The 144179-nt window shown below is 37.6% G+C and overlaps 2 long non-coding RNA genes across 4 annotated transcripts; both read right to left on the reverse strand.

Annotated features, from left to right (window-relative positions):
* Window positions 1-54398: 54398 nt before the first annotated feature.
* Window positions 54399-56432, reverse strand: LOC139192161 (uncharacterized). The gene is made up of 5 exons (XR_011576081.1): window positions 56263-56432; window positions 56020-56179; window positions 55846-55914; window positions 55428-55496; window positions 54399-54546 (listed from the first exon to the last, which is right to left on the reverse strand). It is a non-coding gene; the product is annotated as an uncharacterized lncRNA (long non-coding RNA).
* Window positions 56433-60797: 4365 nt separating this feature from the next.
* LOC139192162 (uncharacterized) lies at window positions 60798-111981 on the reverse strand. Of its 3 annotated transcripts, XR_011576083.1 has the most exons (6): window positions 111764-111981; window positions 111521-111680; window positions 111347-111415; window positions 110590-110648; window positions 104269-104327; window positions 103074-103326 (listed from the first exon to the last, which is right to left on the reverse strand). It is a non-coding gene; the product is annotated as an uncharacterized lncRNA (long non-coding RNA). The 3 variants fall into 3 exon arrangements; XR_011576084.1 differs by lacking the exons at window positions 103074-103326; window positions 104269-104327; window positions 110590-110648; window positions 111347-111415 and adding exons at window positions 60798-60945; window positions 61827-61895; window positions 62245-62313 and having other exon boundaries at window positions 111764-111979; XR_011576082.1 differs by lacking the exons at window positions 103074-103326; window positions 104269-104327 and adding an exon at window positions 109429-109647 and having other exon boundaries at window positions 111764-111979.
* Window positions 111982-144179: the final 32198 nt, after the last annotated feature.

The following is a 144179-nucleotide window of genomic DNA, read 5'->3' on the forward strand; positions in this document are numbered from 1 at the left end:
GAAAACTGACTCAAAACGTAAAAACAAAGTTTAAAGCACTAAACTAGACTCAAAGAATGCAGAACTAAACTCTAAAACACTAAAACAAGCCAAAAGACTCAAAACAGCCCAGAAACACTCAAAACTGCCTTAAAAACACAATCTGGGCAGTTTTGAACACAAACACAAATTTGGACGAAAATAGGTTATAACTTGACTCAAGACACTTAAAAACACAAACGAAATTGATTTCTAACTAATCTAACACTTCAAAATAAATGGGGATTTAGTTTTGACGAAAATTGAAAACAAAAACAAAACTTTGTAAATTGAACAGATTCAAAAACGAATTTGATAAAAGTGAATGGATGGAAAGCTAGCTAAGGGGTTCTTCTCCACACATATCACACTTGCATATCAAACGATTTCCAATTGCATTTCAATAGATTATGAATTCCCAACGCCCCAGATTAACCGTGAATTGCACTAATTAACCCTCAGATTTTCCTAAAGTTATCGAATTGGATGAATTGCATACGACAACCCAAAGCATTCCTCACAAGTTCTCTGCATGAATTGCATAACAAAGATACAAGCAAAGATCATTAAGTTCTGTGAAAATCATAAGTATTGGCGAGGCACTTGTTACTATGAATTGCATGAAACTTATGCCAAGAATTTACTTAACACGATTGTGATCAACAACCTTTACTACTTTTGAATATAAGTTCGTAACGATTAGGTGAAATTCCCTTATATCCTAGCATCAAACTTATGCATGAAAATTTAGCGTGCACTCTCAACCAACACACACAAATCAGTTTTAATTCATATAGATAAGTAAATTGAATTCACAACTTATGAAACGCAATTAGAAGTAATCAAATCATATAGCAAGCATAAACATGGTTTCGAATCCCCCCCTAGCAAAGGGGGGGTTTAGTTCCTCATACGCACAAAGCAAAGATAAATAAGTCTAAACATTGAAATCCAAAGAAAGAGAACACCTACACACTCCAACTTGGGCAGCAAGTGCATCCACGATTCCTCATTCCTCTTTGCTGCGGCACAGAGGTTTTGGATAGGTTTTAGGTTATTAAATGGTGTAGAGTGGATGAGGGAGAGTGTGGTAGTGGTTAGGGTTGATGGTTGGTGCGGCAAGGGATGATTTTTGGCTGGAATTAGAGAGAATGGTGCTGGAAGGCTGCGGCAAAGAGTGGGTGTATGTTTCTGGCGTGAATGATGTATATGGGAGGTGGTAATTCAGCCAAGGGGTGATTGAGAGTATATATAGGCACTTAAAACCCTAGGGTAATCAGATATGGACTTGGATAACCCAAATTCACAAGGAAAAAGGCTTAGAAATCAGAATTAAAAGGGGAAAAGGTCCAATAGTTGCGGCAGCAAAGGGAAATAATGGATAAGGCTTCTAGAAAGCCTTGCAAGGCAAGGAAAATAGATCTCCTTGCTAAAATTGGTGCGGCACTCCTCTAGGATAAGGCTAAGGTGTCCTAAAGTGTTTAGGACTCCTCTTTGTAGTTGAAACCTTTGCCCATTAGGAATAGGGAAACTTGTCTTGATCAATCCTTCTTCTTTTTGGATTCCTTCTCCTTCTTTGACTTGGAATACTTCTTTGTTGCTGAAACTCAAGGCCAATTAGGTTTAACTTTCCTACTTCAAGTAGGAAACCTTGTTTGAGTAGGAATCTTCATTCTCCTAGGAATCCATCTTCAACTAGGAATCCTTCGTCGATTAGGAATCCTTCTTCATGTAAGCACTTTCCTACTTCAACTAGGAAACCTTGTTCAAGTAGGAATCATCATCTTCAAGTCTTCAAATTCGTCCAAACCTTTGGCTCCAAATATGTGACATTCATTCCAAGCTCCATTTTGCTCCAAAACGCTCCAAAATGCATCTTTGTATATGCTTTGCCCTTAAAACCTGAAAACACATAAAACTAGTTTAAAAGACTAGTTTAACTAAGAAAACACCATGGAAATGCGTAAGAACTAGCTAACTAAGGCGCATAAATATGTTCCTATCAAATTCCCTCACACTTAGCTTTTGCTAGTCCTCGAGCAAAACAAAGAAACAAAAGAAAAACAAAACCTAACCCTTCCAACGTTTGCCTCAGGGATTTCCAATACACATGACTTATTAAAAATCATCATTCCCTCAGATTTTAGTCATCTTCACACTTAAGCACATACTTAATCATAGTCACCACATACTAGTTCACATTTAACCAATTAAAACGATGTTTTGAATGTAGTGACATGCATTAGAGAATTTGCTCAATTCCTTACAAGATATGCACTCAATTTTCACTCAGATTTTCTAACTACACACCCTATACTAGTTATATGTGAGAAGATTGATGTAGACATAAAAACGAATGCTCACATATATATATAACAAAGAAAGCATTTTCTGGAGTTAATAAGCATTTAGATATGATCTCATGAATGGAATGCTACTACTTAGATGCGAGAGCCAGTTACACCATATGCTCATACCAATTTTAAACTCCACAAATTGAAACACACAACACTCAAGATTGAAGTCAAGGGTTGTAACGGGGCTTGGGGTATTGGCTAACAAAGAAAGATAAGGATAAAAAATGGTCTTAAAGCAACAGCAAGCAAAGTAATGCAATGGAGACTTAGAGTTCACTTTATGATGCAGAAATCAACTTCTAAATATAAAGGGAAGATTCATGCACACTTAGGGTCAAATTCAAGCTTTTTGGACCCTTTCTTCAATACTCAACACTTAAGAGCTCTTCTTCACATAGTTTTCAACTCTTTTTCAAACTTTTCACAACTTTTTTTTTCTTTCTATTTTTCCACGAATTTTTTCTTTCTTCTCTTTTCTCTTTTCTACCCGTGCCACATTAAAGACTTTGGCACTCACAAACATCCCTTCCCCCATGCTTGTTTTCTGCAATACATTGATCAAAAGGAATTCATCTTGAGTCATGCTTTACTATGCTTTAAGAACAAGGGTATGGATGGTCTCCTAATCTAGGCTCGGTGAGGATAATGTGGGTTAACAAACAATATAGGCTACACAAGGCTCAATGGGGTTAAAACCTACAAAACAAATGAACATGGGGGACACGGCAAATTGGCTTAAATGGTGGTCACTACACAACTTCATCTTGAATATGTGTTATGCAAATCAATAGCATGCTTTGAATGAAATGGGCATGAGTTCTAGTGTTTGGAACTAAATGATGAAACGCCTTCTAAATAGTAACCAAGCAAAGAATAATGAGATCATGCAACGACTTTAGAAAACAACAATGCACAGATTATTAACTCTCCAAATAAACGTTTAGGCTCAAGTCTTACTAGGTTGTAGTGTTAGTTTGAGTTCCTTCCTTCAAGCATGTAACAAAAACTAATTTTTTTGCTGTGTGATTACATGTGAATTCATAAGTTATAACCACAACCAAGCATAAACCAAAGAGTAAATCAAACTTCCATCCATGTTTATAACTCTCTTTAACAGTCATGCAATTAAAAAAAGAATCCTCATCATTGTGTTGGAAGGTACCCTAAGACACAAACAAACACACAAAACAACTTTAAAACGACTCTTTTTGGTTTTTTCAAAACATTTTATCAAATTTTTTCAGGGATTTTCGGATTTTTATGTAAAACACACTAAAATGCATCAAAACAGCCTAAAAACACCTAGAAACAGCAAGGAACAACATTGGAAATTATGGGTGATACAACCCTACGAATTTGCATCAAACATTTTCCTCAATGTTTCAAGCATAAACTAACACAAATAACAAGTAAACAAACAAACAGCAACTAACATAATAAACATGGCAGAAACGAAATAAACATGGCAGCAACTATATTTTCAATTACATCAATAGCACAACAAGAACGAACATCATTAGTCTTCTCAACAGATTCAGAAATCTTAAAGTTAATCATATCACCACCAAATGCCATGGTTACTGCTCCTTTGGCCACGTCAATCTTGGTTTGAGCCGTTTTCATGAAAGGTCGTCCAAGTAAGAAAGGTGATGGTGAAGAGTGGCCTGAATCCTCCATATCGAGCACATAGAAATCTGCAGGAAAAATCAAGTGGTCTACCTGCACCAAAACATCTTCCAACACTCCTTTTGGATATGCATTAGAGCGATCGGCTAATTGAATAATCACACCATCATTTTTAAGTTCTCCTAGATTCATAGATGCATAAACAGAATATGGCATGACATTAATTGATGCACCTAAATCTAGCATAGCATGCTCAAATCTTGTATTACCAATTACACAAGGAATTGTGAAACTACCCGGATCTTTGCATTTAGGTGGCAGCTTCCTTTGCAACATTGCAGAGACATTCTCGCTCACATGTACCACTTTGATAGGAGCATATTTATGTGACTTAGTTAGCTTGTTTCTTGGCATTTATGTTGTTTTCCTTAGTTATTTTAGTGTTTAAAGTCATTTTCGTGCAATTTCAGGTTCTAAGGACAAAGTATGCAAAATGATGCATTTTGGAGCCTTTTGGAGCAGTTTTGGGCATGAATTGAATATCTTATGCTTGGAGTAATATTGATTGACGAAATTGAAGGCCTAAAGGATGTTAGAAGTCAGTTTGGAAGCTTAGAAGACACAATTTCAGCACCTCTTACAAAGGTGGCGCCTTGTCCCCTTTGTGCTTCATCCTTGTCTCCTTTTGTGCAACAATTTCCCTTGCCATGTTTCCCTAATTTCTGAACCAAAAACACCTTTCCCTTTCTCCCTTGTCCCTTGCCGCACCATACATCCTCTTTCCCTTTTAATTTCTGACCTTAAGTACCTTTCCTATATTATGCCACATCTTTGTTACCTATTTCTGACCCAAAATTACATTCCCTTTTGTTTCAATTCTTGCTGCACAAGGCGAGAGGATTCTTACCTATTTTGTGCCTCAAAACACATTCCTAAATATGTCCTACAATTTCTGCCGAATTTCCCTTTCCTTTTCTCTTTAATTCCTGCACCTTTCTTGCCTATTTTCTGACCCAAAATCACATTCCTTTTCCTACATAAATCCTTCCCTAAAACCACTTCAAATTCGTAGCCCTTTCTTCCCCTATAAATAAAGGCCCTTGCTGACCATTCTAAGCATTCCATCCTTCACCATAACCTACCTACATCCATCCACCACCACAATTCACCACAAATCATCACTAAACACCCTTGTGTCGCAGCAAAGAAGAAAGAAGGAGACCCTTGGACGTGCTTGCCATTCAAGACGTTGGATTGTTGGAGCCTTTCTAGGTGTAATCTTTCTTTTGTTTTCAATGTTTCAATTCAATAATCTTTGTTTTGTGAGTATGAGGAACTAAACCCCTCTTAGTTAGGGGATGATTCGAAACCATGTTCATGCTTGCAATATGATTTGATTACATCTAGTTGTGTTTTATAAGTTGTGAATTCAATTTACTTATCCGTTCGTATAAAAACTGATTTGCGTATGTAGGTTACTCGCACACTTAATTTTCATGCATGAATTTGACGCTAGAATATAAGGGAGTTTCACCTAATCGTTATGAACTTATATTCACAAGTAGTAAAGGTTGTAGTCACAATTGCTTTAAGTAAATTCTTGGCATAAGTTTCATGCAATTCATAGTAACGAGTGCCTCGTCAATGCTTATGATTTTCATAGAACTTAATGATTCTTACTTGTATCTCTATTATGCAATTCATGTAGGGAACTTGTGGGGAATGCTTTGGGTTGTCGTATGGAATCATCCAATTCAATAACTTTTGGAAAATCTAAGGGTTAATTAGTGCAATTCACGGTTAATCTAGGGCGTTGAGAATTCATAGCTTATTGAAAAGCAACTGGAAATCATTTTGTATGCAAGTGTGTCATGTGTGGAGAAGAACCTCCTAGCTATCCTTTTATCCATAGTTTTATTCAAATTCGTTCAAACTTTGCTTAGTTTAAAATCTTTTTTGTTTTGTTTTCAAATTCGTTAAAACCTAATCCCCCATTATTTTAAAGTGTTAGACTCCTTAGAAATCAATTTAGTTTGTGTTTTTAAGTGTTTTGATTCAAGTTATAACCCAAATTCGTCCAAGTTTGAGTTAGAGTTCAAAACTGCCCAGAAAGTGTTTTTAAGGCAGTTTTGAGTGTTTTTGTGCTGTTTTGAGTCTTTTGGTTTGTTTTAGTGTTTTAGAGTTTAGTTTTGCATTCTTTGAGTCTAGTTTAGTGTTTTAAACTTTGTTTTACGTATTTGAGTCAGTTTAGAGTGTTTAGCAATCCCTCCTAATCCCCGGTTTAAGAACGATCTCTACTTATCCATACTACAATTGTCAACAAGAGGGTTAATTTGTGTGTTGAGTTAATTTTCGCATCACACTTGTTTCTCTCGAATACGTTTCCTTGTTGTACAAAGCTTCTTCAAAAACTTGGCATACTTCGGAATTTGCTTAATAGCATCAAGGAGTGGGATATTGACATGCACCTTTCTAAACGTCTCCAGAACATCTTTTTCCTCCTCTTCGTTCTTGGCTTGCAAAAATCTGCTAGGGAAGGGTACATTTGGAGGAATAACGTTAGAATTAATTGGAATTGAAACTTTCTTACCTGATTTGGACGGATTGGATTGATTATGGGATGTAGGAGGCTGCGGTAAGGGTGCTTCCTTCCTTGCCATGGCCTTGGCTTAGTTCTCCTCTTCGAATGTCAACTTCTCGTCCTCTTTTTGGGCTGATTTAGATGGTTGTGGATCAGTTTCAACTTCTTTTCCAGTCCTTAGCATGATTGCCTTGGCAGATTCAAAGCCTCCTTTTGGATTTACAACGGTTGAACTAGGAAGTTTTCCTTGTTCTCGGAATTAGCCCACAAATTCCGCAATCTGCCCTACTTGCTTCTCCAACGCCATAGAAGTTAGTATTTGAAAAATCTGATCATTATCAATAGAAGAACCTGATTCGTTTTGGGTAGGTTGTGCTTGGGGTTGAGTTGGTGCAAACGACCTTTGATAGAAACCCGGGGGTTGTTGCCTAAATGTACTTTTTGGGGTTCTCGCCATTTGAAATTTGGATGATCCCTCCATCCCGGATTGTATATATTAGAAAAGGCATCATTTATGGGTTGATTTTGATCTTGAAAACCAATGGCGTTTGCACTTTCCCAACCTCCATTATCAATTAGTTGAGGGCATTGCTCCGAGGGGTGTCCTTGCATAGAGCACACGCCACAAACCATTGGTCCTTGCATCTTGTTTCCTTCAACAACCTGTGACACAAGAAGAGTAAGATTAGCCAATTGAGATTGTATTTCGGAAATTGCACTTACCTCATGCACTTGTTGTTATCGTGGGGAGCTTCTTTGTCCAACACCTTCGTATTGTTGACCATTCAACGCTCGATTAGCAATCAAAGTCTTTGCAGCCATGGGGGTCTTGTCCACCAAAGCTCCTCCCGTGAGGCATCTAGCATTTGACGTTCAATTGGTAGAAGCACCTCGTAAAAGTATTGTAGAAGAAGCTCCTCCTTCATTTGATGTTGTGGACAAGAAGCAACAAGAGATTTAAAACGTTCATAATAAGTAGGAAAAGATTCACCTTCATCTTGTTGAATTCCACTTATCCTTTTTCGTAGAAGAATGACTCGAGAAGTTGGGAAAAACTTCTCCAAGATGGCCCGTTTCATGCTCTCCCAAGATGTGACAGTTCCGGGAGCTAATTCATACAACAAATCTTTCGCCTTTTCCAAGAGAGAAAAAGGAAAGGCCTTCATCTTCAATATGCTCCCATCGACGTTGATTGGAGTCATGCTTGAACACACCACCTCGAACTCTTTCAAGTGCTTGTTGGGATCCTCCATGGACAATCCATGGTACTTTGGAATATGGTGCAACAAGCTTGATTTTAACTCGAACTCCTCGGTCTTCCCTTGGGCAGCCGCGGGATATTGAATACATAGGGGTGCGGCATTGTCCAATCCTGAGGCCGAAAGCTCCTTGATTGTACGATTGTCTTGTGCCATGACTTCCTCTACTTCACCCACTCTTGTCATGGGTTCCTCTTCCTCAAACTCAACTTCGGCTTCTGAATTTGAACTTGATTCACTAGGTTCTGGATTCTTCCTTTTTCGTCTCAATTCACGCTTGAAATCGTCGTCAAAGTCCAAGATGTGTGCACGAATCGGATGAGAACTCTGAGTCATAAACTAGTACCTAAAACAAGAAACAAAAACAAAGTCAGAATCGGGAATGATTTAAACAAACTGAAATAAACAATCCAAGGGATTAGCAATGTTTCCCCGGCAACGGCGCCAAAAATTTTATGCGAAATATATACGCACACAAATTAAACCCTCTTTTTATCAATTGTAGCAAAGTATGTAAGTAGGGATCGTTCTAGGCCGAGGATTAGGAGGGATTGCTAAATCACTTGAAAACTGACTCAAAACGTAAAAACAAAGTTTAAAACACCAAACAAGACTCAAAGAATGCAAAACTAAACTCTAAAACACTAAAACAAATCAAAAGACTCAAAACAGCCCAGAAACACTCAAAACTGCCTTAAAAACACAATCTGGGCAGTTTTGAACACAAACACAAATTTGGACGAAAATAGGTTATAACTTGACTCAAGACATTTAAAAACACAAACTAAATTGATTTCTAACTAATCTAACACTTCAATATAAATGGGGATTTAGTTTTGACGAAAATTGAAAACAAAAACAAAACTTTGTAAATTGAACAGATTCTAAAACGAATTTGATAAAAGTGAATAGATGGAAAGCTAGCTAAGGGGTTCTTCTCCACACATGTCACACTTGCATACGAAATGATTTCCAATTGCTTTTCAATAGATTATGAATTCCCAACGCCCTAGGTTAACCGTGAATTGCACTAATTAACCCTCAGATTTTCCTAAAGTTATCGAATTGGATGAATTGCATACGACAACCCAAAGCATTCCTCACAAGTTCCCTGCATGAATTGCATAACAAAGATACAAGCAAAGATCATTAAGTTCTATGAAAATCATAAGCATTGGCGAGGCACTTGTTACTATGAATTGCATGAAACTTATGCCAATAATTTACTTCACACGATTGTGATCAACAACCTTTACTACTTTTGAATATAAGTTCGTAACGATTAGGTGAAATTCCCTTATATCCTAGCATCAAACTTATGCATGAACATTAAGCGTGCACTCTCAACCAACACACACAAATCAGTTTTAATTCATATAGATAAGTAAATTGAATTCACAACTTATGAAACGCAATTAGAAGTAATCAAATCATATAGCAAGCATAAACATGGTTTCGAATCCCCCCCTAGCAAAGGGGGTGTTTAGTTCCTCATACGCACAAAGCAAAGATAAATAAGTCTAAACATTGAAATCCAAAGAAAGAGAACACCTACACACTCCAACTTGGGCAGCAAGTGCATCCACGATTCCTCCTTCCTCCTTGCTGCGGCACAGAGGTTTTGGATAGGTTTTAGGTTATTAAATGGTGTAGAATGGATTGGGGAGAGTGAGGTAGTGGTTAGGGTTGATGGTTGGTGCGGCAAGGGATGATTTTTGGCTGGAATTAGAGAGAATGGTGCTAGAAGGCTGCGGCAAAGAGTGGGTGTATGTTTCTGGCGTGAATGATGTATATGGGAGGTGGTAATTCAGCCAAGAGGTGACTGAGAGTATATATAGGCACTTAAAACCCTAGGGTAATCAGATATGGACTTGGATAACCCAAATTCACAAGGAAAAAGGCTTAGAAATAAGAATTAAAAGGGGAAAAGGTCCAATAGTTGCGGCAGCAAAGGGAAATAATGGATAAGGCTTCTAGAAAGCCTTGCAATGCAAGGAAAATAGATCTCCTTGCTGAAATTGGTGCGGCACTCCTCTAGGATAAGGCTAAGGTGTCCTAAAGTGTTTAGGACTCCTCTTTGTAGTTGAAACCTTTGCCCATTAGGAATAGGGAAACTTTTCATGATCAATCCTTCTTCTTTTTGGATTCCTTCTCCTTCTTTGACTTGGAATACTTCTTTGTTGCTGAAACTCAAGGCCAATTAGGTTTAACTTTCCTACTTCAAGTAGGAAACCTTGTTTGAGTAGGAATCTTCATTCTCCTAGGAATCCATTTTCAACTAGGAATCCTTCGTCGATTAAGAATCCTTCTTCATGTAAGCACTTTCCTACTTCAACTAGGAAACCTTGTTCAAGTAGGAATCATCATCTTCAAGTCTTCAAATTCGTCCAAACCTTTGGCTCCAAATATGTGACATTCATTCCAAGCTCCATTTTGCTCCAAAAGGCTCCAAAATGCATCTTTTTATATGCTTTGCCTTTAAAACCTGAAAACACATAAAACTAGCTTAAAAGACTACTTTAACTAAGAAAACACCATGGAAATGCATAAGAACTAGCTAACTAGGGCGCATAAATATGTGACAGGAGCATATTTATGCGCCTTAGTTAGCTAGTTCTTATGCATCTTTGTTATGTTTTCTTCGTTAAAGTAGTCTTTTAAGCTACTTTCATGTGTTTTCAGGTTTAAAGGACATATTACATGAAATGATGCAATTTGGAGCTTTTGGAGCAAAATGTGAGCTTGGATCGAAAAGGACATGCTTGGAACACAAGGTTGGGATGAAATTGAAGAGTTGAAGATTTGAGGTTTCCTACTCGAAGTAGGAAAGTTAAGCCTAAAAGTTTCCATTTTGGGTTGATCTTTCCTAAATCGGAATTGGCAACCAAAGTTTCTAAAGTTGGAAGTTTCTATTCTTGGAGGTTTCCATTTTTGTGAGTTTCTATTCTTGGCTTTGGGCTTTTAGATGACTTAAACCCTAATTCCTTGTGGACCCTAAGCCTATGCCGCACCCTAGGCCCCTTTCATTTAATTTCTGCCATGTTAAAGCCTAATCCATCTCCCCTAGGGTTTGGGCCGCACTTCTCCCATTCTAGAACACCAAATTCCTTGCCTTGCAAGGCTTTCTAGAAGCCCTAACCCTAGCCCACTCCTTGCCGCACCCTAGGCCCTTTTTCTCACCAAATTTCTGATTGTTTAACTTATTTTTCTGGTGGATTTGGGTTTCTAAAAACCCTAATCTGATTTGTAGGGTTTTTAAGTGCATATATATTTATTTTTCTACACCTAGCCGCATCAATCACCCTTTCCACAAATCAGAAAATCGTCCAACCCTTTCTCCCCCCTTTGCCGCAGCCATCATCCATTCCAGCCACCATCCATACCCCTTGCCGCAACCTTCCTTTACTCCAGCCACCATTATACACATCCATACACCATCCATACCCCTTGCCGCACCACCATATCATCCTAACTCCATTCCTAAACCAAAACCACATCCAAAAATCCCTTTAACCATCTCTGCCGCAGCAAGGAGAAGAAGAAGAGGAGCTTGACGTGCAGAAATTCAAAGTGGAATTCTTGAGTGTTTTAGGTGTAATCCTTCTTATGTCTTCGATGTTTCAATTCAATAAAGTTAAGACATAAGAAAGATTACACCTAAAACGCTCAAGAATTCCACTTTGAATTTCTGCACGTCAAGCTCCTCTTCTTCTTCTCCTTGCTGCGGCAGAGATGGTTAAAGGGATTTTTGGATGTGGTTTTGGTTTAGGAATGGAGTTAGGATGATATGGTGGTGCGGCAAGGGGTATGGATGGTGTATGGATGTGTATAATGGTGGCTGGAGTAAAGGAAGGTTGCGGCAAGGGGGGATTAGGGTGATGGTGGCTGCGGCAAAATGGGGAAAAAGGGTTGGATGATTTTCTGATTTGTGGAGAGGGAGAATGGTGCGGCTAGGTGTAGAAACTAAATATATATGCACTTAAAAACCCTAACAAATCAGATTAAAACAATGGGCTAGGGTTAAGGTTTGTAAAATAGGGCTTCTAGGATGGAAAGGTGCGGCATTGGGCTTAGGGTAACTAATCAGATTTTTGCATGTGAACAAGGCCTAAGTGCGGCTGATTAAGTGGACTAAGGTTAGGGTTTAGGTGCGGCATAGGTCCAAGAAGTAAGGGTGGGTCATCCAAAAGCCCAAAGCCGAGAATAGAAACTCACAAAAATGGAAACCTCCAAGAATAGAAACTTCCAACTTTAGAAACTTTGGTTGCCAATTCCGATTTAGGAAAGATCAACCCAAAATGGAAACTTTTAGGCTTAACTTTCCTACTTCGAGTAGGAAACCTCAAATCTTCAACTCTTCAATTTCATCCCAACCTTGTGTTCCAAGCATGTCCTTTTCGATCCAAGCTCACATTTTGCTCCAAAAGCTCCAAATTGCATCATTTCATGTAATATGTCCTTTAAACCTGAAAACACATGAAAGTAGCTTAAAAGACTACTTTAACGAAGAAAACATAACAAAGATGCATAAGAACTAGCTAACTAAGGCGCATAAATATGCTCCTGTCAAATTCCCCCACACTTAGCTTTTGCTAGTCCTCGAGCAAAACAAACAAAAGAAAGAAAACAAAACGAAACAAACTAACCAAAACAAAACCTAAACCTTCCAACGTTTGCCTCAGAGATTTCCAATGCACATGACATGTTAAAGATTGTTATCCCCACAGATTTGAGTCATCTTTACACAAGCACATACTTAATTAAAGCCACCCCTTACTAATTCACAAGTAATCAATCAAAACAATGCTTTGAATGTAGTAACATGCCTTAGAGAATTCCCTCAATTCCTTACAAGATATACACTCTATTTTCACTCAGATTTTCTAACTCCACACCCTACACTAGTCATATGTGAGAAGATTGATGTAGATATGAAAACGAATGCTCACATATATGTATCACAAAGAACGCAATTTCTAGAGTTAAGAAGCATGTTTAGATATGATCTCATGAATGGAATGCTACTACTTAGATGCAAGAACCAGTGACACCATATGCTCATACCAAATTCAAACTCCACAAATTGAAACACATAACACTCAAGATAGAAGTTAAGGGTTGTAACGGGGCTTGGTGTGTTGGTCAACAAGGAAAGGATAGGGAAAACAAACGTTCTTCAAGCGATAGTAAGCAAAGCAATGAAATTGAGACTTAGAATTCACTTATATTGCAGAAATTAACTTTAAAACACAAGGGGAAGACTTAAACAACTCCTTAGGGCCGAATTCATTGTTTTGGACCCTTACTTCAACAAACAATACTTTGGAACTCTTTTTTCAAACTTTTCATTCTTTTTTTTTTTCTTCATATATTTTTTTTTCTTTTCTTTGCCGTGCCTTTGGCACACAATTCCTCATGAAAAATACTTCCCCCACACTTGTTTTCTGCTAACTAAGATCAAAAGGAATTCAATTTGAATCATGCTTTACTATGCTTTCAGAATCAAGGGTTTGGATGGTCCTAAACTAGGCTAGGTGAGGAAAGCATGGGTTAACAAATAACGAAGGCTAACAAGGCTCAATGGGGTTAAAACCTACAAATCACAATGACATAGGGCACACGGCTTTTTGGCTAAGGTGGTGGTCACTACACAACTTCATCTTGAATATGTGTTATGCAAATCAATAACATGCTTTGAATGAAATGGGCATGAGTTCTAGCATTTGGAACTAAATGATGAAACGCCTTCTAAGTAGCAACCAAGCAAAGAATAATGAGATCATGCAACGACTTTAGAAAACAAGGAATGCACAGATTTTAACTCTCCAAATAAACGTTTAGGCTCAAGTCTCACAAGGTTGTAGCGTTAGTTTGAGTTCCTTCCTTCAAGCATGTTACAAAAACTGATTTTTTCTTTTATGATATCATGTGAATTCATAAGTTATAACCACAACTAAGCATAAACAAAGAGTAAATCAAACTTTCATCCATGTTAATCACTCTCTTTAACAGCCATGTAATTACAAACCGAATCCTCATCATTGTGTTGGAAGGTACCCTAAGACACAAACAAACACACAAAAACAACTCTTTTTGGGTTTTTAAACAAATTTTTCAAATTTTTATGTGATTTTCGGATTTTTACTTCAAAACATACTAAAACACACCAAAACTGCTCAAAATTACTTAAAAACAGCAACGAACAAGTCTCCAAGTTAAGGGTGATAAAATCCGACGAATTTGCATCTAAAATACTTAGTTAATATGCTCCTATCAAGGTACCTTAAGACACAAATAAACATACAAAAAACAACTCTTTTTGGGTTTTTCAAAACAATTTTTCAAATTTTTATGAGATTTTCGGATTTTTATGTCAAAACACACTGAAACCATCCAAAACAGCTTAAAAACACTTAAAACAGCAAGGAACAACACTAGAAGTAATGGGTGATAAACTCCTACGAATTTCATGCAAAACAATAGTTACCCCCCCACACTTAAATCAAACATTGTCCTCAATGTATCAAGCATAAACTCACACAAAAACCAAGCAAACAAACAAATAACGAATAAACATGACAAGTATGGCAAAGTAAAAACCAGACAGAGTAGAGTTTAAGAACGCAAATCGGGTTTTGGAGATAGATGATCTTGTTGTTTTTCCACAGCTTTGATCTCGAACTGGTTTGGAATTCTGAGCGAGGAATATGAGAGTTCCTTGGTTTCAAATCAGACTCCTTCTACCCAAAATCATCCCTAGCCGTACCCCCACCAACCCTAAACCTTTCCATACCATTCCCCATCCATTCTACACCACAAATAACCCCAAAAACCTGTTCTAAAGTTCTCTGCCGCAGCAAGGAGGAAGGAGAATTCGTTGATGAGCTTGCTGCCAAGTTGGAGCGTTCTAGGTGTTTTCTTTCTTTGGATTTTAATTTCTAAATTTATGTATCTTTGCTTTGCGAGTATGAGGAACTAAACCCCCCCTTGGCTAGGGGGGGATTCGAAATACATGTTTATGCTTGCGATATGATTTGATTACTTCTAATTGCGTTTCATAAGTTGTGAATTCAATTTACTTATCTATGTGAATTACATTGATTTGTGTGTGTTGGTTGAGAGTGCACGCTTAATTATCATGCATAAATTGAATGCTAGGATATAAGGAAATTTCACCTAATCGTTATGGACTTATATTCACAAGTAGTAAAGGTTGATGATCTCAATCGCGTTAAGTAAATTCTTGGCATAAGTTTCATGCAATCATAGTAACAAGTGCTTCGTCAATGCTTATGGTTTTCATAGAACTTAATGATTCTTGCTTGTATCTCTATTATGCAATCATGTAGGGGACTTGTGGGGAATGCTTTGGGTTGTCGTATGCAATCATCCAATTCAATAACGTTAGGAAAATCTGAAGGTTAATTTAAGCGAACCTAATTAACTTGGGGCGTTGAGAATTCATGGTTTATTGAAAAGCAATTGGTAAACGTTTTATATGATTTGATTTCTTCCAATTATGATTTCAGAAATTGTGAATGTGATTTACTTATCTATTTGATTGATAACTTGTTTATGTATGTGGGTTGAGGGTCGACACTTAATTTGCATGCCTAAACTTGATGCTAGGATATAAGGGAATTTCACCTAATCGTTATTAACTTATATTCATAAGTAGTGAAAGTCGCTAGTCACGATTGCGTTAAGTAAATCCTAGGCAAGAATAACATGCGTATCCCATAGTTATGAATGCCTCGTCAATGCTTATGATGTCCATTGAACTTAATGATCTTTGATATGTGTCTCTATCATGCGTATTCCATAGTTAGGGTCCTTGATAAGAATAATTTGGTTGTAATGCGTATTCCATTCAATTCAATGAATCTAGGGAAATCTGAGAATTAATTGGTGCAATCTAGTTAATTTGGGGTATTGTCATTCATGGTTTGTTGAAAGAGTAATTGGAGATCGAGTTGTATGCATATGTTCATGTGTGGATAAGGAACCCTCTAACTAGCTTCTCACCATTCTATTTAATCACAATCTGTGCTGCTTTACATTTGTTTTTAAAGTCTGAGTTTTAAAGTTTTAATTTCGTCAAAATCATTCCCCCATTTATTTTAAAGTGTTAGATTAGTTAGAAATCCATTTAGTTGTGTTTTTAAGTGTTTTGAGTCAAGTTATAGTCCAAATTCGTCCAAACTAGTCTTAGGTACTCAAAACTGCCCAGAAAGTGGTTCTAAGGCAGTTTTGAGCATTTTAGTTGCTGTTTTGAGTTTTTAGTTTGTTTAAGCTCACATTTTGCTCCAAAAGCTCCAAATTGCATCATTTCATGTAATATGTCCTTTAAACCTGAAAACACATGAAAGTAGCTTAAAAAACTACTTTAACGAAGAAAACATAACAAAGATGCATAAGAACTAGCTAACTAAGGCGCATAAATATGCTCCTATTAGCAAGGAAGGTTGCCTAACTCAACGGTGGTCAATCCGAAAGGTGGATTCGAATCTGTAAAGGCTATCACGCTAAGAAGTGGGAAAGAAGTAGGAACCGAGCCAAAACCATCCAAATCTGGCCCCAAGGAGGACGAGAAGTTGAAAATTGAAGAGGAGGACCAAGCAAAGGCCACGGCAAGGATTGAGCAATCCTTGCCGCAACCACCCAAGCATTCCAATTCGGCCAACACAGGTAAGAAAGGTCCAATTCCAGTTAATTCTAATGTTATTCCTCCGAATGTACCATTTCCTAGCAGATTTTTGCAATCCAAGAACGAAGAGGAGGCGAAAGATGTTCTAGAGACATTTAGGAAAGTTTAAGTCAACATACCCCTTTTGGATGCAATCAAGCAAATCCCGAAGTATGCCAAGTTCTTAAAGAAGCTTTGTACAACAAGGAAACGTTTTCGGGAGAAAGAAGTGGTACATGTAAGTGGGAATGTCTCCGCCATGTTGCAACGCAAACTACCCCCCAAATGCAAAGATCCGGGTAGTTTTACAATTCCTTGTGTCATTGGTAACACTCGCTTTGATTCCGCCATGTTAGATTTAGGTGCATCTATAAATGTCATGCCATATTCAGTTTATGCATCTATGAATTTAGGCGAGTTGAAAAATGATGGTGTGATTATTCAATTGGCCGATCGATCTAATGCCTATCCAAAGGGAGTTTTGGAAGATGTTTTGGTGCAGGTAGTGATGTGAAAATTAACTTGACACACAAATTAAACCCTATGGATGACAATTGTAGTATATGAGCAAATAGGGATCGTTCTAAACCGGGGATTAACTAGGGATGCTAATCAATGTGAAACTGACTCAAGAACATAAAAACATAATGTAGAACACTAAACTAGACTCAATTAATGCAAAACTAGAGTTTAAAACACTTAAATCAACCAAAAACTCAAAACAGCAACTAAAAGACTCAAAACTGCCTTAAACCCACTTTCTGGGCAGTTTTTAGTACCTAACACTAATTTGGACGAAATTGGACTAAAACTTGACCCAAGACACTTAGAAACACAAACTAAATTGATTTCTAACTAATCTAACACTTTAAAATAAATGGGGGATTGATTTTGACGAAATTGAAACTTTAGAACTTAAACTTTGAAAACAAACTTTAAAGCAAAACAGATTGTGATGAAATAGAATGATGAAAAACTAGTTAGAGGGTTCCTTATCCACACATGAACATATGCATACGATTCAATTTCCAATTACTCTTTCAACAAACCATGAATGACAATGCCCCAAATTAACTAGATTGCACCAATTAATTCTCAGATTTCCCTAGATTCATTGAATTGAATGGAATACGCATTACAACCAAATTATTCTTATCAAGGACCCTAACTATGGAATACGCATGATAGAGACACATATCAAAGATCATTAAGTTCAATGGAAATCATAAGCATTGACGAGGCATTCATAACTATGGGATACGCATGTTACTCTTGCCTAGGATTTACTTAACGCAATCGTGACTAGCGACTTTCACTACTTATGAATATAAGTTAATAACGATTAGGTGAAATTCCCTTATATCCTAGCATCAAGTTTAGGCATGCAAATTAAGTGTCGACCCTCAACCCACATACATAAACAAGTTATCAATCACATAGATAAGTAAATCACATTCACAATTTCTGAAATCATAATTGGAAGAAATCAAATCATATAAAACATATGTCCATGGCTTCAAATTCACCTCTAACTAAAAAGAAATTAGTTCCACATGTTTAACATAATTGAAAAGCAAGTTAAATTAAACATAAAAACAGAAACAAAGAAAGAAAGAACTCCAAACACTCCACTAATGGCAGATTGCATGTGCAAGGCTTCTCCCTCCTTTGGACTGCACGGCACTACTTCTTCCTCCTCCAATGGTGGCTGCACAAGGTGGTGATGGTGGTGGGAAGGCAAGGCAAGGGTGGATTGTGGCAGAAATATGGGAGTTTGGGGGTGGAAGGTTGCGGCAGGGAGAGAACTAGGGTTTTTGGAGTGAATGAATGATATGGGGGGTGATAGTTCGGCCAAAAGGTTTAACAAGTATATATAGGCACCCAAAAACCCTAGTAAATCAGGTTAGGGTTTTTAGAAGCCCAAATCCATCATAAATTAGGTTAAACTGGTGTGAAAATTATGTTGACACTCAAATTAACCCTCTTTTTATCAATTGTAGTAAGTATGTAAGTAGGGATCGTTCTAGGCCGGGGATTAGGAGGGATTGCAAAATCACTTGAAAACTGACTCAAATACGTAAAAACAAGTTTAAAACACTAAACTAGACTCAAAGAACGCAAAACTAAACTTTAAAACACCAACACAAACCAAAAGACTCAAACCAGCCCAGAAACACTCAAAACTGCCTTAAAACCACAATCTGGGCAGTTTCTGACACTAAGGTAGAATTTGGACGAAAATTGATTATAACTTGACTCAAGACACTTAAAAACACAAACTAAATTGATTTCTAACTAATATGACTCAACAAAGAAAAGGGGGATTGATTTTGGACGAATTTAACTTTTAAAACAAGAACTTTGAAAACAAACTTGACAAAAACGTTTTTAGGTAAATTAAGATGGTGAAAGGCTAGTTAGAAGGTTCCTTCTCCACACATGAAACATATGCATACGACTCAATTTCCAATTACTCTTTCAATAAACCATGAATGACAATGCCCCAAATTAACTAGATTGACCAATTAATTCTCAGATTTCCCTAGATTCATTGAATTGAATGGGATACGCATTACAACCAAATTATTCTTATCAAGGACCCTAACTATGGAATACGCATGATAGAGACATATATCAAAGATCATTAAGTTCAATGGAAATCATAAGCATTGACGAGGCATTCATAACTATGGGATACGCATGTTACTCTTGCCTAGGATTTACTTAACACAATCGTGACTAGCGACTTTTACTACTTATGAATATAAGTTAATAAACGATTAGGTGAAATTGCCTTATACTCTAGCATCAAGTTCATGCATGCAAACTAAGTGTCGACCCTCAATCAACATACATAAACATGTTATCAATCAAATAGATAAGTAAACCACATTCACGATTTATGAAATCATAATTGGAAGAAATCAAGTCATATAAAACATATGATCATGGCTTTGAATTCCCCTCTAACTATAAAGAAATTAGTTCCTCATGTTCGCAAATAAACAAAGATAAATAGATTTAAACATTAAAACAAAGATAGAAAACACCTAGAAACGCTCCAACAATCCAAGCTCCTTGAATGGCATGCATGGCTCCAGATTTCTTCCGTCCTTTCCTTGCAAAACTCACGGCACAAGAGGGGTTTTTAGGTGAATGGTGTAGTGAAAATATGGTAGAGGATGGTGATTAAATGGTGCAGCAAAGGGTGGTATTTATAGGCTGAAATTCGCAGCCCCTATGTAGCAAAGGAAAAGGATTTAAAAGCCTAATTTGTATAGGATAATAACACACAATCCTTGAAGGAAAAGGCTAAGGCTTTTAGAAACCAAGGGGGAAAGGAATAATCAGGTTTCTAGGAGTCCTAGAAAGGTTTGGGGCGTCACTTTTGTAGGAGAAGGGATAAGGCCTTCTAGAAAGGTTATTTTGTGGCTGATTTCTAGAAAAACAAGGGATAAGGTGTGGCACCTTTGTAGGAAAGGATTAGGTCTTCTAGAAATCCCATTTTAAGCATCCTAATCTAGTTAGAAACCCTCCTAAGTGGCTGGAATGTGGATAATTTAGGATTAGGATAAGATAAGATAGGATAAGGTTTGTTTGGATAAGATAAGCTAAGATAAGGTTATGGATGAGGTTTTGGATCTTCTCTTGAGTTGATTCTTTGGCTTTAATTCTTCTTCTTCATGTAGGAATACTTGCTTGAGTAGGAAACTTCATTTGTCTAGGAATCCATCTTCAATTAGGACTCCTACATTGATTAGGAATCCTTCTTCATTTAGGAATCCTTCGTTTAAGCCCTTTCCTACTTCAACTAGGAAACTTTGTATCTTCAATTCTTCAACTTTGAAACACCTTCCTAGCTTCATCAATTCCTCAAATTCGTCCATCCCTTGTGCTTCATGTGCATGAACTCCATTCTAGCCCAATTTTGCTCCAAAATGCTCCAAATTGCATCCTTTTGCTCACTTTGTCTCTAAAACCTGAAAACACATGAAAATAGCTTAAAAGACTAATTTAACCAAGAAAACACAACATAAATGCATAAGAACTAACTAACTAAGGCGCATAAATATGCTCCTATCATAAACAATCAGATTTTTAATGGGAATGAGGCCTAGGGTGCGGCTAAGGCTTAGAAGTCAGAAATATGCAATGGGCTAGGGTTTAGGTGCGGCATTAAGTGAGGATCCAAGATGAATTGGGCTAGGAAGGTGCGGCCTTGTCCAAGAGGTAAGGATGGGTCATCTAGAAGCCCAAAGCCAAGAATAGAAACTCTCACAAATGGAAACCTCCGAGAATAGAAACTTTGGTTTCTAATTCTGAATTCTTTGTTCTTCACTTTCATTTCTTCATTTCTTAAGCTCCCTTGACCTTCAAACTCGTCCATTCCTTGTGCTCCAAGCATGTACTTTTCAATCCAAGCTCACTTTTGCTCTAACATGCTCCATTTTGCCATCTTTTATGTATTATGCCCCTTTGAACCTGAAAACACATGAAAGTAGCTCAAAAGACTACTTTAACGCAGAAAACATAACGAAAATGCATAAGAACTAGCTAACTAAGGCGCATAAGTATGCTCCTATCAGGTAGACCACTTGATTTTCCCGGCAGATTTCTACGTGCTCGATATGGAGGATACAGGCCACTCTCCACCTCCACCACTCTTACTTGGCCGACCTTTCATGAAAACGGCTCAAACCAAGATTGACGTGGCCAAAGGAGAAGTCACTATGGCATTTGGTGGTGACAAGATTTGTTTTAAAGTTTCTGAATTTATTGAGACTCCTAATGTTGTTCGTTCTTGTTGTGCCATTAATGTAATTGCAAATATAGGGCAGGAATGTTCAACACTCATCAAGACGAAAGTACCTCGAACTACCATCGAGGAAGGAATTGGAGTGAACAAGGGGAGCACGGCCCCACCCTTGAAATCACCAAATCTAGCCGAGTGCACTCCTTGTGCATCTGTCCATAGTGCTACCATTTCTTTGCCGTACAAAGGTAAGCCACCTATTCCAAATTCGATTCCCATTTCAACTAATAGGTTGTTACCTTGTATGATGCAGGTACCTAATCGAAGTCAACGTGGTGGAAGAGTTCGTGTTGATTCGGAGAACCAAAACACGACAATAAGAAAGGATCATTATCCCATCCCATTCAAGGACCCAAAGAATAAAGTATTTCGTAGGACTGGTTGTGGAAAAACCCCTCCATGCCGTGGGGTTCCATAAACATTCAATGGAGCATCGTCCGGCTGCAAGACGTTAAAGAAAGCGCTTCGTGGGAGGCAACCCATGCATTCGACAAAGGAAGACCTAGAGAGCACTCCAATTCCAGATTTGCGTTCCTAAACCCTTCTCTTTGTTGCTTATTTCGTTTCTACCATGTTTATTATCTTAGTTGTTTATTTGTTTGTTTATGTGTTTTTGTGTGAGTTTATGCTTGAAACATTGAGGACAATGTTTGATTTAAGTGTGGGGGGGTAACCAAAGTGTTTTGATGCAAATTCGTAGGGTTTTCTCACTCATAACTTCCAATGTTGTTTCTTGCTGTTTTTAAGTGTTTTTAAGCTGTTTTAGTGTGTTTTGATTCAAAAATCCGAAAATCCCATAAAAATTTGAAAAAATTGTTTTAAAAACCCAAAAAGAGTTATTTTTGTGTGTTTGTTTGTGTCTTAGGGTACCTTCGAACACAATGATGAGGATTCGGTTTGTAATTGCATGATTGTTAAGGCGAGTTATAAGCATGGATAAAAGTTTGATTTACTCTTTGGTTTATGCTTGGTTGTGGTTATAACTTATGAATTCACATGTAATCATAAAGAAAAAAAAAATTAGTTTTTGTAACATGCTTGAAGGAAGGAACTCAAACAAACGCTACAACCTTGTGAGACTTGAGCCTAAACGTTTATTTGGAGAGTTAAAATCTGTGCATTGTTGTTTTCTAAAGTCGTTGCATGATCTCATTATTCTTTTCTTGGTTATTACTTAGAAGGCGTTTCATCATTTAGTTCCAAATGCTAGAACTCATGCCAATTTCATTCAAAACATGTTATTGAATTACATAACACATATTCAAGATGAAGTTAGTAGTTACCACCATAGCCAAAAAAGTCTTCATTCCATGCAGTCGTTTTTGTAGGTTTTAACCCCGTTGAGCCTTGTTTAGCCTATGTTTTCTTCGTTAACCCACATTATCCTCACCTAGCCTAGATTAGGACCATCCATACCTTCGTTCTTGAAGCATTGATGTGAAAATTATGTTGACACACAAATTAACCCTCTTTTTATCAATTGTAGCAAAGTATGTAAGTAGGGATCGTTCTAAACCGGGGATTAGGAGGGATTGCAAAATCACTTTGAAAACTGACTCAAATACGTAAAAACAAGTTTAAAACACTAAACTAGACTCAAAGAATGCAAAACTAAACTTTAAAACACCAAAACAAACCAAAAGACTCAAAACAGCCCAAAAACACTCAAAACTGCCTTAAAACCACAACTGGGCAGTTTTGAACACTATACACAAACTTGGACGAAAATTGGTTTTAACTTGACCTAAGACACTTAAAAACACAAACTAAAGTGATTTCTAACTACTATGACTCAACTAAGTAAAGGGGGATTGATTTTGGACGAATTTAACTTTGAAAACAGAAACTTTGACAAAAACGTTTTGATGAAACCTAAGATGGTGAAAGGCTAGTTAGAAGGTTCCTTCTCCACACATGAAACATATGCATACGACTCAATTTCCAATTACTCTTTCAATAAACCATGAATGACAATGCCCCAAATTAACTAGATTGACCAATTAATTCTCAGATTTCCCTAGATTCATTGAATTGAATGGGATACGCATTACAACCAAATTATTCTTATCAAGGACCCTAACTATGGAATACGCATGATAGAGACACATATCAAAGATCATTAAGTTCAATGGAAATCATAAGCATTGACGAGGCATTCATAACTATGGGATACGCATGTTACTCTTGCCTAGGATTTACTCAACACAATCGTGACTAGCGGCTTTTACTACTTATGAATATAAGTTAATAACGATTAGGTGAAATTCCCTTATACTCTAGCATCAAATTCATGCATGCAAACTAAGTGTCGACCTTCAACCAACATACATAAACATGTTATCAATCAAATAGATAAGTAAACCACATTCACGATTCATGAAATCATAATTGGAAGAAATCAAGTCATATAAAACATATGATCATGGCTTTGAATTCCCCTCTAACTATAAAGAAATTAGTTCCTCATGTTCGCAAACAAACAAAGATAAATAAATTTAAACATTGAAACAACGATAGAAAACACCTAGAAACGCTCCGACAATCCAACGTCTTGAATGGCATGCACGACTCCAAGTTGTCTTCCTTCTTCTCCTTGCAAACTCACGGCACAATGAGGGATGATTGGTGAATGGTGTAGTGAAAATCTGGTAGAGGGTGGTGAGTGAAAGGGTGCGGCAATGGGTTGTATATATAGGCTGAAAATCCCATCTCCTAGGTAGCAAAGGACAAGGTTTTAAAAGCCTAAATTGCATAGGATAATAACATCCAATCCTATAAGGAAAACAAGTCAAAAACCCAAAGGGATTGGGAGATAATGTGCAGCACAAAGAGTGTGAAAAGATAAGGCTTCTAGAAACCAAAAATCCCAAGGAAAATAGGTATTAGGTTCGGCAAGGATCTAGGGTTCTAGAAGATAATGCAAGGCAGATTTTTAGGCTTCTAGAAAGGTTCCTAGGTGTCATCTTTGTAGGATAAGATAAGGCCTTCTAGAAATCCCATTTTAAGCATCCTAGCCGTACCCCCACCAACCCTAAACCTTTCCATACCATTCCCCATCCATTCTACACCACAAATAACCCCAAAAACCTGTTCTAAAGTTCTCTGCCGCAGCAAGGAGGAAGGAGAATTCGTTGATGAGCTTGCTGCCAAGTTGGAGCGTTCTAGGTGTTTTCTTTCTTTGGATTTTAATTTCTAAATTTATGTATCTTTGCTTTGCGAGTATGAGGAACTAAATCCCCCCTTGGCTAGGGGGGATTCGAAATACATGTTTATGCTTGCGATATGATTTGATTACTTCTAATTGAGTTTCATAAGTTGTGAATTCAATTTACTTATCTATGTGAATTACATTGATTTGTGTGTGTTGGTTGAGAGTGCACGCTTAATTATCATGCATAAATTGAATGCTAGGATATAAGGAAATTTCACCTAATCGTTATGGACTTATATTCACAAGTAGTAAAGGTTGATGATCTCAATCGCGTTAAGTAAATTCTTGGCATAAGTTTCATGCAATCATAGTAACAAGTGCTTCGTCAATGCTTATGGTTTTCATAGAACTTAATGATTCTTGCTTGTATCTCTATTATGCAATCATGTAGGGGACTTGTGGGGAATGCTTTGGGTTGTCGTATGCAATCATCCAATTCAATAACGTTAGGAAAATCTGAAGGTTAATTTAAGCGGACCTAATTAACTTGGGGCGTTGAGAATTCATGGTTTATTGAAAAGCAATTGGAAATCGTTTTATATGCAAGTGTAACATGTGTGGAGATGAACCCCTTAGCTAGCCTTCCATTCACCCATTTAAATCAAATTCGTTTTTACAATCTGTTCGTTTTACAAAGTTTTGTTTTGTTTTCAATTTCGTCCAAAATCAATCCCCCTTTTCTTTGTTGAGTCATATTAGTTAGAAGTCAAGTTAGTTTGTGTTTTTAAGTGTTTTGAGTCAAGTTAAAACCTAATTTCGTCCAAGTTTGTGTCTAGTGTTCAAAACTGCCCAGATTGTGTTTTTAAGGCAGTTTTGAGTGTTTTGGTGCTGTTTTGAGTGTTTTGGTTTGTTTTGGTATTTTAAAGTTTAGTTTTGCATTCTTTGAGTCTAGTTTAGTGTTTTAAACTTGTTTTTACGTATTTGAGTCAGTTTTCAAGTGATTTTGCAATCCCTCCTAATCCCCGGCCTAGAACGATCCCTACTTACATACTTACTACAATTGATAAAAAGAGGGTTAATTTGAGTGCTAGTTATTATCATATCAACAATCCAACGTCTTGAATGGCAAGCACGTCCAAGGGTCTCCTTCCTTCTTCTTTGTTGCGGCACAAGGGATGGGTGAAGGTTTTTGTGGTGATTTGTGGTGGTGGATGGATATAGGTTGGTTATGGTGAAGGGTGGAATCCCTAGAATGGTCAGATAAGGGTTTTATTTATAGGGGAAAGAAGGGCTACGAATTTATTAGATTTTGAATCAGAAATCAATGGAAAATAGGCAAGTAAGTGATGTGAAAATTATGTTGACACACAAATTAAACCCTATGGATGACAATTGTAGTATATGAGCAAATAGGGATCGTTCTAACCGGGGATTAACTAGGGATGCTAATCAATGTAAAACTGACTCAAGAACATAAAAATATAATGTAGAACACTAAACTAGACTCAATTAATGCAAAACTAGGGTTTAAAATACCTAAACAAACTAAAAACTCAAAACAGCAACTAAAAGGCTCAAAACTGCCTTTAAACCACTTTCTGGGCAGTTTTGAGTACCTAACACTAGTTTGGACGAATTTGGACTATGACTTGACTCAAAACACTTAAAAACGCAACTAAATGGATTTCTAACTAATCTAACACTTTAAAATAAATGGGGGAATGATTTTGACGAAATTAAAACTTTAAAACTCAGACTTTAAAAACAAATGTAAAGCAGCACAGATTGTGATTAAATAGAATGGTGAGAAGCTAGTTAGAGGGTTCCTTATCCACACATGAACATATGCATACAACTCGATCTCCAATTACTCTTTCAACAAACCATGAATGACAATGCCCCAAATTAACTAGATTGCACCAATTAATTCTCAGATTTCCCTAGATTCATTGAATTGAATGGAATACGCATTACAACCAAATTATTCTTATCAAGGACCCTAACTATGGAATACGCATGATAGAGACACATATCAAAGATCATTAAGTTCAATGGACATCATAAGCATTGACGAGGCATTCATAACTATGGGATACGCATGTTATTCTTGCCTAGGATTTACTTAACGCAATCGTGACTAGCGACTTTCACTACTTATGAATATAAGTTAATAACGATTAGGTGAAATTCCCTTATATCCTAGCATCAAGTTTAGGCATGCAAATTAAGTGTCGACCCTCAACCCACATACATAAACAAGTTATCAATCAAATAGATAAGTAAATCACATTCACAATTTCTGAAATCATAATTGGAAGAAATCAAATCATATAAAACATATGTCCATGGCTTCAAATTCACCTCTAACTAAAAAGAAATTAGTTCCACATGTCTAACATAATTGAGCAACAATTTAAATTAAACATGAAAACAGAAACAAAGGAAGAAAGAACTCCAAACACTCCACTAATGGCAGATTGCATGTGCAAGGTGTCTTCCTCCTTTGGAATGCACGGCACTACTTCTTCCTCCTCCAATGGTGGCTGCACAAGGTGGTGATGGTGGTGGGAAGGCACGGCAAGGCTTGGGGATGGTGTATGGGTGTTGTGTGGAAGGTGTGGAGATGAAGAATGGTGGGAGAAATCGGCTGGAATGAAGGAAAGGTGCGGCAAGATGGGAAATAGGGTTTTGGACGAATTTCTGAATATGGAGAGGGTGGTGTTCGGCCAAGGGAGGTAAAACACATATATATAGGCAGCCAAACCCTAAAGAAATCAGGTTAGACAAATGGGCTAGGGTTTAGGTGCGGCTAGGGTTAGGAAATCCACCAAAAACTAGGGTTTCTAGAACATTAAGTGCGGCATGGGCTTAGGGTAAGTAATCAGATTTTTTTTTATGTGAACAAGGCCTAGGTGCGGCTGATTAAGTGGGCTAGGGTTAGGGTTAGGTGCGGCATAGGTCCAAGAGGCAAAGATGGGTCATCCAAAAGCCCAAAGTCGAGAATAGAAACTCTCGAAATTGGAAACCTCCAAGAATAGAAACTTCCAACTTTAGAAACTTTGGTTTCCAATTCCGAATTCTTAGTTCATCACTTTCATTTCTTCATTCTTAAGCTTCTTTGACCTTCAAACTCGTCCATTCCTCGTGCTCCATTTGCATACACCATATGTCCTTTAACTCTGAAAACACATGAAAGTAGCTTAAAAGACTACTTTGACGAAGAAAACATAACAAAAATGCATAAGAACTAGCTAACTAAGGCGCATAAATATGCTCCTATCAGTAAGGTGTATGAATTAAAGAGAATAGGAAAGAGAATTTCGGCAGAAATTGTAGGACAAATTTAGGAATGTGTTTTGAGGCACAAAATAGGTAAGAATCCTCTCCCCTTGTGCAGCAAGAATTGAAACAAAAGGGAATGTAATTTTGGGTCAGAAATAGGTAAAAAAGAATCAGAAATTAAAGAGAAATAGGTAACAAAGATGTGGCACAATATAGGAAAGGTACTTAAGGTCAGAAATTAAAAGGGAAAGAGGATGTATGGTGCGGCAAGGGACAAGGGAGAAAGGGAAAGGTGTTTTTGGTTCAGAAATTAGGGAAACATGGCAAGGGAAATTGTTGCACAAGAGGAGACAAGGAGGAAACACAAAGGGGACAAGGCGCCACCTTCGTAGGAGGTGCTAAAATTGTGTCTTCTAAGCCTCCAAACTGACTTCTAACATCCTTTAGGCCTTCAATTTCGTCAATCAATATTACTCCAAGCATAAGATGAATATTCATGCCCAAAACTGCTCCAAAAGGCTCCAAAATGCATCTTTTTGCATACTTTGTCCTTAGAACCTGAAAACACACAAAAATGGCTTAAAAGACTAAAATAACTATGAAATAACAATGTAAATGCACAAGAACAAGCCAACTAAGTCGCATAAATATGCTCCTATCACTTATTAACAATTGTAGTAAAGATGTAAGTAGGGATCGTTCGAGGCCAGGGATTAGGAGGGATTGCTAATCTACTTAAAACTAACTTAAAAACACAAAACTAGGCTTGAAAACACTTAACTAGACTCAAAGAACTCAAAACAAACTAAAAAGACTCAAAACAGCACAAAATAATCAAATAGACTCAAACTAGACACTAAAGGGTGATTTGGACGAAAATTGATTTTAACTTGACTCAAAACACTTAAAAACACAAGTTTTGACAGATTCTAACTAATTTGATACAACAAAGTAAAAAGGATTGGGTTTTTGACGAATTTAGAGTAAAGACAAGTAGATTAAAGACTTAAACAAGTTTAGCATGAAATTGGGGGAAAGTATGGGTGATTGGCTAGCTAGAGGGTCTTTTTCCACACATGATACACTTGCATACAAAACGATTTCCAGTTGCTTTTCCAATAAACCGTGAACCTGATGCGAAATATATAAGCACACAAATTAAACCCTCTTTTTATCAATTGTAGCAAAATACGTAAGTAGGGATCGTTCTAGGCCGGGGATTAGGAGGGATTGCAAAATCACTTGGAATTGACTCAAAAACGTAAAAACAAGTTTAAAACACTAACTAGACTCAAAGAATGTAAAACTATAACTTAAAACACCAAAACAAACCAAAAGACTCAAAACAACACAAAAACACTCAAAACTGCCTTAAAACCACTTTCTGGGCAGTTTTGAACTCTAAACAAGATTTTGACGAAAATAGGTTTTAACTTGACTCAAAACACTTAAAAACACAAACTAACACACTTTCTAACTAATTTGACACTTGAAAACAAAGGGGGATTTGGTTTTTACAAAATTGAAAACAAAATATAAACTTGTAAATCAAAACAGATTTTAAAACGAATTTCGTTTAAATGAATGGATGGAAAGCTAGCTAAGGGGTTCATCTCCACACATGTTATACTTGCATTCAAAACGATTTCCAATTGCTTTTCAATAACCCACGAATTCTCAACGCCCCAAGTTAATTAGGCCCGCTTAAATTAACCTTCAGATTTTCCTAACGTTATTGAATTGGATGATTGCATACGACAACCCAAAGCATTCCCCACAAGTCCCCTACATGATTGCATAATAGAGATACAAGCAAGAATCATTAAGTTCTATGAAAACCATAAGCATTGACGAAGCACTTGTTACTATGATTGCATGAAACTTATGCCATGAATTTACTTAACGCGATTGAGATCATCAACCTTTACTACTTGTGAATATAAGTCCATAACAATTAGGTGAAATTTCCTTATATCCTAGCATTCAATTTATGCATGATAATTAAGCGTGCACTCTCAACCAGCACACACAAATCAATGTAATTCACATAGATAAGTAAATTGAATTCACAACTTATGAAACGCAATTAGAAGTAATCAAATCATATCGCAAGCATAAACATGTATTTCGAATCCCCCCCTAGCCAAGGGGGGGGTTTAGTTCCTCATACACACAAAACAAAGAGAATTGAATTTAAACATTGAAATCAAAGGAAAAGAAACACCTAGAAATTCCAGCGACGCGAACTTGAATTGCATGTACTTCCAAGCTTCCTTCTCCTCCTCCTTGGTGCGGCAAAGGGTCTAGGGACAGGTTTAGGGCCTTAGGTGTATGGATGAATGGTTATGGAAGGATGTAGTAGTGTTTAGGGGAAGGGGATAGTGCGGCAAGAACTTAAAAACTAGGGAGAAGGGTGTTTGGTGGCTGCAGCAAAGGTGTGGAGAGGTTTGGGCGAATTTCTGATTTTGTGGAGTGAATTATGAATGTGAGAGGTGGTGAATTCGGCCAAGGGGGTTTATGAGTATTTATAGGCACTTAAAAACCCTAGGGGAATCAGATATGGACTTGAATAACCCAAATCCACAAGGAATTAGGCTTAGGAATCAGAATCCACAAGGGAAAAGGTCCACCAAGGTGCGGCTGAATAGGGAGAGGAAGGATAAGGCTTCTAGAATGCCTTGCAAGGCAAGGAACTAGGGCATCTAGAAGCTAGGGTGCGGCACCAATGTAGGGATTAGGGATAGGGCTTCTAGAAAGCCCCAAAACTGATAGGAAATGTAGGAAACTCACGGCAAGGAGGGGAACACTCTAGAAACTTCTCATTTGTGTCCTACAACAATTAGGAGTCCTTCTAGCATTAGGAAAACATGTCTCAATCCTCCCTTGACTTGGAATTCTTCTCCCTCTTCATCTTGGAAACCTTTCCTTCTTGGACTTGGAAAACTTCTTTGTTGCTGAAACTTGATGCCATTTGGATTTAACTTTCCTACTTTGAGTAGGAAACCTTGTTTGAGTAGGAATCTTCATCTTTTAGGAATCCCAATTCCAATAGGAAACCTATTTCAACTAGGAATCCTAATTCAACTAGGATTCCATCTTCACTTAGGGACTTTCCTACTTCGACTAGGAAACCGTGTTCAAGTAGGAAACATCATCTTCAAATCTTCAATTTCGTCCATCCTCTTAGCTCCAAGCATATGATGTCCATTCCAAGCTCTAATTTGCTCCAAAAGGCTCCAAAATGCTTCCCTTTGCATACTTTGCCCTTAAAACCTGAAAACGCATAAAACTAGCTTAAAAGACTACTTTACTAAGGAAAAACACTATAAATGCACAAGAACAAGCTAAACTAAGGCGCATAAATATGCTCCTATCAGAACCTCAATGCCCCAGATTAACCGTGAACATCACTAATTAACCCTCAGATTTTCCTTAAGTCATTGAATTGGATGGATAACGCATCAGCAACCAAATTATTCTTTAATAGTTCCCTACATGAACATCATAATAGAGATACAATCAAAGATCATTAAGCTTTGTGAAAATCATAAGCATTGACAAGGCATTCGTAACTATGAACAACATGATACTCCTGCCATGAATTTACTTAACACGATTGTGACTAGCAACCTCCACTACTTATGAATATAAGATCATAACGATTAGGTGAAACTCCCTTATATTCTAGCATCAAATTCATGCATGGAAACTAAGTATGCATCCTTAATCGACAAACAAGAATAAGTTCTGAATCAAAGAGTTAAGTAAATTGCATTCACAATTTATGAAATCACAACTGGAAGTAATCAATTTATATTGCAAATATGTTCATGGCTTTGAATTTTCCTTTAGCTAAAACGAGTTTAGCTCCTCATGTTCGCAAAACAAAGATAATTAAACTTAAATATTGGAAACAAAAGATAGATTACACCTAAAAACGTTCCAGCAATCCAAACTTGAATGGCAAGCACGTCCAAGGGTCCTCCTTCTTCTTCTTTGCTGCGGCACAAGGTATGGGTGAAGGTTTGAGTGATGAATTGTATGAAAGAATGGCTGAAAGTATGAATGGTAGTGAATAGGTGGTTCAAAAGCTACGACAAGGTTCTTTTTTTATAAAAGAAAGAAGGGGCACGGCTAGGAATTAAATTGGGAAGAGTTTAAGACTCCAAATCCTCCAAGAAAAGGGTAATAAATCAGAATCCCAAGAGGAAAAGGGTAGGTGAGGTGCATTGGGATCCTAGAGGGAAAGGGGAATGCCTTGCATGGCAAGGGAAAGGGTTTTCTAGAAGAAATAGGTGCGGCAAGGGGAAGGAAAGGGGAAATAGGCAAGGACAATGCGGCAAGGGGTTTTAGGAATGTAATTAGGTCTGAATTTAAGTCTCCTAATTTAATTAAAGATCCTCCTTGTAGCTGGAAATTAAGTGGTGAAGGATTAGGAAAGTTTAGGACAAAATAAGGTAACTTTGGCTAACATTCCATCTTTCTTGTTTGCATCCTTTACTTCCTTTTCTTGAATTAATTTCTTCACATTTTCAGCATAATCCTAGCCTCTTTTAGTCTTCAAATTCGTCCATCCACCTTGTTCCAAGTATGTGCTATCCATTCCAAGCCCAAAACTGCTTCAAAACTGCTCCAAATTGCACTTTCTTGCTACTTTAGCCCTTTGGACCTACAAACACACGAAAATAGCTTAAAATACTAAAATAACTAGGAACTAATAACATAAATGCAAGAAAACAAGCTCACTAAGTCGCATAAATATGCTCCTATCAATCCTGAGGACGGGCGCAATCAAGCAAGGCTCGGGGGTTACAACCCTTCTACATAAAGTGAGTGGGCTTTTGGTTTGCAGTATATGTATATGTATATGTATATGTGTATATATATATATATATACACTTGCTATTTTTTCCAGAAAACTTAATTAAATGGTTTCATATTTTGGAATGCCTTGTCAAATGCTCTCTATGTCTAATTGTACATTAGTATGGTTATATATATATTGTTGCTCGATGCTGCGGACACTCAGGTAAGCTTCAGGTGAGTATATTGATGGTAGTGATGATAGTTTCGAGCTTATTATCCTGCATCTCGGTGTTAGTGCTCCGCCCGAGGATAAGGCCTAGCCTTCACGTGAGAGTTCACCTCCCACACCACACGCTCACCTTGGATCCAAGGTAGGTGCCAGCTTGTCGTACAGACCACTTTAGGTGGTTCTGACTCGTAGGTAACTTGCGATACTTCACACAGCCTTCATATGACCGTAGCACTTAAGCGTACTTATTTACACCCAGCCTGTCGTGCAAACCAATTTAGGTGGTTCCGACTTGTATGCAGAAAACTAGTTAATGAGTTATAGATCCAGCCGTACAAATCACTTTAAGTGACTCTAGCTTGCATACTATTTTATATTGATTTATTTCACCTAACTTACTTATTTCTTTATGAGATTTGACATGGTATATTCGGTGGTTTTGCTATTTTGAATATGATTTTGGGATATAATCGTATATGCTATTTTCTGGGAATTATACAGGTTTTACAGCGAGGGGTTACTACTTTTGTTAGTGAAATGATTTTGAAAAGCTTTGTTTTTTCCCACTCACATTTTATGTTTTGCGCCCCTCTAGGTTTTAGGTAGGAGTGCTTGTTGGTGCTCACAAGGAATTCACGGCAGCTCTGATAGATTATCGCTAATGTATGACCATATTTGGTATTGTATAATTAGTATTTGTCCTGTTGGACTGCATCTAGGATACCTACGCTCTGGTTATGTTTAGTCACACTTAATTTTGTCCAGCACTTATTCTTATTTAGTGTTTTAGCCAGTTTGGTTTTTATTTATTCGCCTTTCTTTATATTGTTATTCTTCCGCATTCCACACATGGCTACGTCACCCTAATGTCGCCAGCATGCCTCGATCTAGGTCGAGGTCTGTCAGTTTGGTATCAGAGCCAGGTTTGACAATCCTTCATATCTTGTGAATATTCTAATGATCTTGGTATCTTTTGTCAGAACTATGACGCCTCTTAGAGAGCCACGTCCTTCAGCTGAGCCTAGTTTCCCTGATATTGCTGAGTTAGGGGAAGCTATAGCTAATGCTATTCAGTCTTCGCTTCGTCATCCCCAAAGGACACCTCTAGAGACTGTGTATAATCTGAAATTGAATCATTTCATGGGTAATAAAGGACATGAAGGAGCAGAGCGGTGGCTCAACCATATTGAGAAGACTTTTTGTGTGATGCAGAGTCAGAGGAGTCTTCCTCATGATAGGTGGGTGAAGATGACTACCTGGGTTTTAGGTCTATGATGCGAAATAAACTAACACACAAATTAAACCCTCTTGTTGACAATTGTAGTATGGATAAGTAGGGATCGTTCTGGACCGGGGATTATGAGGGATTGCTAATCTACTCTAAACTGACTCAAAAACACAAAAATAAACTTAAAAACACTTAACTAGACACAAAGAACTCAAAACAAACTTAAAAGACTCAAAACTAACTAGAATGACTCAAAACAGCTTAAAACAACTAGATAGACTCAAACTAGACACTGTGAAGTGATTTAGATGAAAATTGAATTAAACTTGACTCAAAACACTTAAAAACACAAACTAAGACAGATTCTAACTAATTAGACACTCTAAAGTAAAGGGGGATTTGGTTTTGGACGAAAATAAAGTAAAACAAAGCAAGAAACTAGAACTAGACAGATTTGCACGAAATTGGTTGAATTAGATGGATGACCGGCTAGCTAGAAGGTCTTTCTCCATACATGACACACTTGCATATAAAACGATTTCCAGTTGCTTTTTTAATGAACCATGAACCTCTGATAGGAGCATATTTATGCGCCTTAGTTAGCTAGTTCTTATGCACTTTTATGGTGTTTTCTTAGTTAAAGTAGTCTTTTAAGCTAATTTTATGTGTTTTCAGGTTTTAAGGGCAAATTATGCATTTTGGAGCCTTTTGGAGCCTTTTGGAGCCTTTTGGAGCAAAATGGAGCTTGGAATGATTATCACAATGTTTGGAGCAAAAGGAATGGATGAATTGAAGACTTGAAGAAATTAGGATTCCTAATCAACCAAGGATTCCTAATCGACCAAGGATTCCTAATCGACGAAGGATTCCTAATTGAAGATGGATTCCTAATCACATGAGGATTCCTAGAAGAACAAGGATTCATACTCCAAGAAGGATTCCTACTTGAAATAGGAAAGTTATGCCAAGGTTTCCTACTTTGGTTTGACCTTTCCTAAATGTTCCTAAGTTTTATCAACTTTGAAGGTCTCCTAAGCATTCTAGAGCATCAAATACACATTCCTTGCACAAAAACATACCTTGCCGCACCCCCTTAACCTTTCCTCTTCCTTGCCGTGCAAGGGAGAGGGTTCTTTCCTGATTTTAAGCATTAAAACACATTCCTAATGTGTTTTAGACCCTTGCCGCATATCCCCTTGCCTTTCCTTTAATTTTCTGATTTGATTTCCTATTTCTAGAAGCTTTTGACTTAATTTCTGATTACCTAAATAGCCTGGGGTTTTTAATTTCCTAATCCCTTTAAATATACATCCTTGTGCAGCCACAAAGATCCCCATTCACTCCCATTCACGCCAGAAACATCATCCCACTCTTTGCCGCACCTATCCTTCACCATTCACCATATTTTCTGACCCAAAACCACCCTAGCCATCCCATACACCTATCCCAGCCATAAACCCATCGTTCTACACCATCCATAACCCCCAAAACTCACCCATTCGTGTGCCGTAGCAAGGAGAAAGAAGGAAGGACTCTTGGATGCTCAAGCTTCATCGTTGGTGCATTCTAGGTGTAATTCGTTTTATGATTTCAATGTTTAATTTCTTTTCCTTTCATTTTGCTATGAACATGAGTGGCTAAACCCCTATTGGTTAGGGGTAATTTCGAAGCCATGACTATGTGTGCAAGTTGATTTGATAAATTCCAGTTATGAGTTCTTGAATCGTGAATGCAATTGGCTTAACTGTGCGAGTAATAACTTATTTGTGTTTGTTAATTAGGGGTCGACACTTAATTGGCTTGCATGAATATGATGCTAGAATATAAGGTTGTTTCACATAATCGTCACACACTTATATTCATATGTAGTGAAGGTCGCTAGTCACGATCGCGTTAAGTCCAATTCCTAGCATGAGTGACATGATGTCATAGTTGCAAGTGCTTTGTCAATGCTTATAGTTTTCATTGAACGTAATGATCTTTGATTGTATCTTTATTATGATGTCATGTAGGGAACTTTTGAGGAATGCTTTGGGTTGTTGATGCGAAATAGATAAGCACACAAATTAAACCCTCTTTTTGTCAAATTGTAGTAAAGATGTAAGTAGGGATCGTTCTAGACCGGGGATTAGGAGGGATTTCTAAACACTTGGAAACTGACTTAAAAACTCAAAAACAAAGTTTAAAACACTAAACTAGACTCAAAGAATGCAAAACTAAAGGTTAAAACACTTAAACAACCCTAAAACTCAAAACAGCAACTAGAAGACTCAAAACTGCCTAAAAACCACTTTCTGGGCAGTTTTGAGCACCTACACTAATTTGGACGAAATTGGATGAAAACTTGAATCAAAACACTTAGAAACACAAATCAAAACACTTTCTAACTAATCTAAGACTCTAAAATAAGGGGGGTTTGTTTTGGACGAAAATTTAACACAAAAACAGAAACTTTAACTAAAACAGATTGCAAAAACGATTTTGGTGAAATAGATGGTTAAAAGGCTAGTTAGGAGGTTCTTCTCCACACATGTCACACTTGCAAACAAAACGATTTTCAGTTGTTCTTCCAATGAATTATGAATACTCAACGCCCCAAATTAACCGTGAATTGCACTAATTAACCCTCAGTTTTTCCACAAGTTATTAAGTTGGATGATTGCATTCGACAACCCAAAACATTCCCTACAAGTTCCCTACATGAATTGCATAATAGAGAAACAAGCAAGAATCATTACGTTCTATGAAAAACATAAGCATTGACGAAGCATTCGTTACTATGAATTGCATGAAACTTATGCTAAGAATTCATTCAACGCGATCGTTTTCAAGCGACCTTCACTACTTGTGATTATAAGATTGTAACTATTAGGTGAAACTCCCTCATAATCTAGCATCATATTCATGCATGAAAACTAAGCGTGCACTCTCAATCAACATACACAAATAAGTTATCAATCAAATAGATGAACGAATTGAATCCACAACTTATGAAATAACAACTGAATGAAATCGAATCAAATTGCAAGCAAGTACATGGTTTCGAATTACCCCCCAACTAAGGGGGTTTAGTTCCTCATACTCACAACACAAAGTTTATTAAATTGAAACATCGAAGACATAAGAAAGATTACACCTAAAACGCCCAAGAATTCCACTTTGAATTTCTGCACGTCAAGCTCCTCTTCTTCTTCTCCTTGCTGCGGCAGAGATGGTTAAAGGGATTTTTGGATGTGGTTTTGGTTTAGGAATGGAGTTAGGATGATATGGTGGTGCGGCAAGGGGTATGGATGGTGTATGGATGTGTATAATGGTGGCTGGAGTAAAGGAAGGTTGCGGCAAGGGGGGATTAGGGTGATGGTGGCTGCGGCAAAGTGGGGAGAAATAAGGATGGGTCATCCAAAAGCCCAAAGCCGAGAATAGAAACTCACAAAAATGGAAACCTCCAAGAATAGAAACTTCCAACTTTAGAAACTTTGGTTGCCAATTCCGATTTAGGAAAGATCAACCCAAAATGGAAACTTTTAGGCTTAGCTTTCCTACTTCAAGTAGGAAACCTCAATTCTTCAACTCTTTAATTCCATCCCAACCTTGTGTTCCAAGCATGTCCTTTAAACCTGAAACCACATGAAAGTAGCTTAAAAGACTACTTTAACGAAGAAAACATAACGAAAATGCATAAGAACTAGCTAACTAAGGCGCATAAATATGCTCCTATCAGTTGTCGAATGATGTCATCCAATCCAATAACACAAGGAAAACTTGAGAATTAACTAGTGATGTCATGGTTAATTTGGGGCATTGTCATTCATAATTCAATGAAGGAATAACTGGAAATCGAGTTGTTTGCATACTTGTCATGTGTGGAGAAAGAGCCTCTAACTAATCCATCATCCATTTAAAACCCCAAAATCGTTTTCAATTCTGTTTTTACTTTGCAATCTGTTTTGTCAGTTTATTTTCGTCCAAATCAAACCCCCATTTATTTTGAAGTCCTAGATTAGTTAGAAAGTGTTTTGGTTTATGCTTTTAAGTGTTTTAGAACAAGTTAAAACCCAAATTCGTCCAATTTGGTGCTTTGTGTTCAAAACTGCCCAAAAAGTGTTTTTAAGGCAGTTTTGAGTCTTTTGGTTGCTGTTTTTGGTTTGTTTTAGTGTTTTAAACTTTAGTTTTGCATTCTTTGAGTCTAATCTAGTGTTTTAAACTTTGTTTTTACGTTTCTAAGTCAGTTTTCAAGTGTTTAGCAATCCCTCCTAATCCCCGGTCCAGAACGATCCCTACTTACATACTTTACTACAATTGACAAAAAGAGGGTTTAATTTGTGTGCTTATATATTTACACATCAACCTCAACACCCCAGATTAATTAGGTACGCTTAAATGAACCCTCAGATTTTCCTTATGTCATTTGAATTAGACAGATTTAGCGCATCGCAATCAAATTATTCTTCAAAAGTTCCCTACATGAAAGCGCATAATAGAGATACAATCAAAGATCATTAAGTTCTATGAAAATCATAAGTATTGACAAGGCATTCGTAACTATGAAAGCGCATGATACTTTTGCAAGGAATTTAGTTAACACGATTGTAACTAGCAACCTCCACTACTTATGAATATAAGTTCGTAACGATTAGGTGAAACTCCCTTATATCCTAGCATTAGATTTATGCATACAAATTAAGTGTGCACTCTTAACACGCTTACACAAACAAGTTTTAATTCAAACAAATAAGTAAATTGAATTCACAATTTATGAAGTTACAACTGGATGTAATCAATCATATTGTAAGTATAGTCATGGTTTCGAAATTCCCTCTAGCTAAGTGATAGGAGCATATTTATGCGCCTTAGTTAGGTAGTTCTTATGCATTTCCATGGTGTTTTCTTAGTTAAAGTAGTCTTTTAAGCTAGTTTTATGTGTTTTCAGGTTTTAAGGCCAAAGGATGCAAGAAGATGCATTTTGGAGCTTTTTGGAGCAAAATTGGGCTTGGAATGATTATCACGGAGCCAAGGTTTGGACGAATTTGAAGACTTGAAGATGATGATTCCTACTTGAACAAGGTTTCCTAGTTGAAGTAGGAAAGTGCTTACATGAAGGAGGATTCCTAATCAACGAAGGATTCCTAATTGAAGATGGATTCCTAATCACATGAGGATTCCTAGAAGAACAAGGATTCCTACTCCAACAAGGATTCCTACTTGAAGTAGGAAAGTTAAGCCAAGGTTTCCTACTTTGGTTTGATTTTTCCTAATTGTCCCTAAAAGTTCCAGCAATTATGAAGACTTTCTAAGCATTTTAGGACACAAAACAAAAGCCTAGAACCCTTTTGAACCCTTGCCGCACCCCCCTTTGCATTTCCTCTTCCTTATTTCCTGTTTTTATGCTTTAAAACACCTTCCTTTTGTGTTTTAAACCCTAGCCGAATTTCCCTTGCCCTTTCCTTTAATTTTCTGATTTATTTCCTAATTCTAGAATCCTTAGACTTAATTTCTGATTTCCTAATCAACCTAGGGTTTTAATTTCTGTTTTCCTTTAAATAAACCTCCTTGTTACAGCAACAACACATACCCACTCATCCAGAAAATAATTCTTCACGCCAGAAACCATTGTCCATCCTCAACAGCCCTATTCCTTCACCATTCACCAAAATTTCTGCCAAAAAACCACCCTAGCCGCACCACCCATCAACCCTAAACACTTCCATACATCCTCCATCCATTCTACATCATTCAAATACCCAAGAATCTGCCCATTCAGTCCCATTCACGCCAGAAACATCACCACTACCTTTGCCGTGCCCAACCTTCACCCAAATCCATATCTTCTGACCCCAAACCTTCCTAGCCGTGCCATACACCCATCCTAGACACTTTTCCACCATTCTACCTCATCCAAAACCATCCCAAACCATCTCCATACCTGGTGCCGCAGCAAGAAGGAAGAAGGAGTGCTCTTGAATGTGCTTGCCAGTCTATTGCAGATTGCTGGAACTTTTAGCTGTAATCTTTCTTATGTTTTCAATGTTTCAATTCAATAAACTTTGTGTTGTGAGTATGAGGAACGAAACCCCCTTAGTTGGGGGGTGATTCGAAACCATGTACATGCTTGCAATATGATTTGATTACATTCAGTTGTTATTTCATAAGTTGTGGATTCAATTCGTTCATCTACTTGATTGATAACTTATTTGTGTATGTTGATTGAGAGTGCACGCTTGGTTTTCATGCATGAATATGACGCTAGATTATAAGGGAGTTTCACCTAATAGTTACAATCTTATAATCACAAGTAGTGAAGGTCGCTTGAAAACGATCGCGTTGAATGAATTCTTGGCACTAGTTTCATGCTCATCATAGTAACGAATGCCTCGTCAACACTTATAGTTCTCATTGTGCTCCATGATTCTTGATTGTATCTTTATTGTGCTCATCACGTAAGGAACCTTTGAGGAATGCTTTGAATTGTTGTATGCGCTTTCCCATCCGATTCATTAACTTAAGGAGAACTTGAAGGTTAATTTAAGCGTATCTAATTAACTTGGGGTGTTGAGTTTCATAATTTATTGGAAGAACAACTGAAAATCGTTTTGTTTGCAAGTGTGTCATGTGTGGAGAAGAACCTCCTAACTAGCCTTCTACCCATCTATTTCACCAAAATCGTTTTTACAATCTGCCCTATTTCCAATCTGTTTTCTTTATTTTAATTTTCGTCAAAACAAAATCCCCCTTTATTTTAGAGTCCTAGATTAGTTAGAAAGTGTGTTAGTTTATGTTTTCTAGTGTTTTGAGTCAAGTTATAACATAAATTCGTCCAAATTTGTGTTAGTACTCAAAACTGCCCAGATTGTGCTTCTAAGGCAGTTTTGAGTGTTTATTTGCTGTTTTGGTTCCTTTGCTTTGTTTTGGTGTTTTAACTTTTAATTTTACATTCTTTGAGTCTAGTTTAGTGTTTTAAACTTTGTTTTTACATTATTGAGTCAGTTTTCAAGAGATTAGCAATCCCTCCTAATCCCCGGTTTAGAACGATCCCTACTTACATATTTACTACAATTTGACAAAAGAGGGTTTAATTTGTGTGCTTAATATATTTCGCATCACTAAGAGGGGTTTAGTTCCTCGTACTCACAAAACAAAGATTATTGAATGGCAAGCACATCCAAGGGCTCTCCTTCTTCTTCTTTGTTGTGGCACAAGGTGTGGGATGATGGATGAGTGATAAATTATGGTGGTGGATGGATATAGGTGAGTTATGGTAAAGGGTGGATGGGTGGATGATGGAATGTGTTGATGGATTGAATGGTAGATATAGGGCCAAGAACAGGGCAAAGGTCTTAGGGAAAGTGAATGAGACTTAGCTATTTTGTCCCCAGAGAATTAAAAGTCAAAAATCCACCAAAATAAGTAAGAAAGGTACAAAATTTAAAGAGAATAGGAAAGGATATGCGGCAGAAATTTATGTAGGAAAAGGAATGTGATTTTAGGTCAGAAAATAGGTAAGAAAGGAGAGAAAGTTGCGGTTGGTTGCTTGAAGAAAAGGGAATGTGGTTTTAAGATCAGAAATCAAGGAAAAAACAACCTCCTTGTGCGGCAAGAAAGGAAGATCCTCTAAGATGGTGCGGCATGGACTTTAGGAAAGGTTTAGGGCTTCCAGAATATGTAATTAAATGTCCTAACATATTTTGGAATCCTTTTGTGGCTGGAACATAGGTGAGGAAGGATTAGGAAACTTCTAAGCCAAGAATAGAAATTTCCAACTTTAGAAACTTTGGCTTCCAATTCTGAACTCTTGGTTCTTCATTTTCATTTCTTTATTTCATTATTCATTCCTAACCTCCTTTGATCTTCAATTTCATCCATCTCCCTTGCTCCATTCATAAGCTATCCATTCCATGCTCAAAACTGGTCAAAAAAGCTCCAAAATGCACTTCTTTGCCTTTTTAACCCTTTGTACCTACAAACACATGAAAATGGCTTGAAATACTAATTTAACTAAGAAATAACAACATAAATGCACAAGAAAAAGCTACATAAGTCACATAAATATGCTCCTATCAGTCCAGAACCTGCATCTTGGTAGAGACATGAGTCTTATCAGTTATCACCAGTGAAAACTGCTGATTGGGAAATTTTTAAGTAGTTATTTCAGAAGAGATTCATTCCTCCAGAGTATATAGATCGCAAGAAGTAAGAATTCACGCACCTAAAATAGGGAAAGATGACAGCTAATGAGTACTATAGGAGGTTTACTGATTTGTCTCACTATGATCCGGAGGTTGCTGCTAATCCGGTTGAGATGCTTCGTCGTTTCAGGTTAGGTACTATGGCGTTCTATGGCGACCACAACTCCTTGTGATACTTACCAGGAGTTTTATGAGATTTTGCTGCGGATTGAAGATTAAGAAAATATACCTAGTGAGAGCGAGGAGGAAGCAGGTAACCAGAAAAGGAAATATGATAATGATAAGGGTCAATCATTTAAGGGACCTCGTAAGACTCAAAGTTTTAAGAGAAGTGGTTCTGGTTCTAGTTCTTCTAGCGGAGGTATGAGTTCCACTGGGCAAATGAGAGGTGGTAGATTTTCTGAAAGTCATCGTTTTAAGAGGCAGGGAGATTTTGGTGGTTCTAGTGGTTATGTTAGTCCGTTTTGTCATAGATGTAATAGTCCACATTTTAGGGAGTGCAGGCAGGGTAGTAGAGGATGTTTTATCTGTGGTCAATTGGGGCATTGTTGTGAAAATTAACTTGACACACAAATTAAACCCTCTTTTTGTCAAATTGTAGCAAAGATGTAAGTAGGGATCGTTCTAGACCGGGGATTAGGAGGGATTGCTAAACGCTTGGAAACTGACTTAAAATTGCAAGCATGTACATGGTTTCGAATCACCCCCCAACTAAGGGGGTTTAGTTCCTCATACTCACAACACAAAGTTTATTGAATTGAAACATCAAAGACATAAGAAAGATTACACCTAAAATGCCAAAGAAGTCCACTTTGAAATCTGCACAGAAAGCTCCTCTTTCTTCTTCTCCTTGCTGCGGCAGTGAGGGTTTAGGGGCTGTTTGGATGTGATTTCGGTTTAGGGATGGATTTGGGATGATATGGTGGTGCGGCAAAGTGGGGTAGGTTGCTGGAATGGATGAGTGGCGGCTGGAATGGATGGATTTTGGGTGATGGTGGCTGCGGCAAAAGGTGGGGAAAAGGAGAGATGGTTTTCTGATTTTTTGGAGAGGGGAAGATATCTGCGGCTAGGGTGTAAGGGTGGTATATATAGGCACTTAGAAACCCTAATGAAATCAGATTTTTAACAATGGGCTAGGGTTAGGTGCGGCACTTAAGTGGACTAGGGTTTAGGGTTTGTAAAATAGGGCTTCTAGGTGGAAAGGTGCGGCTTGGGTTTAGGAGAAATGGACTAGGGTTTAACATGGCAGATTTTAGATGATTAGGCCCTAGGGTTCGGCATGGGTTGAAGGTCCACAAGGAAATTTGGGTTTAGGTCATCTAAAAGCCCAACGCCAAGAATAGAAACTCTCGAAAATGGAAACCTCCAAGAATAGAAACTTCCAACTTTTAGAAACTTTGGTTGCCAATTCCGATTTAGGAAAGATCAACCCAAAATGGAAACTTTTAGGCTTAGCTTTCCTACTTCAAGTAGGAAACCTCAAATCTTCAACTCTTCAATTCCATCCCAACCTTGCGTTCCAAGCATGTCCTTTTCAATTCAAGCTCACTTTTTGCTCCAAAAGCTCCAAATTGTATCATTTCATGTAATACGTCCGCTAAACCTGAAAACACAAGAAAGTAGCTTAAAAGACTACTTTAACAAAGAAAACATAACAAAAATGCATAAGAACTAGCTAACTAAGGCGCATAAATATGCTCCTATCAATGGCTTCCCATAGATGAGCCGAAAAGGTGACATCCCAATGGGGGTTTTGTAGGCAGTGCGATATGCCCACAATGCATCGTTTAAGCGCAAACTCCAATCCTTCCTCGTAGGCCCCACAGTCTTCTCAAGAATTTGCTTTATTTCCCTATTCGAAACCTCGGCTTGCCCGCTCGTTTGAGGATGATAAGGTGTGGCCACCTTATGCGTGACATTGTATTTCTTGAGCAACGCCTCGATGGTTCAATTACAAAAATGGGAACCTCCATCACTGATGAGCACTCGTGGCATTCCGAACCTTGCAAAAATGTTAGTTTTCACAAAATCTGCAACCACTCGAGAATCATTAGTTCGGGTGGCTTTTGCTTCCACCCACTTCGACACATAATCCATAGCAAGTAATATATAAAGAAATCCATGTGACGAAGGAAAGGGACCCATAAAATCAATACCCCAAACATCAAATATTTCAACACTAAAAATGGGGGTTTGCGGCATTTGTTGTTTAGGACCTATATTGCCCGTTCTTTGGCATCTATCACAAGACATGCAAAATGTTCTAGCATCCCTAAAGATGGTAGGCCAATAGAAACCACATTCTAATACCTTTAGTGTTGTTCTATTAGTGCCAAAGTGTCCCCCACAAGCATAAATGTGACAAAATGTTAGAATAGCATTAAACTCAGAATCATGCACACACCTACGTATAACTTGGTCAGGGCAATATTTCCATAAATACGGGTCATCCCACACATAAAACCGTGCCTCTTTCTTCAATTTATCACCTTGGTGTTTAAGTAATTCACTAGGAACATGTTTAGACACCAAATAATTCACCAAATCAGCATACCATGGTTCACTTACCTTGATGGACATCAGTTGCTCATCTGGTGAAGAAAGAAGAGAGTCGGACTGATTAAGATTTTGGAAGTTTACAAGAGGGAGTGTTTACAAGAGGGAGCTCAAGTGTGTTGTGGAACAAAATTAGCGCCTCTATAAAAAGAAGAAATCGGAGAGGCGCTCTTCAGAGAAGCGTCCTCTCGCAAATCGAAGAGTCGGGGCTCATTTCTCAAACGCCTGATTCTTTTCTCAAAAGCCGGATTCTTTTCTCAAAAGAGGCGTTTCATTTCTCAAAAAAATGGGCTTGCTCAGAAACCACGAGCCGAACCCCGGATTTCAAAAGATCAATTTGTCCAGACGTGTCGTCACTCGTCACATGCAACTGGCAGCTTTGCGGAAATTACGGGCAGCTTTGTCAGAAAGCGCGTAATTTGTACTATTCATCCATCCACCGGCTGCCGACAATGAGTGAGAGAATAGTTCCGGTTGTGAAGAAAAGTCCTATAAGTATTTACCTTCGCCTTCCACAGCAAAGGCACACCCTCTCAGCACTTTTTCATCTCCGAGAATGCATTCCCAAAGAACCCTCTCGAGTCACACTGTATTCCTCATTCCCTGGGATACCCCTGCAAACAGCCCATCCAGAGCAAAAGTATTTCATATCATAAAGGTTGAAAGCAAGAGTATCTCATATCATGCATTCTCCATGTCCTTTTCCTTGTCTTTGTTCTAACCTGCAGGACATGGAGAAATTGCTCTCGAGTACTCGTCTTCCACTGCTGATGTACTTCCAAAGAAGCTGCCACATCTACCTGAAGAACAGATAAGGCAAGCGAAAATGATACCAACAGCATGTGGAGACAACGTACAGAAGAAACAAGCAGAGAAGAATGCAGCTTGCACAATCATCCCAGCGGAAGGAGTCCGAGCTGAAGAACTAGAGAAGCTGCCACATCTGCTTGGAGAACAAATAAGGAACTGCAACATCACCAAAGAGCAAAGCTTCGCCGTACAATATCATCAAATTATCACTTGCAAGTAAAAAGCTAAGTGTCACCCCGTTCAAGAGGAAAGCTGTGGAAAGTCAACAAGCATGACCAATGATCACTTATTAGTTCTATTCATTGTCTTTTATCGTGATTTTCAATTTTTTGTTTGCAATTTTTTTTTTTTTACATTTTCTTGCGTTACTTAACTGAATTATTTCTTTTCTTTGCAGGAATTTTTGGTTATTTCCACCCTTGAAGTTGATTGCAGAATTTTAGCTTGGGGGGTCATCGCTTGGTTTTACTGCAAACTAGGGAAGTTTTCAGTCCAATTGCTTTATTTTGTTTCTTATTATTTATTTATTTTATTTTTATTTGCATTATAGTGTTTTCTGACATTGGAGTATAGATTTCATGGGTCCTTTCCCTCCATCTTTTGGTTTCACTTATATCTTGCTAGCTGTTGATTATGTTTCCAAATGGGTGGAAGCCAAAGCCACTCGGACTAACGATTCAAAGGTTGTTGCAGATTTTGTGAAAACTAATATCTTTGCTAGGTTTGGCATGCCTAGAGTTCTCATTAGTGATGGAGGCAACCCATGGAAATAAAGAAGACCTAGGAATTTCCGACTCCAAAACCAGGTGTTTGCGTTCTTTAACCCTCCTCTCTGTTGCTTTTACTTGGCCATGTTTATCATGTTTCCTCGTTGTTTGTTTGTTTGCTTTTGTGTGAGTTTATGTTTGAAACATTAAGGACAATGTTAGATATAAGTGTGGGGGGGTAAACAAGTTGCTGTTGCATGATTTTCGTGGGATTTTATTCACCTATCACTTACAATGTTGTTTCTTGCTGTTTTAAGTGTTTTTAGTGTGTTTTTAAGCATGTTAGTATGTTTTGACATAAAAATCCGAAAATTTGACAAAAATTTGAAAAAAATTGTTTTGAAAAAGCCAAAAAGAGTTGTTTTTGTGTGTTTGTTTGTGTCTTAGGGTACCTTCCAACACAAATAATGAGGATTTGGTTTTTAATTGCATGACTGTTAAAGAAAGTTATAAACATGGATGGAAGTTTGATATACTCTTGATTTATGCTTGGTTATAGTTATAGTTTACGAATTCACATGTAATCACAAAGAAAAAAAAAATCAGTTTTTGTAACATCCTTGAAGGAAGGAACTCAAACTAACACTACAACCTTGAGAGACTTGAGCCTAATACGTTCTTTGGAGAGTTATTAATCTGTGCATTTTTGTTTTCTAAAGTCGTTGCATGATCTCATCATTCTTTGCTTGGTTGCTACTTAGAAGGTGTTTCATCATTTAGTTCCAAATACTAGAACTTATGCCCGTTCCATTCAAAGCATGACATTGATTTGCATAACACATATTCAAGATGAAGTTGTGTAGTGAACTAGAGCCAAAAAGCTTATCCCGTGCATATTTGTTTAAGTTTAATCCCGTTGAGCCTTGTTTAGCCTGTTTTCTTTGTTAAACCACATTTCCCTTACCTAGCCTAGATTAGGACTATCCATACCCTTGTTTTTAAAGCATAATGAAGCATGACTTAAAATGAATTCCTTTTGATTGTCCTTATGCAGAAAAAAAGTGTGGGGGAATGAGATTTTTGTGTTTTGTGTGCCAAAAAGTAATAAGGCACGGGTTAGAAAAGAAAAAGAAAAAAAAAAAAAAAAAAAAAAGAAAAAGAGTTTGAAATAAGTGAGGAAAGGCTCACAAGTGTTGTTTATAGTTGAAATCGGCCCTAAAAAGTTGAATGAATAACCCATTGTGTTTAAAGTTAGTTGCTGCATTCAAAGGGAATTCTAAGCATCAATTTCATTACTTTGCTTATTATGCTTTAAAAACGTTTGTTTCCTTACCTTTCATTGTTAGCCAATCACCCCTAACCCCGTTACAACCCTTAACTTCAATCTTGAGTGTTATGTGTTTCAATATGTGGAGTTTGGGATTGGTACGAGCATATGGTGTCCCTGGTTCTCGCATCTAAGTAGTAGCATTCCAGTCATGAGATCATATCTATACATGCTTAATAACTCCAGAAATTGCTTTCTTTGCTTTAAACATATGTGAGTGTTCGTTTTCATGTTTACATCAATCTTCTCACATACACCTAGTGTAGGGTGTGTAGTCAGAAATTCAGAGTGAAAATAAGAGTGTATCTTGTAAGGAATTGAGCAAATTCTCTAAGGCATGTTACTACATTCAAAACATCGTTTTAATTGGTTATATGTGAACTAGTATGTGGTGACTATGATTAAGTATGTGCTCAAGGGTAGGGAAGGCCAAAATATGTGGTTATGATGATCTTTTGCATGTCATGTTGCATTGAAAATCCCTAAGGTAAATGTTGGAAGGTTTAGGTTTTGTTTTGTTCTTATGTTTTGTTTCTTTGTTTTGCTCGAGGACTAGCAAAAGCTAAGTGTGGGGGAATTTGATAGGAGCATATTTATGAGACTTAGTATGTTTGTTTTCGTGCATTTATGTTCTTAGTTCTTAGTTATGTTAGTAGTTTAAGCCATTTTTGTGTGTTTGTAGGTTCTATGGGCCAAGGATGCAAGAAGATGCATTTTGGAGCACTTTGGAGCATTTTTGGGCCAAGTTTGGATGGTGCAAACATGGAGACATGAGGATAGACGAATTTGATGATTCAATGGGCTAGAAATCTACATGTGTGTGTGCAAAGTGTTGGCCTACAACTTCAAACATCATAGCTGCCATGTGATGGCAGAAAATGTGTTTATTGCTAGCTAAATGGATGAAGAACATGCATGTGCAAGTATAAACACCACATGGGCAACAAGAAGGAAAGAAAACAGCAACACAAACACCACATGGGCAGCAAGGAATCAGAAATTAAAGCATGGAAGAGTGGGAAGTGATGATGACAACACAAACACACACACACAGCAATGGAATGGAGTTGGCAGATTTCTACTACTTTGGTAGTGAATGGACAGCAAGGAATGGCAGAAATTGGACCACTATGAGGTGGATTTCTGGTTGGTCTTCCACTTATAACTTTGGGTGGCTTTGGAATGATTGTTTCTAGGTGGAAAGAGCACAAAAACAGCACACACACATGCAAAAACAAAGCTGGCAGCATCCTTTCTTCTTTGCCGTGAGTTGTCATGTACATTGCCTTACAATTCTTTTCATTTCCAACCTCTATATAAGCACCATTCAGCCTTCAAGGAAGACACACAGAAATTCATACACATTTCCATTAGTTCCAAGGCTTGCAAAGAAGGAGGAGTGCTTGGGGTTGTGCTAGCCATTCCATTGGAGTTGTTGGAGCATTCTAGGTGTTTTCTACTTTGTTTCTCTATGTTTAATATCAATTGTTTTTGTTTAATTGCAAGTATGAGGAACTAAACCCTTTAGCTAGGGGGTGATTCGAAACTATGTTTATGCTTGCAATATGAATTGATTACCTTTGGTTGGAATTTCATAAGTTGTGGATTCAATTTGTTTAACCATTTGATTGATAACTTATTTATGTATGTTTATTGAGAGTGCACGCTTAATTTTCATGCATAAATATGACGCTAGAATATAAGTGAGTTTCATCTAATCGTTATGAACTTATATTCACAAGTAGTGGAGGTTGCTTATAAACAATCGCGTTAAATGAATTCTTGGCACTAGTTTCATGCTTTTCATAGTAATGAATGCCTCGTCAACACTTATAGTTTTCATGATGCTTAATGATCTTTGATTGTATCTTTATTGTGCTTTTCACGTAAAGGACTTTTGGAGAATGTTGTGAATTGCGTTGCGCAAACCCATCCAATTCATTAACTTAAGGAGAACTTGACGGTTAATTTAAGCGGACCTAATTAACCTAGGGTGTTGAGTTTCATAATTTATCGAAAGACTAACTGAGAATCGATCTTGTATTGCAAGTGTGACAGAAGTGGAGAAGAACCCCTTAAGCTATTCCATCATCCATATTTTTCATCGCATTCATATTTACATTTTGCCCTTAATTATAATCTGTCCATTTAATTTAATCTCGTCAAAAACAACTCAATTCCCCCTCCCCATATTTTGTTAAAGTCTTAGTCGTTCAAATCTATCTTATTTTATGCTTTTAAGTATTTGGAGTCTTTTGAACTTGTTTTGAGTCTTTTGGTTTGTCTTAGTGTTTTAAAAGTTAGTTTTATTTATTTGAGTCAAGTGTTTAGCACCCCTAGTTAATCCCCGGTTAGAACGATCCCTACTTACATCATTACTACAATTTTCACAAATAGGGTTTAATTTGTGTGTCAAGTAATTCTCACATCACTGCTGCAAGCAGAAGAGGAGGAGGACTACCTGGGCAGTTTAGAAGAATTCTTGCTGCAAGCTCCTCAAATCCATATGTCATCCAACTTAGGTGAGGAAGTTCTAAATTCACTTCATTCTAACATTATTCCACCAAATGTCCTTTGTCCTTGCAGGTTTTTGATTCCAAATATCAAAGAGAGTGAAAAAGACATTGTGGAAGCTCTTCCAAAGGTGCAAAGTGATATCCCAATTCTTGGTGCACCAAAACAAGTTCCCGATGGTATTGAAACGTTCAAAGAACCTTGCACACCAAGAAAAGGGATTCAAGAAAATGAAGTGGTTGAAGCATATCAAGAATTCATCCAAGGGGCTGTGCATGAGACAATCAAGCCCAAAGCAGTTGAGTTTGATGACCCGGGACAAGCCACAACCATCATAGTAAACCTGGCCAAGTTCAAAATCCCAGAAATGTTCAAAGATGTGATGTTTGTCATTGAGTTTGTGTCGGAAAAAGAAAGTAAGCCATCTTCTCCAATTTTAATTTTTATTTATACTAACATTTTTCTGATTTTGATGATTCAGGCACCCACTCTTGAATTTAAACCATTGCCGAATCATTTCAAGTATCACTTCCCATTAAAAGATAAATTCCATGCTTTGGAGCCGATGGGAGTTTAAAGGAAAGATTCGTCCTGCTAAAGACGTTAAATCAAGCGCTTCTTGGGAGGCAACCCAAGCATTCAACGAAGGGAGACTTTGGAATCGCTAACCAAATCAGATTTGAATTCTTACACCCTTATCTTTACTGCTTTCATTTTGTTTTGTTTAGTTAGTTGTGTTATTTGGTTAATTTCTGTAAGTTTGTGTTATTTAGTTTAAGTGTGGGGGAAGGTTAACCAAAGTCTTTCTACATTAATTTACATAAAAAAAAAATAAAAAAAAAATAAAAGAAAAAATAAAAACATTAACTTAAAAATATTTTACAATGATGTGTGAACTAATAGCATTCATTGGTCAGGTGATGCTTCAGTAGTCGGCGGAGCTTCAGCAGTCAGCGGGGCCACGAAAGGAGGAGGTATCGGAGGTTGATCAGTTGGAGCTTCACTACGCGGTGCCGCCCCAGAAGACGAAGGCAGATTGATGCGTAAATATATAAGCACACAAATTAAACCCTCTTTTTGTCAATTGTAGTAAAGTATGTAAGTAGGGATCGTTCTGGACCGGGGATTAGGAGGGATTGCTAAACACTTGAAAACTGACTTAGAAACGTAAAAACAAAGTTTAAAACACTAGATTAGACTCAAAGAACGCAAAACTAAAGTTTAAAACACTAAAACAAACCAAAAACTCAAAACAGCAACCAAAAGACTCAAAACTGCCTTAAAAACACTTTCTGGGCAGTTTTGAACACAAAGCACCAAATTGGACGAATTTGGGTTTTAACTTGTACCAAAACACTTAAAAACATAAACCAAAACACTCTCTAACTAATCTAGGACTCCAAAATAAATGGGGGTTTGATTTGGACGAAAATAACTAACAAAACAGATTGCAAAGTAAAAACAGAATTGAAAACGATTTTGGGATTTTAAATGGATGATGGATTAGTTAGAGGCTCTTTCTCCACACATGACAAGTATGCAAACGACTCGATTTCCAGTTATTCCTTCGTTGAATTATGAATGACAATGCCCCAAATTAACCGTGACATCACTAGTTAATTCTCAAGTTTTCCTTGTGTTATTGGATTGGATGACATCATTCGACAACCCAAAGCATTCCTCAAAAGTTCCCTACATGACATCATAATAAAGATACAATCAAAGATCATTACGTTCAATGAAAACTATAAGCATTGACAAAACACTTGCAACTATGACATCATGTCACTCATGCTAGGAATTGGACTTAACGCGATCGTGACTAGCAACCTTCACTACACATGAATATAAGTGTGTGACGATTATGTGAAACAACCTTATATTCTAGCAACATATTCATGCAAGCCAATTAAGTGTCGACCCCTAATTAACAAACACAAATAAGTTATTACTCGCACAGTTAAACCAATTGCATTCACGATTCAAGAACTCATAACTGGAATTTATCAACTCAAATTGCACACATAGTCATGGCTTCGAAATCACCCCTAACCAATAGGGGTTTAGCCACTCATGTTCGTAGCAAAACAAAAGGAAAAGAAATTAAACATTGAAATCATAAAACGAATTACACCTAGAATGCACCAACGATGAAGCTTGAGCATCCAAGAGTCCTTCCTTCTTTCTCCTTGCTGCTGCACACGAATGGGTGAGTTTTGGGGGTTATGAATGGTGTAGAACGATGGGTTTATGGCTGGGATAGGTGTATGGGACGGCTAGGGTGGTTTTTGGTCAGAAAATATGGTGAATGGTGAAGGATAGGTGCGGCAGAGAGAGTGGTGATGTTTCTGGCGTGAATGGCACTGAATGGGCAGATTCTTGGGTATTTGAATGATGTAGAATGGATGGAGGATGTATGGAAGTGTTTAGGGTTGATGGGTGGTGCGGCTAGGGTGGTTTTGTGGCAGAAATTTGGGTGAATGGTGAAGGAATGGGGCTGTTGAAGATGGAGAATGGTTTCTGGCGTGAAGGATTATTTTCTGGATGAATGGCTATGTTTGTGGCTGCACAAACATGTTTATTTAAAGGGATTAGGAAATTAAAAACCCTAGGCTAATTAGGTAATCAGAAATTAAGTCTAAGGATTCTAGAATTAGGAAATAAATCAGAAAATTAAAGGAAAGGGCAAGGGAAATTCGGCTAGGGTTTAAAACACAAAAGGAAGGTGTTTTAAAGCATAAAAACAGGAAATAAGGAAGAGGAAATGCAAAGGGGGGTGCGGCAAGGGTTCAAAAGGGTTCTAGGCTTTTGTTTTGTGTCCTAGAATGCTTAGAAAGTCTTCATAATTGCTGGAACTTTTAGGGACAATTAGGAAAAATCAAACCAAAGTAGGAAACCTTGGCTTAACTTTCCTACTTCAAGTAGGAATCCTTGTTGGAGGAGGAATCCTTGTTCTTCTAGGAATCCTCATGTGATTAGGAATCCATCTTCAATTAGGAATCCTCATGTGATTAGGAATCCATCTTCAATTAGGAATCCTTCGTTGATTAGGAATCCTTCGTCGATTAGGAATCTCCCTCATGTAAGCACTTTCCTACTTCAACTAGGAAACCTTGTTCAAGTAGGAATCATCATCTTCAAGTCTTCAAATTCGTCCAAACCTTGGCTCCAATTATGTGATAATCATTCCAAGCCCAATTTTGCTCCAAAAAGCTCCAAAATGCATCTTCTTGCATCCTTTGGCCTTAAAACCTGAAAACACATAAAACTAGCTTAAAAGACTACTTTAACTAAGAAAACACCATGGAAATGCATAAGAACTAGCTAATTAAGGCGCATAAATATGCTCCTATCAAATTCCCCCACACTTAGCTTTTGCTAGTCCTCGAGCAAAACAAACAAAAGAAAGGAAACAAAACGAAACAAACTAACCAAAACAAAACCTAAACCTTCCAACGTTTGCCTCAGGGATTTCCAATGCACATGACATGTTAAAGATTGTTATCCCCACAGATTTGAGTCATCTTTACACAACCACATACTTAATTAAAGCCACCACTTACTAGTTCACAAGTAATCAATTAAAACAATGCTTTGAATGTAGTAACATGCCTTAGAGAATTCCCTCAATTCCTTACAAGATATACACTCTATTTTCACTCAGATTTTCTAACTCCACACCCTACACTAGTCATATGTGAGAAGATTGATGTAGATATGAAAACGAATGCTCACATATATGTATCACAAAGAACGCAATTTCTAGAGTTAAGAAGCATGTTTAGATATGATCTCATGAATGGAATGCTACTACTTAGATGCGAGAACCAGTGACACCATATGCTCATACCAAATTCAAACTCCACAAATTGAAACACCTAACACTCAAGATAGAAGTTAAGGGTTGTAATGGGGCTTGGGGTGTTGGTTAACAAGGAAAGGATAGGGAAAACAAACGTTCTTCAAACAATAGTAAGCAAAGCAATGAAATTGAGACTTAGAATTCACTTAGATTGCAGAAATTAACTTTAAAACACAAGGGGAAGACTTAAACAACTCTTTAGGGCCGAATTCATTGTTTTGGACCCTTACTTCAACAAACAATACTTTGGAACTCTTTTTCTCAACTTTTCAACTCTTTTTTTCAAACTTTTCATATATTTTTTTTCTTCAATTTTTCTTTTTCCACGAAATTTTTTTTTCTTTTCTTTTCTTTGCCGTGCCTGACACACCCCGTCCCGAAGGAGGGCTTGCTGGCCGTCACGTGAGAGTGACGTAACCATTTGCACAGTACGGAAGCTTTAATTATACAATTTATAAGTTGATACACCCGAAGGTGAGTCCTAATTTTGTCCAATCTGTCAGAACACCGTCGAATTCCTCGTAGTCACCACACCTTTGTGATTCTTGAACCTGGAGGGGCGCAAAACCAAAATTGAGTGGGTCAGTAAAACAATTCTTTTCCAAATCCAAACATTTCTCAAAACGTTGTAACCCCTCTCCGTAAAACCTGTATACTTTCCCAGAAATATAAAATATAAATATACATATATATATTCTCAATACTTCAATTCATTAACTCAACATTTTCATCATAATTATGCCATGCCACATCATCTCAACATTTCTCATATTAATTATGCCATGCCACATCATCTCAACAGTAATAAGGTATGAATGCATCAACATAAATCATATCAGGTGCAATAAAGTAATCAACCGGAGGCCCTCTATTAGCCCGGTTGAACCTAGAGCTCAAAATCTATCACTCTCACACTCAGCCGGAGTCACTCCGCGTGACCTGTACGGCCTTCTGCACATAAGTTACGCTCTAGTGCTTCTCATAAATCATCTGTGCACATAATCTAAGGTCACCCACCAGTCGGAATCTCACTAACACTCTCGCGACTGGCCTGTCGTACCCACTCCGCGTGGACTGTACGACTAGCATCTACTTGGATCCAAGACGAGCGTGCGATGCGGTGAATACTATAAGCACTAAACTATGGTGCAGGATTTGAGCTCAATATACATCAACATCATCATAACAGAAATAAATACTCACATGTGCGTCCACCGCACCATTTCATACATATGCATCATAAATCAATTCATGCATGGCATTTCAACTCACATTTCTATATACTTTTCATATCAATTCTATGCATGGTATTTCACTTCCCGTTTTTCCACATAACTCATATGCATTTCATTTTAAACATATTTTCATTTCAATTCAATTTCTGGGAAACGTCAAGTATATATATATACGGAAAACAAAACTGCCCACTCACAGAATACATCGACGTGTCGAAGGTCCCTGAGCCTCCCTTAGCCATGCCCAACGTCCGTATAATCCTCGCCTATACGAGAAGTAACCAAATTAACATTATTTAACGCATAATCCCACTCTTAGCTAATAACTCCTCATATATTGCTCAAATTGGGTATATGAATATACCACGGTGATCTACTCGACGTCACGGATGTCGACATATTTTTAGATTAATTTTTTACTGTAGCACGCGCCCCCACGCGCCAAGGAAGGCACGGGTCCACGCGCCCCCACGCGCACCTTCTTCTTCCTTGGGTCGCCGGACTGGTTTTTCCGGCGGCCGTTTTTCAAATTGCCATAACTTTGTCATTTCTCAACGCAATCAAGTGATTCAAAAACGAAGGTTGTAGCCCTTGAAGAGACAAAGAGAATGATACCTTGCACAACACCTAGTTCGCCGTGGTTTGGCCGGAAACTGCCTCGAAAGCCTCGGAGGTCGCCGGAAACTGGGTATTTTTCAAATGAGTATAACTTCTTCAATACTCAACGAAATTGAGTGAAACAAAAAGGAAAGTTGTAGTACTTGACGAGACGAAGAGATTGATACCTACCTCAACTCCTAACTCGCCGGGGATTCGCCGGAAAATGCCTCGAAAGTTCCGGCCAAACTTTGAACTTGTCGATCTCCGTGTTCTTACGTCCAAAAACTTCCAACGAAGCACTCCGAGCTTCCTTGGGACCTCACTAAGCTCGCTGTGATCTTGTTTTAGCCTAAAACGTAATCATTTAGAAGATCATGAACAGTACCATTTCACGGGAACTTTGAAACTAGGGTTTTCCGAAGCAAAACTTACCTGAAATGGATACCATCGTGATCGTGGAGGTTCCAGGAGTTTGATGGTGGTCTTAACTCTGTCGTTGGTGGAAGTTTAGGGTGGTTTTGTGGTGGTCCGTATGAGTTTGAAGGAGAGGAAGAGAGACAGAGAATGAGAGATTGTGAGGGAGGAGAGAGAGAGACAGGGTACGGGAAATATGGAGGGATTTGAGGTGTGTGGTCCTACCTAACCCCAAATCACAAAATTCCATCTCCAAATAACTTAGGAACATATATTTCACCAATATATAATTCACATATCTTAATCACGTTTAAGGGCAATTCCGTCAATTTACAATCACGAGTGTAAAACTTTGGGACGGGCTGTGACAATCTACCCACCTTATAAAATTTCGTCCCCGAAATTTCATACAATCATAATCCACCAATACTCATAAAATGTCCTCGGGTAAATCTCTCTCATCTGATTCTCTTTCTCCAACATAATTTTCTACTGAATGATTTCCTTCACAAAGCTTTTACCACTTAATCTGTCTTAATTCTCAGGACCTTCTTTTTCCAATCCAAATTATACTTTTCTATGGTGAACACTTCGAAAATATAAAACCATTTACCTTATATACTCGATTAGTGGCATATCCATCTGTTGATCTCTTTTGTCATTCCTGGTTACTTCAGGTTAACGTAATCACCTGAATACTTTGAGGAGACTCATCCATAGTCTCAGGGCCTACTAAAACTCTTTCGTGATCGAATCTTTCTCTACCCAGAAACATTCCATTCACAAGTCAACAAAAACCGACTCACATGACACATTTCATGGACTTTATGGCGTTATTTCGGAAATTGTGCACCCAACATACTTAAGAACTCAGCAGTTCTGTAATCCAATTCTCTTTTCCATAAAACAAATAAGTATTGTTGCTCAACACTGGAGTAAATGTACTAACTTGGTACATTGACCAATCAACACCTCAAATTCGATCATAACCATCCTATGTACAAGGAAACTTGTACACATAGTCCAAAGTAATATCTTTCCATTTCCGTTTCGAAACAGAAAATAGCTGTCTCAATCCAAAGGTTTATTTCTTTCTGCCTCAATCTGCTGACCAATAAAAATGTCGAATGGTATGATAAATCTTATTACTTTCGGAATATTGCAGAAACTGAACAGTATACTTCGTCCAAAATTTGCTTGCTTCAAATCCTCAGCATTAGGCACATACTTTTTGTTTTCTTGTATCCACATACCATTTGATTCACGAATCATGTACTCATTCTTTTTCCCTTCTTTCTCTGCCTTGGTTAATTCTTAAATTTCTTCGTCAAGCATTTGAGTCTCGAGTACGACCTTACCAAAAATGCCTAACTTGAAAATTAGCAAGTAGAGCTTCTTCTCAATCTCCAATTCTCAACTTTACTTCAGTTGATTTCCAATCCACAAGAAGATAATCTTGGCAAGCGTACCAAGCATTAATTCTTACTGGAGTCTTCTCATCAAGTGCTTCAGCTACAACAATTCACGATCACCCTGATCGTACAATCATAATCACTAAGTAATTCAATCCACCTTTGTTGCCTCATATCAAAATCCTTCCGAGTAAACAAATATTGGAGACTCTTTTGATTTGTAAAATCTTGCATTCTTATCAACATATAATGTCTCCATAACTTCACAGCAAGGATGATAATCGTGACTTCCAAATCACCAGTAGGGTAATTCATCTCATGAGGTTCCATTTGTCGTGAAACATATACAATCACCCTAACATTTGCATCAACATGCCTCCAATACCATTCAAGAAACATCACTAAAAATTTATGATTACCACTATCTTCTAGGATTACTAAAATACGTGTATGAGTGAGGAAATACTTTAGTTGTTGAATCCCTTACTCACAATTTCCTTCCCACTCATGCATAACTCTTTTTCTCAACAGTCTCGTCAATGACAAAGCAATGACTGAAAAATCTTTCACAACCATCCAAGATAGCCTGGTAAGTTAAGAAATTCCAAATCTCAATTACGACTCGTGGTTGTTCCAAATTCTCAATTTCTGCTATCTTTTAAGGATTCACTTGAATACCTTAAGAATATATAACAATTCTCAGAATGCCACTTGATTCATTTAACTTTAGCCTTTGCTAAACTTAGCATACAACCAACGTTCTCTCAATCTTTGCTTCACCGACTTAATACGTTTACATGCTCTGCTCTGGCTCAGAATATGCCAGAATATCTTCAATGAAAATGATATCAATTATGAAGGCATTATTGGAATACTTCATCCATCAACTCATAAAACAGCATGAGTATCCATATAGCATCACCAAACTTTATAAAGACTATAACGAGTCCAGAAAAACAATCTTAGGAACAACGTTACTCATAATCTTCAATTGATAATAAACAGACCTCAAGTCAATCTTTGAAAATATACAAGCACCTTTGAACTGATCAAATGAGCGTCAATACACCACAATGGATAACGGTTCTCATTCGTTACCCGATTCCATTATCTATAATCAATGAACAATCTCTAAGTCCATTTCCTTTCTCACCAACAAACTGGTGCTCCTCAACAGTGTTGTACTAGGTTGAATAAAACTTTTAGCAACCAATTCTCTCAACTGAATTTCCAATTCCCTTAACTCATCATGAACCAATCTTTAACATAAATTTATACCTGGCAACAAATCAATAGTGAACCTCATATCTCTGCCTAAAGACAATCCAGGTATACTTTCAGGGAAGACATCAAGAAAAGTCTAACCCTTTCGACATTATTCACACTACTCCAAACAACATCATTTAGCACCACATGAGCTAAGTATTTTTAACAGCCTTTCGAAAACAATCTCTTTGCTCTCACAGCATAAATAATGGCTGAACTCATTTCACTTTGTATGCCCACCAAAGTAACCTCTAATTAATCAACTCGATGGAAAGTAACTGGTTTCCCGTAACATTCCATCTAGTCACAACTATAAACAATCAATCTAATGGAATAAAATTAACTGACCCAATACATACTCTATTACTAAACATTCTAAATAAGTACAACACTAACATAAAACAACCTACCGGTTTGCTTGCTTAACGAATCCACGAATGAGTTATTAATATTACGGTCTGCAGCCCGCAATACTGATAAATCATCGTTGTCTCGATAAGTAGGCAACCACTCTCAAAGATATAACATACATAATAAGAAATATATCAGCCGAAGTCAACTAGAATGATCAATACGGCTGATTCAACTCTTATCTCAATAATACGTCGGCCGGATCCACTCCGCGTGGTCGGTACGGCCGAACCTATAACTCACCAATTTCTCATGTGTCAGTCGAATCCATTTCTCATGGTCTGTACGGCTGAACATATAACTCATCAAATCTCTCTGTACTCACGGTCAATCCGACCAACTACTAAGTCCATAACTCTGCTGAATCGACACTATGATATCATGGAAAATTGTTGAGTACAACTGATTCTAGGGACGATTCACAATTCTGTGTCCCCTCTGTTCACATAAACACATTCATTAATTTCACATTTCTCAAAGTGTTAATTTTGTACCTGCTGCACAAGATACAATTCCTTTACTCGAGACACCTTGTCTCAAATATCTGGGATTACCAGTATATCCATCACTTTTACTCTGACCAGCGACATTAAAACCTCAGCTGGGAGACATAGCTCTAGCTTCACTTCTTTTGAAGCTCTGAATCCTTTAATATTCTTGATATAACGAATCATTAACTTCATCGTCTTATTTTGATTCCCATTCATCTCTTATTCTTCTTTATTCTCGTTGCTCATGTTCTCAGAGTCCTCAAGACTCAACAACATCTCGTATATTCCTGGTAAGAAGTACAATGGATAGTGGTCACCCAAAATACCACTTCCCTTTTTCCACCCAGCTTAAAACAACATAACACCTCCACCAAATTAACAACAATATCTGGATGGAACGAGGCAAGTCTGAAAACTTTCTATAATATCCCTCGATCATCACCTTCCTTCTCTCGTATTTGTAAACTCTTGTTTACTACCATCGATAAATGTCGGAGGGATAAACTTTTCCTTAAACAAGTCCTTAAACAATTTTAAATCGGCTGATTCCTCTGGTAACAAAAATTAACAATCCTGTTTCCACCAGGATACAAATTCATACCCAAAACCAGGTAGTCGTCTCGACCCCCTGTCAGATGGAAGATTCCTCTGACTTGCATAATCCGAAACTTCTTTTCCAAACGGTTAAACCGTTACTTCGCTCCATTAGGTTCATCATTTCATAAGGTGATTCAATTCGACTCATAATCCGTCTTAAAATGTCCCTTTTTATAATAGACTGAATCACCATAATAATAGTTTTCCCTAAACCGCTATATTAGGGAGACTAAATTCCTCTAACTAAGTGGCTTGCTACGAGGCGGTGTAGTTCTGACAGAATTCAATAGAACTTCTCTAGATGTCCAAGATTGCAACCATGCTCTGATACCAACTGACACACCCCGTCCCGAAGGAGGGCATGTTGGCCGTCACGTGAGAGTGACGTAACCATTTGCACAGTACGGAAGCTTTAATTATACAATTTATAAGTTGATACACCCGAAGGTGAGTCCTAATTTTGTCCAATCTGTCAGAACACCGTCGAATTCCTCGTAGTCACCACACCTTTGTGATTCTTGAACCTGGAGGGGCGCAAAACCAAAATTGAGTGGGTCAGTAAAACAATTCTTTTCCAAATCCAAACATTTCTCAAAACGTTGTAACCCCTCTCCGTAAAACCTGTATACTTTCCCAGAAATATAAAATATAAATATACATATATATATTCTCAATACTTCAATTCATTAACTCAACATTTTCATCATAATTATGCCATGCCACATCATCTCAACATTTCTCATATTAATTATGCCATGCCACATCATCTCAACAGTAATAAGGTATGAATGCATCAACATAAATCATATCAGGTGCAATAAAGTAATCAACCGGAGGCCCTCTATTAGCCCGGTTGAACCTAGAGCTCAAAATCTATCACTCTCACACTCAGCCGGAGTCACTCCGCGTGACCTGTACGGCCTTCTGCACATAAGTTACGCTCTAGTGCTTCTCATAAATCATCTGTGCACATAATCTAAGGTCACCCACCAGTCGGAATCTCACTAACACTCTCGCGACTGGCCTGTCGTACCCACTCCGCGTGGACTGTACGACTAGCATCTACTTGGATCCAAGACGAGCGTGCGATGCGGTGAATACTATAAGCACTAAACTATGGTGCAGGATTTGAGCTCAATATACATCAACATCATCATAACAGAAATAAATACTCACATGTGCGTCCACCGCACCATTTCATACATATGCATCATAAATCAATTCATGCATGGCATTTCAACTCACATTTCTATATACTTTTCATATCAATTCTATGCATGGTATTTCACTTCCCGTTTTTCCACATAACTCATATGCATTTCATTTTAAACATATTTTCATTTCAATTCAATTTCTGGGAAACGTCAAGTATATATATATACGGAAAACAAAACTGCCCACTCACAGAATACATCGACGTGTCGAAGGTCCCTGAGCCTCCCTTAGCCATGCCCAACGTCCGTATAATCCTCGCCTATACGAGAAGTAACCAAATTAACATTATTTAACGCATAATCCCACTCTTAGCTAATAACTCCTCATATATTGCTCAAATTGGGTATATGAATATACCACGGTGATCTACTCGACGTCACGGATGTCGACATATTTTTAGATTAATTTTTTACTGTAGCACGCGCCCCCACGCGCCAAGGAAGGCACGGGTCCACGCGCCCCCACGCGCACCTTCTTCTTCCTTGGGTCGCCGGACTGGTTTTTCCGGCGGCCGTTTTTCAAATTGCCATAACTTTGTCATTTCGCAACGAAATCAAGTGATTCAAAAACGAAGGTTGTAGCCCTTGAAGAGACAAAGAGAATGATACCTTGCACAACACCTAGTTCGCCGTGGTTTGGCCGGAAACTGCCTCGAAAGCCTCGGAGGTCGCCGGAAACTGGGTATTTTTCAAATGAGTATAACTTCTTCAATACTCAACGAAATTGAGTGAAACAAAAAGGAAAGTTGTAGTACTTGACGAGAAGAAGAGATTGATACCTACCTCGACTCCTAACTCGCTGGGGATTCGCCGGAAAATGCCTCGAAAGTTCCGGCCAAACTTTGAACTTGTCGATCTCCGTGTTCTTACGTCCAAAAACTTCCAACGAAGCACTCCGAGCTTCCTTGGGACCTCACTAAGCTCGCTGTGATCTTGTTTTAGCCTAAAACGTAATCATTTAGAAGATCATGAACAGTACCATTTCACGGGAACTTTGAAACTAGGGTTTTCCGAAGCAAAACTTACCTGAAATGGATACCATCGTGATCGTGGAGGTTCCAGGAGTTTGATGGTGGTCTTAACTCTGTCGTTGGTGGAAGTTTAGGGTGGTTTTGTGGTGGTCCGTATGAGTTCGAAGGAGAGGAAGAGAGACAGAGAATGAGAGATTGTGAGGGAGGAGAGAGAGAGACAGGGTACGGGAAATATGGAGGGATTTGAGGTGTGTGGTCCTACCTAACCCCAAATCACAAAATTCCATCTCCAAATAACTTTGGAACATATATTTCACCAATATATAATTCACATATCTTAATCACGTTTAAGGGCAATTCCGTCAATTTACAATCACGAGTGTAAAACTTTGGGACGGGCTGTGACAGTGCCTATGGCACACAATTCCTCATGAAAAACACTTCCCCCACACTTATTTTCTACCAACGTAAATCAAAAGGAATTCAATTTGAATCATGCTTTACTATGCTTCAAGAACAAGGGTATGGATAGTCCTAATCTAGGCTAGGTGAGGGTAATGTGGGTTAACAAAGAAAAGGCTAAACAAGGCTCAACGGGGTTAAACTTAAACATATAATGGAGTAGGGCACACGGCTTTTTGGCTAAGGTGGTGGTCACTACACAACTTCATCTTGAATATGTGTTATGCAATTCAATGACATGCTTTGAATGAAATGGGCATGAGTTCTAGCATTTGGAACTAAATGATGAAACGCCTTCTAAGTAGCAACCAAGCAAGGAATAATGAGATCATGCAACGACTTAGAAAACAAAGAATGCACAGATTTTAACTCTCCAAATAAACGTTTAGGCTCAAGTCTAACAAGGTTGTAGCGTTAGTTTGAGTTCCTTCCTTCAAGCATGTTACAAAAACTGATTTTTCCTTTATGATTGCATGTGAATTCATAAGTTATAACCACAACTAAGCATAAACAAAGAGTAAATCAAACTTTCATCCATGTTAATCACTCTCTTTAACAGCCATGTAATTACAAACCGAATCCTCAGCATTGTGTTGGAAGGTACCCTAAGACACAAACAAACACACAAAAACAACTCTTTTTGGGTTTTTAAAACAAATTTTTCAAATTTTTATGTAATTTTCGGATTTTTACTTCAAAACACATTAAAACACATCAAAACTGCTCAAAAACACTTAAAAACAGCAAGGAACAAGTCTTCAAGTTTAGGGTGATAAAATCCCACGAATTTGCATCTAAAACACTTAGTTACCCCCCCACACTTAAATCAAACATTGTCCTCAATGTTTCAAGCATAAAATCACACTAAACAAAAAGAAACACACAAACAGCAACTAAAACAACTAAATAGGCAGATTCGAAATAAATAACAAAGGGAAGAGTTTAGGAACGCAAATCTGGAATTGGAGTGATTCCTTGGTCTTCCTTTGTTGAATTGCATGGGTTGCCTCCCAAGTAGCGCTTTCTTTTACGTCTTGCAGCCGGACGAAAAACACAATCATGCCCCATTGGAGCCCACGGCACTCTCATACATTGCATCTTTGAACGGTAATGGATAGTGATGTTCGTTGATGGGTGCGTTGTGTTGCCTAAGGTTCACGTACATGCGCCCACCATCGGGGATTTGCTTGGGTACCTGCACCATAGAAGGGAACCACCTCTTAATTTTAATGGGAATTGGATTTGGACTAGGTGCCTTACCTTGGTGTTGTGATGAAGTGGCAGCAACATGAACTGTTTTCCTCATGGTATTCTCGGCCACATGGGGTATCTTAAGGGCAGTGGCCGTGGGGTCCTCATGCTCCACTCCAATTCCCTCATCTTGCATGGTTCTTGAAGCAACCTTTGTGTTAGGGGCTGAATGATCCGTCCCTATCTTTTCTATCGTATCAATAACACAACAAGAACGAACAACGTTAGGAGTCTCAATGGATTCAGGAATTTTAAAACAAATCATATCACCACCAAATGCCATAGTTACTTCTCCTTTGGCTACATCAATCTTGGTTTGAGCCGTTTTCATGAAAGGCCGTCCAAGGAGAATGGGCAATGAAGGAGCATGGTCCGATTCATCCATTTCGAGGACATAGAAATCCGCCGGGAAGACTAAATGATTAACCTGCACAAGAACATCTTCCAAAACTCCCTTTGGATAGGCGTTAGATCTATCAGCCAATTGTATTATTACACCATCCTGTTTAAGTGCTCCTAGATTCATAGATGCATAAACAGAATATGGCATAACATTAATAGATGCTCCTAAATCTAGCATGGCAGATTTGAAACGGGTATTACCAATGACACATGGAATTGTAAAGCTCCCCGGATCTTTGCATTTGGGGGGTAGTTTACGTTGCAAGATGGCGGAGACATTCTTGCTTACATGTACCACTTCTTTCTCCCGGGCACGTTTCTTTGTCGTACAAAGCTTCTTTAAACACTTGGCATACTTCGGGATTTGCTTTATGGCATCAAGGAGGGGAATGTTGACATGCACCTTTCTAAACGTCTCTAGAACATCTTTTTCCTCCTCTTCGTTCTTGGATTGCAAAAATCTACTAGGAAAGGGGACATTCAAAGGAAAAACATTAGTAGGACTTGAATTTAACACATTCTTAACCTTATTGGACAAATTTGCAGGTTTAGGGGCATTGGAGGCTTGCGGCAAAGGTGGAACCACCCTTGCCGTGGGTTGCTTTGATTCCTCCTCTTCCATTTGCAAAATTTCATCCTCGTTATGACCTGTTTTTGATGAAGAACCTGCCCCAACTTCTTTTCCACTCCTTAGCATGATTGCATTTGCGGTTTCAAAGCCTCCTTTTGGATTCGCAATGGTTGAACTAGGAAGCTTTCCTTGTTCTCTAAACTGCCCAACAAACTCGGCAATCTGCCCAATTTGTTTCTCAAGTTGATCCACCCTTTTGTCTTGGATTTGCATAGCCTTAGCTTGATCTTCCTGTCCATTAGACAACTTAGTTAGTATCTTAAGAAGTGCATCATTGTCAAGAGACGTACCTGAGGCACTTGGGCCGGATTGGGCTTGATTTTGGGGTGGGCCGTAGGTTTTGGGAAAGAACCCCGGGGGTTGTTGCCTAAAGCCTCCTTGGTTCTGAGGTTGATGGGGCTCCCTCCATTTGAAGTTTGGATGGTCCCGCCACCCCGGATTATACGTGTTGGAGTATGGATCATGCCTTGACTGATTTTGGCTTTGAAACCCAATGGCATTCGCACTCTCCCATCCGCCATTCTCGATGAGTTGAGGACACTTTTCGGAGACATGTCCTTGGATAGAACATACGCCACATATCACAGGTCCTTGCATCTTCATTCCCTCGGCCATCTGCGAAACAATAGAAGTAAGATTAGCCAATTGTGAATGAAGATCGGAAGTTGCACTTACCTCATGTACTTGGTGCCGTGGGGGTCCTCTTTGGCCTACACCCTCGTACTGTTGAGCGTTCAACGCTCTATTAGCAATCAAGACCTTGGCAGCCATGGGTGTTTTGTCCACCAATGCTCCCCCTGCCGAAGCATCAAGCATTTGACGTTCTAGAGGTAGGAGACCCTCGTAGAAGTATTGCAAAAGCAACTCCTCCTTCATCTGATGCTGTGGACAAGAAGTAACAAGTGATTTAAATCGTTCATAATATGTAGGGAAGGACTCACCTTCTTCTTGCTGAATTCCGCTTATCTTTTTGCGTAGGAGGATGATGCGAGAAGTTGGAAAGAACTTCTCCAAGAACGCTCTCTTCATACTCTCCCAAGAAGTGACAGTGCCGGGAGCTAACTCATATAACCAATCCTTGGCTTTATCCATCAAAGAGAATGGAAAAGCCTTCATCTTCAAAATATTTCCGTCAACATTGACGGGAGTCATACTAGAGCAAACTACTTCAAATTCTTTCAAATGTTTGTTAGGATCTTCCATGGACAAGCCATGGTATTTAGGAATATGATGAAGCAAACTTGATGATGTGAAAATTAACTTGACACACAAATTAAACCCTATGGATGACAATTGTAGTATATGAGCAAATAGGGATCGTTCTAACCGGGGATTAACTAGGGATGCTAATCAATGTAAAACTGACTCAAGAACATAAAAATATAATGTAGAACACTAAACTAGACTCAATTAATGCAAAACTAGGGTTTAAAACACCTAAACAAACTAAAAACTCAAAACAGCAACTAAAAGGTTCAAAACTGCCTTTAAACCACTTTCTGGGCAGTTTTGAGTACCTAACACTAGTTTGGACGAATTTGGACTATGACTTGACTCAAAACACTTAAAAACACAACTAAATGGATTTCTAACTAATCTAACACTTTAAAATAAATGGGGGAATGATTTTGACGAAATTAAAACTTTAAAACTCAGACTTTAAAAACAAATGTAAAGCAGCACAGATTGTGATTAAATAGAATGGTGAGAAGCTAGTTAGAGGGTTCCTTATCCACACATGAACATATGCATACAACTCGATCTCCAATTACTCTTTCAACAAACCATGAATGACAATGCCCCAAATTAACTAGATTGCACCAATTAATTCTCAGATTTCCCTAGATTCATTGAATTGAATGGAATACGCATTACAACCAAATTATTCTTATCAAGGACCCTAACTATGGAATACGCATTGACGAGGCATTCATAACTATGGGATACGCATGTTATTCTTGCCTAGGATTTACTTAACGCAATCGTGACTAGCGACTTTCACTACTTATGAATATAAGTTAATAACGATTAGGTGAAATTCCCTTATATCCTAGCATCAAGTTTAGGCATGCAAATTAAGTGTCGACCCTCAACCCACATACATAAACAAGTTATCAATCAAATAGATAAGTAAATCACATTCACAATTTCTGAAATCATAATTGGAAGAAATCAAATCATATAAAACATATGTCCATGGCTTCAAATTCACCTCTAACTAAAAAGAAATTAGTTCCACATGTCTAACATAATTGAGCAACAATTTAAATTAAACATGAAAACAGAAACAAAGGAAGAAAGAACTCCAAACACTCCACTAATGGCAGATTGCATGTGCAAGGTGTCGTCCTCCTTTGGAATGCACGGCACTACTTCTTCCTCCTCCAATGGTGGCTGCACAAGGTGGTGATGGTGGTGGGAGGGCTTGGGGATGGTGTATGGGTGTTGTGTGGAAGGTGTGGAGATGAAGAATGGTGGTAGAAATCGGCTGGAATGAAGGAAAGGTGCGGCAAGATGGGAAATAGGGTTTTGGACGAATTTCTGAATATGGAGAGGGTGGTGTGCGGCCAAGGGAGGTAAAACACATATATATAGGCAGCCAAACCCTAAAGAAATCAGGTTAGACAAATGGGCTAGGGTTTAGGTGCGGCTAGGGTTAGGAAATCCACCAAAAACTAGGGTTTCTAGAACATTAGGTGCGGCATGGGCTTAGGGTAAGTAATCATATTTTTTTCATGTGAACAAGGCCTAGGTGCGGCTGATTAAGTGGGCTAGGGTTAGGGTTAGGTGCGGCATAGGTCCAAGAGGCAAAGATGGGTCATCCAAAAGCCCAAAGCCGAGAATAGAAACTCTCGAAATTGGAAACCTCCAAGAATAGAAACTTCCAACTTTAGAAACTTTGGTTTCCAATTCCGAATTCTTAGTTCATCACTTTCATTTCTTCATTCTTAAGCTCCTTTGACCTTCAAACTCGTCCATTCCTTGTGCTATATTTGCATACACCACATTCCAGCTCACTTTTTGCTCCAAAAGCTCCAAATTGCATCATTTCGTGTAAGATGTCCTTTAACCCTGAAAACACATGAAAGTAGCTTAAAAGACTACTTTGACGAAGAAAACATAACAACAATGCATAAGAACTAGCTAACTAAGGCGCATAAATATGCTCCTATCACTTGACTTTAATTCAAACTCATCCGTCTTACCTTGGGCAGCCGCGGGGTATTGGATGCACAAGGGTGTGGCATTATCCAAACCCGAGGCGGAAAGCTCCTTGAGTGTACGATTGTCCATGGCCATGCCTTGGACTTCTTCAAATATCCCTGCCGTGGCTTCCTCCTCCTCTTCTTGTACGTTTTCTTCAAGGTCAGATTCGGAACTGGGTGGATGATGTTCTTGCTGGTTTCTAGCTCTTCTCAACTTCCTCTCAAAATCGTCGTCAAAATCCAAGATGTTTGCACGAATCGGTTGAGAGCTTCTAGTCATACATTAGTACCTAAGAAACAAGAAACAAAATTAGGTCAGAAACTTAAGCAAGGTCAGAAACTTAAACAAGGTCAGAAACAAAGTGAAATAAAAGAAACAAAAACAATCCAAGGGATTAGCAATTTTGCTAATCCCCGGCAACGGCGCCAAAATTTGATGCGTAAATATATAAGCACACAAATTAAACCCTCTTTTTGTCAATTGTAGTAAAGTATGTAAGTAGGGATCGTTCTGGACCGGGGATTAGGAGGGATTGCTAAACACTTGAAAACTGACTTAGAAACGTAAAAACAAAGTTTAAAACACTAGATTAGACTCAAAGAATGCAAAACTAAAGTTTAAAACACTAAAACAAACCAAAAACTCAAAACAGCAACCAAAAGACTCAAAACTGCCTTAAAAACACTTTCTGGGCAGTTTTGAACACAAAGCACCAAATTGGACGAATTTGGGTTTTAACTTGTACCAAAACACTTAAAAACATAAACCAAAACACTCTCTAACTAATCTAGGACTCCAAAATAAATGGGGGTTTGATTTGGACGAAAATAACTAACAAAACAGATTGCAAAGTAAAAACAGAATTGAAAACGATTTTGGGATTTTAAATGGATGATGGATTAGTTAGAGGCTCTTTCTCCACACATGACAAGTATGCAAACGACTCGATTTCCAGTTATTCCTTCGTTGAATTATGAATGACAATGCCCCAAATTAACCGTGACATCACTAGTTAATTCTCAAGTTTTCCTTGTGTTATTGGATTGGATGACATCATTCGACAACCCAAAGCATTCCTCAAAAGTTCCCTACATGACATCATAATAAAGATACAATCAAAGATCATTATGTTCAATGAAAACTATAAGCATTGACAAAACACTTGCAACTATGACATCATGTCACTCATGCTAGGAATTGGACTTAACGCGATCGTGACTAGCGACCTTCACTACACATGAATATAAGTGTGTGACGATTATGTGAAACAACCTTATATTCTAGCAACATATTCATGCAAGCCAATTAAGTGTCGACCCCTAATTAACAAACAAAAATAAGTTATTACTCGCACAGTTAAACCAATTGCATTCACGATTCAAGAACTCATAACTGGAATTTATCAACTCAAATTGCACACATGGTCATGGCTTCGAAATCACCCCTAACCAATAGGGGTTTAGCCACTCATGTTCGTAGCAAAACAAAAGGAAAAGAAATTAAACATTGAAATCATAAAACGAATTACACCTAGAATGCACCAACGATGAAGCTTGAGCATCCAAGAGTCCTTCCTTCTTTCTCCTTGCTGCTGCACACGAATGGGTGAGTTTTGGGGGTTATGAATGGTGTAGAACGATGGGTTTATGGCTGGGATAGGTGTATGGGACGGCTAGGGTGGTTTTTGGTCAGAAAATATGGTGAATGGTGAAGGATAGGTGCGGCAGAGAGAGTGGTGATGTTTCTGGCGTGAATGGCACTGAATGGGCAGATTCTTGGGTATTTGAATGATGTAGAATGGATGGAGGATGTATGGAAGTGTTTAGGGTTGATGGGTGGTGCGGCTAGGGTGGTTTTGTGGCAGAAATTTGGGTGAATGGTGAAGGAATGGGGCTGTTGAAGATGGAGAATGGTTTCTGGCGTGAAGGATTATTTTCTGGATGAATGGCTATGTTTGTGGCTGCACAAACATGTTTATTTAAAGGGATTAGGAAATTAAAAACCCTAGGCTAATTAGGTAATCAGAAATTAAGTCTAAGGATTCTAGAATTAGGAAATAAATCAGAAAATTAAAGGAAAGGGCAAGGGAAATTCGGCTAGGGTTTAAAACACAAAAGGAAGGTGTTTTAAAGCATAAAAACAGGAAATAAGGAAGAGGAAATGCAAAGGGGGGTGCGGCAAGGGTTCAAAAGGGTTCTAGGCTTTTGTTTTGTGTCCTAGATGTTGGAAATGTGCCCTAAAGCCAATCATGTGATGATACTTTACGGACATTTCACATGTTAAACTAATCTAGTTTTACATATAAAGGGCAAAGATTATTGTTTGAGCCGTCTCATATAAATGTTATATGCTTAAACGATAAAGTCCAAGGAATATGTGGTTGGGAGAATGTAATCTAATGAAGTTAGATTCATGAGACCATTCTTTCGTAGACAGTCCGTTAAGATCGGTACATACTATGTCTTCTCTCAGGGAGAGTGATTAGTCTCGAGTCATTGGTGTGTGTGACATCAAGACAAGTACGTAAGTGCTCAATAGAGAATGAGTACACTGAACGTGATCAACGAAGAGTTCTCATATTCCATGTCACATAAGAACTCATGGTTGGGATAATGCAAAGTAGTCCTTTGACCTGAGGCATCACAGTTGTCTTGTGGTTAAGTCCTTGATCTTTGATTATGTCAAAGTCACCCCCTCGGGGCGTCCACGGCATCGTTGGGGTCAAGTGAATGCGCAACAAGGGATCTCTAACCTTCAAACAGTTGAGGGAGAATACTCTATGATATGATTTAGAATCTCTGGCCAGAGTATGAATGAGATTAGGGAATGTGTTCCAAATCACATTCAAGTAAATCATATAAGCACAAGATTCACATTGGATAGTAGACATGAACAAATAAACTATCAAACCAAACAATGTGGTCAAGAGTATTAGATTAGAGAAAGACCGTATTGCATTTGTAATCCCGAACTGAATAGGTTCTCTAACCTTTTCTGATTAGCTTGGGTAACCATGACATGCTGCTAGGCGTCAACCATGGTTTGTGGAAGCCCTAAACGTGTGTAATCACTAAAGGGAGAATTGAAAATAGTTTCAATTCACAATCGATGTAAAATGGTTTTAATCGCCCACTACCTCGCTAAAAGGAACCTAATGGATCGCACACCATAAAAGGTAGAGATTGGAGATTAAACGGAAATGAGTAAGAATGATTAAATGGTTTAATCATTTATTTATGGCAAAGATTAATTAATATGTTAATTAATCAAACGAATAAGTTCGTTAAAGACCTCGGGGATAGTTTTGGACCTTAAGGCCCAATGGGCTTCGAACGTCAAGCCCATTAACTTAAGTTGTATGACAATTTAATGAATAAAGATTCATTAAAGCCCAAAAGCCCAAAATTCCTTAGGTGGCCGGCCATATGGTGATGAATTAGGGTTTTGGTTATTTAGGTCACTTAAAGAAGTGACTATATAAATGACTTTATAGCCAAATATTCATTAAGGATTAAAAGGGTTTATTTTTGGGGAAAATTGGTGAGAATTGTCTCTCCATTTTCTCTCTAAAGAGGCCAACACCTTGGAGGGTACATCTAGCAATCCTACTACTCCAAGGTCACTCATTTCTTCTACAATCTAACCTTGGTGAAGAGACTTAGAGGTTCTCAATTTTGGGAACTTGGAGAACCTATTCTTCCATCCAAATCCATGGATCTAAGAAGCAAGGAATGAAGGCCCTATCTCTTTGGGTGATTAGCCTTTGATTATGCAAAGAGGAATCTACAAAGGTATTAATTTCAACTCACTTTGTTTTGAGTTGATTAATTGGTTCACCAATCTACTAGGCTTTGAATTTCATGGTAATGTTTTGTTTTTGGGTGCATACAAGCATGATTCCGCCTTTAATTGTTAATTGCATGCTATATGATGTTGCTCAAATGAACATGTTTTTCAAAATAATTCCTTCAAGTGGTATCAAGAGCCTAGGTCTAGTAGTTGGTGAATCCTTTTGGGTTTTGTAGTTCATAAGTTTATGATTTAAAAGTTGTAATTGTTACAAGCTTTATTCTTGCTTCTTTGAATGTAAATTTTGTTTGAAAATTTGCCATCTCAAATGTTGTAGATGTAGTTCATATGAGGATGAATATTGGAGCTAAAATTTGGTGCCATGATTTTGGGGATTTTCGGCCAAATCCAAAGGGTGATTTTTTAGGTACATGTTTGTCTTGTTAAAAGTGTTTTAAGGTGACTTTTGTAACCCCTAAGTACCCTAGGATGTTAACATCATTTTGAATGGTGAAAATTTGAGTTTTATGGCTTGAAAACATTCATGGAGCTCTTATGGGTTTTCATGGATGTTCTTCATTGTTCTTGATGTTCTTGCCAAGAACTAAAAGGTTTTGTGTTTTGATTCAAAGTTTTGATTATTTCATAAAGTTTATGTTATATGTTTTTCAAATGATTTATCATATATTTAAAATATTAGATATTTGATTAAATAGCAAAAGAAATATATATCATCATTATGAAAGGTAAAAGAAAAGGTGATAAGAATTTCTTTTCTTATGCACCACTTGAATGTTTTTGACAAAACTAATAAATCAAAACACACACCACACCTTTTATCCCTAAATGGCCGGCCACCCTATTAAAATAGGGTATTTTTGGGGCTTTTATGTAATTACATAAAGTTTTGATACTTTTGTGTATTTGTACTTTGACCCGAAAGTTTACGTTTTGACGTTAAGGCCTAAAAACGCTAAAGGACAAATTGTTTTGCTCCTTTAATGAAGTTTTTGAGTTTATTTAAATTTTGGGTTCTAGTTGTATTTACATGAAGTAGTGACTTTTGTGTTTTTACAAAGTGACCCCAAAAGTTTATGTTTTCGCAATATGGCCCAAAAAGTTGTGGTTATTGCATGATGGCCCAAATAGGATGAGAACAAAATTGTTTTGTCTCTTTAAATGAGAATTGGATTTTCATTTTGTTTAGCTCCACTTAAATCAATTTTATGGATACAAAATCCAAATGAAAATGTTGCATTCAATTTAATTAGTTAAAATGTTAATTAATTAAAGGATGATTATGAACCTAAGCCTATAATAATTGAGCTATGTGAAAGGCCGTTTCAAATTTGTTTGAACCATGGGAATGTGTAGATAAGATTTTGGTTGTAATTTGAATTGTTCAAATGTAGTAATGAGCATAAGCTCACTTTTACTTTAAAGTATTTCTTTCTTGCTTTATATGATATGCATGAAAATGAAGTAATTGGGTCCAACGCCCCTATGACAACACGCCTTAATGTGATTAAACGCGTAATTAAAATCAATCTCCATTCGTAGACCGAGATTCAACACAAGGCTCGTGTTGAATCTAAACAAAGGTTCATAGTCATCCTAAGGCCCTAAGGCAACTATATAGTCCATCAAATGAATGCAAACCTTATGTTAGTAGTAACATATACTCTTGCTTTAAAAACCGTTTTAAAAGCATAGTGGGAGTATTATGTACAACTAAAACAATCAAATGGACCAATAGTTTGATGTGAAAATTATATTGACACACAAATTAAACCCTATTGATGACAATTGTAGTAATGATGCAAGTAGGGATCGTTCTAAACCGGGGATTAACTAGGGATGCTAATCAACACAAATAAGACTTAAAAACACTAAACTAGACTCTATAGACTCAAAACTAACTTTAAAACACTAAAAACAGCAAGAAACAATAAAAAGACTCAATTCTAGACCTAACAAGTGATTTGGACGAAAATAGAACTTCAAAGACTCAAAAGATTTAAAGGAAACAAGTTTTGACTCTAAAAACAAGATTTAAAAGCAAGGGGTTTGGTTTTGACGAATTTAACTTTTAAAACAGAAACTTTGAAAACAAACTTGACAAAAATGATTTCAATGTAAATTAAGATGGTGAAAGTCTAGTTAGAAGGTTCCTTCTCCACACATGAAACATATGCATACGACTCGATTTCCAGTTATTCTTTCGACAAACCATGAATGACAATGCCCCAAATTAACTAGATTGCACCAATTAATTCTCAGATTTCCCTAGATTCATTGAATTGAATGGAATACGCATTACAACCAAATTATTCTTATCAAGGACCCTAACTATGGAATACGCATGATAGAGACACATATCAAAGATCATTAAGTTCAATGGAAATCATAAGCATTGACGAGGCATTCATAACTATGGAATACGCATGTTACTCTTGCCAAGGATTTACTTAACACAATCGTGACTAGCGACTTTTACTACTTATGAATATAAGTTAATAACGATTAGGTGAAATTCCCTTATACTCTAGCATCAAATTCATGCATGCAAACTAAGTGTCGACCCTCAATCAACATACATAAACATGTTATCAATCAAATAGATAAGTAAACCACATTCACGATTTATGAAATCATAACTGGACGAAATCAAGTCATATAAAACATATGATCATGGCTTTGAATTCCCCTCTAACTATAAAGAAATTAGTTCCTCATGTTCGCAAATAAACAAAGATAAATAAATTTAAACATTAAAACAAAGATAGAAAACACCTAGAAATGCTCCAACAATCCAAGCTTCTTGAATGGCAAGCACGGCTCCAGATTTCTTCCTTCTTCTCCTTGCAAAACTCACGGCACAAGAGGGGTGAATGGTGTAGTAAATTATGGTAGAGGATGGTTACTAAATGGTGCAGCAAAGGGTGGTATTTATAGGCTGAAATTCGCAGCCCCTATGTAGCAAAGGAAAAGGATTTAAAAGCCTAATTTGTATAGGATAATAACACACAATCCTTGAAGGAAAAGGCTAAGGCTTTTAGAAACCAAGGGGGAAAGGAATAATCAGGTTTCTAGGAGTCCTAGAAAGGTTTGGGGCGTCACTTTTGTAGGAGAAGGGATAAGGCCTTCTAGAAAGGTTATTTTGTGGCTGATTTCTAGAAAAACAAGGGATAAGGTGTGGCACCTTTGTAGGAAAGGATTAGGTCTTCTAGAAATCCCATTTTAAGCATCCTAATCTAGTTAGAAACCCTCCTAAGTGGCTGGAATGTGGATAATTTAGGATTAGGATAAGATAAGATAGGATAAGGTTTGTTTGGATAAGATAAGCTAAGATAAGGTTATGGATGAGGTTTTGGATAAGATCCTTCTCTTGAGTTGATTCTTTGGCTTTAATTCTTCTTCTTCATGTAGGAATACTTGCTTGAGTAGGAAACTTCATTCGTCTAGGAATCCATCTTCAATTAGGACTCCTACATTGATTAGGAATCCTTCTTCATTTAGGAATCCTTCGTTTAAGCCCTTTCCTACTTCAACTAGGAAACTTTGTATCTTCAATTCTTCAACTTTGAAACACCTTCCTAGCTTCATCAATTCCTCAAATTCGTCCATCCCTTGTGCTTCATGTGCATGAACTCCATTCTAGCCCAATTTTGCTCCAAAATGCTCCAAATTGCATCCTTTTGCTCACTTTGTCTCTAAAACCTGAAAACACATGAAAATAGCTTAAAAGACTAATTTAACCAAGAAAACACAACATAAATGCATAAGAACTAACTAACTAAGGCGCATAAATATGCTCCTATCATAGTTGTAAGAGGACCAAAATTGTTTTAATAGAGATTAAAATGAATGTTTATATGTGATGAGACCTAAAACCCTCAACCAAACCAATATTAAGTTGATAAGCGGAGAGTGCTTAGAACACTCTTTCGTGGCCTTCCACCGTGGTAGGCTTCAATCGTGTGTGACTCATACACCGTATTCGTCCAATTCTGGGGTTGCAAAGTATGTGCTTACATTCAGGAGAAGCCTATACACATATGATGAAGTGAAAGGTAGGCAACGAGTGTGGCCAATATGGAGTTCTTCTGAGGCCATTCTTGAACCCCTACTTGAACTAGCATGGTGGGAATGACTTAACTAAGTGCAATGGTGCCAATATGGAGTTCTTCTGAGGCATCATTCTCTAGAGGCCAAACGAGATGGGTACTTGCATTAGTTGCAAATGAGTAAGCGTACTCTCTCATTATTATTGTTGCTAGCCAATATGGAGTTCTTCTGAGGTGGGCTTGGTAATAGTGAGTCTCCCATAACCTACTAAGAGTTTCATCCAAAACTCTCGAATTCCGATGAGGGATATGGAATTTGCCAAAAATAGTGGGTGGTGCTATTTTTGATTTAAAGACCCGAATCAAATGGCTTAAAATCAATCAATTTATATTCGTTATGTATTTGTTTACCAATATATTTGCAAACGCTATCCAACACTTGACAAATAAAAACCGAATGTTTTAGTTTCCGTACTTAGGTAACACAATCCCAAAGAATGTCTTAAAAGGATTGCATATGTATCTAAGTAGTCTCATCCTCACAATCTTACTATTGATAATGTATCATTAGAAGAATATGTTAGAAAAGGTCTATCATAAAGAGGACAACACTTTTAATGTCATAATTCTTCAATTACAAATTGTTGTATGAAGAAATAGGAGTTGCTTTGAACAACCCTTAGTCAATGCAAACACTTAGTGCTTGTTTCTTTGTTACATGAACAAGGAACTTGAGAAGAAAGCACAAAGGCATGGACACTTTATGTGCCATGATTCTTCACTTACAATTTGTTGTGTGAAGAAATAAGAGTTGCCTTGTACAACTCTTTAAAGTTTGTAATTATGTTTAGAACATAATGGTTGGTTGACAAAAATAGTCCATTAACATGGATTTATAATGATTTTGAATCATTAAGTGTTGAAGTGATAAAACCACTTAATGAGACGGAAACTAGGCAAGGACTTCACCTTTGTTTCCCTATCCTAATCGTTCACTAAGTTTATTGTAAACTATGTAGTGAAAAATAACCACATGCTGTCCAAAATGTTTGATGTGTATAACACAATTGAAAAAGGTTTCAAGAGAGATAGTGGGAGTTTAGGGACCATGACTATTGTAGTCAAAAGGAGAAGTCAGATAAAGAAGATAAATAACTCCAAGGGAACAAACTTTCTTTATGAAAGGATGGATATTGGAAGGGGTATTTGCAAGAAATGTCTTGCAAGTGTCAAGAACACACCTTTCGAAGGTGTTGTAAATTGTTCTTGAATAGTTCCAAACAGTTGGTTCTTCTACTTGAATGCTTGATTCCGTATTAGTAACTATGTTTTACAAATCGTTGTAAAAGTGTGACTAATAAGAAGTAGAAGATATATGAGTGAAGAAAAGGTGCTTCACATTCGGAAACGTGAATCAAATATAGATCTCTGCGAAAGCAGATGGTACTTACTTCCTCATATGAACTACCAAAGAAATTGGAAAAACATAGATTGTCTTTATATTCCAATTTTAAGGAACTAAATTCCGTCACTATGTGAAATGGATAAATGTTTTGTTTGACAAAACAATGTTCTTTATTAATCAATGATTGGATTATGGTAATCTAATTAATTGTCTCTATAGTAGAGATAATATGGTAGTGTTAACTGTTTAGAAAATAATGATGCTTAAAACCCAAAAGGTTGCAAGGTAGTGACTAATCCCAACTAAAGTTGTGATACCTCTAAAACATAAATTACGAGTTGGTCATAAATGGACGCTTTGGATCGTTAGATCCGGATCCAATACCTTCTTGTTAAAATTGTATGGAGGCGAAATGTTCGAATCTTTATTCTTTTGAAAAGAAGAAAGAATCACAAAGTTGTTGAGGCCAATTCACTTAGATGTTAGTGGCACTTTTCCACAAACATAAATACTACTCATGTTGATAACATTCACCGAAGATCTCTCTCGGTTGGACTATAGTTTATTTTGAATAAACACAAGTCCGAATACTTTGCAAAATGTTTCAAAGAATTCAAGAAATGTAAGTTGATGAGTAAGACATCTAAACTATTTACCTCCTTAGATTTGATCCAAGGAAAGGTAACACTTTAGATGAGTTTCCTTGAAAGATATCAAGGAAAATAGCATCATAAGATAATGTATTTCTCCATTAGGAGAAGAACGAACTCGAATAAGTTTTAGTTCGTTAGATGTTATCTATTACCCATATATAGGATATATACTTCTAAAAAGAATATGATTGTCAATGAGAAGATCTTCCAATATTTTCATGACTCCATAAGATGTAGTTGGAAAGAAAGACAAATCTTAAGCATGTTAAAGATTTGGGGTTGTGTGCTAATAAGCAATATTTGTTAGATAACAATCTTGTAGGATATCCTTAAAATAACTTTTGGATATCGCTTCTATAAACCAACTAACAAATGTTGTTTTGTTGGGTAGTTCATTGTAATTCTACGATGTGATTTGCCTAAAAGCAAATGAACGAGAGATAGAACTCGAAGAATGGGTTCTTTGAGAGACAAGATAGTAATCAACAAATATAACAACCTAGTTCCTATACCACAAGCTCGAAGGTAGTCGATAAGGATTTATAAACCGTCTCAGTTGAATGGTTTTGAACTTTATGACTACATTGAGTGCATATACGATATATACTCAAGAAAATGGTAAAGTACCATTTGACTCGAAATAATGAAACCTTCATAGCTAATTAGTAGCTTAAGGTGACTACAATCAAATAGAATGGTTGACTTTAAAGGAACCATTTTTGACGTAGTCTTAGTTTCAATTAATTCGAAGATTGCTAGCTACAACTAAATGGTGATTCAATGTTTTGACATAATATGGGTTTCCGAAACCATTATTAAGATAGTCTTGATAATATATGTATAAAACTATAAATCACAAGACATGTAAGTTGTAGAGATCCATCCATCATGGATCTTAGCAAGTTAGTGGGAGCTATTTGCATTTTATGGGAAAAAGGATCAAATCGTTTGATTTCTCATAAAGATGTAAATGAATCTTTTGTTTACTAGTTTTACAAAAGATTAGTGGGAGTTAATCATGTTCCTAAAATTTAAATATATATGATATATTAATTTTGGAAATGAAAAGAATACTTCTTCGTTAAAGTTATGACTTTAATACATTATATGAAGATAGAATGTATATGGGTGATATAGTCTATATACATGGGATGGAAATCTATAATGATATATTTCATGATATAATTGGATTATATCAATCCCTAATAATAGACAATGGATGCTAGGAAGTTTCTCATATGATGATAAACTTCAATAAGAAGGACGGTTCTAGTGAGACTAGCAAGTTGCTCTTCTCAAAGGGAATGTACCCTTTGACTCCCAAAGAAATAATGCGTAAATAGAATCCTTTATGCATACGCAGAAAGGTGATTTATGTATTTCATATTGTATGAAAAACATTGATATGAGTTGTACCTAGAATGGTACAAGACGATATCAATGCAAGCCCAGGATCATAACCATAGCAACTGTCAAGTGAGTCCTTAAGTATGTGAGAAATACTAAAGGATAGATTCCTCAAAGAATGAGGAAGAATTAGAGTAACGTAATGGAAGCGTAAATGTATTAGATTATGAATCTAATCCATCATTGGATGTTTCTTCATTATGAATGAAGAGATAAACGAATATCTCTTTATTATGACTAAAGAGATATTTGGATGGAAACATTAAAGTAATGACTTTAGTGTGTTCCATTATGAATGCAAGATATATTGCCATATAGAAGTTTACAACAATGTTGTTTGGATGGGAAAGTTCATTTATGAACTCTCTATTCGGTTCCAACCAGAAAGTGTATGACACTAATGGGGCGATAGCTCAAGCCTGGGAATCAAGGTCTCATCAAGATCCGAACTCAAATGAGAGACTGAACCACATGATTGAGAATCATGTATAATGGTGACGTCGTTATTCTCAAGGTTGCTTCTATGGATAACACATATAGATATCCACTGTCTAGGCCTACTATTCAGTCATTTATGAAATGACTACAGAAGAGGAATCATCAAGATGACTAAGCTGATTGGCTCTAGTGCAAGTGGGAGATTGTTGGAAATGTGCCCTAAAGCCAATCATGTGATGATACTTTACGGACATTTCACATGTTAAACTAATCTAGTTTTACATATAAAGGGCAAAGATTATTGTTTGAGCCGTCTCATATAAATGTTATATGCTTAAACGATAAAGTCCAAGGAATATGTGATTGAGAGAATGTAATCTAATGAAGTTAGATTCATGAGACCATTCTTTCGTAGACACATCCTAAATGTTCCTGATCATAGGATTGTCAATTGGGCATTAACAGTCCGTTAAGATCGGTACGTACTATGTCTTCTCTCAGGGAGAGTGATTAGTCTCGAGTCATTGGTGTGTGTGACATCAAGACAAGTACGTAGGTGCTCAATAGAGAATGAGTACACTGAACGTGATCAACGAAGAGTTCTCATATTCCATGTCACATAAGAACTCATGGTTGGGATGATGCAAAGTAGTCCTTTGACCTGAGGCATCACAGTTGTCTTGTGGTTAAGTCCTTGATCTTTGATTATGTCAAAGTCACCCCCTCGGGGCGTCCACGGCATCGTTGGGGTCAAGTGAATGCGCAACAAGGGATCTCTAACCTTCAAACAGTTGAGGGAGAATACTCTATGATATGATTTAGAATCTCTGGCCAGAGTATGAATGAGATTAGGGAATGCGTTCCAAATCACATTCAAGTAAATCATATAAGCACAAGATTCACATTGGATAGTAGACATGAACAAATAAACTATCAAACCAAACAATGTGGTCAAGAGTATTAGATTAGAGAAAGACCGTATTGCATTTGTAATCCTGAACTGAATAGGTTCTCTAACCTTTTCTGATTAGCTTGGGTAACCATGACATGCTGCTAGGCGTCAACCATGGTTTGTGGAAGCCCTAAACGTGTGTAATCACTAAAGGGAGAATTGAAAATAGTTTCAATTCACAATCGATGTAAAATGGTTTTAATCGCCCACTACCTCGCTAAAAGGAACCTAATGGATCGCACACCATAAAAGGTAGAGATTGGAGATTAAACGGAAATGAGTAAGAATGATTAAATGGTTTAATCATTTATTTATGGCAAAGATTAATTAATATGTTAATTAATCAAACGAATAAGTTCGTTAAAGACCTCGGGGATAGTTTTGGACCTTAAGGCCCAATGGGCTTCGAAAGTCAAGCCCATTAACTTAAGTTGTATGACAATTTAATGAATAAAGATTCATTAAAGCCCAAAAGCCCAAAATTCCTTAGGTGGCCGGCCATATGGTGATGAATTAGGGTTTTGGTTATTTAGGTCACTTAAAGAAGTGACTATATAAATGACTTTATAGCCAAATATTCATTAAGGATTAAAAGGGTTTATTTTTGGGGAAAATTGGTGAGAATTGTCTCTCCATTTTCTCTCTAAAGAGGCCAACACCTTGGAGGGTACATCTAGCAATCCTACTACTCCAAGGTCACTCATTTCTTCTACAATCTAACCTTGGTGAAGAGACTTAGAGGTTCTCAATTTTGGGAACTTGGAGAACCTATTCTTCCATCCAAATCCATGGATCTAAGAAGCAAGGAATGAAGACCCTATCTCTTTGGGTGATTAGCCTTTGATTATGCAAAGAGGAATCTACAAAGGTATTAATTTCAACTCACTTTGTTTTGAGTTGATTAATTGGTTCACCAATCTACTAGGCTTTGAATTTCATGGTAATGTTTTGTTTTTGGGTGCATACAAGCATGATTCCGCCTTTAATTGTTAATTGCATGCTATATGATGTTGCTCAAATGAACATGTTTTTCAAAATAATTCCTTCACTAGAATGCTTAGAAAGTCTTCATAATTGCTGGAACTTTTAGGGACAATTAGGAAAAATCAAACCAAAGTAGGAAACCTTGGCTTAACTTTCCTACTTCAAGTAGGAATCCTTGTTGGAGGAGGAATCCTTATTCTTCTAGGAATCCTCATGTGATTAGGAATCCATCTTCAATTAGGAATCCTCATGTGATTAGGAATCCATCTTCAATTAGGAATCCTTCGTTGATTAGGAATCCTTCGTCGATTAGGAATCTCCCTCATGTAAGCACTTTCCTACTTCAACTAGGAAACCTTGTTCAAGTAGGAATCATCATCTTCAAGTCTTCAAATTCGTCCAAACCTTGGCTCCAATTATGTGATAATCATTCCAAGCCCAATTTTGCTCCAAAAAGCTCCAAAATGCATCTTCTTGCATCCTTTGGCCTTAAAACCTGAAAACACATAAAACTAGCTTAAAAGACTACTTTAACTAAGAAAACACCATGGAAATGCATAAGAACTAGCTAATTACGGCGCATAAATATGCTCCTATCACAGATGTTGTTGGATCAAACCCACAAACCTCCGATGATCAAGTAAAATTTGACCATCAGTGTCCTGCATCTGGTCAATTTTCCTCTTCATGTCGGTGGCATAACTGTGTTTTTAAGTGTTTTGAGTCAAGTCATAGTCCAAATTCGTCCAAACTAGTGTTAGGTACTCAAAACTGCCCAGAAAGTGGTTTTAAGGCAGTTTTGAGCCTTTTAGTTGCTGTTTTGAGTTTTTAGTTTGTTTAGGTGTTTTAAACCCTAGTTTTGCATTAATTGAGTCTAGTTTAGTGTTCTACATTATATTTTTATGTTCTTGAGTCAGTTTTACATTGATTAGCATCCCTAGTTAATCCCCGGTTAGAACGATCCCTATTTGCTCATATACTACAATTGTCATCCATAGGGTTTAATTTGTGTGTCAAGTTAATTCTCACATCAAATTTTGGCGCCGTTGCCGGGGATTAGCAAAATTGCTAATCCCTTGTGTTATTGCCATGTGTTTTAGTATAAATTACTTAGTTTCTTATTTTGTTTTGTTTTCTTGGTTTAGGTACTAGTGCATGACGCGGAGCTCTCAAACCGTGCATGCACACATATTGGATTTCAACGACGATTTTGAACGTGATTTGAGAAGAAAGAGGAGGCATCCCGAACCTAGTGAACCTAGTTCAAGTTCAGAGGCAGAATCTGAGTTTGAAAAAGAGGAAGAAGAAGTTATGGCCGCGGACAATCGGACCATTAAAGAGCTTTCGGCCTCGGGGTTGACCAATGCCGCACCATTATGCATTCAATACCCCGCGGCTGCCCAAGGCAAGACCGACGAATTTGAGTTGAAGTCAAGCTTGTTGCACCATATTCCGAAATACCATGGGCTTTCCATGGAAGATCCCAACAAGCATCTCAAGGAGTTCGAGGTTGTTTGTTCGAGCATGACACCCATCAATGTTGACGGGAGTATTATGATGATGAATGCTTTTCCATTCTCACTTTTGGAAAAGGCGAAAGATTGGCTTTACGAGTTAGCACCCGGAACGGTTACATCTTGGGATAGTATGAAAAGAGCGTTCTTGGAGAAGTTTTTCCCAACTTCAAGAGTCATTCTCTTGAGGAAACGGATTAGTGGCATCCAACAAAACCCAGGTGAATCGTTTCCTTCTTATTATGAACGTTTTAAATCAGTTGTTGCTTCTTGTCCACAGCATCAAATGAAGGAGGAGCTGCTCATTCAATATTTCTACGAAGGACTCCTTCCCATGGAACGCCAAATGCTTGATGCCTCGGCGGGAGGTGCGTTGGTGGATAAAACTCCGGGGGCTGCAAAAGTTCTAATTGCCAACCGAGCACATAATGCACAACAATACGAAGGTGTTGGACAAAGGGACCCCCCATGGCCACAAGTGAATGAGGTAAGTTCTATGCCCGAGATTCAATCCCAATTAGCTAACCTTACTTCTATTGTTTCTCAGTTAGCCGAGGGAATGAAGATTCATGGACCAAGTGTGTGTGGTGTGTGCTCGGTGCAAGGACATGCCAATGATCAATGCCCTCAATTGATTGAGAATGGGGGTTGGGAAGCTGCCAATGCCGTTGGTTTTGGGAACCAAAATCAACCACGCCATGATCCATACTCTAATTCCTACAATCCGGGGTGGAGGGACCATCCGAATTTCAAATGGCGGGATCCTCAACATGTTGGAAATGTGCCCTAAAGCCAATCATGTGATGATACTTTACGGACATTTCACATGTTAAACTAATCTAGTTTTACATATAAAGGGCAAAGATTATTGTTTGAGCCGTCTCATATAAATGTTATATGCTTAAACGATAAAGTCCAAGGAATATGTGATTGGGAGAATGTAATCTAATGAAGTTAGATTCATGAGACCATTCTTTCGTAGACACATCCTAAACGTTCCTGATCATAGGATTGCCAATTGGGCGTTGACAGTCCGTTAAGATCAGTACGTACTATGTCTTCTCTCAGGGAGAGTGATTAGTCTCGAATCATTGGTGTGTGTGACATCAAGACAAGTACGGTAGGTGCTCAATAGAGAATGAGTTCACTGAACGCGATCAACGAAGAGTTCTCATATTCCATGTCACATGAGAACTCATGGTTGGGATAATGCAAAGTAGTCCTTTGACCTGAGGCATCATAGTTGTCTTGTGGTTAAGTCCTTGATCTTTGATTATGTCAAAGTCACTCCATCAGGAGGGTGTCCACGGCATCGTTGGGGTCAAGCCACTTATCTATGGAGACAAGTGAATGCGCAACAAGGGATCTCTAACCTTCAAACCGTTTGAGGGAGAATACTCTCTGATATGATTTGAATCTCTGGCCAGAGTATGAATGAGATTAGGGAATGCGTTCCGAATCACATTCAAGGTAATCATATAAGCACAAGACACATATTGGATAGTAGACATGAGAAAATAAACTATCAAACCAAACAATGTGGTCAAGAGTATTAGATTAGAGAAAGACCGTATTGCATTTGTAATCTCGAACTGAATAGGTTCTCCACCTCTTCTGATTAGCTTGGATAACCATGATATGCTGCTAGGTGTCACTCATGGTTTGTGGAAGCCCTAAACGTGTGTAATCACTAAAGGGAGAATTGAAAATAGTTTCAATTCACAATCGATGTAAAATGGTTTTAATCGCCCACTACCTCGCTAAAAGGAACCTAATGGATCGCACACCATAAAAGGTAGAGATTGGAGATTAAACGGAAATGAGTAAGAATGATTAAATGGTTTAATCATTTATTTATGGCAAGGATTAATTAATATGTTAATTAATCAAACGAATAAGTTCGTTAAATGACTTCGGGATAGTTTTGGACCTTAAGGCCCAATGGGCTTCGAACGTCAAGCCCATTAACTTAAGTTGTATGACAATTTAATGAATAAAGATTCATTAAAGCCCAAAAGCCCAAAAATCCCTAAATGGCCAGCCATATGGAATGAATTAGGGTTTTGGTTATTTAGGTCACTTAAAGAAGTGACTATATAAATGACTTTATAGCCAAATATTCATTAAGGATTAAAAGGGTTTATTTTTGGGGAAAATTGGTGAGAATTGTCTCTCCATTTTCTCTCTAAAGAGGCCAACACCTTGGAGGGTACATCTAGCAATCCTACTACTCCAAGGTCACTCATTTCTTCTACAATCTAACCTTGGTGAAGAGACTTAGAGGTTCTCAATTTTGGGAACTTGGAGAACCTATTCTTCCATCCAAATCCATGGATCTAAGAAGCAAGGAATGAAGACCCTATCTCTTTGGGTGATTAGCCTTTGATTATGCAAAGAGGAATCTACAAAGGTATTAATTTCAACTCACTTTGTTTTGAGTTGATTAATTGGTTCACCAATCTACTAGGCTTTGAATTTCATGGTAATGTTTTGTTTTTGGGTGCATACAAGCATGATTCCGCCTTTAATTGTTAATTGCATGCTATATGATGTTGCTCAAATGAACATGTTTTTCAAAATAATTCCTTCACTAGAATGCTTAGAAAGTCTTCATAATTGCTGGAACTTTTAGGGACAATTAGGAAAAATCAAACCAAAGTAGGAAACCTTGGCTTAACTTTCCTACTTCAAGTAGGAATCCTTGTTGGAGGAGGAATCCTTATTCTTCTAGGAATCCTCATGTGATTAGGAATCCATCTTCAATTAGGAATCCTCATGTGATTAGGAATCCATCTTCAATTAGGAATCCTTCGTTGATTAGGAATCCTTCGTCGATTAGGAATCTCCCTCATGTAAGCACTTTCCTACTTCAACTAGGAAACCTTGTTCAAGTAGGAATCATCATCTTCAAGTCTTCAAATTCGTCCAAACCTTGGCTCCAATTATGTGATAATCATTCCAAGCCCAATTTTGCTCCAAAAAGCTCCAAAATGCATCTTCTTGCATCCTTTGGCCTTAAAACCTGAAAACACATAAAACTAGCTTAAAAGACTACTTTAACTAAGAAAACACCATGGAAATGCATAAGAACTAGCTAATTACGGCGCATAAATATGCTCCTATCACAGATGTTGTTGGATCAAACCCACAAACCTCCGATGATCAAGTAAAATTTGACCATCAGTGTCCTGCATCTGGTCAATTTTCCTCTTCATGTCGGTGGCATAACTGTGTTTTTAAGTGTTTTGAGTCAAGTCATAGTCCAAATTCGTCCAAACTAGTGTTAGGTACTCAAAACTGCCCAGAAAGTGGTTTTAAGGCAGTTTTGAGCCTTTTAGTTGCTGTTTTGAGTTTTTAGTTTGTTTAGGTGTTTTAAACCCTAGTTTTGCATTAATTGAGTCTAGTTTAGTGTTCTACATTATATTTTTATGTTCTTGAGTCAGTTTTACATTGATTAGCATCCCTAGTTAATCCCCGGTTAGAACGATCCCTATTTGCTCATATACTACAATTGTCATCCATAGGGTTTAATTTGTGTGTCAAGTTAATTCTCACATCAAATTTTGGCGCCGTTGCCGGGGATTAGCAAAATTGCTAATCCCTTGTGTTATTGCCATGTGTTTTAGTATAAATTACTTAGTTTCTTATTTTGTTTTGTTTTCTTGGTTTAGGTACTAGTGCATGACGCGGAGCTCTCAAACCGTGCATGCACACATATTGGATTTCAACGACGATTTTGAACGTGATTTGAGAAGAAAGAGGAGGCATCCCGAACCTAGTGAACCTAGTTCAAGTTCAGAGGCAGAATCTGAGTTTGAAAAAGAGGAAGAAGAAGTTATGGCCGCGGACAATCGGACCATTAAAGAGCTTTCGGCCTCGGGGTTGACCAATGCCGCACCATTATGCATTCAATACCCCGCGGCTGCCCAAGGCAAGACCGACGAATTTGAGTTGAAGTCAAGCTTGTTGCACCATATTCCGAAATACCATGGGCTTTCCATGGAAGATCCCAACAAGCATCTCAAGGAGTTCGAGGTTGTTTGTTCGAGCATGACACCCATCAATGTTGACGGGAGTATTATGATGATGAATGCTTTTCCATTCTCACTTTTGGAAAAGGCGAAAGATTGGCTTTACGAGTTAGCACCCGGAACGGTTACATCTTGGGATAGTATGAAAAGAGCGTTCTTGGAGAAGTTTTTCCCAACTTCAAGAGTCATTCTCTTGAGGAAACGGATTAGTGGCATCCAACAAAACCCAGGTGAATCGTTTCCTTCTTATTATGAACGTTTTAAATCAGTTGTTGCTTCTTGTCCACAGCATCAAATGAAGGAGGAGCTGCTCATTCAATATTTCTACGAAGGACTCCTTCCCATGGAACGCCAAATGCTTGATGCCTCGGCGGGAGGTGCGTTGGTGGATAAAACTCCGGGGGCTGCAAAAGTTCTAATTGCCAACCGAGCACATAATGCACAACAATACGAAGGTGTTGGACAAAGGGACCCCCCATGGCCACAAGTGAATGAGGTAAGTTCTATGCCCGAGATTCAATCCCAATTAGCTAACCTTACTTCTATTGTTTCTCAGTTAGCCGAGGGAATGAAGATTCATGGACCAAGTGTGTGTGGTGTGTGCTCGGTGCAAGGACATGCCAATGATCAATGCCCTCAATTGATTGAGAATGGGGGTTGGGAAGCTGCCAATGCCGTTGGTTTTGGGAACCAAAATCAACCACGCCATGATCCATACTCTAATTCCTACAATCCGGGGTGGAGGGACCATCCGAATTTCAAATGGCGGGATCCTCAACATGTTGGAAATGTGCCCTAAAGCCAATCATGTGATGATACTTTACGGACATTTCACATGTTAAACTAATCTAGTTTTACATATAAAGGGCAAAGATTATTGTTTGAGCCGTCTCATATAAATGTTATATGCTTAAACGATAAAGTCCAAGGAATATGTGATTGGGAGAATGTAATCTAATGAAGTTAGATTCATGAGACCATTCTTTCGTAGACACATCCTAAACGTTCCTGATCATAGGATTGCCAATTGGGCGTTGACAGTCCGTTAAGATCAGTACGTACTATGTCTTCTCTCAGGGAGAGTGATTAGTCTCGAATCATTGGTGTGTGTGACATCAAGACAAGTACGGTAGGTGCTCAATAGAGAATGAGTTCACTGAACGCGATCAACGAAGAGTTCTCATATTCCATGTCACATGAGAACTCATGGTTGGGATAATGCAAAGTAGTCCTTTGACCTGAGGCATCATAGTTGTCTTGTGGTTAAGTCCTTGATCTTTGATTATGTCAAAGTCACTCCATCAGGAGGGTGTCCACGGCATCGTTGGGGTCAAGCCACTTATCTATGGAGACAAGTGAATGCGCAACAAGGGATCTCTAACCTTCAAACCGTTTGAGGGAGAATACTCTCTGATATGATTTGAATCTCTGGCCAGAGTATGAATGAGATTAGGGAATGCGTTCCGAATCACATTCAAGGTAATCATATAAGCACAAGACACATATTGGATAGTAGACATGAGAAAATAAACTATCAAACCAAACAATGTGGTCAAGAGTATTAGATTAGAGAAAGACCGTATTGCATTTGTAATCTCGAACTGAATAGGTTCTCCACCTCTTCTGATTAGCTTGGATAACCATGATATGCTGCTAGGTGTCACTCATGGTTTGTGGAAGCCCTAAACGTGTGTAATCACTAAAGGGAGAATTGAAAATAGTTTCAATTCACAATCGATGTAAAATGGTTTTAATCGCCCACTACCTCGCTAAAAGGAACCTAATGGATCGCACACCATAAAAGGTAGAGATTGGAGATTAAACGGAAATGAGTAAGAATGATTAAATGGTTTAATCATTTATTTATGGCAAGGATTAATTAATATGTTAATTAATCAAACGAATAAGTTCGTTAAATGACTTCGGGATAGTTTTGGACCTTAAGGCCCAATGGGCTTCGAACGTCAAGCCCATTAACTTAAGTTGTATGACAATTTAATGAATAAAGATTCATTAAAGCCCAAAAGCCCAAAAATCCCTAAATGGCCAGCCATATGGAATGAATTAGGGTTTTGGTTATTTAGGTCACTTAAAGAAGTGACTATATAAATGACTTTATAGCCAAATATTCATTAAGGATTAAAAGGGTTTATTTTTGGGGAAAATTGGTGAGAATTGTCTCTCCATTTTCTCTCTAAAGAGGCCAACACCTTGGAGGGTACATCTAGCAATCCTACTACTCCAAGGTCACTCATTTCTTCTACAATCTAACCTTGGTGAAGAGACTTAGAGGTTCTCAATTTTGGGAACTTGGAGAACCTATTCTTCCATCCAAATCCATGGATCTAAGAAGCAAGGAATGAAGGCCCTATCTCTTTGGGTGATTAGCCTTTGCTTATGCAAAGAGGAATCTACAAAGGTATTAATTTCAACTCACTTTGTTTTGAGTTGATTATTGGTTCACCAATCTACTAGGCTTTGAATTTCATGGTAATGTTTTGTTTTTGAGTGCATACAAGCATGATTCCGCCTTTAATTGTTAATTGCATGCTATATGATGTTGCTCAAATGAACATGTTTTACAAAATAATTCCTTCAAGTGGTATCAGAGCCTAGGTCTAGTAGTTGGTGAATCCTTTTGTGTTTTGTAGTTCATAAGTTTGTGATTTAAAAGTTGTAATTGTTACAAGCTTTATTCTTGCTTCCTTGAAAGTAAATTTTGTTGGAAAATTTGCTATCTCAAATGTTGTAGATGTTGTTCATATGAGCATGAATATTGGAGCTAAAATTTGGTGCCATGCTTTTGGGAAAATTCGGCCAAATCCAAAGGGTGGATTTTTGGGTTCTTGTTTGACTTGTTAAAAGTGTTTTAATGTGTTCTTTGGAACCCCTAAGTACCCTAGTTTGGTTAGATGTTATTTCCCTTAAGTAAGAATGGTTTTGGAATGTTTTTGGGTGAAAAAAGTTCATGGAAAAATTTGGGTTTTTCATGGATGTTCTTCATTGTTCTTGATGTTCTTGCCAAGAACAAAAAGGTTTGGTGTTTTGATTCAAAGTTTTGATTTATTTCATAAAGTTTATGTGATTTGTTTTTAAATGATTTATCATGTATTTAAAGTGTTAAATATTTGTATAAATGATGATTGAAATAATTGTGTTTGAATTATTTCAAAAACATATCTTATCTTACATACACTTGCATGTTTTTGACAAAACTCACAAATCAACACACACACCAACCTTATCCCTCCCCAAAACCAGCCACTCCCTCAAAGGGAGTACTTTTGGGGCTTTTATGCAATTACATAAAGTTTTGATACTTTTGTGTATTTGCACTTTGACCCAAAAGTTTACGTTTTTACGTTTAGGTCTAAAAACGCTAAAGGACAAATTGTTTTGATCCTTTAATGAAGTTTTTGCATTATTAAAAGTTTGGGTTCTAGTTGTATTTACATGAAGTTGTGACTTTTGTGTATTGTACAAAGTGACCCCAAAAGTTTTTGTTATTGCAATATGGCCCAAAAGTTGAGGTTAATTGCATGATGGCCCAAATAGGATGAGAACAAAATTGTTTTGTCTCTTTAAATGAGAATTGGATTTTCATTTTGTTTAGCTCCATTTAAATCAATTTTATGGATACAAAAACCAAATGAAAATGTTGCATTCAATTAATTAGTTAAAGTGTTAATTAATTAAAAGGGTGATTATGAACCTAAGCCTAATATAATTGAGCTATGTGAAAGGCGTTTCAAATTTGTTTGAACCATGGGAATGTGTAGATTAGATTTTGGTTGTAATTTGATTTGATCAAATGTTGTAAAAGGGCTTAAGCTCTTCTTTACTTTAAAGTAATTTGTTATATGCAAATGTTGTAATGAGCATAAGCTCACCTTTACTTTGAAGTACTTCTTTCTTGCTTTATTTGATATGCATGAAAATGAAGTAGTTGGGTCCAACGCCCATAAGACAACACGCCTTAATGTGATTAAACGCGTAACTAAAATCAATCACCATTCCTAGACCGAGATTCAACACAAGGCTCGTGTTGAATCTAAACAAAGGTTCATAATCATCCTAAGGCCCTAAGGCAACTATATAGTCCATCAAATGAATGCAAAGTTTATGTTAGTAGTATCATATACTCTTGCTTTAAAAATCGTTTTAAAAGCATAGTGGGAGTATTATATACAACTAAAACAATCAAATGGACCAATAGTTGTAAGAGGACCAAAATTGTTTTAATAGAGATTAAAATGAATATTTATATGTGATGAGACCTAAAACCCTCAACCAAATCATTATTAAGTTGATAAGCGTGAGAGTGCTTTGAACACTCTTTCGTGGCCTTCCACCGTGGTAGGCTTCAATCGTGTGTGACTCATACACCGTATTCGTCCAATTCTGGGGTTGCAAAGTATGTGCTTGCATTCAGGAGAAACCTATACACATATGATGAAGTGAAAGGTAGGCAACGAGTGTGGCCAATATGGAGTTCTTCTGAGGCCATTCTTGAACCCCTACTTGAACTAGCATGGTGGGAATGACTTAACTAAGTGCAATGGTGCCAATATGGAGTTCTTCTGAGGCATCATTCTCTAGAGGCCAAACGAGATGGGTACTTGCATTAGTTGCAAATGAGTAAGCGTACTCTCTCATTATTATTGTTGCTAGCCAATATGGAGTTCTTCTGAGGTGGGCTTGGTAATAGTGAGCCTCCCATAACCTACTAGGAGTTTCATCCAAAACTCTCGAATTCCAATGAGGGATATGGAATTTGCCAAAAATAGTGGGTGGTGCTATTTGATTTAAAGACCCTGAATCAAATGGCCTAAAATCAATCAATTTATATTCGTTATGTATTTGTTTACCAATATATTTGCAAACGCTATCCATCACTTGACAAATAAAAACCGAATGTTTTAGTTTCCGGACTTGGTACAACAATCCCATAGATTGTCTTTAATGGCTTGTAAATGTACCTAAGTAGTCTCATCCTCACAATCTTCCTATTGATAATGTATCATTGGAAGAATATGTTAGAAAAGGTCTATCATAAAGAGGACAACACTTTTAATGTCATAATTCTTCAATTACAAATTGTTGTATGAAGAAATAGGAGTTGCTTTGAACAACCCTTAGTCAATGCAAACACTTAGTGCTTGTTTCTTTGTTACATGAACAAAGAACTTGAGAAGAAAGCACAAAGGCATGAACACTTTATGTGCCATGATTCTTCACTTACAATTTGTTGTGTGAAGAAATAAGAGTTGCCTTGTACAACTCTTTAAAGTTTGTAATTATGTTTAGAACATAATGGTTGGTTGACAAAAATAGTCCATTAACATGGACTTATGATGATTTTGAATCATTGAATGTTGAAGTGATAAACCACTTAACGAGACGGAAACTAGGCAAGGACTTCACCTTTGTTTCCCTATCCTAATCGTTCACTAAGTTTATTGTAAACTATGTAGTAAACAATAACCACATACTCTCCAAAATTGTTTGATGTGTATAACACAATTGAAAAAGGTTTCAAGAGAGATAGTGGGAGTTTAGGGACCATGACTATTGTAGTCAAAAGGAGAAGTCAGATAAAGAAGATAAATAACTCCAAGGGAACAAACTTTCTTTATGAAATGATGGATATTGGAAGGGGTATTTGCAAGAAATGTCTTGCAAGTGTCAAGAACACACCTTTCGAAGGTGTTGTAAATTGTTCTTGAATAGTTCAAAACAGTTGGTTCTTCTACTTGAATGCTTGATTCCGTATTAGTAACTATGTTTTACAAATCGTTGTAAAAGTGTGACTAATAAGAAGTAGAAGATATATGAGTGAAGAAAAGGTGCTTCACATTCGGAAACGTGAATCAAATATAGATCTCTGCGAAAGCAGATGGTACTTACTTCCTCATATGAACTACCAAAGAAATTGGAAAAACATAGATTGTCTTTATATTCCAATTTTAAGGAACTAAATTCCGTCACTATGTGAAATGGATAAATGTTTTGTTTGACAAAACAATGTTCTTTATTAATCAATGATTGGATTATGGTAATCTAATTAATTATCTCTATAGTAGAGATAATATGGTAGTGTTAACTGTTTAGAAAATAATGATGCTTAAAACCCAAAAGGTTGCAAGGTAGTGACTAATCCCAACTAAAGTTGTGATTCCTCTAAAAACATAAGTTATGAGTTGGTGAAAAATGGACGCTTTGGATCGTTAGATCCGGATCCAATACCTTCTTGTTAAAATTGTATGGAGGCGAAATGTTCGAATCTTTATTCTTTTGGAAAGAAGAAAGAATCACAAAGTTGTTGAGGTTAATTCACTTAAATGTTAGTGGCACTTGTCCACAAACATAAGATTACTCATGTTGAATAACATTCACCGAAGATCACTCTCGGTTGGACTATAGTTTATTTTGAATAAACACAAGTCCGAATACTTTGCAAAATGTTTCAAAGAATTCAAGTAATGTAAGTTGATGAGTAAGACATCTAAAGTATTTACCTCCTTAGATTTGATCCAAGAAAGGTAACACTTTAGATAAGTTTCCTTGAAAGATATCAAGGAAATAAGCATCATAAGATAATGTATTTCTCCATTAGGAGAAGAACGAACTCGAATAAGTTTTAGTTCGTTAGATATTATCTATTACCCATATATAGGATATATACTTCTAAAACAATATGATTGTCAATGAGAAGATCTTCCAATATTTTCATGACTCCATAAGATGTAGTTGGAAAGAAAGACAAATCTTAAGCATGTTAAGATTTGGGGTTGTGTGCTAATAAGCAATATTTGTTTGATAACAATCTTGTAGGATATCCTTAAAATAACTTTTGGATATCGCTTCTATAAACCAACTAACAAATGTTGTTTTGTTGGGTAGTTCATTGTAATTCTACAATGTGATTTGCCTAAAAGCAAATGAACGAGAGATAGAACTCGAAGAATGGGTTCTTTGAGAGACAAGATAGTAATCAACAAATATAACAACCTAGTTCCTATACCACAAGCTCCAAGGTAGTCGATAAGGATTTATAAACCGTCTCAGTTGAATGGTTTTGAACTTTATGACTACATTGAGTGCATATACGATATATACTCAAGAAAATGGTAAAGTACCATTTGACTCGAAATAATGAAACCTTCATAGCTAATTGGTAGCTTAAGGTGACTACAATCAAAGAGAATGGTTGACTTTAAAGGAACCATTTTTGACGTAGTCTTAGTTTCAATTAATTCGAAGATTGCTAGCTACAACTAAATGGTGATTCAATGTTTTGACATAATATGGGTTTCCGAAACCATTATTAAGATAGTCTTGATAATATATGTCTAAAATTATAAATCACAAGACATGTAAGTTGTAGAGATCCATCCATCATGGATCTTAGCAAGTTAGTGGGAGCTATTTGCATTTTATGAGAAAAAGGATCAAATCGTTTGATTTCTCATAAAGATGTAAATGAATCTTTTGTTTACGAGTTTTACAAAAGATTAGTGGGAGTTAATCATGTTCCTAAAATTTAAGTATATATGATATATTAATTTTGGAAATGAAAAGAATACTTCTTCGTTAAAGTTATGACTTTAATACATTATATGAAGATAGAATGTATATGGGAGATATAGTCTATATACATGGGATGGAAATCTATAATGATATATTTCTTGATATAATTGGATTATATCAATCCCTAATAATAGACAATGGATGCTAGGAAGTTTCTCATATGATGATAAACTTCAATAAGAAGGACGATTCTAGTGAGACTAGCAAGTTGCCCTTCTCAAAGGGAATGTACCCTTTGACTCACAAAGAAATAATGCGTAAATTGAATCCTTTATGCATACGCAGAAAGGTGATTTATGTATTTCATATTATATGAAAAACATTGATATGAGTTGTACCTAGAACGGTACAAGACGATATCAGTGCAAGCCCAGGATCAGAACCATGGCAACTGTCAAGTGAGTCCTTAAGTATTTAAGAAATACTAAAGGATAAATTCCTCAAAGATCGAGGAAGAATCAAAGTAACGTAAAGGAAGCGTAAATGTATTAGATTATGAATCTAATCCATCATTGGATGTTTCTTCATTATGAATGAAGAGATAAACGAATATCTCTTTATTATGACTAAAGAGATATTTGGATGGAAACATTAAAGTAATGACTTTAGTGTGTTCCATTATGAATGCAAGATATATTGCCATATAGAAGTTTACAACAATGTTGTTTGGATGGGAAAGTTCATTTATGAACTTTCTATTCGGTTCCAACCAGAAAGTGTATGACACTAATGGGGCGATAGCTCAAGCCTGGGAATCAAGGTCTCATCAAGATCCGAACTCAAATGAGAGACTGAACCACATGATTGAGAATCATGTATAATGGTGACGTCGTTATTCTCAAGGTTGCTTCTATGGATAACACATATGAATATCCACTGTCTAGGCCTACTATTTAGCCATTTATGAAATGACTACAGAAGAGGTATCATCAAGATGACTAAGCTGATTGGCTCTAGTGCAAGTGGGAGATTGTTGGAAATGTGCCCTAAAGCCAATCATGTGATGATACTTTACGGACATTTCACATGTTAAACTAATCTAGTTTTACATATAAAGGGCAAAGATTATTGTTTGAGCCGTCTCATATAAATGTTATATGCTTAAACGATAAAGTCCAAGGAATATGTGATTGGGAGAATGTAATCTAATGAAGTTAGATTCATGAGACCATTCTTTCGTAGACACATCCTAAACGTTCCTGATCATAGGATTGCCAATTGGGCGTTGACAGTCCGTTAAGATCAGTACGTACTATGTCTTCTCTCAGGGAGAGTGATTAGTCTCGAATCATTGGTGTGTGTGACATCAAGACAAGTACGGTAGGTGCTCAATAGAGAATGAGTTCACTGAACGCGATCAACGAAGAGTTCTCATATTCCATGTCACATGAGAACTCATGGTTGGGATAATGCAAAGTAGTCCTTTGACCTGAGGCATCATAGTTGTCTTGTGGTTAAGTCCTTGATCTTTGATTATGTCAAAGTCACTCCATCAGGAGGGTGTCCACGGCATCGTTGGGGTCAAGCCACTTATCTATGGAGACAAGTGAATGCGCAACAAGGGATCTCTAACCTTCAAACCGTTTGAGGGAGAATACTCTCTGATATGATTTGAATCTCTGGCCAGAGTATGAATGAGATTAGGGAATGCGTTCCGAATCACATTCAAGGTAATCATATAAGCACAAGACACATATTGGATAGTAGACATGAGAAAATAAACTATCAAACCAAACAATGTGGTCAAGAGTATTAGATTAGAGAAAGACCGTATTGCATTTGTAATCTCGAACTGAATAGGTTCTCCACCTCTTCTGATTAGCTTGGATAACCATGATATGCTGCTAGGTGTCACTCATGGTTTGTGGAAGCCCTAAACGTGTGTAATCACTAAAGGGAGAATTGAAAATAGTTTCAATTCACAATCGATGTAAAATGGTTTTAATCGCCCACTACCTCGCTAAAAGGAACCTAATGGATCGCACACCATAAAAGGTAGAGATTGGAGATTAAACGGAAATGAGTAAGAATGATTAAATGGTTTAATCATTTATTTATGGCAAGGATTAATTAATATGTTAATTAATCAAACGAATAAGTTCGTTAAATGACTTCGGGATAGTTTTGGACCTTAAGGCCCAATGGGCTTCGAACGTCAAGCCCATTAACTTAAGTTGTATGACAATTTAATGAATAAAGATTCATTAAAGCCCAAAAGCCCAAAAATCCCTAAATGGCCAGCCATATGGAATGAATTAGGGTTTTGGTTATTTAGGTCACTTAAAGAAGTGACTATATAAATGACTTTATAGCCAAATATTCATTAAGGATTAAAAGGGTTTATTTTTGGGGAAAATTGGTGAGAATTGTCTCTCCATTTTCTCTCTAAAGAGGCCAACACCTTGGAGGGTACATCTAGCAATCCTACTACTCCAAGGTCACTCATTTCTTCTACAATCTAACCTTGGTGAAGAGACTTAGAGGTTCTCAATTTTGGGAACTTGGAGAACCTATTCTTCCATCCAAATCCATGGATCTAAGAAGCAAGGAATGAAGGCCCTATCTCTTTGGGTGATTAGCCTTTGCTTATGCAAAGAGGAATCTACAAAGGTATTAATTTCAACTCACTTTGTTTTGAGTTGATTATTGGTTCACCAATTTACTAGGCTTTGAATTTCATGGTAATGTTTTGTTTTTGAGTGCATACAAGCATGATTCCGCCTTTAATTGTTAATTGCATGCTATATGATGTTGCTCAAATGAACATGTTTTACAAAATAATTCCTTCACAACAACCCCAACAACAAGGAGGATTTAGGCAGCAACCACCGGGCTTTTATACAAAGCCATTCGTCCCCAATCAAAACCAAGTGCAAACCGCCCCACCAACCTCAGGTACGTCTTTGGATAATGATCAAGTTGTTAAGTTACTTACTAATTTGACGCAGGAAGTACAAACTCAAAATAAGGAGAGACAAATCCAAGACAAACGGGTGGACAACTTGGAGAAGCAGATGGGTCAAATTGCAGAGTTTATGGGGCAAATTAGAGAACAAGGCAGATTGCCTAGTTCAACCGTTGTGAACCTGAAGGGAGGATTTGAAACCGCTAAGGCCACCATGTTGAGAAGTGGTAAACAGGTTGAAGCAGACTCGAATATATCCAAATCAAGTCAAGACGAAGAGGACAAGTTGATGCAAGAGGAGGCACAAAGAGCAAAACCCACGGCCAAGGATGACCAATCCATGCCGCCACCCTCTAACCCTCCTAAATCGTCCTCAACCACCAAGGTAAGTCCAAATTCGACTTTTTCTAGTTCTATTCCACTGAATGTGCCCTTTCCTGGCAGGTTTAGGCAATCAAAGAAGGAAGAAGCCGAGAAGGACATTCTAGAGACCTTTCGGAAAGTTCAAGTCAATATCCCGCTCCTTGATGCGATTAAGCAAGTCCCGAGGTATGCTAAGTTCTTAAAAGAACTTTGTACAACAAGGAGAAGGATTTCGAACAAAGAGGTGGTCCAGGTAAGTGAAAACGTCTCTGCTGTGTTACAAAGGAAATTACCCCCTAAATGCAAAGATCCGGGTAGTTTTACAATTCCATGCGTTATTGGTAATACTAAGTTTGAACAATGCATGTTAGACTTAGGGGCTTCGATTAATGTTATGCCATACTCAATTTATGCATCTATGAACTTAGGTGAGCTTAAAAATGATGGTGTGATAATTCAATTAGCCGATCGTTCTAATGCATACCCAAAGGGTGTTTTGGAAGATGTTTTGGTGCAGGTTGGTAATTTGATTTTTCCAGCGGACTTTTACGTGCTTGACATGGAGGATTCACCCCATTCTACCCCATTGCCGATTCTATTAGGGAGACCCTTCATGAAAACAGCCCGCACCAAGATAGATGTGTTTAAAGGAACTTTAACGATGGAATTTGATGGGGAAGTCGTTGATTTTAATCTTTCTGAAAGTATTAAATTTCCTAAGGACGATCATTCTTGCAAGCCGAGGTTTCGAATAGGGAAATCAAGCAAATTCTTGAGAAGACCGTGCTTGATCATTATCCAAAGACGTACCTGAGGTTGGTGGGGCGGTTTGCACTTGGTTTTGATTGGGGACGAATGGCTTTGTATAAAAGCCCGGTGGTTGCTGCCTAAATCCTCCTTGTTGTTGGGGTTGTTGAGGATCCCGCCATTTGAAATTTGGATGGTCTCTCCACCCCGGATTGTAGGAATTAGAGTATGGATCATGGCGTGGTTGATTTTGGTTCCCAAACCCCACGGCATTGGCAGTTTCCCAACCCTCATTCTCAATCAACTGAGGGCATTGATCATTGGCATGTCCTTGCACCGAGCACACGCCACACACACTTGGTCCATGAATCTTCATTCCCTCGGCCAACTGAGAAACAATAGAAGTAAGGTTAGCTAATTGGGATTGAATCTCGGGCATAGAACTTACCTCATTCACTTGTGGCCGTGGGGGGTCTCTTTGTCCAACACCTTCGTATTGTTGTGCATTATGTGCTCGGTTGGCAGTTAGAACTTTTGCAGCCTCCGGAGTCTTATCCACCAACGCTCTTCCCGCCGAGGCATCAAGCATTTGGCGTTCCATGGGAAGGAGTCCTTCGTAGAAATATTGAATGAGCAGCTCCTCCTTCATTTGATGCTGTGGACAAGAAGCAACAAGTGATTTAAAACGTTCATAATAAGAAGGAAACGATTCACCTGGGTTTTGTTAGATGCCACTAATCCGTTTCCTCAAGAGAATGACTCTTGCAGTTGGTAAAAACTTCTCCAAGAACGCTCTTTTCATACTATCCCAAGATGTAACCGTTCCGGGTGCTAACTCGTAAAGCCAATCTTTCGCCTTTTCCAAAAGTAAGAATGGAAAAGCCTTCATCATCAGAATACTCCCGTCAACATTGATAGGTGTCATGCTCGAACAAACAACCTCGAACTCCTTGAGATGCTTGTTGGGATCTTCCATGGAAAGCCCATGGTATTTCGGAATGTGGTGCAACAAGCTTGACTTCAACTCAAATTCGTCGGTCTTGCCTTGGGCAGCCGCGGGGTATTGAATGCATAATGGTGCGGCATTGGTCAACCCCGAGGCCGAAAGCTCTTTAATGGTCCGATTGTCCACTGCCATAACTTCTTCTTCCACTTCTTCAAACTCAGATTCGGCCTCTGAACTTGAACTAGGTTCACTAGGTTCGGGATGCCTCCTCTTTCTTCTCAAATCACGCTCAAAATCGTCGTTGAAATCCAATATGTGTGCGTGCACGGTTTGAGAGCTCCGCGTCATGCACTAGTACCTAAACCAAGAAAACCAAACAAAATAAGAAACTAAGTAATTTATACTAAAACACACGGCAATAACACAAGGGATTAGCAATTTTGCTAATCCCCGGCAACGGCGCCAAAATTTGATGTGAAAATTAACTTGACACACAAATTAAACCCTATGGATGACAATTGTAGTATATGAGCAAATAGGGATCGTTCTAACCGGGGATTAACTAGGGATGCTAATCAATGTAAAACTGACTCAAGAACATAAAAATATAATGTAGAACACTAAACTAGACTCAATTAATGCAAAACTAGGGTTTAAAACACCTAAACAAACTAAAAACTCAAAACAGCAACTAAAAGGCTCAAAACTGCCTTAAAACCACTTTCTGGGCAGTTTTGAGTACCTACAACTAGTTTGGACGAATTTGGACTATAACTTGACTCAAAACACTTAAAAACACAACTAAATGGATTTCTAACTAATCTAACACTTTAAAATAAATGGGGGAATGATTTTGACGAAATTAAAACTTTAAAACTCAGACTGTAAAAACAAATGTAAAGCAGCACAGATTGTGATTAAATAGAATGGTGAGAAGCTAGTTAGAGGGTTCCTTATCCACACATGAACATATGCATACAACTCGATCTCCAATTACTCTTTCAACAAACCATGAATGACAATGCCCCAAATTAACTAGATTGCACCAATTAATTCTCAGATTTCCCTAGATTCATTGAATTGAATGGAATACGCATTACAACCAAATTATTCTTATCAAGGACCCTAACTATGGAATACGCATGATAGAGACACATATCAAAGATCATTAAGTTCAATGGACATCATAAGCATTGACGAGGCATTCATAACTATGGGATACGCATGTTATTCTTGCCTAGGATTTACTTAACGCAATCGTGACTAGCGACTTTCACTACTTATGAATATAAGTTAATAACGATTAGGTGAAATTCCCTTATATCCTAGCATCAAGTTTAGGCATGCATATTAAGTGTCGACCCTCAACCCACATACATAAACAAGTTATCAATCAAATAGATAAGTAAATCACATTCACAATTTCTGAAATCATAATTGGAAGAAATCAAATCATATAAAACATATGTCCATGGCTTCAAATTCACCTCTAACTAAAAGGAAATTAGTTCCACATGTCTAACATAATTGAACAACAATTTAAATTAAACATGAAAACAGAAACAAAGAAAGAAAGAACTCCAAACACTCTACTAATGGCAGATTGCATGTGCAAGGTGTCTTCCTCCTTTGGAATGCACGGCACTACTTCTTCCTCCTCCAATGGTGGCTGCACAAGGTGGTGATGGTGGTGGGAAGGCACGGCAAGGCTTGGGGATGGTGTATGGGTGTTGTGTGGAAGGTGTGGAGATGAAGAATGGTGGTAGAAATCGGCTGGAATGAAGGAAAGGTGCGGCAAGATGGGAAATAGGGCTTTGGACGAATTTCTGAATATGGAGAGGGTGGTGTTCGGCCAAGGGAGGTAAAACACATATATATAGGCAGCCAAACCCTAAAGAAATCAGGTTAGACAAATGGGCTAGGGTTTAGGTGCGGCTAGGGTTAGGAAATCCACCAAAAACTAGGGTTTCTAGAACATTAGGTGCGGCATGGGCTTAGGGTAAGTAATCAGATTTTTTTCATGTGAACAAGGCCTAGATGCGGCTGATTAAGTGGGCTAGGGTTAGGGTTAGGTGCGGCATAGGTCCAAGAGGCAAAGATGGGTCATCCAAAAGCCCAAAGCCGAGAATAGAAACTCTCGAAATTGGAAACCTCCAAGAATAGAAACTTCCAACTTTAGAAACTTTGGTTTCCAATTCCGAATTCTTAGTTCATCACTTTCATTTCTTCATTCTTAAGCTTCTTTGACCTTCAAACTCGTCCATTCCTCATGCTCCATTTGCATACACCACATTCCAGCTCACTTTTTGCACCAAAAGCTCCAAATTGCATCATTTCGTGTAATATGTCCTTTAACCCTGAAAACACATGAAAGTAGCTTAAAAAATTTTAAATCGGCTGATTCCTCTGGTGACAACAATTAACATTCCTGTTTCCACCAGGATGCAAATTCATACCCAAAACCAGGTAGTCGTCTCGACCCCCTGTCAGAAGGAAGATTCCTTTGACTTGCATAATCTGAAACATCTTTTCCAAATGGTTAAACCGTTACTTCGCTCCCTCAGGTTCATCATTTCTCTTAGGTGATTCAAGTTCAACTCATTACCCATCTTAAAATGTCCATTTTGATAATATACTAAATCACCATAATAATAGTTTCCCCCTAAACCGCTAAATCAGGGAGACTAAGTTCCTCTAACTACGTGGTTTGCTACGAGGCGGTGTAGTTCTGACAGAATTCACTAGAACTTCTCAAAATGTCCAAGATTGCAACCATGCTCTGATACCAACTGACACACCCCGTCCCGAAGGAGGGCATGCTGGCCGTCACGTGAGAGTGACGTAACCATTTGCACAGTACGGAAGCTTTAAGATACAATTTAAATTGATACACCCGAAGGTGAGTCCTAATTTTGTCCAATCTGTCAGAACACCGTCGAATTCCTCGTAGTCACCACACCTTTGTGATTCCTGAACCTGGAGGGGCGCAAAACCAAAATTGAGTGGGTCAGTAAAACAATTCTTTTCCAAATCCAAACATTTCTCAAAACGTTGTAACCCCTCTCCGTAAAACCTGTATACTTTCCCAGAAATGTAAAATATAAATATACATATATATTCTCAAAACTTCATTTTTTTACTATCTCAACATTATCTCTTTATCAATCATGCCATGCCATGTCATCTCAACATTTCTCATATTAATTATGCCATGCCACATCATCTCAACAGTAATAAGGTATGAATGCATCAACATAATCATATCAGGTGCAAGAAAGTAATCAACCGTAGGCCCTCTAATAGCCCTATACGGTTGAACCTAGAGCTCAAAATCTATCATTATCACTCTACCGGAGTCACCTCTGTGACCCGTCCGGCCTTCTGCACACAAGTTACGCTCTAGTGCTTCTTATAAATCATCTGTGAACATAATCTAAGGTCACCCACCAGTCGGAATCTCACTAACACTCTCGCGACTGGTCTGTCGTACCCACTCCGCGTGGACTGTACGACTAGCATCTACTTGGATCCAAGGCGAGCGTGCGATGCGGTGAATACTATAAGCACTAAACCATGGTGCAGGATTTGAGCTCAATATATATCATCATCATCATAACAGTAATTAAATACTCATCTGTGCGTCCACCGCACCATTTCATACATATGCATCATAAATCAATTCTTACCTGTGCGTCCACCGCACCAATTCATACATATGCATCATATATTAATTCATGCATGGCATTTCAACTCACATTTCTATATACTTTTCATATCAATTCTATGCATGGTATTTCACTTCCCGTTTTTCCACATAACTCATATGCATTTCATTTTAAACATAATTTCATGCATTTTCAATTTCTGGGAAAACGTTAAGTATATATATATATACGGAAAACAAAACTGCCCACTCACCTGGAGTTCGCCCTACAACTCCCTAGCACAATACGCCAAGGCGTCATGACGATCGGCGCCTAAAACAATAATCAATTCCAACCTCAGAATTCATATCGATAGAATATATAACTTATATAAAATACGTCACTACGTAGATTGATCCGGAAGATCCACCCCTCAGATTTTAAATCCATAACTTCCAGAGGTCCACATTATACCTCTAGGACAACATCCTAAAATTTCATTACCATCCAACGGTCGGATCTCCGTCAATTTCCAAAACTAAGTGACGGTTAACATTTTATATTATGGACTTACAATTCCAATTCCGGAAGATCCGTAACTCGGATTCCCAATCCGTAAGTTCCAATAATCCTCAAATATTACGTATTACAACGTATCAAAGTTTGGTGACGATCCAACGGTCGGATCATCAATTCACATTTTCACCTAAATGTGAAAACTATAAAACGTTATTTGAACACCTAACCAACAATCTTCAATAACTTTCTCATACGGTGTTCAATTTAGGTATATGAATATACCACAGTGATCTACTTGACGTCACGGACGTCGACATATTTTTAAAATAATTTTATTTTTATTTTTTATTTTTACTGTAGCACCTTCTTCTTCCTTGGGTCGCCGGACTGGTTTTTCCGGCGGCCGTTTTCTGGGCAGTTTTTCAAATTGCCATAACTTTGTCATTTCTCAACGAAATCAAGTGATTCAAAAACGAAAGTTGTAGCCCTTGAAGAGACAAAGAGAATGGTACCTTTCCCAACACCTAGTTCGCCGTAGTTTGGCCGAAAACTGCCTCGAAAGCCTCGGAGGTCGCCGGAAACTGGGTATTTTTCAAATGAGTATAACTTCTTCAATACTCAACAAAATTGAGTGAAACAAAAAGGAAAGTTGTAGTACTTGACGAGACGAAGAGATTGATACCTACCTCGACGCCTAACTCGCCGGGGATTCGCCGGAAAATGCCTCGAAATCTCCGGCCAAACTTTGAACTTATCGATCTCCGTGTTCTTACGTCCAAAAACTTCCAACGAAGCACTCCGAGCTTCCTTGGAACCTCACTAAGCTCACTGTGAGCTTGGATTGTCCTAAAACAAAGTCAATTCGAAGATCATGAACAGTGCACTTTCACGGGGAGTTTAGAATCTAGGTTTTCCGAAGTAAAACTTACCTGAAATTGGTATCTACGTGATCGTGGAGTCTCCAGGAGTTCGATGGTGGTCTTAACTCCGTCGTTGGTGGAAGTTTAAGGTTGTTTTGTGGTTGGTTTGTTCGAACGGAGAAGAAGAGTGACAGAGAGAGAGAGATTCGTGAGGGAGGAGAGAGAGAGACAGTATGCAGAAAATAGGGAGAGGATTGAGGGGTGTGGGGATCCCACGTGTCCAACTCAATCCAAATTGTTAAATTTTCGCCCCTTAGTCCCGTTTAAGGGCATTTTCGTCTTTTCATGTCCTCGGAATTAAAATTCCGGGACGGGCTGTGACAATCTTCCCTCCTTATAGAATTTCGTCCCCGAAATTCCAGCAACCAACTAAATCAACCATACTCCAACAATAGCTTCGGGTAAATCTTTCTCATCCGATTCTCTTTCTCCCACATACTTTTCTACTGAATGATTTCCTTCACAAAGCTTTTACTACTTACTCTGTCTTAATTCTCAGGACCTTCTTTTTCCAATCCAAAGTCGTCCTTGATTCCTTATCAAGTCGAATCCAATTTAATTCTCAATAGTTACACCAGAATCTCATGTGACGAATCTGCCACCTAGTGACAACGCATCGAATCATAAAATATGTTTTGCACCTTAACCAATTCTGAGGGCATCACAAGCTTGTAAGCAACTTCACCAACTTTTCGATAATCACTTAAGTCCGATTAACTTAGGATTTAACTTACCTTCTTTCTCTACCTTGGTTAATTCTTAAATTTCTTCGTCAAGCATTTAAGTTTCAAGTTCGACCTTACCAAACAGGCCTAACTTGAAATTTAACAAGTATAACTTCTTCTCGATCTTCCATTCTTAATTTTTCTTCCGTTGGTTTTCAATCCACAAGATGATACTCTTGGCAAACGTGCCAGACATTAATCTTACTGTAGTCTTCTCACCAAGTGCTTCAGTTAGAACAAACTTTACGATCACCCTGATCGTACAATCATGTTCATTAAGCAATACAATTCACTTTCGCTGCCTCATATCAAAATCCTTCCAAGTAATGGATATTGAAGACTTTTGGGATTCGTAAAAATCTTGCATTCTTACCAAATATAATGCCTTCATAACTTCACAGCAAGAATGGTAATCATGATTTCTAAGTCACCCGTAGGGTAATTCATCTTATGAGATTCCATTTATCGTGAAACGTATGCAATCACCCTAACATTTGCATCAACATGCATCCAATACCATTCAAGAAACATCACTAAAAATTTATGATTACCACTATTCTCTGGGAATACCAAAATACGTGCATGAGTGAGGAAATACTTCAGTTGTTGAATCCTTTGCTCACAATTTCCTTCCCACTCATACATAACCTCTTTTCTCAACAGTCTCGTCAATGACAAAGCAATGACTGAAAAATCTTTCACAACCATCCAAGATAGCCTGGTAAGCTAAGAAATTCTGAATCTCAATTACAGCTCGTGGTTGTTCCAATTTCTCAATTTCTGCTATCTTTTAAGGATTCACTTGAATACCTTAAGAATATATAACAAATCTCAGAATGCCACCTGATTCGTCTAACTTTAGCATTTGCTACTTAGCATACAACCAACGTTCTCTCAATCTTTGGTTCACCGACTTAATACGTTTACATGCTCTGCTCTGGCTCAGAATATGCCAGAATATCTTCAATAAAAATGATATCAATCTATCAAGGCATTATTGGAATACTTCATCCATCAACTCATAAAACAGCATGAGTATCCACATAGCATCACCAAACTTCATAAGGACCATAACAAGTCCAGAAAACCATCTTATGATCAACGTCACTTATAATATTCAATTGGTAGTAACCAGATCTCAATTCAATCTTTGAATCTTCGCAATTACTTCTGAGCTGGTTAAATAAACATCAGTACATTACCATGGATAACGGTTCTTAATCGTTACCCGACTCCATTGTCTATAATCAATGAACAATCTCTAAGTCCATTTTCTTCCTCACCAACAAACTGGGGCTCCTAAAAAATGTTGTACTAGGTTGAATGAAACTTTTATCAACCAATTCTTTCAACTGAATTTCCAATTCCCTTAACTCATCCTGAACCAATCTTTAACATAGATTTATACCTGGCAACAAATCAATAGTGAACCTCATATCTCTGCCTGAAGGCAATCCAGGTATACTTTCAGGGAAGACATCAAGAAAAGTCTAACCCCTTTTTGACATTATTCACACTACTCCAAACAACATCATTTAGCACCACACGAGCTAATATTTTTGACAGCCTTTCGAAAACAATCTCTTTACTCTCACAGCATAAATAACGGCCTGACTCAATCCACTTTGCATACTTACAAAAGTAATCTCTGGTCATCCAGATCGATGGAAAGTACTGGTTTCCCTTAACATTCCGTCTTGTCACAATTATAACCAACCAATCTAATGGAAATAATTTAACCGACACAATACATACTCTATTACTACTAAGCATTCTGAATAAGTACAATACTAACATAAAATAATCTACCGGTTTGCTTGCTTAACGAATCCACGAATGAGTTATTAATATTACGGTCTGCAGCCCGCAATACTGATAAATCATCGTTGTCTCGATAAGTAGGCAACCACTCTCAAAGATATAACATTACTATTTTGTTACTCAATGCAAAATACATACACTCGTCTCAACTACATTTATTTACTACTCTCTAGGTAATAACATACATAATAAGAAATATATCAGCCGAAGTCAACTAGAATGACCAATACGGCTGATTCAACTCTTATCTCAATAATACGTCGGCCGGATCCACTCCGCGTGGTCGGTACGGCCGAGCCTATAACTCACCAATTTCTCATGTGTCAATCGAATCCACTTCTCATGGTCTGTACGGCTGAACATATAACTCATCAAATCTCTCTGTACTCACGGTCAATCCGACCAAACTACTAAATCCATAACTCTGCTGAATCAACACTATGATGTCATAGAAAACTGTTGGGTACAACTGATTCTAGGGACGATTCACAATTCTGTGGCCCCTCTGTTCACATAAACACATTCATTAATTTCACACTTCCCAAAGTGTTAATTTTGTACCTGCTGCACAAAGTACATTTCCTTTACTCGAGACACCTTGTCTCAAATATCTGGGATTACCAGTATATCCATCACTTTTACTCTGACCAGCGAAATTAAAACCTCTGCTGGAAGAATTAACTCTAGCTTCACTTCTTTTGAAGCTCTGAATCTTTCTATATCCTTGATATGACGAATCATTAACTTTATCGTCTTCTTTTAATTCCCAATCTTTTCTTATTCTTCTTTACTCTAGCTGATCATATTCTCAGAGTCCTCAAGGCTCAACAACATCTTGTATACTCTTGGTAAGAAATACAATGGATAGTGGTCACCCAAATTACCACTTCCCTTTTTGCCACCCAGCTTAAAACAACATAACACCTCCACCAAATTAACAACAATATCTGGATGGAACGAGGCAAGTCTGAAAACTTTCTATAATATCCCTCGATCATCACCTTCCTTGTCTCATATTTGTAAACTCTTGTTTACTACCATCAATAAATGCCGGAGGGATAAACTTTTCCTTAAAAAATTTTAAATCGGCTGATTCCTCTGGTGACAACAATTAACATTCCTGTTTCCACCAGGATGCAAATTCATACCCAAAACCAGGTAGTCGTCTCGACCCCCTGTCAGAAGGAAGATTCCTTTGACTTGCATAATCTGAAACATCTTTTCCAAATGGTTAAACCGTTACTTCGCTCCCTCAGGTTCATCATTTCTCTTAGGTGATTCAAGTTCAACTCATTACCCATCTTAAAATGTCCATTTTGATAATATACTGAATCACCATAATAATAGTTTCCCCCTAAACCGCTAAATCAGGGAGACTAAGTTCCTCTAACTACGTGGTTTGCTACGAGGCGGTGTAGTTCTGACAGAATTCACTAGAACTTCTCAAAATGTCCAAGATTGCAACCATGCTCTGATACCAACTGACACACCCCGTCCCGAAGGAGGGCATGCTGGCCGTCACGTGAGAGTGACGTAACCATTTGCACAGTACGGAAGCTTTAAGATACAATTTAAATTGATACACCCGAAGGTGAGTCCTAATTTTGTCCAATCTGTCAGAACACCGTCGAATTCCTCGTAGTCACCACACCTTTGTGATTCCTGAACCTGGAGGGGCGCAAAACCAAAATTGAGTGGGTCAGTAAAACAATTCTTTTCCAAATCCAAACATTTCTCAAAACGTTGTAACCCCTCTCCGTAAAACCTGTATACTTTCCCAGAAATGTAAAATATAAATATACATATATATTCTCAAAACTTCATTTTTTTACTATCTCAACATTATCTCTTTATCAATCATGCCATGCCATGTCATCTCAACATTTCTCATATTAATTATGCCATGCCACATCATCTCAACAGTAATAAGGTATGAATGCATCAACATAATCATATCAGGTGCAAGAAAGTAATCAACCGTAGGCCCTCTAATAGCCCTATACGGTTGAACCTAGAGCTCAAAATCTATCATTATCACTCTACCGGAGTCACCTCTGTGACCCGTCCGGCCTTCTGCACACAAGTTACGCTCTAGTGCTTCTTATAAATCATCTGTGAACATAATCTAAGGTCACCCACCAGTCGGAATCTCACTAACACTCTCGCGACTGGTCTGTCGTACCCACTCCGCGTGGACTGTACGACTAGCATCTACTTGGATCCAAGGCGAGCGTGCGATGCGGTGAATACTATAAGCACTAAACCATGGTGCAGGATTTGAGCTCAATATATATCATCATCATCATAACAGTAATTAAATACTCATCTGTGCGTCCACCGCACCATTTCATACATATGCATCATAAATCAATTCTTACCTGTGCGTCCACCGCACCAATTCATACATATGCATCATATATTAATTCATGCATGGCATTTCAACTCACATTTCTATATACTTTTCATATCAATTCTATGCATGGTATTTCACTTCCCGTTTTTCCACATAACTCATATGCATTTCATTTTAAACATAATTTCATGCATTTTCAATTTCTGGGAAAACGTTAAGTATATATATATATACGGAAAACAAAACTGCCCACTCACCTGGAGTTCGCCCTACAACTCCCTAGCACAATACGCCAAGGCGTCATGACGATCGGCGCCTAAAACAATAATCAATTCCAACCTCAGAATTCATATCGATAGAATATATAACTTATATAAAATACGTCACTACGTAGATTGATCCGGAAGATCCACCCCTCAGATTTTAAATCCATAACTTCCAGAGGTCCACATTATACCTCTAGGACAACATCCTAAAATTTCATTACCATCCAACGGTCGGATCTCCGTCAATTTCCAAAACTAAGTGACGGTTAACATTTTATATTATGGACTTACAATTCCAATTCCGGAAGATCCGTAACTCGGATTCCCAATCCGTAAGTTCCAATAATCCTCAAATATTACGTATTACAACGTATCAAAGTTTGGTGACGATCCAACGGTCGGATCATCAATTCACATTTTCACCTAAATGTGAAAACTATAAAACGTTATTTGAACACCTAACCAACAATCTTCAATAACTTTCTCATACGGTGTTCAATTTAGGTATATGAATATACCACAGTGATCTACTTGACGTCACGGACGTCGACATATTTTTAAAATAATTTTATTTTTATTTTTTATTTTTACTGTAGCACCTTCTTCTTCCTTGGGTCGCCGGACTGGTTTTTCCGGCGGCCGTTTTCTGGGCAGTTTTTCAAATTGCCATAACTTTGTCATTTCTCAACGAAATCAAGTGATTCAAAAACGAAAGTTGTAGCCCTTGAAGAGACAAAGAGAATGGTACCTTTCCCAACACCTAGTTCGCCGTAGTTTGGCCGAAAACTGCCTCGAAAGCCTCGGAGGTCGCCGGAAACTGGGTATTTTTCAAATGAGTATAACTTCTTCAATACTCAACAAAATTGAGTGAAACAAAAAGGAAAGTTGTAGTACTTGACGAGACGAAGAGATTGATACCTACCTCGATGCCTAACTCGCCGGGGATTCGCCGGAAAATGCCTCGAAAGCTCCGGCCAAACTTTGAACTTATCGATCTCCGTGTTCTTACGTCCAAAAACTTCCAACGAAGCACTCCGAGCTTCCTTGGAACCTCACTAAGCTCACTGTGAGCTTGGATTGTCCTAAAACAAAGTCAATTCGAAGATCATGAACAGTGCACTTTCACGGGGAGTTTAGAATCTAGGTTTTCCGAAGTAAAACTTACCTGAAATTGGTGTCTACGTGATCGTGGAGTCTCCAGGAGTTCGATGGTGGTCTTAACTCCGTCGTTGGTGGAAGTTTAAGGTTGTTTTGTGGTTGGTTTGTTCGAACGGAGAAGAAGAGTGACAGAGAGAGAGAGATTCGTGAGGGAGGAGAGAGAGAGACAGTATGCAGAAAATAGGGAGAGGATTGAGGGGTGTGGGGATCCCACGTGTCCAACTCAATCCAAATTGTTAAATTTTCGCCCCTTAGTCCCGTTTAAGGGCATTTTCGTCTTTTCATGTCCTCGGAATTAAAATTCCGGGACGGGCTGTGACAAAATATCCCTGCCGTGGCTTCCTCCTCCTCTTCTTGTACGTTTTCTTCAAGGTCAGATTCGGAATTGGGTGGAGGGTGTTCTTGCTGATTTCTAGCTCTTCTCAACTTTCTCTCAACATCGTCGTCAAAATCCAAGATGTTCGCACGAATCGGTTGAGAGCTTCTAGTCATACATTAGTACCTAAGAACAAGAAACAAAATTAGGTCAGAAACTTTAAACAAAGTCAGAAACAAAGTGAAATAAAAGAAACAAAAACAATCCAAGGGATTAGCAAAATTGCTAATCCCCGGCAACGGCGCCAAAAATTTGATGTGAAAATTAACTTGGCACACAAATTAAACCCTCTTTTTTGTCAAATTGTAGCAAAGATGTAAGTAGGGATCGTTCTAGACCGGGGATTAGGAGGGATTGCTAAATGATAGGAGCATATTTATGCACCTTAGTTAGCTAGTTCTTATGCATTTATGTTGTGTTTTCTTAGTTAAAGTAGTCTTTTAAGCTATTTTCATGTGTTTTCAGGTTTTAGAGACAAAGTGAGCAAAAGGATGCAATTTGGAGCATTTTGGAGCAAAATTGGGCTAGAATGGAGTTCATGCACATGAAACACAAGGGATGGACGAATTTGAAGGATTGATGAAGCTAGGAATGTGTTTTGAAGTTGAAGAATTGAAGATACAAAGATTCCTAATTGAAGTGGGAAAGTGCTTAATTGAAGATGAAATCCTAGTTGAAGATGGATTCCTAGTTGAAGTTGGATTCCTAGAAGATTGAAGTTTCCTACTCAAACAAGGTTTCCTACTTGAAGAAGGGAAGTTGAAGCCAAAGAATCTGCTCAGGTGAAGAAACCTTATCCAAAACATTATCCAAACCCTATCCTATCCAATCCTATCTTATCTTATCCTACCCTAATCCTATCCTAATTTAATTCCAGCTGCATGGGGGATTTATTTTCAGATTAGGACACATTAAAATTGGTTTCTAGAAGACCTTATCCCTTGTCCTACAAAAGTGACGCCCCAAACCTTTCTAGAACTTCTAGAAACCTGATTATTCCTTTCCCCCTTGGTTTCTAAAAGCCTTAGCCTTTTCCTTCAAGGATTGTGTGTTATTATCCTATACAAATTAGGCTTTTAAATCCTTTTCCTTTGCTACATAGGGGCTGCGAATTTCAGCCTATAAATACCATCCCTTGCTGCACCATTTAGTTACCATCCTCTACCATATTTTCACTACACCATTCACCCAAATATACCTCTTGTGCCGTGAGTTTGCAAAGGAGAAGAAGGAAGAACTCTTGGAGCCGTGCATGCCATTCAAGGAGCTTGGATTGTGGAGCGTTTCTAGGTGTTTTCTATCTTTGTTTTAATGTTTAAATTTATTTATATTTGTTTATTTGCGAGTATGAGGAACTAAACCCCCTTGGCTAGGGGGGGATTCGAAACCATGTTTATGCTTGCTATATGATTTGATTACTTCTAATTGCGTTTCATAAGTTGTGAGTTCAATTTGCTTATCTATGTGAATTAAAACTTATTCTTGTATGTTGATTGAGGGTCGACACTTAGTTTGCATGCATGAATTTGATGCTAGGTTGTTGATCACTTATCTATGGGAATTTCACCTAATCGTTATGAACTTATATTCACAAGTAGTAAAGGTTGTTGATCACAATCGTGTTAAGTAAATTCTTGGCATAAGTTTCATGCAATCATAGTAACAAGTGCTTCGTCAATGCTTATGGTTTTCATAGAACTTAATGATTCTTGCTTGTATCTCTATTATGCAATCATGTAGGGGACTTGTGGGAAATGCTTTGGGTTGTCGTATGCAATTCATCCAATTCAATAACTTAAGGAAAATCTGAGGGTTAATTTAAGCGGACCTAATTAACTTGGGGCGTTGAGAATTCATGGTTTATTGAAAAGCAATTGGAAATCGTTTTATATGCAAGTGTGACATGTGTGGAGATGAACCCCTTAGCTAGCCTTCCATCCATTCAAATCATCCAAATTCGTTTTAAAATCTGTTTTAGTTTACAAAGTTTTGTTTTTAAATTCGTCCAAAATCAATCCCCCTTTTCTTTGTTGAGTCATACTAGTTAGAAATCAATTTAGTTTGTGTTTTTAAGTGTCTTGAGTCAAGTTATAATCAATTTTCGTCCAAATTCTTCCTGAGTGTCAGAAACTGCCCAGAAAGTGTTTTAAGGCAGTTTTGAGTGTTTGTTTGCTGTTTTGAGTCTTTTTGTTTGTTTTGGTGTTTTAAAGTTTAGTTTTGCATTCTTTGAGTCTAGTTTAGTGTTTTAAACTTGTTTTTACGTATTTGAGTCAGTTTTCAAGTGATTTAGCAATCCCTCCTAATCCCCGGTCTAGAACGATCCCTACTTACATACTTACTACAATCGATAAAAAGAGGGTTAATTTGTGTGTCAACATAATTTTCACATCACTAAACGCTTGGAAACTGACTTAAACACTCAAAAACAAAGTTAAAAACACTAAACTAGACTCAAAGAATGCAAAACTAAAAGTTAAAACACTTAAACAAACCTAAAACTCAAAACAGCAACTAGAAGGCTCAAAACTACCTAAAAACCACTTTCTGGGCAGTTTTGAGCACCTACACTAATTTGGACGAAATTTGATGAAAACTTGAATCAAAACACTTAGAAACACAAATCAAAACACTTTCTAACTAATCTAAGACTCTAAAATAAAGGGGGATTTTGTTTTGACGAAAATTAAAATAAAGAAAACAGATTGGAAATAGGGCAGATTGTAAAAACGATTTTGGTGAAATAGATGGGTAAAAGGCTAGTTAGGAGGTTCTTCTCCACACATGTCACACTTGCAAACAAAACGATTTTCAGTTGTTCTTCCGATAAACTATGAATACTCAACGCCCCAAGTTAACCGTGAATTGCACTAATTAACCCTCAGTTTTTCCACAAGTTATTAAGTTGGATGATTGCATACGACAACCCAAAACATTCCCTACAAGTTCTCTACATGAATTGCATAATAGAGATACAAGCAAGAATCATTACGTTCTATGAAAAACATAAGCATTGACGAAGCATTTGTTACTATGTATTGCATGAAACTTATGCTAAGAATTCATTCAACGCGATCGTTTTCAAGCGATCTTCACTACTTGTGATTATAAGATTGTAACTATTAGGTGAAACTCCCTCATAATCTAGCATCATATTCATGCATGAAAACTAAGCGTGCACTCTCAATCAACATACACAAACAAGTTATCAATCAAATAGATGAACGAATTGAATCCATAACTTATGAAATAACAACTGAATGTAATCGAATCAAATTGCAAGCATGTACATGGTTTCGAATCACCCCCCAACTAAGGGGGTTTAGTTCCTCATACTCACAACACAAAGTTTATTGAATTGAAACATCGAAGACATAAGAAAGATTACACCTAAAATGCCAAAGAATTCCACTTTGAATTCTGCACAGCAAGCTCCTCTTTCTTCTTCTCCTTGCTGCGGCAGAGAGGGTTTAGGGGATTTTTGGGTAGTTTTGGATGATTTTGGACGAGGGAGAATGGTGGAAAAATGTCTAGGATGGGTGTAGGGCACAGCTAGGAAGGTTTGGGGTCAGAAAATATGGAGTTGGGTGAAGGTTGGGCTCGGCAAAGGTGAGGGACAGGTTCTGGCGTGAATGGAGTTTTCTGGATGTGTTTTTGGGTTTTGAAAGGTAGATAGGATAGTATGGTGGTGCGGCAAGGTGTGGGAATGGTTTATGGAGGTGGAGAATGGTGTATGGATGTGTGGAATGGTGCTGGAATGGATGGAAGCTGGGGCAAAAGGTGGGAAAAGTTGCTGGAATGGGTGGTGGCTGCGGCAAGGAGAGGATTAGGGTGATGGTGATTTTCTGATTTGTGTAGAGGGAATGATGATGTGCGGCTAAGGTTTAGAAATATATATATAGGCATTTAAAAACCCTAGCAAATCAGATTAGGGCCTCTAAAACACAAATCCATCAGAAATTAGGTTGAAACAATTAGACATTTAGTGGGAAAAAGGGCCTAGGGTGCGGCTGGTATGTGGGCTAAGGTTAGGGTTTCTAGAAACCCTAACAAGGCAAGGCAAAGTGATTCTAGATGGCCCAGGTGCGGCATAGGATGAAGGTCCATAAGGAATTTGGGTTTAGGTCATCTAAAAGCCCAAAGCCAAGAATAGAAACTCATGAAAATGGAAACCTCCAACTTTTAGAAACCTTGGTTGCCAATTCCGATTTAGGAAAGATCAACCCAAAATGGAAACTTTTAGGCTTAGCTTTCCTACTTCAAGTAGGAAACCTCAACTCTTCAACTCTTCAATTTCATCCCAACCTTGTGTTCCAAGCATGTCCTTTTCAATCCAAACTCACTTTTTGCTCCAAAAGCTCCAAATTACATCATTTCATGTAATACGTCCTTTAACCTGAAAACACATGAAAGTAGCTTAAAAAACTACTTTAACGAAGAAAACATAACAAAATTGCATAAGAACTAGCTAACTAAGGCGCATAAATATGCTCCTATCACACGTCCAACCAAAACTACAACTCGACTCCTAAGCTTGAAAGAAGCAAAACAAGGAAAACAAAACACAACCTAAACCTTCCAACAATTGCCTCAGGGATTTCCAATGAAACATGACACGTTAAAAATCACTACTTACATTGATTTTAGCTATCCTTACCCTCGAGCTTATACTTAATCGCAGTAACCACTCACTAGCTCGCATTTAATCAATTAAACCAACATATTGAATGTAGTAACATGTCTTAGAGAATTCCCTCAATTCCTTACTGGATATACTCTCTATTTTTACACAGAATTTCTGACTACACTCCTTATACTAAGTATATGTGAGAAGATTGATGTAAACATGTAGACTAGCACTCACATATGTTATAATCAAAGAAGGCACTTTCTGGAATTATTAATGCAAGTATATATGATCTCATGAACGGAATGCCACTACTTAGACTTGAGAACCAGGGATACCATACGCTCATACCAATCCCAACCTCCACATTATTGAACACACAACAATCAAGATTGAAGTCTAAGGGTTGTAACGGGGCTAGGGTATTGGCTAACAAAGAATGGTAAGGATAAACAAAAGTTCTTAAAGCGATAGTAAGCAAAGTAATGAAATCAACACTTAGAATTCAACTTTTGAATGCAACAACTAACTTTAAACACAAGGGAAAGATTCTTACAACACTTAGGGCCGAATTCACACTTTTGGACCCTTTCTTCAACAACCAATACTTGTGAGTTCATTCTCACTTATTTCTCAACTCTTTTCCTTTCTTTTCTCAACTCTTTTTTGCCTTCTCTTTTTCACGTTTTTTTTTTCTTTCTTTGGCACACTAAACATACAACCTTATAGATTTCCAACGAAAAACCTTCCCCCACACGTTTTTCTGCATAATGTTGATCAAAAGGAATTCCCTCTAAGTCATGCTCCACTATTTTTTAAGAACAAGGGTATGGATGGTCCTATTCTAGGCTAGGTAAGGATAATGTGGCTAACAAAGAAAATAGGCTAACTAAGGCTCATCGGGGTTAAACCTACAATACATATGCAAAGGGTAAGGCTTTTTGGCTCTGGTTTAACTAAACAACTTCATCTTGTTATATGTTATTCACTCAATTTTAAGCTTTGAATGAAACGAGCATGAGTTCTAGCATTTGGAACTAAAATGACGAAAACACATTCTAAGTAGCAAAACAAAGTATAGGCTAAAGTCTCTTAGGGTTGTAGCGTTAGTTTGAGTTCCTTCCTTCAAGCATGTTACAAAAACTAACTTTTCTCCTTTTGTGATTACATGTGAATTCTTAAACGTCAACTACAAATAAGCATAAACCAAAGAGCATATCAAACTTCCATCCATGTTTGTAATTTTCTTTAATAGTCATGCAATTAAAAACCAAATCCTCATCATTGTGTTGGAAGGTACCCTAAAACACAAACACACAAAAACGACTCTAAAAACGACTCTTTTTGGGTTTCTCAAAACTTTTTCGATTTTTTTTAAACACATTAAAACACTTCAAAACACAATAAAAACACTTCAAAACAGTGAGTAACAACTCTGGAAGTGCCAGGTGGTGAAATCCAACGAACATTCATGAAAAACACTTTGTTTAACCCCCCTACACTTAAACCAAACATTGTCCTCAATGTTTCAAACATAAACTCACACGCAAGCAATCAAACAACACAACTAACAAACATGATAATAACGGCAAACTAAAAGCAATAAAAGTAGGGTTAAGGAACGCAAATCTGGTTTTGAGGGCAGTGGAGTGTCCCTTTTGATCCACTTAATTTCGCTATTTGATAGTGGTTTAGAATACATCATTCTTGCTAGGTGCTGAAAGTTTATGCCTTATATTTTTATTCACATCAATGGCATAACAAGAATGAACATCATTAGAATTCTTAACAGATTCAGAAACATTAAATTTAATCACATCGCCATCAAACTCCATAGTTAACGCTACCTTAGTCACATCAATCTTGGTTTGGGCTGTTTTCATGAATGGTCGTCCAAGTAAAATTGGCAATGGTGATGAGTGGGCTGAATCTTCCATCTCAAGCACATAAAAATCTACTGGAAAAATCAAATGGTCTACTTGCACCAAAACATCTTCCAAAACTCCTTTCGGATATGCATTAGATCGATAAGCCAATTGAATAATGACACCATTATTTTTAAGCTCTCCTAGATTCATAGATGCATAAACAGAATATGGCATGACATTAATGGAAGCACCTAAATCTAGCATATCATGTTCAAACCTTGTATTACCAATAACACAAGGGATAGTGAAACTACCTAGATTTTTGCATTTAGGTGGCAGCTTTCGTTGCAAAACTGTAGAGACATTTTCACTTACATGTACCACCTATTTCTCCGGAATCCACTTCTTTGTTGTGCAAAGCTTCTTAAAAAACTTAGCGTACTTTGGAACTTGGTTTATAGCATCAAGACGCGGGATATTGACTTGGACCTTCCTGAAAGTCTCTAGAATGTCTTTTTCATTCTCTTCTTTCCTAGATTGCATAAACCTGCTAGGGAAAGGCACATTTGGTGGAATAGAGTTAGAAGGAATAGAATTCGAACCAAACTTACCCGAATTGGATGGCTTGGGGGCCTTAGGGGGCTGCAGCAATGGGTGTTCTTCTCTTGCCGTGATTTTGTCCAACTCTTCTTCTTCTTGCAGCAGCTTTTCATCCTCTTTTTGGCTTTGTTTGGATGTTTTTGGGTTGGTTCCAATATCTTTGCCACTTCTCAAGGTGATAGCTTTAGCCGTTTCAAAACCTCATTTTGGATTGACAATGGTTGAACTAGGAAGTTTGCCTTGTTCTCTAAACTGTCCCATGAATTCTGCCATTTGCCCTATTTGATTCCTCAATTGGCCCACAAGACTAGTCATACTCATGCTTGAGTTCACATAACACATACTAACCTTAGCGGATTGTCAATGCCCAATTGACAATCCTATGGCTAGGAACGTTTTAGGAATGAACATAAGAGAAAGGTCTCGTTAATCTAACTTACTTAAATCACTTCTCTCTTAGATCAAATACATTCCTTGGATTCCCTTATTGCTTAAACACATGATACAATAAATAGTGATTAACAATAAGCTTTGCCCTTCATTAAACATATAATAGTTTAATACAATAAGTATTCCAAAAGCTATTACATCAAATGAGTGGCTTTATGGGCATACTTCCAACAAAAAGTTCGTGTCATAAGGCTCGCAATGCGCACCCTGTATTTATGCTTCCAACGTTCATCCTTTCCACAATGAAAGCATGTTCCTTTGGATTTTATTACCTTCTTCTTATGTAACCTTTTCCTTGTGATTGCAGTCTCACTCCCACTGTCCTTTTTGAAACCTTGTTCAAACTTACAACACATGTCAATCATCTCGGTAAAAGTATGATTGAATCTATTCACTTTATAGTTTACAATAAACTTATTGAAATCCTTCGAGAGAGATGTAAGGAAAAAGTCTTGGGCCATTTTCCCATCGATGGAAGTTCCTAAACTTTCAAGATCTTGAAAGATCCTTTCCATCTTTTGTCCATGTTTTTGGATCGATGCCCCCTTTGCCATTTTGGCATTCAATAGATTACAAACATTTGAGAATCGTACGTTACTAGTCTCAATGTCATGCATCTTATGCAAACTATCAACCATGGCATAGGAAGTGTCCATGTGCTCATGTAGCTTCTTAAGCTCCTCACTAAGTGAAGTGAGGATTAAGCATTTGGCTTGTAAGTCATCCTCATAGTGTCTTGCATAATTTTGACACTCCTCATTTGAAGCTAGTTTCGTAGGAGGTACATGAGGAGGGGATTGCTTAAGCACATACAATATGTCGTTCACCTTTGAGACATTCTCAATGTGGCGATACCAAGCAAGGAAACGTTGGCCCTTAAGGCCCCTTTTGTCAAGTATAATGGTGGGTGTAATTTTAGGCATGTCGTTAACTACATAACATAACAGAAATCATATTTGATTGTTGATTTTAAAACTACTTGATTGGGTCTTAAATCAAATAGTACCACCCACTATTTTTGGCAAATTCCATATCCCTCAATGGAATTCGAGAGTTATGTTGAACTCTTAGCAGGGTATGGGAGGCTCACCATTACCAAGCCCACCTCACAATGATACGATGTTGGTTAGCAAAAATAATGATGAGAGAATAACGCTTTAATCATTTACAACTCTTGTAATTACCCATCTAATTTGGCCTCTAGAGAATGATGCCTCACAATGATATGATGTTGGCACCATTGCACTTAGTTAAGTTATTCCCACCATGCTAGTTCGTGTAGGGGTTCAAGAATAGCCTCACAATGATATGATGTCGGCCATCCTCGTTGCCTACCTCACCACATCATGTATGTACATATGGACTCCTCCTGAATGTAAGCATATACTTTGAACTTCCCCATGATAGGGTGAAGCCGGTGTAGGAGTCACAAACGATTGGAGCCCACCATGGTGGAAAGCCTACGAAGAGATGTTCAAAGCATTTCTCGTTTATCAACTTAATATTCGTTTTGTTGAGGCAGTTGTGTTGGGCTACATCAATTTTATTTTAATCTTATTAAAAGAACTTGGGCCTATCACAACCATTGGTCCAAGTTAATATGAATTAGTAGTATATAATACTCCCACTATTTCGATGAAACAAGTGAGACTATATATGGAACTACTAACGAATGCATTGCATCCTCATATGGACTATATAGTCATATTAGGTCTTAGGATGATTATGAACCGTTTGATTTGATCCAACACGAGCCTTGTGTTGGACCTTGGGTCTAAGGTAGGTAGTTGTTGATTTTAGTTACGCGTTTAATCTAATTAAACCATTATTTCCTATTGGGTGTTGGACCCAACTATTCCAATTTGCATACAAATAAACAAATACGAATACTTGAAATAAAGAGAAGGGCTTATGCCCTTTTACAGCACATTAGATGGACTTATGTCCATTTACAACAAATTTGAACTAATCAAATTACATTCAAATCTAAACTACTTAACCCCAAACATTCACAATGTAAAGCGGCCAATCACATAGCTCAATTATCGAGGCCTTTGGTTCATAATCACCCTTTTCTTAATCAATCAAATTAACTAAGAAAGCAACTTAAAGAATTGGTTTTTGATGCGTAAAATAACTTAACACACAAATTAAAACCTCTTGTTGACAATTGTAGTATGGATAAGTAGGGATCGATCTGGACCGGGGATTAGGAGGGATTGCTAATCTACTCTAAACTGACTTAGAAGCACAATAATAAACTTAAAAACACTTAACAAGACTCACAAGACTCAAAACAAACTTAAAAGACTCAAAACTGCCTAAAAACAACACTAAGGCAGTTTCTACTACTAACACAAGTTTTGGACGAAAATTGATTATATCTTGACTCAAAACACTTAAAAACACAATCTAAAACAAGTTCTAACTAATATGACTGAAGGTAATCAATCAAACGGTTAAGCAAATTGAATTCACAACTTATGAAATAACAACTGAAGGTAATCAATTCATAATGCAAATATAATCATGGTTTTGAATAGCCCCCTAGCCAAGAAGGGCTTAGTTCCTCATGTTCACAAAACAAAGATACATAAATTTAGACATTAAAAACAAAGAGTGAAAACACCTAGAAACGCTCCAACAATCCAACGTCTTGAATGGCAAGCACGTCCAAGGGTCTCATTCATTCTTCTTTGCAGCGGCACAAGGGATGGGTGAAGGTTTTTGTGGTGGTGGATGGATATAGGTTGGTTATGGTGAAGGGTGGAGTGCGGAATGGCTGATTAGAAGAGAAGAGAAGAGAGCTGCTCCCTGAGTTTGCGGCAAAAGGGGTTTTATATAGGGCTAGGGCACGGTTTTTATGTGTTTTAGGGAAAGAAATAACTTAGCTATTTTGTCCTATAATTAAAAGTCAGAAATCAATGGAAAATAGGCAAGTAAGGTGCAGGAATTAAAGAGAAAAGGAAGGGAAATTCGGCAAAGATTGTAGGGCAGATTTAGGAACGTGTTTTGAGGCACAAAATAGGTAAGAATCCTATCCCCTTGTATGGCAAGGCTTTAGAACAAAGGGGAATGTAATTTTGGGTCAGAAAATAGGTAAGAAAGAGGGGAAAGGTGCGGCTGGTTGCTTGAATAAAAGGGAATGTGGTTTTAAGATCAGAAAATAGGAAAGAAAGGATGCTTTTGTGCGGCAAGGACTTTAGGGAACGTTTAGGGCTTCTAGAACAACCAATTAAGTGCCTTAATATGTTTTGGAATCCCTTTGTGGCTGGAACATAGGTGAGGAAAGATTAGGAAACTTCCAAGCCATGAATAGAAACTATCAAGAATGGAAACCTCCAAGAATAGAAACTTCCAACTTTAGAAACTTTGGCTTCCAATTTTGAACACTTCGTTCTTTATTTGTCTTGAATCCAATTCTTCACATCATTATTCAATCCTATGCTTATTTGATCTTCAATTTCGTCCATCTTCTTACCTCCAAGCATATGCAATCCATTTGATGCCCAAAACTGCTCCAACAGGCTCCAAAATGCATCTTTTTGCATATTGTCCATAGAACCTGAAATTGCACGAAAATGACTTTAAACACTAAAATAACTAAGGAAAACAACATAAATGCCAAGAAACAAGCTAACTAAGTCGCATAAATATGCTCCTATCAGTTTTCGGATTCATAGAATTGATTTAAATGGAATTAAATGAAATGAAAATCCAATTCTCATTCAAGAGACAAAACCATTTTGTTCTCATCATCTTTTGGGCCGAAAAACAATGACCACAACAATTGGGCCATAAGGTTAAAACATAAACTTTTGGGGTCACTTTGTAAAAACACAAGAGTCCACAACTTCATGTAATTACAACTAGAACCCAAAAATTTCAACAATAATAAAAACTTCATTAAAGGAGCAAAACAATTTGTCCTTTAGCGTTTTTGGGCCTTAACGTAAAAATGCAAACTTTTTGGGTCAAAGTGCAAATACACAAAAGTATCAAAACTTTATGTAATTGCATGAAAGCCCCAAAAGTACCCCCACTAAGGGCTGGCCGGTTTTGGTAGTGAAAAAGGAGGGGGGAAAAGGTTTTTGGTGAAAAATTCAAAATTTTAAAATGTTTGGTGCAAGTGGATAGGTAGGTGAGGAAAAAGTTGATTGGGATGGGTTGTAAGAAAATGTTTTGTCAAACAATAAAGACATAAATCATCCATCACCAATCATCCATCACCAATTAATTATAAACCAAAACTTTATGAAAAACACCAAACATTTTGAATCAAAACTCCAAACCTTTTTGTTCTTGGTAAGAACATCAAGAATATTGAAGAACACACATGAAAACTCATAAGAGCTCCATGAATGTTTTCACACAATAAAACTCAAATTTTCACTACACAAAAAAGGGTTAACATCTTAGGGTACTTGATAGGAGCATATTTATGCGACTTAATTGGCTTGTTCTCATGCTTTTACGTTGTGTTTCTTTAGTAATTTTAGTGTTTAACGTCACTTTTGTGTGTTTTCAGATTCTAAGGTCAAAGTATGCAAGAAGATGCATTTTGGAGCCTTTTGGAGCATTTTTTGACATGGAATGGATAACATATGCATGGAGCAAGTTGGATGGATGAAATTGAAGATTAAAAGAGGCTAGAAAGGTGTTAGAAGTCAAAAGAAATCAGTTTGGAAGCTTGGAAGACAAAGAAAAACATAATTTGAAACATTCCTACAAAGATGCTGCCTTGTCTCCCTTATGTTCCCTCCTTGTCTCCTCTTGTGCAACAATTCCCCTTGTCATGTTTCCTTACCTTTAAACCATGTAAGAAACCTTTCCTTTTCCCCCTAGGACATTACAAAGCAATTTCCTGATTTCCTAGGGTAATGGCGCAGCCCCCTTGCCCATTACTCTTCCTTGCCGTGCAAGGAAGAGTCATTGTTTCCTAATTCCTGCATTAAAACACATCCCCCTTTTGTTTTAGGATAGTGCCGCACCTCCTAGCCTATTTCCCTTTAGTTTTCTGATTCTATTTCCTATTTAGATAAGTTTTAGACTTAATTTCTGATTACCTAATTAACCTAGGGTTTTAATTCCTGAAATCCCTTTAAACAAACATCCTTGTGCAGCCACAAAAGATATATACACTAACCATTCATCACAGAAATTCGTCCATACACACCCTAGGCAGCAAAACACCCCAAAAACACCATTCTAGCGCCCAGAAAATACAAGCAGCCGCTCCACCTTCTTCCACCCTCTTTGCCGAGTTCTCCACCACCTTCCAACCATCAAACACTCTTCCACACTCACCCTACACACCTTGCCGTGCCTCTACACCCCCCAAAATCCAGTCTACATCATCAAAACAGCCCAGAAACCATCAACACCCAATCTGCCGCAAGCAAGGAAAAGGGACAGATTCACTCAATTGTTTGGCTCTTCATTCTGAGTTGTTGAGCAATTTTAGGTGTATTCTATCTTATATTTCAATGTCTAATTCATGTAATCTTTGTTTTGCTTTAAGTATGATTGGCTAAATTCGTTTTGGCTAAGGGTGTATTCAAAACCATGATTATATATGTGAAATAAGTTGATTACTTCCAGTTATCGTTGCATAAGTCGTGAATACAATTTGCTTAACCGTTTGATTTAGAACTTATTCTTGTATGTTGATTGAGAGTGCACGCTTAATTTGCATGCTTGAATTTGGTGCTAGGATATAAGTTTGTTTCACCTAATCGTTATGAATTTATATTCGCAAGTAGTGAAGTTCGCTAGTCACGATCGTGTTAAGTAGATTCCTGGCAAGAGTATCATGCTTTTCATAGTTACAAATGCCTTGTCGATGCTTATGACTTCCAAAGAACGTAATGATTCTAACTTGTGTCTTTATCATGCTGTTCATATAGAGAACTTGTTAGGAATAATTTGTTTGCGATGCACATTCATCCAATTCAATGATTCTAGGGAAATCTGAAGGTTAATTTAAGCGGACCTAATTAACTTGGAGTGTCGAGGTTCATAACTTATTAAATTGATAACTGGAAATTGATTTACGTTGCATATATTTCATGTGTGGAGAAGAACCCCTTAGCTATTCCATCATCCATTGATTCATCACAATTCTTTCTTACAATCTGTTTTCTTTACAATCTGCCCATTTAATTCAATTTCGTCCAAACACAATCCCCCCATATTTTGTTGAGTCTTAGTCATTCAAATCTGTTTTATTTTGTGTTTTTAAGCATTTGGAGTCATAAACACTTTCAAATTCGTCCAAATCAAGTTCTAGTTTCTTTTTTAGTCAATTTGATTGTTTTAGGCAGTTTTGAGTGTTTCAAATTTGTTTTGAGTCATAGTAGTCTTGTTAGAGTCTTTAAGTTTAGTTTTTGTGTTTTTAAATCAATTTATAATTGATTAGCACCCCTAGTTAATCCCCGGTTAGAACGATCCCTACTTACATCATTACTACAATTGTCACAAATAGGGTTTAATTTGTGTGTCAACATAATTTTCACACCAGTACTTAGGGGGTTCAAAAGTCACTTTAAAACTCTTTTAACAAGACAAACATGAACCAAAAAATCCACCCTTTTATATTTGGCCGAATTTCCCAACATACATGGCACCAAATTTTAGTTCCAATATTCATGCTTAAATGAACTACATCTACAACATTTGAGATGCTAAATTTTCAAGCAAAATTTATATTCAAAAGCAAGAACAAAGCTTTTAACATTTACAACATTTAAATCACAAACCATGAAAAACACAAAACCCAAAAGGATTCACCATAAACTAGACCTAGGCTCTTGATACCACTTGAAGGAAAATTTTTGTCCTAGCTAAGAACATGTGAGAATATTTGAACACATATGCAAACTATTAACATATTAAAGTAGGCATGCATTAAAAAACAATTCTAAAACCCATGACTTTCAAAGCCTAGTGAATGGTGAACCACAAGACTCTTTAACAACATTAAAGAGAAAGAAGGTTTTAGAGATTCATTACCCTTGAAGCTCATCCTTGTTTACACAAGGGATTCACCCAAGTGGAGGGCCTTCAAGTCACTTCCTAGCTCCTTGGATCATCCTTGTGATTTTCTTCCTTTTGATGCTCCTTTGCTCCTTGAGGATGTGAGGAAAGGATCTCCAAAAACACCAAAGATTTGGTGTCTCTAAGTCTCCACACCAAGGATGAGGTGTGAAGTGTTAGAAATGTGCCCTAAAACCAATCATATGATGATACTTTACGGACATTTCACATGTTAAACTAATCTAGTTTAATATCAAAGGCAAAGATTATTGTTTGAGCCGTCTCATATAAATGTTATATGCTTAAACGATAAGTCCAAGGAATATGTGATTGGGAGAATGCGATCTAAAGAAGTTAGATTTATGAGACCATTCTTTCGTAGACACATCCTAAACGTTCCTGATCATAGGATTGCCAATTGGGCATTGACAGTCCGTTAAGATCAGTACGTGTTGTGTATTCTCTCAGGGAGAGTGACTAGTCTCGAGTCATTGGTGTGTGTGACATCAAGACAAGTACGTAGGTGCTCAATAGAGAATGAGTTCACTGAACACGATCAACGAAGAGTTCTCATATTCATGTCACATGAGAACTCATGGTTGGGATAATGCAAAGTAGTCCTTTGACCTGAGGCATCACATTTGTCTTGTGGTTAAGTCCTTGATCTTTGATTATGTCAAAGTCACCCCATCTGCGGGTGTCCACGGCATCGTTGGGGTTAAGCCACTTAGCTATGGAGGCAAGTGAATGCGCAACAAGGGATCTCTAACCTTCAAACCTTTTGGGGGAGAATACTCTATGATATGATTTAGAATCTCTGGCCAGAGTATGAATGAGATTTAGGAAAAGTCGTTCCAAATCACATTCAAGGTAATCATATAAGCACACGAATCACATTGGATAATAGACATGAATAAACTATCAAACCAAACAATGTGTTCAAGAGTATTGTATTAGAGAAAGACCGTATTGCATTTGTAATCCTAAACTGAATAGGTTCTCTACCTCTTCTGATTAGCTTGGGTAACCATGATATGCTGCTAGGTGTCACTCTTGGTTTGTGGAAGCCCTAAACGTGTATAAACACTAAAGGGAGAATTGAAAGTAAGTTTCAATTCACAATCGATTTGAAAGAGTTCTAATCGCCCACTGCCTTGCTAAAAGGAACCTAATGGATCGTACACCATGTAAGGTGGAGATTGAAGAAACAATGGAGATGAGTAAGAATAATTAAATGGTTTAATTATTTATGGCAAGGATTAATTAATATGTTAATTAATCAAACGAATAAGTTCGTTAAAGACCTCGGGATAGTTTTGGACCTTAAGGCCCAAAGCCCATTGACTTAAGTTGTATGACAATTTAATGAATAAAGATTCACAAAGGCCCAAAAGCCCAAATCCCTTATATGGCCGGCCATGTGTATTGAATTAGGGTTTTTGGTTCTTTAGGTCATTTAAAGAAGTGACTATATAAAGAACTTTATAGCCTAAAATTCATAATGAGTTTCTTTTAGAGAAAATTGGAGAGAACATGTCTCTCCTTTTCTCTCTAGGAGGCTGGCCCCCTTGGAGGGTGTATCTAGCAATCCCACTACTCCAAGGTCACTCATTCCTTCTCCAATCTCTCCTTGGTGTGGAGACTTAGAGGTTCTCAATTTTGGGAACTTGGAGAAACCTTTTCATCCATCCAAATCCATGGATTTTAGATGCAAGGAATGAAGGCCCTCTCTTTGGGTGATTAGCCTTTGCTTATGCAAAGAGGAATCTACAAAGGTATAAATCTCAACTCACTTTGTTTTGAATTGATTCTTGGTTCACCAATCTACTAGGCTTTGAATTTCATGGTTAATGTTTTGTTTTTGAATGCATGCAAGCATGATTCCGCCTTTTAATTGTTAAATGCATGCTATAGATGTTATTCAAACGAACATGTTTTCACAAAATCATCCAAGTTGTGTTAGAGTCTCAAAACTGCCCAGAAAGTGGTTTTTAGGCAGTTTTGAGTGTTTGTTTGCTATTTTGAGTCTTTTGGTTCGTTTTAGTGTTTTAGAGTTTAGTTTTGCATTCTTTGAGTCTAGTTTCGTATTTTAAACTTTGTTTTACAGTTTTGAGTCAGTTTAGAGTGTTTTAGCAATCCTTCCTAATCCCCGGTTTCAGAACGATCCCTACTTATCCATACTACAATTGTCAACAAGAGGGTTAATTTGTGTGTTTAGTTATTTTACGCATCATCTGCGAAAGCAGATAGTACTTACTTCCTCATATAAACTACCAAAGAAATTGGAAAAACCAAAGATTGTCTTTACATTCCAATTTTAAGGAACGTAATTCCGTCACTATAGTAGTGATGGATGAATGTTTTGTTTGACAAAACATTGTTCTTTATTAATTAATGATTGAATTATTGTAATCTAATTGATTGTCTCTATAGTAGAGATGATATGGTAGTGTTAACTGTTTAGAATATAATGATGCTTAAAACCCAAAAGGTTGCAAGGTAGTGACTAATCCCAACTAAAGTTGTGATACCTCTAAAACATAAATTACGAGTTGGTCATAGATTGATGTTTTGGATTGTTAGATCCGGATCCAATACCTTCTTGTTAAAATTGTATAGAGGCGAAATGTTCGAATCTTTATTCTTTTGGAAAGAAGAAAGAATCACAAAGTTGTTGAGGTTAATTCACTTAGATGTTAGTGGCACTTGTCCACAAACATAATACTACTCATGTTGTATGACATTCACCGAAGATCACCCTCGGTTGGACTATAGTTTATTTTAAATAAACACAAGTCCGAATACTTTGCAAAAGTTTTCAAAGAATTCAAGTAATGTAAGTTGATGAGTAAGACGTCTAAAGTATTTACCTCCTTAGATTTGATCCAAGGAAAAGAAACACTTTAGATGAGTCTCCTTGAAAGATATCAAGGAAAGAAGCATCATAAGATAATAAATTTCTCCATTAAGGAGAAGAACGAACTCGAATAAGATTTAGTTCGTTAGATGTTATCTATTACCCATATATAGAATATATACTTCTAAAAACAATATGATTGTCAATTAGAAGATCTTCCAAATTTTTTCATGACTCCATAAGATGTAGTTAGAAAGAAAGACAAAACTTAATCGTGTTAAGATTTGGGGTTGTGTGCTAATAAGCAATATTTGTTTGATAACAATCTTGTGGGATATCCTTAAATTAACTTTTGGATATCGCTTCTATAAACCAACTAACAAATGTTGTTTTGTTGGGTAGTTCATTGTAATCCTACAATGTGATTTGCCTAAGAGCAAATGAACGAGGGATAGAACTCAATGAATGGTTCTTTAAGAAACAAGATAGTGATCAACAAATATAACAACCTAGTTCCTATACCACAAGCTCCAAGGTAGTCGAGAAGGATTTATAAACCGTCTCAGTTGAATGGTTTGAACTTTATGACTATGTCATAGAGTTACACCTCTTAATTCGAAAGAAATAAGAATGAAAATCCTTATGACTACATTGAGTGTATATACGATATATACTCAAGGAAATGGTAAAGTACCATTTGACCCGAAATAATAAAAACCTTCATAAGCTGATTGGTAGCTTAAGGTAACTACAATCAAAAGGATGGTTGACTTTGAAGAAACCATTTTTGACGTAGTCTTGGTTTCAATTAATTCGAAGATAGCTAGCTACAACTAAATGGTGATTCAATGTTTGGACATAATATGGGTTTCCGAAACCATTATTAAGATAGTCTTGATAATATATGTCTAAAACTATGAATCACAAGACATGTAAGTTGTAGAGATACATCCATGACGAATCTAACCAAGCTAGTGGGAGCTATGAGCATCTTATGAGAAAAGGATCAAATCGTTTGATTTCTCATAAAGATGTAAATGAATCTTTTGTTTACTAGGTTTACAAAAGATTAGTGGGAGTTAATCATGTTCCTAAAATTTAATATATATATGATATATTAATTTTGGAAATGAACAGAATTCTTCTTCGTTAAAGTTATGACTTTAAACATTCTATAACGATAGAATGTATATGGGAGTTTATCATGTTCCTAAAATTTAAATATATATGATATATTAATTTTGGAAATGAAAAGAATACTTCTTCGTTAAAGTTATGACTTTAAAACATTATATGAAGATAAAATGTATATGGGAGATATAGTCTATATACATAGGATGGAAATCTATAATGATATATTTCATGATACAATTGGATTATATCAATCCCTAATAATAGACAATAGATGCTAGGAAGTTTCTCATATGATGATAAACTTCAATTAGAAGGACAACTCTAGTGAGACTAAGAAGTTGCTCTTCTCAAAGAGAACGTACTCTTTGACTCCCAAAGAAATAATGCGTAAATAGAATCCTTTATGCATACGCATAAAGGTGATTTATGTATTTCATATTGTGTGAAAAACATTGATATGAGTTGTACCTAGAACGGTACAAGACGATATCAGTGCAAGCCCAGGATCAGAACCATGGCAACTGTCAAGTGAGTCCTTAAGTATTTAAGAAATACTAAATGATAAATTCCTCAAAGATCGAGGAAGAATTAAAGTAACGTAATGGAAGCGTAAATGTATTAGATTATGAATCTAATCTATCATTGGATGTTTCTTCATTATGAATGAAGAGATAAACGGATATCTCTTTATTATGACTAAAGAGATATTTGGATGGAAACATTAAAGTAATGACTTTAGTGTGTTCCATTATGAATGCAAAATATATTGCCATATAGAAGCTTACAACAATGTTGTTTGGATGGGAAAGTTCATTTATGAACTCTCTATTCGGTTCCAACCAGAAAGTGTATCTAGTGTACTGACACTATGACACTAATGGCGCGATAGCTCAAGCCAGGGAATCAAGGTCTCATCAAGGTCCGAACTCAAATGAGAGACTGAACCACATGATTGAGAATCATGTATAATGGTGACGTCGTTATTCTCAAGGTTGCTTCTATGGATAACATATAGATATCCATTGTCTAGGCCTACTATTCAGCCATTTATGAAATGACTACAGAAGAGGTATCATCACTGATGACTAAGTTGATTGGCTCTAGTGCAAGTGGGAGATTGTTGGAAATGTGCCCTAAAACCAATCATATGATGATACTTTACGGACATTTCACATGTTAAACTAATCTAGTTTAATATCAAGGGCAAAGATTATTGTTTGAGTCGTCTCATATAAATGTTATATGCTTAAACGATAAGTCCAAGGAATATGTGATTGGGAGAATGCGATCTAAAGAAGTTAGATTCATGAGACCATTCTTTCGTAGACACATCCTAAACGTTCCTGATCATAGGATTGCCAATTGGGCATTGACAGTCCGTTAAGATCAGTACGTGCTGTGTATTCTCTCAGGGAGAGTGACTAGTCTCGAGTCATTGGTGTGTGTGACATCAAGACAAGTACGTAGGTGCTCAATAGAGAATGAGTTCACTGAACACGATCAACGAAGAGTTCTCATATTCATGTCACATGAGAACTTATGGTTGGGATAATGCAAAGTAGTCCTTTGACCTGAGGCATCACGTTTGTCTTGTGGTTAAGTCCTTGATCTTTGATTATGTCAAAGTCACCCCATCCGCGGGTGTCCACGGCATCGTTGGGGTTAAGCCACTTAGCTATGGAGGCAAGTGAATGCGCAACAAGGGATCTCTAACCTTCAAACCGTTTGGGGGAGAATACTCTATGATATGATTTAGAATCTCTGGCCAGAGTAAGAATGAGATTTAGGAAAAGTCGTTCCAAATCACATTCAAGGTAATCATATAAGCACACAAATCACATTGGATAGTAGACATGAATAAACTATCAAACCAAACAATGTGGTCAATAGTATTGTATTAGAGAAATACCGTATTGCATTTGTAATCCTAAACTGAATAGGTTCTCTACTTCTTCTGATTAGCTTGGGTAACCATGATATGCTGCTAGGTGTCACTCTTGGTTTGTGGAAGCCCTAAACGTGTATAAACACTAAAGGGAGAATTGAAAGTAAGTTTCAATTCACAATCGATCTGAAAGAGTTCTAATCGCCCACTGCCTCGCTAAAAGGAACCTAATGGATCGTACACCGTGTAAGGTGGAGATTGAAGAAACAATGAAGATGAGTAAGAATAATTAAATGGTTTAATTATTTATGGAAAGGATTAATTAATATGTTAATTAATCAAACAAATAAGTTCGTTAAAGACCTCGGGATAGTTTTGGACCTTAAGGCCCAAAGCCCATTGACTTAAGTTGTATGACAATTTAATGAATAAAGATTCACAAAGGCCCAAAAGCCCAAATCCCTTATATGGCCGGCCATGTGTATTGAATTAGGGTTTTTGGTTCTTTAGGTCATTTAAAGAAGTGACTATATAAAGAACTTTATAGCCTAAAATTCATAATGGGTTTCTTTTAGAGAAAATTGGAGAGAACATGTCTCTCCTTTTCTCTCTAGGAGGCCGGCCCCCTTGGAGGGTGTATCTAGCAATCCCACTACTCCAAGGTCACTCATTCCTTCTCCAATCTCTCCTTGGTGTGGAGACTTAGAGGTTCTCAATTTTGGGAACTTGGAGAAACCTTTTCATCCATCCAAATCCATGGATTTTAGATGCAAGGAATGAAGGCCCTCTCTTTGGGTGATTAGCCTTTGCTTATGCAAAGAGGAATCTACAAAGGTATAAATCTCAACTCACTTTGTTTTGAGTTGATTCTTGGTTCACCAATCTACTAGGCTTTGAATTTCATGGTTAATGTTTTGTTTTTGAATGCATGCAAGCATGATTCCGCCTTTTAATTGTTAAATGCATGCTATAGATGCTATTCAAACGAACATGTTTTCACAAAATCATCCTTCATGAAGATGAAATGGATGACTTTGAGAAGAAAAGATTGCTAGCTATATCTTCCCTATGTGGCCGGCCTCCTTGTAGAGAAAAAGAGAGAAAATGTTTCTCTTCTTTGTCTCAAGAAAACCCTAATGAGAAATAGCTATAAAGTTGACTTTATACTACATCACATTTGAGTGGCAAACTTGTAATTAATTCAAGTTTGCATCCACTCACCCTTATGGCCGGCCTTGTCTTTGTTATTGGGCTAATTGCCCATTTTGTTTTAGTTGTCATACAACTTAAACATAATGGGCCTTGTGGACCAAAACACTTTTGGGCCCCGAAACCCAAAACCAACTTAAAAGCCCAATACGAACCTTTCGTAAAATTAATTAACTAATTAATTAATCTTGACCATTCTCAATTAAACCATTTAATCGCTTATCCATCTCATTTATATTTCTTCACTTTCATCCTTACTCGGTGTACGATCCATTAGGTTCCAATTAGCGAGGCAGTGGGCGATTGTTACTCTTAACGATCAATTGTGAATTGAAACAACATTTCAATTATCCCTTTGTTGAAGATTAGTGTTTGCTAATCTTCAGGGCTTCCACAAACCATGAGTGACACCCAGCAGTATGTCATGGCTACCCAAGCTAAGTAGAAGTGGTTGGAGAACCTATCCAGTTACAATTACAATGCAATACGGTCTTTCTCTAATACAATACTCTTAATCACATTGTTTGAATGATAGTTTGTTTCATGTCTACTATCCAATGTGATACTTCTTTATATGATTCAACTGAATATGATTTGGAACATACTTCCTAAGTCATATTCGTATGCTTTGGCCAAAGACTCCCGAATCATATCTTAGAGTATTCTCCTTCCACCATGGAAGGTTAGAGATCCCTTGTTGTGCATTCATATGCCTACATGACTAGATATGATCAAAGATCAAGGACCTAACCATTAGACATCTATGATGCCTCAAGTCAAAGGACTACTTTGCATATTGCAACTAACGAGTTCTTACATGACATGTATGTTCGAACTCTCTTTTGATCGTTGTTCAGTGTACTCGATTACTCTTTCAAGCACCTATGTGTTTGTCATAGTGTCCAACACTAAATGACTTGAGACTAGTCATACTCACGCTTGAGTTGACATAACACATACTAACCTTAGCGGATTGTCAATGCCTAATTGGCAATCCTATGGCTAGGAACGTTTTAGGAATGAACATAAGAGAAAAGTCTCGTTAATCTAACTTACTTAAATCACTTCTCTCTTAGATCAAATACATTCCTTGGATTCCCTTATTGCTTAAACACATGATACAATAAATAGTGATTAACAATAAGCTTTGCCCTTCATTAAACATATTATAGTTTAATACAATAAGTATTCCAAAAGCTATTACATCAAATGAGTGCCTTTGTGGGCATACTTCCAACAATCTCCCACTTGCACTCAAAGCCACCTTCCCATGTATCTAATACCCATCTTTTCCATATGGCGGTCAAGTTGAATTTGAGACATTGGCTTTGTCAGTGGATCTGCTATGTTATCGGCTAAGGCAACCTTGAGGATGTTGACTTTCCCCTCGGCAGCATATCTTCTAATGATAATATAGTTAGAATCTGTCAAAAACTGGTTTCTTTACATTGTTTGTGTCTTTTTAGTTTAATTTTCGTCCAAATTACCCTCTAGTTCTTGTTTTAAGTCAATTTAACTTAGTTTTGTGTTATTTGGGTCAGTTTAGCTGATGTGAAAATTATGTTGACACACAAATTAACCCTCTTTTTATCGATTGTAGTAAGTATGTAAGTAGGGATCGTTCTAGGCCGGGGATTAGGAGGGATTGCTAAATCACTTGAAAACTAACTCAAATACGTAAAAACAAGTTTAAAACACTAAACTAGACTCAAAGAATGCAAAACTAAACTTTAAAATACCAAAACAAACAAAAAGACTCAAAACAGCAAACAAACACTCAAAACTGCCTTAAAACACTTTTTGGGCAGTTTCTGACACTCAGGAAGAATTTGGACGAAAATTGATTATAACTTGACTCAAGACACTTAAAAACACAAACTAAATTGATTTCTAACTAGTATGACTCAACAAAGAAAAGGGGGATTGATTTTGGACGAATTTAAAAACAAAACAAAACTTTGTAAACTAAAACAGATTTTAAAACGAATTTGGATGATTTGAATGGATGGAAGGCTAGCTAAGGGGTTCATCTCCACACATGTCACACTTGCATATAAAACGATTTCCAATTGCTTTTCAATAAACCATGAATTCTCAACGCCCCAAGTTAATTAGGTCCGCTTAAATTAACCCTCAGATTTTCCTTAAGTTATTGAATTGGATGAATTGCATACGACAACCCAAAGCATTCCCCACAAGTCCCCTACATGATTGCATAATAGAGATACAAGCAAGAATCATTAAGTTCTACGAAAACCATAAGCTTTGACGAAGCACTTGTTACTATGATTGCATGAAACTTATGCCAAGAATTTACTTAACACGATTGTGATCAACAACCTTTACTACTTGTGAATATAAGTTCATAACGATTAGGTGAAATTCCCTTATATCCTAGCATCAAATTCATGCATGCAAACTAAGTGTCGACCCTCAATCAACATACAAGAATAAGTTTTAATTCACATAGATAAGCAAATTGAACTCACAACTTATGAAACGCAATTAGAAGTAATCAAATCATATAGCAAGCATAAACATGGTTTCGAATCCCCCCCTAGCCAAGGGGGTTTAGTTCCTCATACTCGCAAATAAACAAAGATAAATAAATTTAAACATTAAAACAAAGATAGAAAACACCTAGGAACGCTCCACAATCCAAGCTCCTTGAATGGCATGCACGGCTCCAAGAGTTCTTCCTTCTTCTCCTTTGCAAACTCACGGCACAAGAGGTATATTTGGGTGAATGGTGTAGTGAAAATATGGTAGAGGACGGTGACTAAATTGTGCAGCAAAGGATGGTATTTATAGGCTGAAATTCGCAGCCCCTATGTAGCAAAGGAAAAGGATTTAAAGGCCTAATTTGTATAGGATAATAACAACAATCCTTGAAGGAAAAGGCTAAGGCTTTTAGAGACCAAGGGGGAAAGGAATAATCAGGTTTCTAGAAGTTCTAGAAAGGTTTGGGGCGTCACTTTTGTAGGACAAGGGATAAGGTCTTCTAGAAAGGTTGTTTTGTGGCTGATTTCTAGAAAAACAAGGGATAAGGTATGACACCTTTGTAGGAGTGGATAAGGGCTTCTAAAAACCAATTTTAATGTGTCCTAATCTAGTTAGAAACCCTCCTAAGTGGCTGAAATGTGGATAGTTTAGGATTAGGATAAGATAGGATAGGATAAGGTTTGTTTGGATAAGATGAGCTAAGATAAGGTTATGGATGAGGTTTTGGATAAGATTCCTTCTCTTGAGCTGATTCTTTGACTTTAACTCTTCTTCTTCACATTGGAAACCTTGCTTGAGTAGGAAACTTCATGTGTCTAGGAATCCATCTTCAATTAGGACTCCTACATTGATTAGGAATCCTTCTTTATTTAGGAATCCTTCATTTAAGCCCTTTCCTACTTCAACTATGAAACTTTGTATCTTCAATTCTTCAACTTCAAAACACATTCCTAGCTTCATCAATCCTTCAAATTCGTCCATCCCTTGTGCTACATATGCATGAACTCCATTCTAGCCCAATTTTGCTCCAAAATGCTCCAAATTGCTTCCTTTTGCTGACTTTGTCTCTAAAACCTGAAAATACATGAAAATAGCTTAAAAGACTAACTTAACTAAGAAAACACAACATAAATGCATAAGAACTAACTAACTAAGGCGCATAAATATGCTCCTATCATTAGCTTATTTTGAGTTGTTTGAGTCTAGTTTCAGTTTTTAAGTTTAATTTGTGTTGATTAGCATCCCTAACTAATCCTCGGCCTAAAACGATCCCTACTTACGCGTACCACAACTATCTTAATAGGGTTTAATTTGTGTGTTAGTTTTTACCATATCGTTTGAGTGGTTAGGCATTTTCCTAATGTATTCCCTAATGATTTACCTGGATTGCCGCTAGACCGAGACGTGGAGTTCACCGTTGATTTACTTCCAGGTATATATCCTATATCTTTAACTTCTTATCGAATGAATACTGTTGAATTGAGGGAATTGAAGATTCAGTTGCAGAAATTAGTTGATAAAGGTTTTATTCAGCCTAGTACTGTTGACGTTTTCATGAGTCTTAGCCGTTAGGGTTAGGTCTTCCAGGTTCCAGTTTATTAGGTGTTTGTTTTAGTTGATGATAATAAACCCTAGTTTGTAGGGATAAGTCATTTGCTTTGAATTAGTCTCATACCACGTTGTAGGGTTGTTAAAACGTGGGCTGCATATTTTCAGCTTTCAGTTATCTGTGTAAGGCTATTTAAAAGCCATGTTTACATGATTGAATAACCAGCATATTCTCCCGAGTCTTTGAGTGTTCAAGCAAACATTGGTTACGTGTTCTAGTGTGAGAGTTCAACTTAGAGTTACCAACATTTGGTATCAGAGCCCCACCACGGGGCCTGATCGCAGTTAGTTTCATCGTTCACAACAGCATCATGACGACTGAAAGTAGCTTTGTGCAACCTGCAATCCCACGGCTTGACGGACACTATGATCATTGGAGCATGCTCATGGAGAACTTCCTGCGTTCCAAGGAATATTGGGGTTTGGTAGAGACTGGTGTTCCTGCAGCAGCAGATGACAGCAGTATCACAGATGTCCAGAAGAAAACTATTGAAGATTTGAAATTAAAGGACCTGAAGGCCAAAAATTATTTGTTCCAGGCCCTTGATCGTTCAATACTGGAGACCATATTGAAGAAGGACACTGCGAAAGACATATGGGACTCACTGAAACAGAAGTACAAGGGCACGGCAAGAGTCAAACGTGCCTAGTTACAGGCTCTTCGCAAAGAGTTTGAGATGTTGCATATGAAGGCAGGGGAATCGGTGAATGAGTATTTTGCACGTACTCTCACCATAGCCAACAAGATGCGAAGTCATGGGGAAAAGATGGAAGATGTAGTGGTCATTGAAAAGATTCTACGTTCAATGGTCTCTAAATTTGACTATGTGGTGTGTTCCATTGAAGAGTCAAATGATATCGACATCTTATCCATCGATGAATTACAAAGCAGTTTGCTTGTGCACGAGCAAAGGATGGGAAGACACACCGCAGAGGAGCAAGCTTTCAAAGTGACCTATGATACGCAACAGCTTCAGAGGAAGAGGGCGAGGAAGGGGTCGAAATGGCTCGGACAAATCCACCCTCGAGTGTTACCATTGTCATGAACTTGGACACTTTCAGTGGGAATGTCCTAAGAAGGGGAAGGATGTCAAAGGTTTTTATGCAGAAACCAGTGAAGAAATGCTATTGATGGCATATGTGGATATCAAGGGGAACGACAGGGAAGAATTGTGGTTCTTGGACTCAGGATGCAGCAATCACATGTGTGGAAAGAAGGAGATGTTCATCGATTTGGACGACACCTTCAGGAAGTCTGTCAAACTTGGAAACAACTCACGGTTGGATGTGCTAGGGAAGGGAAATGTTCGAATGGAGGTTAATGGAGCCATGCAAGTTGTCACTGGAGTGTTCTACGTGCCGGACTTAAAAAATAATCTATTGAGCGTTGGTCAACTGCAAGAGAAGGGCCTTGCTATTTCCATTAAAAGTGGCAAGTGTAGGATCTATCATCCAACAAGAGGACTAATTTGGGAGACCAAAATGGCAGAAAATCGCATGTTCATTTTGCGGACACGCACACAACTGCATGAGGAGCAATGTTTCAATGTGAGTGCAGATGATCAATTCAAATTATGGCACTGTCGATATGGACACTTGGGTTGGAGTGGTCTGAGAGTCCTTCAACAAGAGAATATGGTGAAGGGCTTACCAACATTCAACGCACACACACAGGTATGTGAAGAATGTTTGGTGGGAAAGCAACAACGAGATTCCTTTCCAAAGGACAGCACATGGAGAGCATCTAAAATTCTTCAACTTGTGCATGCAGATATATGTGGGCCTATAAATCCAGTATCTAACAGTAAAAAGAGGTACCTTCTTACTTTCATTGATGATTATAGCAGGAAAACATGGGTGTTCTTTTTTATTGAGAAATCAGAAGCCTTTAGTATGTTCAAAAACTTCAAGGCACCGGTTGAGAAGGAGACGAGTTCGAGCATAAGAACTCTGCGAACAGACCGTGGAGGTGAATTCATTTCATTTGAATTCACAAACTTTTGCAACATGCATGGAATTGTCTGGCAACTTACAGCTGCTTACACCCCCCAACAGAATGGAGTCGCGGAGAGGAAGAACCGAACCATCATGAACATGGTTCGAAGCATGCTTACAGGAAAGAAAATCCCAAGAACTTTCTGGCCAGAAGCAGTAAATTGGGCCATTTATGTACTTAACCGAAGTCCAACCCTAGCAGTAAAGAGCATGACGCCAGAAGAAGCCTGAAGTGGCTCTATACCATCCGTGGAGCATTTCAGGGTTTTTGGATGCATAGGACACGTGCATGTTCCTGATAGCAAGAGGATCAAGCTTGATGACAAAAGCATGAAGTGTATTCTACTTGGAGTCAACGAGGAGTCCAAGGCCTATCGCCTGTACAATCCAGTGTCTAAGACAATTGTGATAAACCGGGATCTTGTTTTTGAAGAGGACAAGGCTTGGGACTGGAATGATAACTCCCAGGAGACGATCATGGCTGATCTTGAGTGGGACGTGAATGAAGAAGGAGATCTGAGGGATGATGCGACCGATGAACAAACACAGGAGAGCCTGGACTCAGATCAAAATGATCAGACTGAGATGACTGCGGTTGAAGGACGAGTTAGAAGACAACCAGTGTGGATGGAAGACTATGTGAGTGGCGAGGGTCTTTCAGAGGAAGAAGATATGGGTCACTTAGCACTATTTGCTGAGTCCGATCCTATCACTTATGAGGAGGCTATACAAAGCGACAAATGGAAGAAGGCCATGGATTCAGAGATACAAGCAATAGAGAAAAATAATACATGGGAACTCACAGAGATGCCACCAGAAGGGAAGATAGTTGGGGTAAAATGGATTTACAAAACCAAGTTCAACGAGAAAGGTGAAGTGGATAAATACAAGGCTCGCCTGGTTGTAAAAGGGTACAGCCAGAGATATGGAGTAGATTATGCAGAGGTATTTGCACCTGTGGCACGGATGGATACAGTCCGAGTTGTTTTATCACTTGCAGCACAAAATAACTGGACTGTCTACCAGTTGGATGTCAAGTCGTCTTTCCTCCATGGAGAAATAAATGAACAAGTGTTCATCGCACAACCTCCAGGTTATGAACAAAAGGGGCAGGAGCATAAAGTCTATAAGCTGAAAAAGGCACTATACGGTCTCAAACAGGCTCCCCGAGCCTGGTATAGCCGCATCGAGTCTTACTTCATGAAGGAAGGTTTCAATAAGTGCCCACATGAACACACCTTGTTCGTCAAGAAAGTGAATGGAGGTAAAATGTTAATTGTCTGCCTTTATGTTGATGATCTTATATTTACTGGGAATGATGAGTCAATGTTCAAAGATTTCAAGCTTTCAATGATGACTGAGTTTGACATGACTGATCTTGGGAAAATGAGTTATTTCCTTGGTTTGGAAGTGATTCAAAAATCTGAAGGTATCTATGTTACCCAACGAAAGTACGCTCAGGAGTTATTGGAGCGGTTCAATATGGACCAATGCAATGCAGTTCATAATCCCATTGTTCCTGGTTTTAAATTGACGAAGGATGAAGATGGGATAGAAGTGGATATCACTATGTACAAACGAATCGTGGGCAGCTTGATGTACTTAACAGCAACACGACCAGACTTGATGTATGTGATTAGTCTAATAAGTAGGTTCATGGAACGACCTACTGAGCTGCATCTCAAAGCAGCAAAGAGAGTATTGAGGTACTTGAAGGGCACGGTGAATTTTGGGCTGGTCTACAAGAAGGGAGGAGAAGAAGAACTCTACGGGTACACTGACAGTGATTATGCTGGAGATCAGGATGATAGGAAAAGTACTTCTGGGTATGTTTTTATGTTAAGTGCAGGAGCAGTTTCTTGGTCCTCAAAGAAACAACCGGTGGTCACATTATCAACCACCGAAGCTGAGTTCATAGCTGCAGCTTCATGTGCATGTCAGGCAGTTTGGTTAAAAGGGATCTTGCAGCAGCTCAACTATGAATCGCATAAGTGTACAACCATTTACTGTGACAACAGTTCTACCATTAAGCTTTCAAAGAATCCAGTGATGCATGGGCGTAGCAAACACATAGATGTTCGATTTCATTTTCTTCGCGAGCTTACCAAGGATGAGATTGTTGAGTTGGTTCAATGTTCCTCGCAGGAGCAGGTGGCAGATATCATGACCAAGCCTCTAAAGCTGGACGCTTTTCAGAAATTACGGGGATTGTTGGGTGTTCATTCACTCATGCATATAAACTGATTGCTGATAGCATTCAGTTTAAGGGAGGATGTTGACGTTTTCATGAGTCCTAGCCGTTAGGGTTAGGTCTTCCAGGTTCCAGTTTATTAGGTGTTTGTTTTAGTTGATGATAATAAACCCTAGTTTGTAGGGATAAGTCATTTGCTTTGAATTAGTCTCATACCACGTTGTAGGGTTGTTAAAACGTGGGCTGCATATTTTCAGCTTTCAGTTATCTGTGTAAGGCTATTTAAAAGCCATGTTTACATGATTGAATAACCAGCATATTCTCCCGAGTCTTTGAGTGTTCAAGCAAACATTGGTTACGTGTTCTAGTGTGAGAGTTCAACTTAGAGTTACCAACAAGTACTTCACTCTGGGGATCTCCGGTGTTATTTATGAGGAAGAAAGATGGGACTTTGAGGCTATGTATTTATTATTGGTAATTAAATCGGGTAACGATTAAAAACCGTTATCCGTTGCCATGTATAGATGATTTATTTGATCAGGTTTGGGGCGCCTGTGTATTTTCTAAGATTGATTTGAGGTCTGGTTATTATCAATTGAATATCAGAAGTGAGGATGTCCCTAAGACGACTTAGGACTCGATATGGTCATTATGAGTTTCTTGTGATACCATTTCTAGTTTACTAATGCACCTGCAGCTTTTATGGATTTGATGAATCGAGTATTCTAGCAATATTTAGACAGGTTTGTCATTGTCTTTATTGACGATATTCTGGTGTACTCTAAGTCTAAATCAGAGCATGTTCGACATCTCACTTTAGTGTTGAAGAAATTGAGAGGACGCCAGTTGTATGCTAAGTTTAGCAAGTGCCAATTTTGGCTAGATCAAGTGGCATTTTTGGGACATGTTATATCAGCTCAAGGTATTCTGGTGGATCCTCAAAAGGTAGCAGCCGTTGAGAATTGGGAGCAACCACGAACCGTCACCGAGGTGCGGAGTTTTCTTGGCCTAGTTGGTTATTATAAACGGTTTGTTAAGGATTTTTCAGTTATTGCATTACCCCTGACGAGGTTAACCAGGAAGGATGTTAAGTTTGAGTGGGATGATAATTGTGAGCAAAGTTTACAGCAGTTGAAATATTGTCTCACTCATGCACCTGTTTTAGCACTTCCAGATGATAGTGGTAACTTCGAGATTTACAGTGATGCTTCCTTGAATGGTCTGGGATGTGTGTTGATGCAACATGGTAAGGTGATTGCTTATGCTTCACGATAGTTGAAGCCTCATGAGACGAATTATCCTACTCATGACCTTGAGTTACCAGCTATTATCTTTGCCTTGAAGATGCGGAGACATTACCTTTATGGTGAAAAATGTAATATTTTTACAGATCATAAGAGTCTTCAGTACCTTTTCACTCAGAAGGATCTTAATCTTTGACAATAAACATGGATATAGTTGCTCAGTGATTATGATTGCATGATTGATTATGACCCTGGTTGTGCAAATGTGGTGGCACATGCTTATGTAGGAAGGAAGAATGCATGTGCCGAATAATGCAGAATTAAAGAAAGAAATTCTTGATGAAGCGCATGTATCGGTGTATGCAATGCATCCTGGAGGTACTAAATTGTATCATACTATTCGACCATTTTATTATGGGTAAATTACATAGTAGCCCCTCAGGTTTGAGGTCTATTACAACCCCATACAACAACTGTAAAACATTTCACTTTCATACATCCAGTACCATTTTATTTCAAAATAACACCTCCGTTAGATTTTCCATCCATTAGTCTGTTAAATGCTGACGTGGCTGCCACATTTGTGCTGATGTGGCTGCCACGTGCCCAAAAAAAATAAATTTTTAATATTTTTTTTAAACCTAAATCTTCTAAATATTAAAATTATAAATTAAAAAAAAAACTAGAAAATCCCGAAACCCAGATCCCTTTATTCCCCCCCACCATTCTGCAACTCCCAAAATCTTCTCTTCTCCCCGCAACCCCCAAACCCATATCCCCCATCCTCATCTTCTTCCCTGCAACCCAGAAATGATAATCCCCTGAAGGAGGATTTGTGAAAAACA

Source organism: Malus domestica, chromosome 15 (assembly GCF_042453785.1).
Source record: "Malus domestica chromosome 15, GDT2T_hap1".
Taxonomy (NCBI): Eukaryota; Viridiplantae; Streptophyta; class Magnoliopsida; order Rosales; family Rosaceae; genus Malus; species Malus domestica.